The sequence below is a fragment of the Pisolithus orientalis genome (assembly GCF_024613125.1).
Source record: "Pisolithus orientalis strain OTSU chromosome Unknown F5J12scaffold_15, whole genome shotgun sequence".
Lineage (NCBI taxonomy): Eukaryota > Fungi > Basidiomycota > Agaricomycetes > Boletales > Pisolithaceae > Pisolithus > Pisolithus orientalis.
Genome location: NW_026260796.1, coordinates 434,680 through 561,552, shown reverse-complemented (window position 1 = coordinate 561,552; position 126,873 = coordinate 434,680). Strand labels below are relative to the sequence as shown.

At 45.6% G+C, this 126,873-nt stretch overlaps 17 protein-coding genes and 2 pseudogenes across 19 annotated transcripts; 11 read left to right on the top strand and 8 right to left on the bottom strand.

The window, feature by feature from the left end:
* The first annotated feature begins 17,766 nt into the window (after nucleotides 1-17,766).
* Nucleotides 17,767-17,839, top strand: F5J12DRAFT_t117 (annotated as a pseudogene). The gene has a single exon. The product of its transcript is annotated as a tRNA-OTHER (tRNA).
* Nucleotides 17,840-19,122: 1,283 nt separating this feature from the next.
* F5J12DRAFT_905739 (uncharacterized protein) lies at nucleotides 19,123-21,265 on the bottom strand (the record flags this gene model as incomplete). The annotated part of the gene is made up of 11 exons (XM_051748704.1): nucleotides 19,123-19,523; nucleotides 19,595-19,766; nucleotides 19,788-19,907; nucleotides 19,938-19,969; nucleotides 20,019-20,124; nucleotides 20,181-20,443; nucleotides 20,490-20,649; nucleotides 20,671-20,703; nucleotides 20,746-20,759; nucleotides 20,808-21,156; nucleotides 21,206-21,265. The coding sequence occupies 11 exons, from the start codon at nucleotides 21,263-21,265 to the stop codon at nucleotides 19,123-19,125; spliced, it is 1,710 nt and encodes a 569-aa protein (XP_051599747.1).
* A 1,893-nt stretch (nucleotides 21,266-23,158) lies between these two features.
* Nucleotides 23,159-23,428, bottom strand: F5J12DRAFT_721131 (uncharacterized protein; the record flags this gene model as incomplete). Its single annotated transcript, XM_051741288.1, has 1 exon — nucleotides 23,159-23,428. One exon carries the CDS (start codon nucleotides 23,426-23,428, stop codon nucleotides 23,159-23,161), a length of 270 nt encoding a protein of 89 aa, XP_051599746.1.
* Nucleotides 23,429-26,945: 3,517 nt separating this feature from the next.
* On the top strand, nucleotides 26,946-30,282 carry F5J12DRAFT_783037 (uncharacterized protein; the record flags this gene model as incomplete). Its single annotated transcript, XM_051742812.1, has 13 exons — nucleotides 26,946-27,145; nucleotides 27,202-27,294; nucleotides 27,646-27,706; nucleotides 27,778-28,186; nucleotides 28,260-28,321; nucleotides 28,488-28,923; nucleotides 28,972-29,088; nucleotides 29,140-29,409; nucleotides 29,459-29,604; nucleotides 29,801-29,919; nucleotides 29,967-30,047; nucleotides 30,102-30,161; nucleotides 30,183-30,282. The coding sequence occupies 13 exons, from the start codon at nucleotides 26,946-26,948 to the stop codon at nucleotides 30,280-30,282; spliced, it is 2,154 nt and encodes a 717-aa protein (XP_051599745.1).
* Nucleotides 30,283-32,942: 2,660 nt separating this feature from the next.
* F5J12DRAFT_t116 lies at nucleotides 32,943-33,015 on the bottom strand (annotated as a pseudogene). The gene has a single exon. The product of its transcript is annotated as a tRNA-OTHER (tRNA).
* Nucleotides 33,016-41,723: 8,708 nt separating this feature from the next.
* F5J12DRAFT_905738 (uncharacterized protein) lies at nucleotides 41,724-43,046 on the bottom strand (the record flags this gene model as incomplete). The annotated part of the gene is made up of 6 exons (XM_051748703.1): nucleotides 41,724-41,909; nucleotides 41,931-42,185; nucleotides 42,552-42,671; nucleotides 42,708-42,716; nucleotides 42,744-42,785; nucleotides 42,816-43,046. 6 exons carry the CDS (start codon nucleotides 43,044-43,046, stop codon nucleotides 41,724-41,726), a joined length of 843 nt encoding a protein of 280 aa, XP_051599744.1.
* A 2,616-nt stretch (nucleotides 43,047-45,662) lies between these two features.
* On the bottom strand, nucleotides 45,663-46,384 carry F5J12DRAFT_783035 (uncharacterized protein; the record flags this gene model as incomplete). The annotated part of the gene is made up of 2 exons (XM_051742811.1): nucleotides 45,663-46,248; nucleotides 46,278-46,384. 2 exons carry the CDS (start codon nucleotides 46,382-46,384, stop codon nucleotides 45,663-45,665), a joined length of 693 nt encoding a protein of 230 aa, XP_051599743.1.
* Nucleotides 46,385-50,398: 4,014 nt separating this feature from the next.
* Nucleotides 50,399-50,800, top strand: F5J12DRAFT_721142 (uncharacterized protein; the record flags this gene model as incomplete). The annotated part of the gene is made up of 3 exons (XM_051741291.1): nucleotides 50,399-50,513; nucleotides 50,562-50,650; nucleotides 50,699-50,800. Coding segments are annotated over 3 exons (306 nt in total), but the record flags the coding sequence as incomplete, so codon positions are not given.
* Nucleotides 50,801-51,583: 783 nt separating this feature from the next.
* Nucleotides 51,584-52,917, bottom strand: F5J12DRAFT_721292 (WD40-repeat-containing domain protein; the record flags this gene model as incomplete). The annotated part of the gene is made up of 7 exons (XM_051741303.1): nucleotides 51,584-51,682; nucleotides 51,732-51,754; nucleotides 51,809-52,062; nucleotides 52,117-52,182; nucleotides 52,232-52,340; nucleotides 52,464-52,578; nucleotides 52,621-52,917. The coding sequence occupies 7 exons, from the start codon at nucleotides 52,915-52,917 to the stop codon at nucleotides 51,584-51,586; spliced, it is 963 nt and encodes a 320-aa protein (XP_051599741.1).
* Nucleotides 52,918-54,458: 1,541 nt separating this feature from the next.
* F5J12DRAFT_783032 (uncharacterized protein) lies at nucleotides 54,459-55,180 on the top strand (the record flags this gene model as incomplete). Its single annotated transcript, XM_051742810.1, has 3 exons — nucleotides 54,459-54,500; nucleotides 54,594-54,650; nucleotides 54,893-55,180. The coding sequence occupies 3 exons, from the start codon at nucleotides 54,459-54,461 to the stop codon at nucleotides 55,178-55,180; spliced, it is 387 nt and encodes a 128-aa protein (XP_051599740.1).
* A 605-nt stretch (nucleotides 55,181-55,785) lies between these two features.
* On the top strand, nucleotides 55,786-57,030 carry F5J12DRAFT_893001 (uncharacterized protein; the record flags this gene model as incomplete). The annotated part of the gene is made up of 7 exons (XM_051747621.1): nucleotides 55,786-55,810; nucleotides 55,861-56,049; nucleotides 56,263-56,417; nucleotides 56,471-56,648; nucleotides 56,710-56,807; nucleotides 56,872-56,901; nucleotides 56,971-57,030. The coding sequence occupies 7 exons, from the start codon at nucleotides 55,786-55,788 to the stop codon at nucleotides 57,028-57,030; spliced, it is 735 nt and encodes a 244-aa protein (XP_051599739.1).
* A 17,349-nt stretch (nucleotides 57,031-74,379) lies between these two features.
* On the bottom strand, nucleotides 74,380-75,446 carry F5J12DRAFT_783030 (uncharacterized protein; the record flags this gene model as incomplete). The annotated part of the gene is made up of 3 exons (XM_051742809.1): nucleotides 74,380-75,053; nucleotides 75,105-75,137; nucleotides 75,371-75,446. 3 exons carry the CDS (start codon nucleotides 75,444-75,446, stop codon nucleotides 74,380-74,382), a joined length of 783 nt encoding a protein of 260 aa, XP_051599738.1.
* Nucleotides 75,447-75,989: 543 nt separating this feature from the next.
* Nucleotides 75,990-76,939, top strand: F5J12DRAFT_783029 (uncharacterized protein; the record flags this gene model as incomplete). Its single annotated transcript, XM_051742808.1, has 5 exons — nucleotides 75,990-76,129; nucleotides 76,272-76,464; nucleotides 76,595-76,724; nucleotides 76,803-76,849; nucleotides 76,895-76,939. The coding sequence occupies 5 exons, from the start codon at nucleotides 75,990-75,992 to the stop codon at nucleotides 76,937-76,939; spliced, it is 555 nt and encodes a 184-aa protein (XP_051599737.1).
* Nucleotides 76,940-77,444: 505 nt separating this feature from the next.
* F5J12DRAFT_783028 (uncharacterized protein) lies at nucleotides 77,445-79,260 on the bottom strand (the record flags this gene model as incomplete). Its single annotated transcript, XM_051742807.1, has 8 exons — nucleotides 77,445-77,602; nucleotides 77,663-77,800; nucleotides 77,913-78,028; nucleotides 78,062-78,284; nucleotides 78,332-78,632; nucleotides 78,685-78,796; nucleotides 78,841-78,980; nucleotides 79,180-79,260. 8 exons carry the CDS (start codon nucleotides 79,258-79,260, stop codon nucleotides 77,445-77,447), a joined length of 1,269 nt encoding a protein of 422 aa, XP_051599736.1.
* Nucleotides 79,261-80,044: 784 nt separating this feature from the next.
* On the top strand, nucleotides 80,045-82,671 carry F5J12DRAFT_783027 (uncharacterized protein; the record flags this gene model as incomplete). Its single annotated transcript, XM_051742806.1, has 10 exons — nucleotides 80,045-80,181; nucleotides 80,438-80,486; nucleotides 80,532-80,633; nucleotides 80,741-80,834; nucleotides 80,856-80,942; nucleotides 81,065-81,173; nucleotides 81,224-81,386; nucleotides 81,638-81,976; nucleotides 82,072-82,270; nucleotides 82,298-82,671. The coding sequence occupies 10 exons, from the start codon at nucleotides 80,045-80,047 to the stop codon at nucleotides 82,669-82,671; spliced, it is 1,653 nt and encodes a 550-aa protein (XP_051599735.1).
* Nucleotides 82,672-83,139: 468 nt separating this feature from the next.
* Nucleotides 83,140-83,352, top strand: F5J12DRAFT_704698 (uncharacterized protein; the record flags this gene model as incomplete). Its single annotated transcript, XM_051740552.1, has 1 exon — nucleotides 83,140-83,352. A coding segment is annotated over one exon (213 nt), but the record flags the coding sequence as incomplete, so codon positions are not given.
* An 18,086-nt stretch (nucleotides 83,353-101,438) lies between these two features.
* F5J12DRAFT_833301 (uncharacterized protein) lies at nucleotides 101,439-102,330 on the top strand. The gene has a single exon (XM_051745804.1). It carries the CDS (start codon nucleotides 101,693-101,695, stop codon nucleotides 102,182-102,184), a length of 492 nt encoding a protein of 163 aa, XP_051599733.1. The 5' UTR covers nucleotides 101,439-101,692; the 3' UTR covers nucleotides 102,185-102,330.
* Nucleotides 102,331-102,897: 567 nt separating this feature from the next.
* On the top strand, nucleotides 102,898-104,017 carry F5J12DRAFT_113074 (uncharacterized protein). Its single transcript, XM_051737995.1, has 2 exons — nucleotides 102,898-103,420; nucleotides 103,484-104,017. Exons 1-2 carry the CDS (start codon nucleotides 103,074-103,076, stop codon nucleotides 103,797-103,799), a joined length of 663 nt encoding a protein of 220 aa, XP_051599732.1. The 5' UTR covers nucleotides 102,898-103,073; the 3' UTR covers nucleotides 103,800-104,017.
* A 1,840-nt stretch (nucleotides 104,018-105,857) lies between these two features.
* F5J12DRAFT_783025 (uncharacterized protein) lies at nucleotides 105,858-107,896 on the top strand (the record flags this gene model as incomplete). Its single annotated transcript, XM_051742805.1, is given in 9 exon segments — nucleotides 105,858-106,078; nucleotides 106,252-106,324; nucleotides 106,497-106,579; nucleotides 106,719-106,864; nucleotides 106,899-106,944; nucleotides 107,144-107,296; nucleotides 107,393-107,656; nucleotides 107,676-107,710; nucleotides 107,760-107,896. The coding sequence occupies 9 exon segments, from the start codon at nucleotides 105,858-105,860 to the stop codon at nucleotides 107,894-107,896; spliced, it is 1,158 nt and encodes a 385-aa protein (XP_051599731.1).
* Between the last annotated feature and the right edge of the window lie 18,977 nt (nucleotides 107,897-126,873).

Below are 126,873 nucleotides of genomic sequence, written 5' to 3'. Positions count from 1 at the left end.
GGGTTATTTGAGGCCTGAAAGCTTGGAGACATTATCTCCATGGCTCACCATTCCCAGTCAGGGTGTTCACTGACCACAAAAACTTGACCTACTTCAAAGCACCCCAGAATCTGAATTGTCACCAGGCATGCTGGCTACTTGATCTCACCAACTTCAACCTACAGCTTGAACATGTCCCAGGAAAGGACTTGGCCACCCCTGATGCATTGTCATGCTGACCTGACCATGTCCCTGACAATGATGAAGACAACAGAGGAGTTACCCTCCTCCCTCAGACCCTGTTTGTCAACCTCATTGACACGAACCTCACTAAAAAGGTGGCACTTTCCTCTATGAAAGACCCTGTGGCCCAAACAGCACTTCATGCCATAGAAAATGTTGATATGCCACTCCCATTCAAGTCCCACCTCTCTGACTGGCACTTTGATAATGGAGTGCTGATCTATAAAAACCAGGCTTATCTCCCAGATGACCCCTCTCTTTGCTGGACCATGGTGTCCTCTCACCATGGTCACCCTTCTGCTGGACACCCTGGTGTCCTGAAAACTTGCCAACTTGTCTCATCTGAGTTCTGGTGGCCCGGACTCGCTTCCTTTGTTTGCAAGTACATTGAAGGCTGTGCCATATGTCAGCAGAACAAGGTCAACACCCACCCAACAACACCACCCCTTACACCCATCCCCTTGACCTTGACTCGTCCCTTCCAACAGATCTCCTGTGATCTGGTCACTGATCTTCCCCTTTCTAAAGGCTATGACTCTCTTTTGGTCATGGTAGACCATGGGCTTACAAAGGGGGTAATTTTAACACCCACAAGGAAAACTGCCTCCACTGCTGACATCGCAGCCCTCTTCTTCAAGAAAGTCTACTCCCATTTTGGGTTGTATGACAGAATAATATCTGATAGAGGATCCCAGTTTGCCTCTGCATTTGCAAAAGAACTTGCCTCCCTCCTTGGGTACTCCCTTGCCTTGTCAACAGCATATCACTCTCAAACTGATGGAGAAATGGAATGTGTTAACCAGGAGGTAGAGACCTATCTCCGAATCTTTTGTCAGAACGATCCCACTTTGTGGGTGGACAACCTTCCCATGGCAGAATTTGCACATAATCACTGTCCTCATTCTGTCACAAATCGGTCTCCATTCTACCTCATGTATGGGAATGAACCAAAACCTCTCCCATCCCTTATCACAGAAACCCACCTTCCTGCCATCAAGTCCAGACTCAATGAACTCCAAAAAGCTAGAGAAGAAGCCTTAGCGGCACATGATCTAGCCAGAAACATAATGAAAAACCACTCAACATGACCCTTTTCCCTGTTCCAGAAAGGAGATAAAGTCTGGCTCAAAGCCCAGAACTTAAAATGCTCTCATGAAAACAGAAAGATTGCTCCCAAACAAGAAGGACCCTTTGTCATTTCTGATGTCCTATCTCTGATCACTTATTGCCTCGCAATCCCCACATGATGGAAGATACATAACATCTTCCATGCTTCTCTCCTATCACCCTATCATGAAAATGATGTCCACAGACCAAACTTTCTGGCTCCACCTCCTGATCTGATTAATGAAGAAGAGGAGTATGAGGTAGAGGTGATAGTCAGCCATAAAAGGTCCAGCCAAGGACACATGTTTTTGATCAAGTGGAAGGGTTATCCCTCTTCCAAAAACTCTTGGCAAAAGGAAACACACCTAGAACACGTGGATGATACCCTCTCTGCATATAAGAAATGGTTCCCAAGAGACTTCCCTCCTCAGAAACAACCCACTCAACACACTACACTTACCCTCGCGAACCTTCTCATCATCACACCCCCTTTGCCCATCATCAGCAACAACCTGCTGGCAATCAGATGATCTCTTCATACCGACTTTTCATTGCTGACCCTGCCATTGTTGGAATGGTCTACCATGAGGTTGATGAGAACTCTCCTCTCAACCTCATCTACCACACTACCATCCAAGCTCTTCAGCTTGAGGAACTGTCCAGATATGTGAACTGACAGAACCCTCTCTTGTCCCCTGCCTGTACCATCCTTAATGAGATCACCTATGAACAAGTTCCCTTACTCCTCTGACTCTTTGATGTGTTAGGAGGAGTGGACCTCATTTACAACATTTGGCAATACCCTACATTGGTCACCCCTCCCCCTCCTGGATCTAGAAGATCTCTGACTGCAACTTCTCCCCCAGTCTCATCTGTGTCATCTTCCCCTCTGGCATCATCGCCATTGTCCTCCCACTCCTCTCGCTTGTCTTGCTCTCTTAGAAGAGCTGATCACCCTCATGCCTGTTGCCTGTCAGGTGTTAATCCCCAACCTTGCGAGTCACATGACTCCCCATCTGAAGTAGATCCTGAGACCACTTTCAGTGTCTCCAGAGCCAAACTTGACTATACTCTGAACATCATTGAGACCCTTTCTCAACTACCTCTGTCCCCCATGTTAAATGCCATGGCTGAGGCTGATTGTCCTCTTACCCCTTCCAATCCACAATACTGTCAGGCATGTTATGTCTGTTGACAACTTGGACATATCTGCATCAATTGTGGACTTTACAAGTGTCCTCTCTGCCACACCACTCATCCTGGTCATACCCAAGCCCAGTGCCCTTCATTGCACCCTCGACATGCCTTACAAGAAAGACTTTCTACTCCTGGAGTAGTAGATGATCGTACTCTCATTGGGAGCAAGGACAATGACTTATACAATAACAACTTCAACTTTGATGACTCTGCCATCAGTAATATGACTGGCAAACCTTATGGAGAGTAGATTGAAGTCGGAGACTTCAAGACTTAACAGGGGGGTAATGTTACATTTCACCCTCATTTACTCTTTTCTCCTAAATGTTTACCTCATGGTTCAGTCCATTGGACTATCTTTCCTTTTTGAGCCATCTTCCCTTTGATCTGACAGCTCCTTATGTCCACCACTAGCATTATCCTCTTGATACATGCATAGAATGTGTGTCATTGTTGTTCAACCAATGGCATAGTTACCTTGTTACATGCAAATGCCTCATGGTCCATTTCTTGTACAAGTATTTAGTCTGTTGGCTCAAGTCCTGGTAGACCCAGACTTGAGCTGCTCAATCATATGCAGCATTCTCAGAACTTTGCCCTCAGTGTCCATAACCTGGACCACTCTTACCAGCATTGCCCCAAATCCTCTGTCATTTACAGATGTTACTGCAGCCATTTGCTCAGTAGAAACCTTAGACTGCATTTGAGCTTTCCCTACATCTTGACTTCGGTTGAGTGTAACAAAAGTGACTTGCACTAGTGGTAGCATTTCTAACAACTGACCTCATACTGTGAAATCAGCAACCTCCAGATGGCCAAGGGAAGCACTCAAAAGGGTATGAGAATAATTGGTCCTACCCTGGACCATCAGGTGAAGCAGCTGGAAGTCAAGACTCAAAGAACTGGAGGTAGATATAGATTGTGATTGGTAGAAGTCATGATCAAACAGCCAGATCCAACAACCCCTGTCCATTCTCCCTGATCCTCACCATCCAAGCATTCAAGGTCTCGCTCCCACAAGTACTTTGATGCATGGGTGGATTCAGCCTTCAATGGACATGAAAGCATGAGCCCACTGGTCCAGCAACTGATGTTACTGCAGAAAAAGGTATGCAGCAGTTCACCAACCCAACAGCAGACTTCCCATGGTGTGTCAGACACAGAATGATTACATCTGTGAATGGGTTCCACAGAAGGGGGAGTTCTTGAAGATACTCCTGGAGCTGGAAGCCTCCCCAGAGCCAAGGAACTGCACCTGGTGTGGCAATGACAGAGTATACAGATGTCTGGATTGCTTGCATCAGCCCCTATTCTGCACAGAATGTTGCCAGAAGAGTCATGAGAGCCTGCCTTTCCACAGGATCCAACAGTGGACAGGGGACTTCTATGAGGAATCTGCCCTCCACATGGTGAGAGATCAGTTAGTTGCCCAGAATTACATTCACATCAAGACCCACAGACTGGCATTCAGTTGCACCTAGGACATGGTGGAGCACCCTGTCCCCATGTGATCACACAAGCCCAGCAAGCAGCAGGTGAACCTCTGCCCATGGATGATCAAGAGTGGGAAGATGTGGAAGATATCAAAGAAAACCCAAAGCACCTCCATCCTCCAGTGGGGTCAAGATATCTCACTGTCATGAATGTCACAGGTGTTCATTTCATTGTAGTGAATTGGTGTGAATGCAAGACTGCAGAAACCTGATACATACAGTTACTCAGAGCCAAACTATTTCCCTCAATGTTTGAGAAGCCAAGCACCACATTCACATTCATGGTTCTGGATGACTTCCTGAGGGACAACCTAGAATGTGGAACATCCAGTATGAACTATTACAGCAAGTTGTGTTGGATCACATCCAGTGTGTTTCCACACCTCATTCCAGTAAGATTTGGTATTTTGGTTCCAAGTGTTGGAATGTCTGAAGGGTCAATCAGGATAGATACTGTGAGCTTCTATGGGTTGTGCAGAAATGGTGATACCTCAAGCTACTTAAATGCAATGGATTCTGCAGGACAACCAGGTCAGCAGAGAAAGGCAGACTGGCATTATCTTGTGCAGCATGCCCCCAGCCTGGAATAAATGTTGATACCAATGAGGATTTGGACCACTAAGCAGCTCCAATAATGCAATCCTCATATGCTGACCTTCTCCAGCTGGCAGTTCACCCACACAGTAGTAATGGACAGAAACTTTAATGCTGAACACATGCATGAGCAGAAATCCAAAGATCAGGTGTGGTTGATGGATGGACTAGGTTATATGGTGACCAATCCACACTACATGGACTATTTGAAGGCCACTCCACATATTGCAGAGGTATGAATTCATTCAACCCATGCAAAACATGATCTGAGCTCAGGCACAGAAATCCACCTGCAACAACCACAGAGATATCAGTCAGGCAAATGCAGCCCAGGGAAAGCTTCATGCAACTGGAATTGGGGCAACTGCATGCACATGGAACAGATGCTTTTATCTGCATTGTGTTGTTGACTTCCAAAAAGGAGAAAGGTATGAGGTTGAATTGTCAATTTTGACACCCACTGATGGTGCTGCAGACAGTTGAACATGGACTACTATTTGGCAAATGCATTGGGATACAATATGGAAGGGATCAAACAAGTGGTTTGCTTCTATGACATTAACTGCTCCTACATGATGAATCTGTGGAAGCATGTGGGTTGAAGTGAGATGATTGATATCCTGTCATCACTTTGGATTATCCCTGGAATCAGCATATGGCATGTGCATGGGCACAAGAAGGAATGTTATGCATGGTATGCCCTGCTGTTCATCAAGGGGGCCAGATGGGTAGATGGAGAAATTATTGAAATGTTGTGGTCCATCCTTAATGTGGCATCTGCATCTGTATGCAGGATGACCTCACCACATTGCCAAGAACTGCTGGATTTCCAGATGAATGATTCCAACTTCATGAAGATGATTTGGATTGGTTAGTCTGAGGATCCACTTGCAGTGCACTCTCTGACATCCAAGATTAAGCAGATAGCCTATCATGGAAGCGCAAAGCAGCTTGAGCAGCAGTGCCATTGGTGAGGCAGGCATATATAAAGCTAGATGAAGCCTTGACTGCAGAGCAGTGAAACAGCTGGTGAACACAAGAGATTTGTGCGCTGCACAATCATGTTGATGACCCATCTGTCATGGACATCTTCAAAGTTCAATTAAGGGTGGGTATGGCATTCACCTTTTTGGATAAATGCAAAATACTGATGTATCATGAGAAGCACCAACAGTGCATGCCATCAAACTAGCATTATTGGAGGAACCAAGACCCAGCAGATGCCTACATGGAGCAGCTAGTTGGCTAGCATGCAGTTTATGCTTAGAAGAGGCCATGACCTCACTTCACATGGACAGAAAGGATGTTGGGGAATGGGCATCAGAATTGAAAAAATTGGCTATGGCACACCATGCTGATCACATTGCATCTGAACAATTGGGTTTTATCACAGATGCCACAATTTACTTGAAGCTGCACCTTGAAGTGGGCTCCAACACTTCCACCAGCACATCTTTACAGCAGACTGCATTTCTTGATGCAAATTCAGAGCAGGATTATGCTTCAGATGATGGTTGGCTGGACAATGTGGGGGATGAGTTTCCTGCTTCAGATGGAACCCTGGCAGGACTGCAGGACAAATTGCCACTTCCATCTGCTCTTGGCATTGACACATGTCAAGCTTGAGGGCTTCAAAATCTTGCAGAAATGGAGCTGAAGCTTCACACAGGTCAAGCTAATGATGCACTACATGGCCTCTGTCTTATGTTGGCATACAAGGCAGCTGTCTTTTGGGGGGTGGTGCACACAGCTAAGAGCTATGCTACAAAACCTCAGGCCTGGGATATGATCTGTGCTATCAATGTCTCAGTAAAAAAAAAGGCCATGATTTATAATTGATGCAGAGATGCCATGGTTGTACTTGGCATGGGTGCAGATATCTTAGGACATTATCAAGAGCTTCATAAAGAAGACCTGGCTGTGCAGACAGTGGCCTTCTGCCAAAATGCACAGGAGCACCATGGAACCCATCTTCCATGGTTTTGGTCAATCGTCATCCCACAGGACACAGAATCAAAGAGTTGGATGTCTGAATGTATGTTGACCTTACTGTTCAACAGTGCTTTAAGGTTGATGAACTTTCTTCAATTAGATTATCACATTCATTGGCTGTGAGCAAAATCTGTCAAAGATTGTTGGGAAGAAGAGGAAGAGCTTGTAATATCAGAATTTCAATGGGCTATAAGTTTCTTCAGGTTTCAAGCAAAAGAATGGCATAAGATATAGATGGGAAGCAGCACTATTGGAGCTCTTGGGGTGCAGTGTTATGCAGTGAGGCAGAGGATGATGTATTTAAGGTTGGCTGAGCATGCTGAACACAAATGGCAGGCCATGAATGTGACTGATATTCAGTTTGTGCTGGAGAAAGATTTGTAGTTACATGTTAGCTTAATGTGAACCTGCAGTTTCCATCCCCCACCCTTGCATTCTGCCCTGTAGCTGACAGGTGGGTCAGTGGGTACTTCACAGGAGATGTCCAGTGGTAAGCTAGTCCATTCATTCACCTTTCACATGTTTTATTTCCATTGTGGATATGTCTGGTATGACATGAGTATGTATATTGTTTGTCTTGAAAGGCTCATGCATCTGTGGGCTGAGATGAATGGCAACAAACCATTTTTGGGAAACAGAATACTTATTGCTCACTACAGAGGGTGAATTGGTCACTAGTGACTGGCTGAATGCCATTGGTTGTATTTCCATCTGCTGAGAAATATTTATCTGCTCATTTGCCAAGCTTCTGCCTATTGAAATACATTGGCTCCTGCAATAGCAGAATGCAACATTTTCCCTGAATTGAACCTTGCAAATATCACAATCTGCTGATTTGCACATGTCCCACCTGTGGGCATACCTTGGATCCTATGTTAGTACAATGAGAATATTGCTTTGCATTTGCATCTGATGACTGATTGCTCTCAGCCTTGCATCTCACACAGTCTGCTCATTTTGAAGGGTTCCATCTATCAGGATCCATCAAATGCCATGTTAGCAGGTCAAGACAGTCCATATCAACCTTGCATATTGTGCAGGCTGCTCATTTGGAAGGGTTCCATCTATCAGGATCCACAGAATGCTCTTTTTGCAGGCTGACATCTTTCTTTGCATCATTATCCTATTATTAGCCATTATCTTGTTTTGTAACTCCCAAGTGAACACCATAAATAGCATAGCCTGCTCAGTTGCCAGGTGTCCATCTATTGGGGTTCATCAGCAGCCATATCAGCAGACTCAGATGTGTTGGCCAAATCAGACTATTAATTGCATTTGTGTCAGATGGCAGGTTGCCATCACATATTGCACAGTCCATTCATTTGCAAAGGTTCCATCTATCAGGTTCCATCAGCTCCAGTTTTAGCAGAATGAGACCATCCTGCTATCTCATTTTTTAAGTTTCAGGTTAACTATTCTATGTCACAAAGCCATGCATTTGCTGAGCTTCTGCCTATCAGGATACATTAGCAGTTGTTTTAGTAGATTGAGATTATCCTTCACAATTCTGTTGGCTGTCTAGCCATTATTGTCTTTTTCTCACTCTTAAATAAAGGTTGAATATACAATGTGGAACAAGTGGTCAATTAAAATGGAAATACAAAATGACATTGTATGTACCATGGAGGAGTAAAATGATAGACAGCCTTGTTCACCCTGCTGTCCTATCTGCCCTTGTCTCATCTGCCAGAGGCCCTAAAAGATCAATGAGATTGTCTCCCAATGCTCATCCATATACCTGAATACACAGAGCCTCCAGCTTGCAAGCCATCCTGTCCAGTGTCTGCATGGTTTTGTCCTGTTGTATTTGGAAATCATACATTCAATCCTTGTAGTATTGGCTGTGGGCCTCAGCATCATGGAGTCAACATTCCAAATCTTTGATTTGCTTTTCGATTGTGTTGGACATTTGCAACACCTCAGTGATTGGGGCACAGATGGGTGATGGTGTGCTGGGAGTTGCAGTGGTTGTGAGTTGGATGGGTGCTGCTGTTGTTGATGGGTGGGTGTCTGCTTTGAATATGAGGGTTAACCATGATAATTAGCATAAATGTAGAGTGATTAAATGTACCTGCTGCCATAGATTCCTCTGCCTCCTGCACAACAGATGGGCCAGCCTTGATGGTCAAATCTGCTTGTACAGCAGCTGGGATTGGGTGGGAATCCCTGTGTTGGAATGCAGGAATACAAATCTCTGAATAAAATTTGAGTCAGTGTAAATACATGAAATTGTGAACATACTGAGTGAAGATCCCTTGGGGATCATCTCTCCCTGGTTGGAGGGCCCAACCCCAGCATTGATGGCTTTGGAAGCCATCAAAATGTGTCACTTTGGGGGATGTTCCTTTGGGCTTTGGGATTCTTGGGCCTCCATTGTTGGGGACAGACTTTGAGCTTGCTTTTTTCCCCTGGCTTGTGATGGATTCTGTCAAGTTAGAGTGGCAATCCTGCCTTTGGCATGGCTACATTGAATCTTGCAACTGTCACATGGGAAGCATGACTTCCCAGGGTTCTTGTAGCATCAGACCTTGCATCTGCAGCATGACTTGCAGGAATGGGGGGTTGGGGGAAGGCATCCTTCTGGCAGCTATGGCAGTGTGACCATATAGTCTGTCTGATGGTGGACAAGGCTTGCATTTTGATTGGCCTTGAGTGGGAATGTCATCATCATTGTCAGTTTCTGCTGTTGCCTTCCTGGAGTTGGATCAACATCTGGATCAATGGGACATCATTTCTGTAGCAGCTTTGCACTTCTGCCTGGCTCACACTGGTTCTTCCTCATCATCCTCCTTCTCTGGCACCTCATCTTCACCCTCATCTTCACCCTCATCATCCACCTCTGTCCTGTGCAAGCTATCCACTATCATTTGCTCCACCTCTGCCTTGGTCACTTTCTGTTTTCCTTTGTCACTCATAAGCATTTCAGTCTCTTGAGCAGGTGGTGTTGGTGTTGGCACCACACAGGGCATAGGGCGGCCCAACCAGTGGTAGTCATATCAATGCTTGATGAAGTCAAGCCACTTGTGGTTGGCAACATTGGTTTTGGAAGGGGATAGGGTGGTCTTCCACTCAGGCCATGGGTGCTTGATCAAGCTGAGGTCTCCATGCCACTTTAAGAATGTGTCAATGCTGATGAGGGTCATCAGAATCTCATCTGTCCCAGTGATGGGGTCATGTACAGCATCCTGAATGCATCAGTTAGTGAAAAAAATGTGATGACACTATGATGCACTAGTTCATCGTTTATTGCCTTGATGGCACCTCTCCACTTCACAATCTTGTCTGCCTTTCACAGCTTGCTGCTTTCCATGATATCCTTGAAGTAAATTTGAAGGATGTGGTTAGCTGCAGCATCAAGCTCAGGTGATTGTGAGATGATGATGATGATGACATGTTTCTGATGATGAGATGATGGAGTAGTTTGATGGTGAGAGTGGTGATGGTGATTGGAGAGTGGAAGAGTCAGAGGTTAAAGACAGACAACAAGATACATGGATGTCACATTTTTTATCCTGCCTATGAATGATTCCCATGGCATGACAGCAATACTGGTACAAGTCAATAATCCTGAATGCATATATGAAGCAGAGGCTCAGATAAAAATATGATGCATTGTTCTGGAATAGCATTGCTGTTTGTTTTGCATGTTTCCTGTCTGCTCCAATGGCAGAGCCTGGCTTGCAGCTACATAGACCAGTGCCTGAGATTCCAACTAAATAGGCAAATCATCCAACATGAAACACAATTTATAGTGGGAAATTCAGATACTCTATAGTGTGAGAGGTTCCACTTTCTTCATTTCTTGTCTTCCTGGGCCCATTGTGAGTCAAAGTGTGGTTCAGTGGTGAAAACCAACCAAAACCAACACAAAAGACAAAAAGAGCAAGTGGTGGTGTGTTTATGCAGTACCTAGATGGTAGAACCTGTTATTTGGGAGGGTTTTTGTGAGCTACAACACTCAAAGATGAGTGCTGAGGGACAGGGGTGCTCCTGATGAAGAGGGAGCAAGAATTTGATAGAAAGCAATAGGGTAGACTGCTGTCAGCCTACAGAAGGATGGATGGTGACTTAATTCAATGTCCTAAGCTGTACTGAGCTCAGGGAGGGCTTGGAGTGAAGTATATGGATGATAGATGATGATAAGTGAAGTAGATGATAGCTAGACCCTTAATAAAGTCTCAACTATCGAAGCTGATGAATGATTTACTGAAAGATGATAAATTGCGAGCAAGAGGGGCTCTCTGATGTCTTCTTTTTTTGCTACCTAAGTACAGTGACTTATATACAGTACAGGGGCATTGGCTATGGAAAACAAGGTGCAAACACTTGGTAAGTGATTGGTGACCAATGAGTAAGGAATGTAAGCGATGGGTAATCGTCTTGGAAAGCATTGGTAAGCATTGGTAAGGATAAGTAAGCCAAAAAGTGAAGAATCAGTAAGCAAAGTCAAAAGATTGGTAAGTATTGGCAATAGGTGAGTCAAAGACAGTCAGAACATCAAAGTATGAGTCAAGTAATGTCAGGAACTGGGAAAGTGCACTGGAATCGCATTAGGGGGAGGCTGTGCATGTCACATCTTGAAGAGATCGCTTCTAGGCCAAGGTGGGATGACAGAGAGGCAGCGCTGATCTGATGCCAATATAGTACATCCAAAAGCAGACAGGGTGAGTCAGATGTCAACAGGGGTCAAGCTTTGGGGGTCTGTGGGGTGACAGGAGCATAGGGGATCACAACTTTCCCCCCCAAACCATCCTCTCAGTGAAGCAAATAAAAACTTCATGAATGAGGCTCTGTTGGAAGAGAGGATGAAGGGGGAGTGTCTTCTGCTGTATCTTGCAACAAGGAGGCAAGATGTGCATCATACTCATCATGGATGCAATCAGGGAGAGTGGAGAACAGTAGATTATACTGTAGCTGTCACAATTTTGGAAGAATGATGGATGAGACTGGTATGAAGATGTTGCAGGGGGCAGGGAGGAAGGATCCATATGCTTCTTGGACTGGAGAGACTGAAACGACCACATAAGACCTTTCCAAGCGAATGACAGACCTGAGGTGACCAAAGAACATCCTCCTGGAGGTCATACTGACAAAAAGAACATGCTGTCCAAGCTGGATGGGCTGAGAGGGGGCAGATGAGGGTGGGATGTACCAGGACGCTTCAGGACAGAAGCTGGTAGGAACTCCTGGTAGATATATGTAGCCATGGTCCCTAGCAAAGGGGACAAGTGAAATGACTGATGTGGAGGCAGCCATATCAGAAGAATTAGCGAAATGAGTGTCTTTTGGAGGGAGTGCTGTAGAAACGTGTGGAGTGCACAAATCCTTTCCAATCCTGGAAGGTAGGATCACGTGGCTGAGCACTACAAGCAAGTGTTGGAATGGTTTTGGTGTCTGCAGAATTGGTGGAGATATGTCAAAAACTGGAATGCCATACATGGGCACTTAAGAATTTTATTGGCACTTAACCTGCCTCCTCCTTTTTCTTTGATATTGACAACCTGTTCTTGTGCGAGGGATGACTGCCGACATTGCTGGCTGTCCTTCTTCACATGAGGGCTATGGTCTTCACCTCCATTCATCAGCTACATCCATGTCCACCTCACCAAACACCTTTGGTGTGTGACAATGAAGCTCTGTTGGAAGAGAGGATGAAGGGGGAGCGTCTTCTGCTGTATCTTGCAACAAGGAGGCAAGATGTGCATCATACTTGTCATGGATGTGATCAGGGAGAGTAGAGAACAGTAGATTATACTGTAGCTGTTGCAATCTTGGAAGAATGATGGATAAGACTGGTATGATGACTTTGCAGGGAGCAGGGAGGAAGGATCCATATGCTTCTTGGACTGGAGAGACTGAAATGACCACATAAGACCTTTCCAAGCAAATGACAGACCTGAGGTGACCAAAGAATGTCCTCCTAGAGGTCATACTGACAAAAGGAACATGCTGTCCAAGCTGGATGGGCTGAGAGGGCACTGATGAGGGTGGGATGTACCAGGATGCTTCAGGATGGAAGCCAGTAGGAACTCCTGGTAGATATATGTAGCCATGGTCCCTAGCAAAGGGGACAAGTGAAATGATTGATGTGGAGGTGGCCATATCAGAAGAATTAGTGAAATGAGCATCTTTTGGAGGGAGTGCTGTAGAAATGTGTGGAGTGCACAAATCCTTTCCAATTTTGGACAGTAGGATTGTGTGGCTGAGCACTACAAGTGAGTGTGGGAATGGTCTTGGTATCTGCAGAAACAGCAGAGATATGTTGAAAACTGGAATGCCATACACAGGTGCTTAAGAATTTTAACCAGCACTTAACTCACTCCCATTCTTTTTCTTTGGCACTGATGACTCATTCTTGTGTGAGGGATGACTGCTGACACTTCTGGCTGTCCTTCTTTGCAGGAGGGCTATGGTCTTCATCCCCATTTGTCAGCTGTATCCATGTCCACCTCACCAAACACCTTTGGTGTGTGACACCATCTTATATTGTGACAGGGGGATAACCCAATTATGGATAGGCCCATCCATTTGTGGTGAGCTATCTATGATATGACAGATTGGCCCATCTTATGCAGTGCCAAGGGTTTGTAATCCTGTGATGGACAGATTGGCCCATCTTATGTTGTAACACTGGTTTTTGTTTTCCCTTATCTGCTGCCTGAGAATACCATGGATGGGCCCATCCTTACATAGATCCCTTTGATCTCCCTTTCTGCTGCCTGAGAATGCCTTACACAGACCATCCTTATGTAGATAGCTTGGATCTCCCTCTCTGCTGCCCAAGAATACCATACATGGACTCATCCTTATGTTGCAACAGGGGTGCATCTTGCTAGATGGGCCCATCCATTTGTTGTGATGATATACATGATACTACTGAAGGGCCTGTCCTTATGTTGTGACACTATTAGATGATATTACTGATGGACCCATCCATATGTTGCAACAATATAAACAATACTACTGAAGAGCCCATCACTATATTGTGATGCTATTAAACAACATTACTGATGGGCCCATCTTGAGGTGTCAACAGGGTACATCTTACTGGGGCTGGGCCCACCCATATGTTGTGACAATATAAATAATACTACTGAAGGGCCTGTCCATGTGTTGTGATGCTATACATGAGATTACTGACAAGCCCATCTTTATGTCTCATCAGAGGTACATCTTACTGTGGATGGGCCCATCCATATGTTGCATAATACTACTGATGGGCTTGACCTTATGTTGTGACTCTATTAAATGATACTAGTGATAGGCCTGTCTTTATGTTTCAGCAGTGGTACATCTTACTGTCGACAGGCCCATCTATATGTTGCAGCAGGGGTACAGCTTATTATGAATGGGCCTGTCTTGATGTTGCAACACCATAAATGATATTACTCCTGGGCCTGTCCATATGTTGCCAACTTTGTATTCTAATCATAGACAGGCCCATCCTTATGTTGTGACCCTCTCCATGTTATGATAGGCAGGCCCACCTTGATGTTGTGACAGGGGTGTAACCTACCAGGACAGGCCCATCCATGTCTTATAGCAACTCAGTATACTAAATTGGTCATGGGTCCATCTAAATGTTTCAACATCCTTACCCACTGCAGGCCCTCCCATATGTTGTGGTAATGCACTTACAGGCCTGTACATATGTTGCTCTCACTTTAGTCCCTCAGGCCTGTCCATGTGTACTGGCTAATCTATTTAGGCCAGCCCATTTCAGGGTCTATATAAGTGTTGGTGTTTTGGCACACAGGCTGCCCATGTGTTGTGACTAAATGTGACTACACTATGTGGATGCTGACTGAGAGGGGATGCTGAATGGGGAAAAGGTATTCAGCTGAAAGGACTCTGGAGTGATGATCTTCAATAAGATGTGCTCCTGGCACAAGTTGACAATGAGTTATGCAGGAGTGAAAGGATGACTAAGCATGGATTAGACTGCAGATGATGAATGGTGGTAGATAGACCCTTCTGAATGAGCCTCAACTACCAAGGATGATGATTGGGGGCAGATAGACTCTTCCAAATGAGCCTCAACTGTTGACAATGAGTTATGCACTGAGATGAGCTGAACTGACTGACTGGATTGCTTCTGGATTGCTTGGGTTGTAGCTAAGTACATGGGGGTTTATATACTGTGGGGGGATTGCAGCTTATGAAAAATGAGGCACAAATGCTTGGTAAGTAATGAGTAAGGAATGTAAGAAATGAGTAATCATGATGAGTAAGTGAGAAATAAAAAGTAAGCAAGCAAAGAGGATTGGTAAGTATTGGCAATGAATGAGTCAAAGATGGTCAAAACATCACAGAATGAGTCAAATAATGTCAGAAACAGAGTAAGTGCACTGATATCACATTAGGGGGTGGCAATGCATGTCAGGTCTTGATGGAGACATCATTAGATCCAAAAATGGCATGACAGATGGATGGTGTTTCCAGATAGGGAAGTATTAATTCCAGAATTGAAGGGCATGAGTCAGGCATCAAAGGGCTAGGGTGTTGGGGGTCTGTGGGGCAATGGGGGCATAAGTGATTGCATCTCCCACCCTTTCATCCTCTCAGCAAAGTTAACAAAAGCTTCATGAACAGGGCTCTGATGGAGGAGGAGGAGAAGGGGGGACATCTTCTGCTGAATCTTGCAGTAAGAAGGCCAGATGCACATCATACTTGTCATGGATGCAATAAGGGAGGCTGGAGAACAGTAGATTATGCTGCAGCTGTCACAATGTGGGGAAAGTGATGGACAAGATTGGAATAAAGACAGTGCAGGGAGCAGGGAGGAATGATCCATATGCTTCATCAAGTGGGGAGACTGAAATGCCCACATAAGACCTTTCCAACTGAGTGACAGACCTGAGGCAACCAAAGAATGTCCTTCTGGAAGTCATACTGACAAGGAGAACATGCTGACCAAGCTGCATGGGATGAGACAGGGCTGACAATGATGGGATGAACCAGAGGGCTTCAATGGAAGCTGGTGGGAATGCCTGATGGATATATATTGTCATGACTATGCATTTGTCCTAAGTCCTCACTCACTCCACATCCTTCTCTGCTGGTCATTCACTCATTTTGCACCAACTCTGCCCATCCTCTGTCAGTTACAAACCTTCTCCACTCTGACTGCTGTTGGACTTGTGTTGGTCTACCATTGGACTGAGCAGACTGTTCTCTGAGCAGTCATGTGACCTCCCTTCAGACTTCTCCCTGACAGTGTGCAGTCAGGTACTCTGCAGCATGCACACCACATGGTCCAGCACCTGGACTGTTTCCTTTTTTGGATGTTCTATATTACTTGTCATATGTCCTCCATCTTCCCTTCATTCATCACCTAGGAAGTTTTTACTTGAAAATTTATGAGTCTCTGTATGTCAGTTCCAATTCTGATTACTGTACCTCTGTAGTAAGTGTAAAAGCATGTACTGTACTCTGCTGTTCCTCAGTATGGATATTGACTTAGTTCCTACTCCCTCTCTCTCTGTCTTCTGTCTGTCAGAGTTACCTCTGACTATCTGTTGTCACACACCAAAGGTGTTGTGGACATGGTTACAGCTGACTCTGCCTAACTTGTCAACACTTCAGGTAAGCATTTTTCATAAGCATTTGGGCTGAATAGTTTCTCCAAACCATCCAGCCTAATAGCCTCCCAGACCAAGGTCTGCCCAGGGACATCTGGTCATGTCCCAGGGCTATGCAGATTTTTAGGCCCTGGGATAGATGGGATTTCCCACATAGCCATCCATTCAAATGCAATTATTTGGGATGTCCCAAGACTGCCTTGGGTGACTGGGGTCCCTACTCCTGAAAGTGCAGCTTATATTAGCATTGAAATCACTGCAGAAATCCTAGCCCCCTTGCTCCTCTGACAGATTTAATCCACAAAGTATCCTTTGACCTATACATCCCCTCCCATCCCACCATGCATAGTAGTATACAATAGTACTTTTCATGTACATCTTTGCAATGTGATTCTGCTGTATTGGGACATCTCACTAGTTGCCAGGGAGATGACCCACCTGAGCCTCCACATTTGCCTTGAAAATTGCAATAATAAATTCAATCAATTTGTGTCTATACCTCATGCAATTTGTACTGTATGAAGGAAGAAGTGAATGGTTTTTGAACACTTGTGTGACAAGCCAATATCTCAAAGTCCCCTGCATAGAACATGGTGTTGGTCACCTTTGCAACACCATCTGCAGAGGGCAGAATGTCCCAAATGAGCCTCTGAGGTTGTCATGGGGCATTGTGCTGGTCTGCAAAGGTAACTTAGGAGGATGTGCCATCATAGCCCTCTGAGGCTGGGATGGGACATCCCACTGTTCCCTCTGCCAAGCAGTGGGATGTCCCACAACAGCCTCTAATGCTATGTTGGGATGTCCCACCCTCCCCTTTGCCAAGCAGTGGGATGTCCCACAACAGCCTCCAAGCCTACATTGGGACATCCCACCCTCCCCACTGCCAACCAGTGGGATGTCCCACAACAGCCTCCAAGCCTACATTGGGACATCCCACCCTCCCCACTGCCAACCAGTGGGATGTCCCACAACAGCCTCTAAGGCTACATTGGGACATCCCACCCTCCCCTTTGCCAATCAGTGGGATGTCCCACAACAGCCTCTAAGGCTATATTGGGACATCCCACCCTCCCCTCTGGCAACCAGAGGGATATCCCAACACAACCTCTAAGGTGTTGAAGTAGTAATCTGCACTAATCCTACAAGCACCATAGAGAATCCAATGCAAGGTAGCTCCATGGTCAGAGCAGCTGCTTGACACTGAGAGGGTCCTGGCTCAATGCCAGCTCTGGTCACATTTTCATCAGGTTATGAGCTGCAGCTGGAACCCATGCATGCTCAGTACAATGGGTCATGCAGCATCCTTAGGAAGTCCAGATCATGTGAGTTACATGGACACAAGGTGGCTGACAGTAAGGCCTCCTGGAAACACAGCAGTAAATCCTGATCCATCACATGACACAAGGTCAAAAGGCAATCAGACCATTTGCATGACCCTAGGGGGTGTGCACTGTTTTTACACTCCAAAAGTGGCCAGATGAAGGGACCACATTGGAGATGGTGCATTCTGTGCATTAACTTCATGGAGATATGTTCCCACAGTGCTAGTCTAAGCCCCCAACTACTGACACTAGTACCCAGACCATATGGCTCAGTGGTTGCAGCACTTGGTAAACACCTAGGAGGTCACTGGTTCAATCTTAGGACTGGTCACATTTCATCAGTAGACCACTTTGTGAGCTGGTAGTCCTAGGGAATCTGTCCAGTGCTGGACAGCTCTGGACAGCTCTGGCCAGCAAAAGTGATTTACTGATGTTTCCTCATAAGGCTACTTTGGGACATCCCTCCTGTTGATGCACATTAATTATATTTCTTACACCAGTAATATCTTACATAAGCACAGTCATTTTGGCACATTATTTTTCCTTCATGCACCTCAGTCTTCTCCCAATAGAAGCCTGAGTATCTTCTCTCATTAGTCTGTCACTACTCAGAAACACCTCTTCAGAACCTCCCCCCCTCTGGCAACCAGTGGGATGTCCCACAGCAGCCTCTGAGCAAGTGGGGAATGGTGCATTGCTCTTCACATAGTCTTGTTCCCATGTCACTGGTTTACCCCCATGCTACTGATATTAGTACCTGGACAATATATATTTGCTCAACTGTTAGAGCACTGGTTATCACCTAAGAGGTTGCTTCAATCCCAGCTCTGGTCACATTTCCATCATAAGGCTACATTGGGACATCCCACTTCCCCCTCTGGCAGCTGGGGGTAGTGTTGCTGTGGCTCAGTGAGCTGTCCTCAGCCAAGGGCCATACCACATCTATATTATTGAGTATTAAAGTAATTATTGTGAATTTGGTATGTGGCAACACAAGGCCACATTTGGTAATAGTTGTCATAGTGACTAAGCTGCTTGTTGTTGAGCAGGTCAGCCTTTGGAGCTGAGCCACAGCAACACTAGCTGAGGCTATGTCCCAGAACACCCTCTTGGGTTATATTGGGACATTCCACCCCACTCTCCAGCAGCCAGTGGGATATCCCACAACAGCCTCTTAGGCTAAGTTGGGACATCCCACTGTCCCCCTTCTGAGGCTGGTGTGGGGCATCCCACCCTCCCCTTTGTCACCCAGTGGGATGTCCCACAATACCCTCTAAGGCTACATTGGGACATCCCACCCCCCTTCTGGAAAGCAGTGGGATTTCCCACAGCAGCCTCTAAGGCTACATTGGGATGTCCCACAACAGCCCCTAAGGCTACATTGGGACATCCCACAACAGCCCCTAAGGCTACATTGGGACATCCCACCCCCTCTCTGTCAAGCAGTGGGATGTCCCACAACAGCCTCTAAGGCTACATTGGGACATCCCACCTACCCCTCTGCCAACCAGTGGGATATTCTACATTTTACCCATGCATATGTCTTCAAACATGATGCTCAAAAAAAAATCTATTTAAACACACCAAATAGATTATAATATGTCTCTATCACCCTTATCTGTATTGAACTATTTTACTTGTAGATGATGGTGGATCCATATTCAGTAGGTCATTCTCCCATTCTTCTCCCCAACAGAATTCTTCCAATGGCATATCACTTTGTTGGTGATATTCATCTGCCAGGGCAAATTCTTCAGCAACACATAGTGACTCATCATCCATCGCTTCATCCTCATCCTCTTCACCCTCTGACTCCAATCCATCAAACCACTCCTCATTATTACCATCAATATATATAACATGACCACCCTGCACCATGCTGTGCAGTTCTTCATCACTTGCACCCCAGTTCTCATTAGGTGTTCCAGGATAGCCTCTAAGTTGCCTCTTCCACAAGATGCACAGACCTGCTAGTCTCAATGCTCTGCAGTCAAGTTCATATGTAAGATCAACATCTGTGTGTGTTGGTCATGGTAATGCAATGACACATGTCTCTTACCAGTACTCTGTCTGGTTTTCTGCACACAACCCCACTCTTCAGAAAACCACTCTGTCAAAGCTCTTCTTTCCTGCAACAGGTGCCTTTCCTCTTCTTCACAATGCCTCAGCTCAAGGAGTGATCTGATCCCTGAGCACACTTTTTCATCAGCTAACCTTGGGGGTAGTAACCCATCTGAATCATCCCCAAGGCCAATATCCTGCCAAATATCATCATCCACATCCAGTTTGAACAAAGAGTCCCTTGGGATCAGGAGTGGGGCTATTGACCCCTGGGGAGCTTTTCCCTTGTGTATGAGGCCCACAATTTGCAGACACAGATTATTGTAGCTACTGGCAAGCTTGGCTATTCCTGGTTCTCATTGTTTCACAGATGCTTCTGTGTGGTTTTGAAGTCTTTGTTCTTCAAGGCAAGTCAAATACAAGGGTATTCATGAATGATGACCTCTTACCACTGAGAGTCTGCCAATATGGGCATTCCAGTCTGTCCAGCTCAAACTTTTGTTGGTGCAGATGAGCTCTGATACATTTCTTGATTGCTAATGCATGCATGCCAAGCTATGGAACATGGTCTCAATTAGATGAAACCATGTAGAAAATACACTGCCACTAACTTGAAGATAAGCACTCTTTTGGATACTAGCAAGATTTGAATGCCCATTTATGCCTAGGGTTGCCCTCTGGTTCTGCAAAGCTTCTTTAAAACACTTAACCTTTTGATGACACTCTGCAATTTGGATATTCAAGCTTGTCATGTCAGCAACCCCATGGAGAAGATCTTTCTCCAGCACTTCTAGCTTGGCCTCATAATTTGCCAATGATTTCTGAGTTGCCATGATTTGCAATATCATATTCTCAGCAGCTTTAGAGCAGTGACCTAATTTGATGGTGAGCAGGAGTCATTATTTATATCAGCAGCTTACAAGGAGCTGGCTTTGTCTGTGCAAAGACTTGAGCAGCCCATTCAGCTTGAAGAGTTGGGATATCAACTCCACATCTCCTTAGGCCTCTGTTTGCAGCAGCCTTCTTTTCTTGGCAATGATTCCAGTGATGCAAAAGCCACTGGCCCAAACCAGTGAGACTCTTCATGTCCATGTGGCACACCTGGAATTCAATAACAGAGAGGCATTGATGATACTGAATAATATGTTAGCTTGAAACAGATGTGGCATACTGCACATATACCCCAGAAACTCAAAGAGATGGTATCAGCCCTTTGATTGAACTCCAAAAATGCTCACATCCCTCTCCATCAGATAGCCCAAATCCTTCACATTTTTGGGGGTGATAGATAAGCTGACATGCCCATTGATGACCAAAGGCATGAAATACTGAGATGGCAAAAAAAATATGTGGCAGAAATGACTTGAGAAAACCCCACTCCCTGCAGCCCTGTTCCAGTTGACAACCTATGTCATATAACAGCCCAATACAAAAATTATCTGGGAGATGGCCAAAAAGAGATTTGATGAGGGCAAGTGCATAATGTTGCCTCTCCCCAGCTGAAGTCATATTTGCAAGGTAAATGACACAATCATGACAACAGAGTAGGGCCATGACACCAGTATCTGAAAAGAACTGGGTACTTGCCTACACTGCCATCAGACCAATGGAGTCAGAATAAATGATTAAGACTCACTTTCTGGCACCTCTCATCAGCTGCAGTAAAGGACTCATTACAACCCTTCAGCACTGACATTGTTATCCTCATTCCCTCTTCAAACTCATCCTCCCCATCACCAAGATAATTCTTTTTCAAAGCCTGTCCACTCCTCCTTTGGGTTGAAGACTTTGACTTTGACAACTCATTAAATTCATGCTCCATAGCACAAATATCTTCTTGTGAAAGAAAGACTGTAGCTGTAGGGCTTACTGGATCCACAGTTCTGGGAACACAGCATGAAGGTTCAGCAGTCTGATGGTCAACAAGGACCATGAGATCACCCACATAGAGCAAGTTAGGAATCTGGTTCATCAGGGCAGTAACTCATACAGAGGGACCACACCTAGTAAGCTGTTTCAGTCGACAAAAAGATATCTATGAAATTTGGTCAGATGCATAAACTGTCTATGCAAGTTAGTGGTAGACGATGATCCTGCAAAACCAAGTTACAGGACTGTGACCAGGACACCAAATCCTGGTTGCTGTAAGGCAGCCCCAAGATGCCACCAGCACATCTCCAATAGTTAGCCTCCAGTGTAGAAAAGCAAACTGACCTTTGCACACAACTAGCCAGGGCGATGGGGAAAGAGACAGAGCAAGTGTGTGATGAACAAAATGAGATGGCAATTGTGGCATGCTATGAATATCATTCAGGAAACATACAGAGTAAAAATGGTATTGGGGAATGATGAAGGAGGTTACTCACTATTTGAACCATAACCACATGGTGCAGTTGGAATAAGGTGGGGAAGAAGGGGTGGACGACCAAAAGTATCAAAGAACAACTGTACATAAAATATACCCAACTTCTTTTCCATTGCCCAGACACATGATGATGACACTAATGGCATAATTGGCTCTGCCAAGTCCAAGGGGCATCCTGGCCATACAGCAAGTAATGCCCAGAGCTTCTCTATGTACTCCTGTTTTGATTGAAAGTCAGTCAAGCAGAGGCCTTGATTTTGCTGAGGGAAAGGCTCAGCACACATTGTGAGTTCTGAATCACCAGGGAAAATCTGCATAGAGTTCAGAAACAGCACATTCCTGCTGAGGTAAAATTGTACATACCTGCCAGATGTGATCAAGCTGCTCTGAATCCCAATTTGACCACAAGCTAGGCATCATCGCATGGTCAAGAGTGACCAACTTGAACTAGAAGTTGTGTTCATATAAATCTCATAAAATCTTGCTTTTTGTCATCTGATCAATGGTAGCAAGGTCTGCAAGGGAAATTGAAATATCCTGGAATTGTACATGGCTAGGTATGTCATGTTGGAGGCTGATGAGCTCAGGACCAAAGAGGGCAGCAGATTCACATAGTTGGTCACCAGAAAATGTGGATGAAATCTGCTTGGGAATTGTATTCAGGAAATCCCACCAGGACTGAGGGATAACAGGAGATGCATCTGAGGCAGAAAGACAAGTGATCCAACCCACTCGAGAGACTAGCCAATTCCTCAGGTACCTCTGCTGGTGATCAGAGGACTTGCCCCTCACAAACAGACCTGGGCTGGGAAAGAAGTAAGCTACCTTGGGTGCATTGGGACTAACCCTTTTTGCATCCTTATTCATGTCCTTCAGGGCAGTGTGCCATGTGGACATAGCAGGGGGAATAGCTGGATCACTGAGGTCTTCCCACAGTTTGGGATTCAGAACCACTAACAGCTTGGCTCCTCTTGAGCCTGCAGGGGGATCTGAGCAAAATGTTAAACACACTGAGACAAAATGAATAGGATATGTACATGGCTGATTATGTTGTCAAGCCCTGCACATCCTAACAGCTCCTGTACTTGAACTTGCACCACTGGAACTTGCAGCATTGGAAGCCATGGGACCTGTGCTTGTGGCAGTCAAGGCCACACCACTGCTGGTGCATGGTGGTTCTGGCCAGGGAGCCACAAATTGCTTGAGCCCAATCACTGGGCCTTGTCAAGTGTGCCTGTGGTGCGATTCACCAGGGTGGTACCAGGCACTGTGCCATTCCAGCATCTGCCCAACCTCAAAAACCTCAGGATCCATGACTATGTCATGAGGGCATGTAATCTCAATCATCTTCAACACTTGCATGTCTGGGGGTACACAATCAGGTTTCCAGACCATCCAGACAGGCACACGTATTTTGAAAAGGTGCTGGCAAATGTCAGGGTCTGTTGTGAATGCCCCAATCCAGTGGTCAAATGAATTGACAAAAGTGCCCATAGCAGGGTCAAGGTCTGTGTCCAGATATTCTAGCATGCCAAAGATGTCTAGGAGGAGGCATTGACAAAAAGCAACCAATATGACTGTGTCTCAAAATGTAAATGAGAGTTGCTAGAGAAAATTTTAATTAACAAAATCTGAACCAGAAAAAAATCATACCTTCAGATGCAGGAGACATCACTGACATGACCCCAGCCACAAATTGGGTCTCAGAGGACCTTTGTAGTGGGGGTGCTTCTTTAGCCAATCTTGCATATGTTCATCTAGTCAATTATAAACAGTCTCCATCAACTTGCACTTGTCAGCATGAATCCTGCCAACTTTGAAGGCAGACCCTCTTTCCAGCACAAAATCCTCTGCTGACTGGGTGATGTTCCACCACAGCCACTTCCACATTGGGTTGTCTCCATAGGCCACTTTCCAAGGGACACATGGACTCCATTTGTAGCATTCTGCAAACAACTGTGGCCATTGAAAACAGTCTATATGGCTGAACCATCCCTCATGTAGGGGTGTGATTGTTTCTCCATTGAAGATGAAGGGTTGGGGAACATAGTCAGTGTTCAGCAACATGATCCAGTGGTCATCACACTTTGCTAGGATGTGTGCATTGAATGCACCCCATCTCCCTGAAAATAATGATAATCAATTTGAGCTGAGTTAGGGACAGCAAGAATGCACCATCACCAGGGTGGTTGTGCAATGATAATTCATAAGGGCAAATGCTAGCTACATTCATCCTGGAAACAAAAGAAGTCAGTCAGTACTTACTTAAATTGATGGAGATGATGACAAGGGGAGAAAAAAATGAATCATGCAGTGTTAAGGCCAGTGTAACTGAAATGAAATAAGAATGTTGCCCTCAATAGGCCCCAAGCCTATTGAGAACTCATGAGGCACCAAACCCCAGAGCACTTGGCAGACAAATGCTCCAAATGTTTGGCTCCAAGTACAGCAGAAGTTGACTGGATGTTTGAAAGAAAAGTATAAATGAAAGAGAATAAAAACTTACTTTCAAAAAATGTCTTCTTGACAAAGAGGTGATGATGATTGGTGTATTGACTCTGCATGTGTATAGACTATGTTAATGCCTGAATTTCGATGAAGAAACACCCCAGAAACTGTGAGGATAACTCTTGATAGGCCCCAAGCCTATCAAGAACTCACAGGCACCAAACCCCTGAGACCTGACAGATGAATGCTCCAAACATTTGTGGAAAGAGTGACTGGGCTGTCTGGAAAAGTAAGATGGAAAAGATAGAGGGAAACTTACCTTGCACTGAATTGGTTTATATGAGAGGGGTGTCGGTGACTCAAAGTAGTAGGTAGCACTTACTAGTAGTAGTGAGAAATATTATGGGTACTGCTGTGCATGTGACCTGCACCACAAATGAATGCAATGCCTGACTTACAGTGTGCTCAAGGAAGACATTGAGTCTAGGCTCTAAATTGTCAAATAATCAGGTGATTAGATATAAGTTTTGTGTTCCATATTTCATTCCTCAATGTTCCAGACTGCCTATTGTAATATTCAGGGGAGATGCATTCATGCATTACAGTATTGACATGTTGATAATCTACTTATAGCAAGTCCTAGTCACAAGTACTAGTGTGCCATTGCTACTTTGTTAATAGATTTGGCCACTTTTACCAATGTGACTAAAGTTTCAATGAATGACAGAATTTTAACATGTCATTTCACAATTGCACAATTGTTACATCATCACAGCTGAAACAAACATTCACACCACCTGCAGCTAGTACTTAGGCAACACTCTCATCTTCTGTATGCTGTCTGCATGGTATTGGGGGAATGCTCAGTGCATTCCTCTACCATATGTCAGGGGCTTGGTCACCCTTGACAGCCTTGAAGGCTTGGAGCCTTCAAGGGCAGTCTTGGTGTCCAGTGGATCTGACAATCAATCACATGATGACAGTCAGACCAACCCTCATCTTTCAGCAACATTAATGAAGGTTTTGCAGGTCAGTGCTCTCAACTTAAGTTATGCATCATTATGCTTCACAGTCTACTGACCCATTTACCAGCACATACTATGTGTACTAGGTCCATCATTCTCCCCACCTCCAGCTGCACTCTGTTGTTCTGCCTGGCCAGTATATGCCTTCTATAGCAACACCCTTGTCTCCCCACTCATCTACCCTTGGTACAGCTTCAGTGATTGATTGCATAGATGATAGTGCAGTTCTCCCCTCACCTTTTAGTCCTGAAGATTCGAGTTAGCAACACATCCATTCATATTTATCCCTGCTGATCAAATACATGGCATGTTCCTCTACGGTATTGGAGACTTGGTGCGATGTTACCTTCAAGGGCAGTGATTCTGATTGTCAATCTCAAGTTCTCCTTTCTACTATGAATTTTCTCCAGGTTGCCTCATGATCAACCATGCAAAGTTCTAATGTGGGTACATGGTTAGCTTTTCAGTGTATCTTATCCATTGATTTCTGCTACTTCCTCCAGGGTATTACAAAGAGTTATGTCACATCTAAGTGCATGATTCATTGTGGTTGAACTTCAGGTTTTCCCACAATGGCTTCCAATAAATGGGGAAAGGGAATGAGGTAGCCTTCTGCTGGAGATCTGCTGTCATACTTACAATTCTCTGCACATTCACTCTCCAGCCTTTCCTTCCCATTCCCTGACCCACCATGTCCAAAATACCTTCACCCAGTACTGGATTGGATATAAGCTCTAGCAACCTTAGTACATGTTTTTCTGACTAACTCCTGATTGCTAACATGTTTTGGCACAGGCACTCTAATTACTCTGATCAGAAACCTTGAATTGAATGCAGCAGATGCTGAAATGCTAGCAAGCACTTTGTTACTAAGATCTTGCACTGAAGGTGAGTATGTTCTTAAGTGACATATCTGGACTGATCATATTGCAGCCTTCATAGGGTCATCTGACTCACAACCCACATACCCCACAGCAGCATTATGCCCATCAAGTCTGGGGGTTTCAGGATTGTTGTCCCACAAGAGTGTACACCTGCCACCATATCCCCCTTGATCCCCATTTATGCAGAATTTCCCACACTGCCAGTATTGATACATCTAACACCACCTAACTTGACTGATCCCTCCACTATTCTTGTCTGTGGCCACCCAGATCATGATGCAAGGGTTCCATATCTAGTGGATGACTGCATGCATACTCCCACCAGAATTTCTTTTACCATATCCATGTAAAGACTAACAGCTATTGTGTTATCTGTTGGCAAGTATTTCTTGCAGCAGTCTCCAATTTATTACTATGAAGTATAAATCCTCAGGCCACATATTGTGTATGGCAGCCTGACTGTGAGGCAAGTCGCAACTTGGCACTTTCCATCCTTCATAAATTTCTACCATTCAAGCTCTACCACTTAGCAGTGGTACACTTGGAGCATCTCTGCTAAATGTCATGGGCTTGGTGCCCTTGACAGCCCCTGAAGGCTTGGAGCCTTCAAGGGTGGTCCTGGTGTTGATCCAGTGATCAATTGCACAGACAACAATGACCCTCATTGCTCAGTACCAGAGATTCATTTCAGCAACAACTTCACCCAAAGGTCATCATAGCTCCAACATTTGGTCTACATTATTTGCTCAATTTGGCTATCAATCATGTGAAAGGGACTGTGTCTATTGGACTCCATCAATGCTGCTCTCATCAGTGACTGCCCTTAGGGGCTTGAACGATTCATTTTCTGTCTAGTAAGCCCATTCCTTTCTCTATTACTGGACACTGATGAACTCTTGTGGTTTTTCAGTCCTGAGGAAACCCACTTTCTGGGTCACACAGATGGAATACCACCATTCTGGATTTTGATTGGAATTCCACCCATATGTTTCCATTTTGATAGGTGTGTCATCCTCACTACACATTACAACCACTTCTTTCCTGCATGCTTTTCCTTCATCCCCCTTACATCATGTCCTCTTTTCATGGTTTCATATGTCCTTGCTGATGCTATATCCAGAAATTTGCACACTGAGACAACATGTTCTAGATGGATTTTTTTTTCCATGTGGTTCATCTTGGCTTGATGTGCTCTGACCTTAAATACTCACCTTGCCTCCCCCTGTTTCTCAACACCTCCATACAATGATGCCCTGCTCTGCTGATATCCTGGAGCCTGTGAGGGACTCTGTTGCTGACTTGAACAGTCATGTTCTTTGCAACCAAAGGATTCTGTCCTCACAAAATGCCCCAGTTTCCAAACAAGTACAAAAGGTGGTGCTGTTGTCTCTAATGATGGAGTGCAACACTCAGAGGTACATCTTGTAGTATATTTCTCATCCATTACTCTAACATCATTTTCCACTCATGTCAATCTACTCTGAAGGATATGATTGGCAAACCAAAACCATGGCATGCAGTCCAGCCTCCCAAAGGCTGGGAAGAGCACATGTTTGGCCTGAGAGATAGAAGACACTCCTTGACACCTTGTCCTTCCATTGTGAACACCCCAATGCTCCCTTCCCCTTCCCTGCACCTGGATGACCAAATCCATGATGAGGACTCTGCAATGGAGGAGGTGGAGGAGAATCCTGACAACAATGAGAATGAGGATGACCAGCCTTCCAGTAATGAGAACAAGGATGATCAGCTGTCTGCTAGTGAGAACAAGGATGACCTGCCATCTGGTAGTGAGAAAGAGGATGACCAGCTGCCCAGTAGCAATGATGATGACAAGGGTTCTGATTACAATGAGAATGATGACAAGGAGATGGAGAGCTCAAGTGACTCCCATGGTAGGTTTTTCCATTTTGTATCCCTTGTTCTCTCATGTTTTTTTCAGATAATTCTCATTTCTTTTGATTTCAGGGTTTGGTGCCTCTCTGGTCATGCAACAGTGGGCTTGGTGCCCACTTGTGTTTCAAAGCTTGGTGCATTGGATACTTGTGACCATTTCCTGCCACCCATCATTCCCTTGGTTGTTATATAGATAAAGAATTGTTGTGATCCTGTTCTGTTACTATCTATATATGCATCTGCCTTGTGTTGACATGTTGACTCCTAGATGATGATGATGCACATGCTTGCAATGCTCAGACCATTTCTTGTGCCCAGTCCCCACTTCCCCTGTCCTTGCCACCTGCATACAAGTCTGATGACTCTGCCCATCCTGTAGGGGATGTTGTCCATCCTTGCCAAGAGGGTGGCCCAATCTATACTAGACTTCAGAAGAAGGGCAAAGGTAGGGCTATAGATGCTGAGGACATTGATGCTGCAAACCACTGTGACCATGACACCCAACTCCTGAACCTCAAGAAGCTGGGGAATCTGTCCACAGCAGCATTAGATGAAATATGTGCTTTTGTGAAGGATGTCAAGATGATGGCAGAAGAACTTGGCCAACAGCACAGGCAGTCTACATGTGACATACTCATCACTGTGGGATTTAGTGTTAGGGCTTCTCATACCAAAATTAATGAGGCCAACCTCTTCCACTCATGGTATTGGGCCACACAGCCCAAACAAGATGGTGGTATGGCTTTCCTCCCTCTCACATCTACCATTCTAATGTCCTGACCAGCTGATCAAAATTCAATCAACAATTTGATTATGAAGGAGTACAACACCCTCATGATAGGCATCCCCAAGGATGACTTCATGGCAAGGAGGGAAAAGTTAAAAGCCATCTATGAGTGGAGTGAGAGCTCCTCTGCCATACTGACTAACCAATCTGTCAAATCTATTGCAGCTAGAGTGGACAATGCAAAGACACAATTTGTCAACTGGCCCCACAGTGTATCTCCACTGGGCCCTGGTTTCAAGTACAAGAAACTTAAGGCTGGCCCTCTTTGTCAACTTGTAGTACCTTACCTTCAGAGAAGACTGGGTCTTTTGTATGATGGGCAAACTGATGATGAGGAAGAACAAGATAGTCTGGATGATGGGCAAACTGATGATGAGGAAGAACAAGATAGTCTGGATGATGTGCTGGAAATTGAGATTAAGTGCTGGAATGAAGGTATTCCCTATTTTATTCATCCAGTTGGATGCTGAAGTTCTGTGTAGAGGTCATCATATTTTGGATGCTGACCCTTTGAAGGGTGAGATCGCACTTGTCAAAGCTACCCATGGTACTGTTTTGCAGCAGATCTCAGATGATCCAGAGTGGCAGAAGTCCCTCAAGGAAATGGATCACTGGCAGCAGGGCACAGAGGTCCTTCGACAGCCACAACCCTGACCACAGCAACAACTCCCTTTTCCCATTCAGAAGTGACCCTGTGTGGAGGCATCAAATCACAATACTATTGGTCTCCAGGTGAGTTCTGCTCTTTACTTGATATCCAGTATCTGCTGATGTTCACAAGGCTTTACAGTCTGACCATCAAACTGCACCATGTGATCAACACCAGGATGTGTGCCCCATTATGCAAGATTTGCATCATGACCCATCCACAATTCCAAGCAATGTGCACACTCGAGAGCCTGGCCCATCTGAGCCTCCTGTGCCAGCTCCACAATATGGGGTAGGGTTTGGTTCCTATGGTCTGATAACAAGACTAATGAAGCATCATATAGGATCTACATCAGGATAATCTTCCAACTCATCCTCACATACAAGAGGCCAGCCCAGCCCAGCAGTCTTTTTCCAGACAACAAGTGAGTATCCATGTCTCTGACCTTCGGTAACAAGACTAAGGAAAAATTATGTAGGATTCTTGGGGTGACCATACAAACTGTCATGATCCTGGCCCATCTGATATCCCATATCATGTGAGTAATTCAATTTTGCAGAGGTTTCACCATCAACTTGCACTCTCTCGAGGTGTTACCTTCTGGCCACTGCAATCAATTTCCTCTGTCTTCCCAAGGATTCCATCATGTTCCATCTTGAACCAACCATCCTTACTACAACAGTCCATATACCAATGACTACTACCCTCCAACCCAGTTGGGTGAACCTCATTGGGTTAACAGGGGTAATGCTGCACAATATGAGGATGACTTTGTTGAGGAGTATATAAATGAAGGTTACTACTAGTGTAGTTTTTGCTTCCCCTACAACATATTTGTCATGTACCACTTGTATATTGATGTCACTGGTGTCAGCAATGATGTTACCATCAGATTCAGGGGACAAGTCTGCAGCTCTCCACTCAGTCCTGTGCCTTTCCTATCACTTTTCACACCACTTGTTCCCCTCACTGAGACCTCTCTGGGGGGGCCTCTTTTGTCTAATTCCATGGAGCTGCTATTGAGATATCACCATTTTTGTGTTCAGAGGGCAGTGAAACAGTTTCACATGTAGCTCAGGATCTGATGGTCTGATCATGGTGGCTCTTTTTTTTCCATGTTTATCTATGAGTACCCAACCTCCTTCCTGAGGCCTGTGTCAATCACCCCAGCCATTGTCCTGAGGTTGTCACCTGCTTGTTCACTTGCCTGGAGTTACCCCTATCATCTTGGGGCTGCATCAGTAGACCACTTTGTGAGCTGGTAGTCCTAGGGAATCTGTCCAGTGCTGGACAGCTCTGGACAGCTCTGGCCAGCAAAAGTGATTTACTGATGTGTATCTTGGTGGTTTCTCTAACATGTCTCTTGCTTTTTTGCAGACTTGGACTACTAGATAACAACTCCCTGGAGATGTCTAGATCATTGTGATTGGTGCAGTAGTTATGGAGATGTTCACATTTTTGTGGCAAGGCCCACCCCTTGAGGTCCTCTCATTGTACCTCATGCATATCTGCACTGCTTCTCTCGCTTTTCAAGCCACAAATCCCTCTCACTAACCCATTTCCAGGGTGCCATTGTTCACCCAATTCTGCTTGCTTGTTGTTGAGATATTCCTGCTTTTGTGTTTGAAGAGTTTCAAGGCAGTTTAGCATATACCTCAGGATTGGGTGATCCAATTGGCATTTTTCCTCTTTCTCCCTGATTGCCTGGGAGTCCTCTACTGCATCCCATAGTTTTGTGTCAGTCGCCCCAGCCATTACTGTTACATTTCAGTACTGGCCACTTATCAACTCTTTGTCAGGGGCAGTCCAGGGTCAAATCACATATGGTATCAATGTCCATCACATGTCCATTGCTGTTAGGCACTGTACATGATGCCTCAATCTATATATACAATTCCTGCAGTCCTAGCTACTGTGTTTGTGCATTGTTGCTCCTCATGTTACAGCTATTTTCAAAACTGAGAGCAAGGCCAAATAAACAAAATCACACACATGTAGTAGCTAAATGTTATAGCTTTGATATCTCAATCAATTTGAGTCAGATCACCGCAATTTTTGCAGATTCAGAATCAGGGAAATTAGATGTAGGTCCTGGTGTAAAAATTAGACCAGTTCTAGCACTATGTATGTCTGAAAAAGCATAGGCTGATTTCACATATACAATCAAAATTGCAAGTGATCTAGGCATCTGTACACCTTAGCAAACCAATAGTGGTATTCTGTACATCAATTGTCCAGCAGGCTTTCAATGTTTTTTGGACAGTAGAGAGCCCTCTGCTTCCAGATGTTCATTGCACATACAAGTAAGATTGGAAGCCTATTATTGCATATTTCTTCACACAAGATTCATATCCTTGGAGCCCTGTGTATCATCTAGAGAACAGTACCAAAAATTTATGCAATTATGCAGTGTGTTGTTGTGATTGGAAGTTCTACACCTAGTATTGTCTTATCTACACTTGGTGGCTGCTTACCAATCATGTGCTACCCCCTACCTATGTCCCCTTGCCTCACATCTCAAGACTTGCTTCAAATAAAATCATAGTAGAAGGACATGAGATTGAGAAATAATACAACACTTGAGACCTGCAGAGTATGATTGCTGGATACAATTTGAATAGCATTCTTTGGGTGCCATGACTATTTCAAGCAATGATATGTATAGGACATTTGGAGCACAGCATTGAGTGAACCTGATTATGTCAGCAACTACTCATACATATGGCTACACCCACTCAAATGCAGTTATTCACTGCTCACTGTTCATCTGGTCACTGACTTTTCATCTCTGCACATATTTTTTGGTACTGTTCTCTAGAAATTACACAGGGCTCAAAGGATATGAATCTTGTGTGAAGAATTATGCAATAATGGGCTTACAATCTTGGTTATATGTGTAATGGACATCTGCAAGGCAGACCTGTGTCTCATTTCCCTGATTCTGAATCTCCAAAAATCATGGTGATCTGACTTGAACTGATTGGTGCCATTGATTGAGCCTGTTACAATGTGACAATATATATCCCAATTGTGGGCAGAGGGCAATGTGGATGTCAGACATACAGGGTAGGATGTCCAACATTTGCCTCTGTGGCATTTGTATAACATCTCACTGGTGTCCAGAGGGGGAGATGGGATGTCCCAACATAGCTTGAGAGGCTGCTGTGGGACATCCCACTGGTTTCTGGAAGGGGGGATGGGATGTCCCAACATAGCCTGAAATGCTGTTGTGGGACATCCCACTGGTTTCTGGAAAGGGGGTTGGACTGCTTGCCAGAGGGGGGGAGGGATGTCCCAAAGTAGCCTTATGAGGAAAATGTGACCAGTCCTAAGATTGAACCAGTGACCTCCTAGGTGTTTACCAAGTGCTGCAACCACTGAGCCATATGGTCTGGGTACTAGTGTCAGTAGTTGGGGGCTTAGACTAGCACTGTGGGAACATATCTCCATGAAGTTAATGCACAGAATGCACCATCTCCAATGTGGTCCCTTCATCTGGCCACTTTTGGAGTGTAAAAACAGTGCACACCCCCTAGGGTCATGCAAATGGTCTGATTGCCTTTTGACCTTGTGTCATGTGATGGATCAGGATTTACTGCTGTGTTTCCAGGAGGCCTTACTGTCAGCCACCTTGTGTCCATGTAACTCACATGATCTGGACTTCCTAAGGATGCTGCATGACCCATTGTACTGAGCATGCATGGGTTCCAGCTGCAGCTCATAACCTGATGAAAATGTGACCAGAGCTGGCATTGAGCCAGGACCCTCTCAGTGTCAAGCAGCTGCTCTGACCATGGAGCTACCTTGCATTGGATTCTCTATGGTGCTTGTAGGATTAGTGCAGATTACTACTTCAACACCTTAGAGGTTGTGTTGGGATATCCCTCTGGTTGCCAGAGGGGAGGGTGGGATGTCCCAATATAGCCTTAGAGGCTGTTGTGGGACATCCCACTGATTGGCAAAGGGGAGGGTGGGATGTCCCAATGTAGCCTTAGAGGCTGTTGTGGGATGTCCCAATGTAGCCTTAGAGGCTGTTGTGGGATGTCCCAATGTAGCCTTAGAGGCTGTTGTGGGACATCCCACTGGTTGGCAGTGGGGAGGGTGGGATGTCCCAATGTAGGCTTGGAGGCTGTTGTGGGACATCCCACTGCTTGGCAAAGGGGAGGGTGGGACATCCCAACATAGCATTAGAGGCTGTTGTGGGACATCCCACTGCTTGGCAGAGGGAACAGTGGGATGTCCCATCCCAGCCTCAGAGGGCTATGATGGCACATCCTCCTAAGTTACCTTTGCAGACCAGCACAATGCCCCATGACAACCTCAGAGGCTCATTTGGGACATTCTGCCCTCTGCAGATGGTGTTGCAAAGGTGACCAACACCATGTTCTATGCAGGGGACTTTGAGATATTGGCTTGTCACACAAGTGTTCAAAAACCATTCACTTCTTCCTTCATACAGTACAAATTGCATGAGGTATAGACACAAATTGATTGAATTTATTATTGCAATTTTCAAGGCAAATGTGGAGGCTCAGGTGGGTCATCTCCCTGGCAACTAGTGAGATGTCCCAATACAGCAGAATCACATTGCAAAGATGTACATGAAAAGTACTATTGTATACTACTATGCATGGTGGGATGGGAGGGGATGTATAGGTCAAAGGATACTTTGTGGATTAAATCTGTCAGAGGAGCAAGGGGGCTAGGATTTCTGCAGTGATTTCAATGCTAATATAAGCTGCACTTTCAGGAGTAGGGACCCCAGTCACCCAAGGCAGTCTTGGGACATCCCAAATAATTGCATTTGAATGGATGGCTATGTGGGAAATCCCATCTATCCCAGGGCCTAAAAATCTGCATAGCCCTGGGACATGACCAGATGTCCCTGGGCAGACCTTGGTCTGGGAGGCTATTAGGCTGGATGGTTTGGAGAAACTATTCAGCCCAAATGCTTATGAAAAATGCTTACCTGAAGTGCTTGTTGATGAGTTGCATGCAATGCCAATGCCCATGCCATGCAGATGAAGACTAAAGGCCTCATGTGTAGAAAGACTGCTGGATGTTAGTAGTCATCCTTTGCACAAGAACAAGTTGTCAGTGCTAAAGAGCAAGGAGGAAGCAAGTTAAGCACACATTAAAGGTTTTAGCATCTGTGTATGGCATTCCAGTTTTTGTCATATCTCCACCATTTCCAAAGATATTGACTCCATTCTCACACTTGCTTACAGTGCTCAGCCATGTGATTCTGCCTTCCAAATTTGGAGAGGATCCTCACACCCCACACATTTCTACAGCACTCCATCCATCAGACGCTCATTTTGCCAAGTCCATCAGAAATGGCCACCTCTTCATCAATCATCTTGCTTGTCTCATTTTCCAGAGACAGTGGCTATGTATATCTGCCAGGTGTTCCCACCAGCTTCCATCCTGAAGCCCCCTGGTTCATCCCATCATTGTCAGCCCTGTCTCATCCCATGCAGCTTGGTCAGCATGTTCTCCTTGTCAGTATGACTTCCAGAAGGACATTCTTTGGTCACCTCAGGTCTGTCACTCAGTTGGAAAGGTTGTATGTGGTCATTTTGGTCTCCCCACTTGATGAAGCATATGGATTGTTCCTCCCTGCTCCCTGCACTGTCTTTATTCCAATCTCATCCATCATTCTCCCCACATTGTGACAGCTGCAGCATAATCTACTGTTCTCCAGCCTCCCTGATTGCATCCATGATGAGTATGACATGCATCTTGCCTTCTTACTGCAAGATCTGGCAGAAGATGTCCCCCCTTCTCCTCCTCCATCAGAGCCCCATTCGTGAAGTTGTTGTTAACTTTGCTGAGGGGATGAATGGGTGGGAGATGTGATCATGTATGCTCCCATTGCCCCACAGACCCCCAATGCCCTAGCCCCTTTGATGCCTGACTCATGCCCTTCAATTCTGGAATTAATACTTCCCTGTCTGGAAACACCATCCATCTGTCATGCTGTCTTTGGATCTAGTGATGTCTCCACTGAGATCTGACTTGCATTGCCACCCCCTAATGTGATATCAGTGTGCTTACTCAGTTTCTGACTCATTCTGTGATATTTTGACTATCCTTGACTCATTTATTGCCAATACTTACCAATCCTCTTTGCTTGCTTACTTTTCATTTCTTGCTTACTCATCATGATTACTCAGTCCTTACTCATTACTTACCAAGCATTTGTGCCTCACTTGTCATAGGTTGTGCCCCCCCCCCCCCACAGTATATAAACCCCCATGTACTTAGCTACAACCCAAGCAATCCAGAAGCATTCCAGTCAGTCAGTTCAGCTTATCACTTGTCATTGACAGTTGAGGCTCCATGAAGGGGTCTATCTGTCATCATTCATATACTTGGTAGTTGAGGCTCATTCAGAAGGGTCCATCTACCACCATTCTCTATCTGAAGTATCATCTGTGCTTGGTCAGCACACATGCTTAGTCATCCATCCACTGCTGCATAACTTGTCATTGACTTGTGCCAGGAGCATGTTTTATTGAAGTCCATTATTCTAGAATACTTTTGGCTGAACACCTTCACTCTGTTCAGCATCCCCCATCCAGTCATCACTCACTTATCTTCTCCTGTGTAACTCATTGTTGACTTGCACCAGGAGCACTCCACTCAAAGTCCCCACCCCACATTAGATTTCTTCTGCCCTCCAGGTTCTGCAGAGGTACACCACCACTTGCTCTATATTTGTCTTTTGTGTTGGTTTTGGTTGGTTTATACCACCTTTCCACACTTCAACTCACAGCAGACCATTCTCTGAGCAGTCATGTGACCTCCCTTTGGACTTCTCCTTGACAGTGCAGTCAGGTACTCCACAGCATGTGCACTGCATGGTCCAGCACCTGGACTGTTTCCTTTTCAAGTTGTTCTATGTTACCCATCAAATGTTCTCCATCTTCCCTTCATTCATTGTCTAGAAAGTTTTTACTTGAAAATTTATGAGTCTCCATATGTCAGTTCCAATTCCAGTTACTGTACTGCTGTAGCAGTTTAAAAACATGTATTGTACTCCATTGTTCTTCAGTATGAATATCAACTTAGTTCCTACTTGTCATTGTCACAACCATGTCTAGACTACTCTAGACTGGCTCTACCCTGGTCTCAACCAGTCTCATCCAACCCTTGCCCTGGTCCTGGCCTTTACCCTTAGACCAAAAAATGTGTTAGCTCATGAGGCACTGCTATGCAGTGCCCAATTGAGTTGTCCACTCAGTTGGTACTGGGCTGGTGTAACACCTGGCCCAGCCACAAGTCCTGCCCCAGTTCCTGATAAATCCTTTGTTCATAGTTTTGCTTGATAATATTCTTTGTAACATTACTTACCAATCAGTTTACCAATCATTGTTGTACCAGTGCAGACCAGTCTTTGGTGCTATGTTACACTTGGGTTACCTCTAGTATTTAAGCCATAGGGTAATCATTTTAGCCTCAGTCTGGAATCAATCTAGTCTTGTCTAACCCAGTCTCTCTAATCTCTGACTTCTGCCTCTTGACTAGACTATGGCCCATGCAAGGGAATAGTGCTGCACCCTCAGTCACTAAGTCCAACAGTCCAACCTCCTAGTTCCTAGTCTACCCCCCTGACTCCTGACCAGACTCCAGACCAGCCTTGGACCAGTGAAGACCCAGACTTAACAGTATTTCAGACTCACACTTGTGTGGGTCACTACCCTTCTGTCCAAGTCTCAGCAATACTTTCTCAGCATGCCTACCCAAACCAGAACTCAAGCAGCATGGGCACATGCTACCACCAATCCAGATTCCACCTCAGCAGTTGACTTGTGCTGCACTGCTGCCCTGGTGTCCTTAGGGACAGCTGGAAGGTTGCCCAGTGAAGTCAACAACTTCAGGGGCTTCTCAGCCTGCAAGTCTACCACTCCCACTCCTAATCGACCTCCTGCACCCACTAATGATCTGGATGATGAACTGGACCCAGATGAACCAGATGACTTCAATCCTGGTGGTAATGACCCTGGTGATGATGGTCCTGGTGATGATGGGCCAGGAGATGACCTGGATAATGATGATGAAGAACCCATCCCAGAAGATGATGTCAAGCCTGGGGTAACTGTGCTGGACAACCTTGCCAAAGCCATCAAGCTTCTTGCATGCAAGGCTTGCACTGGCTCTGAGTCCTCTTCTAGAACCAAGTTGCATGAACTGGACACCTTCAATGGGACAGACCCAAAGAAGCTGTGCACATTTCTTATCCAGTGTGAACTCAACTTCTGGGACCAGCCCTGGGCCTTTTGAAGTGACCAAGCCAAAGTCACTTTTGCACAGTCATTCCTGAAAGGGATGGCTCTCAAGTGGTTCAAACTGGACCTACTTGGGACTGAAGACCTGGAGGACTGGCCCTATTGGATGGACTCATGGAAGGAGTTCATTAGAACCAGTTCGGAAACTGGTGTACAACCCATTTCTGACACATGTGTCAGTTAACATGCCCAGGATGCTCCATGAACTAAAAGGCAGAATTTCAACCTTCCTTCCAACTATACAATGATGATTGCTTGTCGATATGATGACCTCAAACCCATTATTGCTTGTATTGCTTCTGCTACACTTTGCATTGTACATGTTGCTGGACTCCTTGTTCTTTTAGAATCAGATCAGGAGCCAGAAACAATGAGTAGTCACAAGTGGACTGATTCAGAGACCCACACTCTTCTTGACTACCTCATTGAACACCGGTCAGAACAAGGTGATACAGGCAACTTCAAATCCAGTGTATTTTCTAGTGCCACTGCTGCAATCACTCCACCTAACTCACCCCCCACAAGAACTGCTCAGCAGATTCAAAATAAATGGTGATGGGTAAGCGCATCCTCCTCACACTGATAGCCTTGACTGATATCATTATTAGTTGAAAGGGATCTATAATTCCATCAAAGGCTTCATTCAATGCTCTGGGTCTGGCTCATGGGATGAACATTTTGGTGCCAATATCATCACACCAGCCAAAGAGAATGAATGGAATAGCTATGTTGCAACCAATGTACATTGTCCCCTATCATTGAGCAAATCAGTTCATCTAACATGAATACATCAGAGTGGATGATGTATCCTGCCCTATAAAAATGTGGGATGGCCATTTTACATGAAGATGGCACAGATCACCCCATCAGGAGGGGCACAAGGTGCTAATGCATATGCACCATTGGAGGCCCCCTGATCCAACTGGCCCCCAAATTGGCTCAAGGATGAAGATCAAGAAATTTGGCCAGGTGACTTCAACAAGCCTTCCAACAGTAACATCAGTGGCACAAACCTGGCTCCTGATCCCTCATATATTGACTTCATGGCTGAATTTCCCACATTTTTCCCAACCCTTCACACCCTGATCCACCAATTCCATCTGCATCACCCAGCATCTCAGTGCCCATTGTGGTCCCAATGTCACACACCCAAGGTGTTTGGTGAGGTGGACATGGATACAGCTGATGAATGGAGATGAAGACCACAGCCCTCATGTGAAGAAGGACAGCCAGGAATGTCAGCAGTCATCCTTCACACAAGAACAAGTCATCAGTGCCAGAGAAAAAGAAAGGGAGTGAGTTAAGCACTGGCTAAAATTCTTAAAGCACCTGTGTATGGCATTCTGGTTTTCGACATATCTCTGCTGTTTCTGCAGATACCAAGACCATTCCCACACTCGCTTGTAGTGCTCAGCCATGTGATCCTACCTTCCAAAATGGGAAAGGATTTGCACACTGCACACATTTCTACAGCACTCCCTCCAAAAGATGCTCATTTCACTAATTCTTCTGATATGGCCACCTCCACATCAATCATTTCACTTGTCCCCTTTGCTAGGGACCATGGCTACATATATCTACCAGGAGTTCCTACCAGCTTCCATCCTGAAGCATCCTGGTACATCCAACCCTTGTCTGTGCCCTCTCAGCCCATCCAGCTTGGACAGCATGTTCTTTTTGTCAGTATGACCTCTAGGAGGACATTCTTTGGTCGCCTCAGGTCTGTCATTCACTTGGAAAGGTCTTATGTGGTCATTTCAGTCTCTCCAGTCCAAGAAGCATATGGATCCTTCCTCCCTGCTCCCTGCAAAGTCTTCATACCAGTCTCATCTGTCATTCTTCCAAGATTGCAACAGCTACAGTATAATCTACTGTTCTCTACTCTCCCTGATTGCATCCATGACAAGTATGATGCACATCTTGCCTCCTTGTTGCAAGATACAGCAGAAGACACTCCCCCTTCATCCTCTCTTCCAACAGAGCCTCATTCATGAAGTATTTATTTGCTTCACTGAGAGGATGGATGGTTTGGGGGGGAAAGTTGCGATCCCCTATGCTCCTGTCACCCCACAGACCCCCAAAGCTTGACCCCTGTTGACATCTGACTCACCCTGTCCACTTTTGGATGTACTATATTGGCATCAGATCAGTGCTGCCTCTCTGTCATCCCACCTTGGCCTAGAAGCAATCTCTTTGAGATGTGACATGCACAGCCTCCCCCTAATGCAATTCCAGTGCACTTTCCCAGTTCCTGACATTACTTGACTCATACTTTGATGTTCTGACTGTCTTTGACTCACCTATTTCCAATACTTACCAATCTTTTGACTTTGCTTACTGATTCTTTGCTTTTTGGCTTGCTAATCCTTACCAATGCCTACCAATGCTTTCCAAGACAATTACCCATCACTTACATTCCTTACTCATCAGTTACCAATCACTTACCAAGTGTTTGCACCTTGTTTTCCAAGGGCAACACCCCTGTACTGTATATAAATCACTGTACTTAGACAGCAAAAAAGAAAAAAAGATGTCAGAGAGCCCCTCTTGCTCACATTTTATCATCACTCAGTAATTCATTCAGCAGCTTTGATAGTTGAGACTTCATCAAGGGTCTAACTATTGTCTACTTCGCTTATCGTTGTCTATCATCAATATACTTCACTCCAAGCCCTCCCTGAGCTCAGTGCAGCTTAGGACATTGAATTAAGTTGTCATCCATCCTTCTATAGGCTGACAGCAGTCTACCCTATTGCATTCTCTCACATTCCTGCTTCTTCTTTGTCAGGAGCACCCCCAACCCTCAGCACTTGTCTTTGAGTGTTGTAGCTTGCAAAACCCTCCCAAAGAACAGGTTCTACCATCTGGGTACCACATGGGTACACCACCACTTGCTTTTTATGTCTTTTGTGTTGGTTCCGGTTGGTTTTCACCACTGAACCACACTTTGGCTCACAGTGATACAGGAACTGGTTCAGGTTTCAGTATTCATTCCTTCATCATTGTAAGTGGAAACTACACAAGTGGACTGCTCGAGAACTTACCCTGGAGAGTGAGAGAATGACCTAGATGTTTCCCTTGAGCAAACTTCCTTTGTAGGGGCAACATGAGACATGGCTGATTACATTGGTTGCTCCAATAACAAGCCCTGGAAGAAGCTCCTCATGGTAGAGATGAATGTCCAAGAGAGGGAACTTCAAGTAGGGGTCATATTCTGCTTGTGCAGGGGAGAGAGGGTGGAAAGGTCAAACAAATAGAAAGTATTCTACAAGGGTATCTCCATTTGGGCCAGCATGAGTGTGAACAAAGATGTTCTGAATCTGCCCCAATTGGCAGTCCTCTCCAGGTATGCGATAAAACTGGATAAGGGAGTCATGGTTTACCTTACAATTGGTGGTATAACTTGCACTCTTAATCATAATTTTGTCAACAAAATGAGCATCCTGTGAGAGAACCATAGCACCAGCTATGTCATCATGATCAACACAATAATTAACAGGACCAGAATTAAGGTGGAGCCACTTGAGTAAACCTTGGTAGGAAGCATCATCCAGCTGCTCTGCTCTTCCAGCATCCACTGCAATACCACTGATGGCAGATTGCTGTAGTGGTTGAATATTGCTGAGGATGCTCCCCTGTGATGTGGAGCTAATGTACTTCCCACATGGCATGCTGACCTGACCCAGTAAGTCATGCTGCTGAACAAGTGTGCACAAATTTCCACCACAGCAGGACTTGAAAAAGGACAGCTCCATCTTGCCTGAAATGCAATGAGTGTTGGTTCAGATCATACATACATGTGATAGCAACTACACACCCTCCTTTCCATTTGTGTTAGCACTGCCTAAAATTCCATTGTATGGCTCAAATGGAAATGCCCACCAGCCATGTGTGGGGCCAAAAAGTCGCATACATTCAACCAGGTGAAGGGAGAGGTGGTGATTAGGTTTGAGGACAGACAGGGGAAATAACCTGACAAGAGAGTGAAGATATAGCTAGAAGTTATCTTGCACAACCTTCATATGTAGTTCAGAAGTAGATTGCTTTGTGGCCCAGTGAACAGCCATAACCAAAGCCAGAAAGTTTGCCAAATAGGCCCTGTGTGCCTGCTTGGAACCCAGCCTTCCCCACAACCAGACAAACATGATAACTAGATTGACCTCACAAGCTGTCTGCCACTGATCAGCCTTTACATAACCCTGATTTGGACTGCCCAGGTTACATGGTGCTTGAGCCATCCAGGAAGGTAACATGGTCTGGTTCATGTCAATCTAAATCTCTTCCAAGATTCCTTTGTGAAGAATCAGTGTCATCATGGAATCCAAATTGGATAAATCATGCACCAGATTTGGTGAAGGCTTTGGAAGTTTAACAGAACTAAGAGGGTTCTCTTTTTGCTTTGTGCTCTCAATGCATACCTCAACTATGAAGAAATAAAGTGGCCAACATACCCATTCAATCAAAGCACAGATTAAATCCTTCTTGGTGGGACCACCAGCCACCTGTATTTCATTGTCCTAGGCAACAGCTCTGAGATAACCAAGACAAATCCAGTGAAGTCATGATGCAGATTTGAGTTTGATGGCAGTAGCAGTATTCTGGAGTTCCTGTTCTTGTTCTTTGGTAGAATGCAGCACCATTCCTTTGGGGGTCTTGCCTGCTGTCGATGTCATCCTCCATATATTGACTAAATGACGCTTGAGGTCACCTAAGAAGAGGTTATGCATTGCATCCAAAATTGTGTACTTCATGATGTCCTAGTAGGGAAGGCAGAGTAACTCCAACCAACACACCAGATTCTCCTTGAATAGTCACTCCCATTCCCTCACTGTGGGTGCATCCCACCACATAGTTGCCAGCCTAACATGCTCCTCTCAGGAATAATGTGGCCATGTTTCAACATCAAAATTTGTGATGTCAGAATCTTGCAGACAACAGAAAGAGCAGAAGGAGTGACCAGAGTGACCCATAAAACTGGCTACCTTTCTTAAGGCAGGCACATCACATATAAGTGGGATGAGCACATAGTGTACAAGGCAGCCTGCAGGACAAGTGGCTGTATGGGAGAAGTAACAGCTGGGATCCCAGAACTGAAGCAGTTCATTAACTAAGGGATGTAAAAAGTGGTTCATCTGAGAGGTCGACAGTTCTGATGGGCCTGGAATGATCCCCACAAGGTAAACATTTTCCACCTGATAATGGAAATGTACAGGTAAATTCATGCAGACCATGTAGATTGCTCCAACAGAGATAGCCTTTGCATTTTGTTTGTGGCCATGAGGGTTAAACCAGTCTACAAAGAGGCTGAATGCTAACTGCAATTCATTATCATGGCCTGCAAAGAATGGCTGACTGTCTGGACCTTTAAAAGAGCAGAACACCTCTGCATCCCAGATATCCTTCACTTTAGGCAGAGGAGTCCTCTCTGGTGGGGAAGCTAGGTATGTTTTGAGATCCAGTCAGGGCAAAAGACAACCAAACCACAACTTCATTGGCTGGTACATGAAGTGCCAGAATGGCTTGATGCCTCTGCCTTTGCCTCACTTGGATTGTGTTAGTGTGGCACAGCACAGCTGAGATCCATGGATTTCAGGATAGGTGCAAGTAACAGGGTATTCATTGTCATGACTTTTGGATGGAATTGTAGGAGCATAGCAGCACAAGCACTTCAGACAGCATGTGAAATGGATAGCCTGAGGGTCGAGATTAAGCTCTGCCATCACACCACAAATGTCCTTGGGCCATTTATCAGGATTCATGAGGTCCTGTGTGGGCTTAGTGATAACTGTAGCCTGTTTAAAGGCATCAAGCATGCACATGCATGTGGCCATGACAAGGTCTTGCAGAGCACACAGAAGAAAGTTGGCACCTTGCCAGGAGATGTCCATCAACATGAACATGACAGCCATGATGATTAGAATGTTGATGAACAGCATGGGAAATTGACTTACATGGGACTGGAAATGGGGATCTGGGAGAAAGCACTGTGAGACAAAGCAAAGAGCAGCCCAGAAATTTGCAACACCCATTTGAATGATATGTGGCTGGTCTCTGGTAGGTATCAATCTGTTTTTGACCTTTTTCCATTGCCACTGCTCAGCTATAATGCCATCAAGAAATGTTTGCTGATCTCACAGCTTAGTGATGAGACTGGTCCTTCTTTCCTCTAGCTCTTGATCACTGTAGGTTTGAATGATATCTGTATTGGATACCAATACAACAATCTCATCTTGACAAGTGAGAAACTCCATGTTGAAAGACCATTGCCAACCAGTGAATGCAAGCTGGGGAGGGGGGTCCATAACTGGGATCCTTGGGAAAGGTCAAGTCAGGATACTGGAAGTCCTTTTTGAAGAGAGATAGTTGTTTTTCCAAGCAATCGAGGATTGCATGCAACTTGGAAATCTTCAAGGAGTTTTGATTGGATATAACACCCTGCAAGTCAAGGGTCCCTGACTCTGCTGCATGGTCTATGGAACACATAAGGATGAGGGTATACACTTAGCAGCAAGCATACCCATAAGCTTGTAACTGTCACCAAGCACAGTTTGATCTCTCTGTGCACCAGGAGGCTTGTGCATGTGGAGAGCTGTCAATTTATCATCAGTGTGATCAATTTTGATTTAAGGTCAAATGCACTGTCATTATAAGGAGCAGAAATCAATGCATCTGTAGGCCCAGGGTGGAGTAGTGTCTCCACTAAAATCTGTTCTTCTTGTTGTTCCCTTGTTGACTCCCTCACCTTTGACTTCACCATGGCAGATGGGGTGGCACCCAAAAGACTGAGCTGCTTATCATTCCCACCATGAGTCTTGTATATTGAGGGTGCCACATAGAATCCAGTGATCACTTTGTTGGAACATAAAGTGCCACTGTTTATTGGTACTTAGGTGCGATGCTAGTGTGCTTACATAAGCACAAAAAGCGCACATACTTGTAGTATTCTCTACTAGTATTCCCTCAGTAGTTTGTTCACTACTGAGGGTAAGTCCATTCATATTCCAAGTATTCTACTATACTGACATCCTGGAGTAGCCTACAGGTACAGTAATACATTCAGTAGTTTGTTCACTACTGAGGTAGCCTACAGATATTTCTACATGCTTTCCCTGTAAAAGGATCACAGTTGGTCATCTTGCCATAGCCTGCAGATACGCAAGTGCACAGCTGCAATTTCAGTGCCATGTCAGTTGACAGAAGTACTGTTGGAACTGTTGGAACAGAGTGCAGGAAAGAAAACCAAACTTCCATGGATTTCATGCCAACATGGATTTGCAAACAAATCCTGACAAAACAAGGAGGTCTGTTACCATTGTTGGAGTTTATCACCTTTACCTTAGTTGTGGTTCACTGAGCACAGCATTACATAATCCAAAAGCGGACACTTAGCAGTTTATTTTTCCTTACTGCACCTCAGCTTCAGCCAACTTGAAGTCTGAGTATATTCCTTTCTATAGACTTGACAATCCTGCAGCTCATCAGCCTCCAAAAACCATTACTATTGTGCCAGTATGGCCATATGTACATGTTCATCAATACAACATGCATCAGTAAACCACTTTGTGTGCTGGCAGTCCTAGGGAATCTGTCCAGTGCTGGACAGCTCTGGACAGCTCTGGCCAGCAAAAGTGATTTACTGATGTGGTATGACTTTAGGTTGTTGGAAAATATCTCTTATCCCAGCCTTTGTATGTTACTAACATCTTCTTGTGAACCCAATGGAGTTGATTAGGGGAGACTACATGCAATCAATGGTCAACCAACAAAGAGTGTAGGTGCACAAACCAACCAATGACCCAGCCACTAGTCTCCTTCACCCAAATCTGGGTGTTCAAGTGGTACTGGTGCAGGTACAGATCTCCAGAATTCACCAGCATTGCAGGATTGGGGCCTGCAAGTGGCTGATTTCCAGTCAACAGGAACAGCATAAAGTGATGATTGACACCATAGATTTTCATGGACATTCTTGTGACAGAGACTGATTTGGGCAGCATCAGAGCTGTGCCAGAGGGAAGTGTTGCAGATACAGTTCCACCAGTTGTCATAGATGTGGGCAGTGATCTCTCAGTCAGAGCATCCCTGGCTGCAAGAGGGGTGCACCCAGTGCCCAAAGTGGATACCTGTGCAGTGAAACTGTGGATATTGTGCCCTTGGTTGGTTTCAGTGTTGCTGGTGGGAACAGAGGATATGTTTGATGAGTTTGGCATAGTTGTATCCAAGAGGCTTGGATGCCCAGTTCTATCAGCCTCCTTGGAAGAGCTCAATGAATTCAGAGTAGGGTAGTTCAGGAGACTTGCAGGTCTTCTACCCATCTCCCCACAGGAGCTCAAGGGACTTAAAGGAGGGGAGTCAGAGTGACTCACAGGCACAGTTTCACCCATTTCCCCAGAGGACTCTGATACAATGGCTGTTGAAGAGCATGGAGTGCTAGTGAAAGCTGGAATGACCTCAGGTTGCAGGGGCTCTCCATGCTGAGGTGAGATAATTGATGAGAAATTGATGTGCATAATCAGAACTGCCTGCAGAGCAAGGATGCCAGTACAGTCAACCAAAGCAATCATATCAAAGCTGCTGTCACTTACCTTGCATATATCAACAGGATCCTCAAAATGGGTCTTTCACATGGAGGTCAATTGGGTGGGAAAGCATATGCACTGCATAGGTACAACCTTCCACACATGTTAACATGGCCACTGCCTATACCAAATCCCAACAATCTGAGGAACTCACATCAGTGCATGACCTGAGGGAGGGCTGATAAGGTCTCTGAGAATTCCACCTATATCAAAGCTGATATGACATGGGAGGGCATGGTTCCTTCATGGGAAATTGAGGCTACAATGTGGAGAGGGCAGTGAGGGCTGTGGGACTGACTCTCTGAGAGACCAATATTTGAACCACTATGCCACCTGATTGTGGAGACAGACACCATAGGACAAACCTATGAGAACTCAAAAATGGCATTGTCATGATAAAGCAGAACTGCCATCAAATGCTCACTAGAGGTGAGAAGCACAAAGTCCAAAGCCTGGAAAGCAGTTGGGTTGAAAACAGAAATGCTGAAAGTTGGACCAGAGTTGAAAAAGCACAAAGAAACCCAACAGATATTGTAGGCAAAACAAAGCAGAAACCCTGCAGAATAGAATACTCACGAAATCTCATAACACCCTAGCTCTGATGGTGTTGTTGGTTTGTTAGTCTCTTTGTTTGTTAGTGTATCCTTGCACCAATGACTGTCAAATTGTAACTAGTGACCTTTCTTGTGTAGAGTGAAACAAAATAATGATATGGCCAACTACAAGCTCAGGTGAAGATGGCTGAATTTGTAGAGGAATCAAGTCTCTTCACCTCTTCATCTTTGAATTCATTGTCTGTGCTCATTCTGTCATCAAACTCGCATAAATATCATATGAACATTGCTCTCCTGGCCACCTACCGATGCTTAGTGCATGTGGCCCTTTCAACTGCTCACACATGCTTAGCAGGCTGTTCCCTATGCCTCATTCATGTGCACATACTTTCTCAAGTTGCCTCATGTTCTGATCATGTGATCCACTCTTGAGTGTCTGGTCAGTCATGCATCTCACATCAGGAAAATAACACTTTACTATTTTTGACTTTTTGTGAGTAATGTGACTTTTTGGGAAGGAATCTACTATCATTACCCATGTCCTGCAGGCATGGCTGCACTTTTCTTGCTGATTTTGGTCTTGTTCAAACCCCCTAATTCATAGCTTTCAGTAGATACCACATACATTCAAATTGATGGAGGTTCCAAAGAGATATTGTGATTTTTCTCTCAGACAGTGTGCATCACACCAATGGCTCAATATCTCTGAATTTTCAGACATTTTCTAGTCTTCTTGGCTTAGATATATCATCACTTAGTTGTCTCAATAGATTCTGTTTTCTTTTCATTCTTCAAAATGCTGTATATGGTCAAAAAAAAAAGTACAGATAGTAGATTCCTTCCCAAAAAGTCACAAATAGTCACAATAGCCACAAAAAAGTAAAAAAAAGTCACAAAAAGGTCAAAATTAGTAAAGTGTTAATTTCCTGATGCAGCATCTAGGCATCTATTCACAATCTATTGTTTTCATCTTCACATCATTTGGCATGGGACAAAGCAAGCTGGTAGTATGTCATATATGGCACATAAGTATATATATTGGTCAGCTTTGTCACTTTGTCCATAATTCTGCTTTCATCAGTGACACTATGCATCCATGCCTACCTGTGCTCCTGGTCTTTGGATGGCTCTTTTTTTAAATCTTCATGGCAATCACTTGTCTCTTTCATGAAATTCAATGATAAGCTGCTGCTACTCATACCCTCAAGTCGCTGTGTGGGATTGCATCAAACAACCTAGAACTGACTCTCAATGGTCCCCCACTTGGCTTTCTGGCTGGGGATTCACTAGTTGCTTCAGCAACAAAGACTCATTTTGCCAGTCACCAGCTGCTTAATATTGTCAAAACTGAACAACATGGGACTAACAATTTGACTGGCATCCACCTCACTGTCATATACAGAGCAGCAACTAATTTCAGGGTTTCACTCCACCAATATCTGAGCAGACTGGGTGCAGCCATTGATAGGTGGGTTGCATGAACATCAGGAGATCTCTGGTCATATGCCACCCCCTCCAGGTCAAATGTCTATCCTGCAATGACTGACTATCACCCAATCATCCCAGGCATAGTGTGTGGATGGAGAAACCTTGCTGTAGCAATGTTGCACTCCAGCTTTGCACTAGGAGTGCAACTGGATGAGTTAGAAAGACACTTTGCTACTTTGATGGTACCCAATAGCAAGGCAAGATTTGTTTATATTCAAAGCTCAAAGCTGGGTAACGTTATGAGGATTTCAGTTATTTACCATTACCAGGCAATCCACATTGGAGAGTGTTGTTCAGACTCAACAGGGTATTATAGTGCTAACTGATGAGTTAGAGATAGGCATTGCTTGCACATGGCTGCCAAATTAATGTAATGCTAACTAGCAATTGTATTACATAGTATTTGGCCTGATGTAAATGGACATCACTGGAAACAGTGTCCCAATATTAGTGACTTGAAAGGTGTCACTTCAGACGATGAGCTCGCATGGCTGGGTGGCTGTGCTTTGCTCGTCTGACACTGCAACTGCTGTGACTGCATGGTCAATGCACTCCATGGCACCAAGTATAACCTGGCTTGTTGAAAAGTGAGTGCCAGGCAGATGGCTGATTTCAATGAATATTGCACCTTACCTGGCCACTCCCACCCAATAAATGTTGTCTGGTTTTCATCAGATGGTGATTGCATTGTTAGCAGTGGTGAGAAATGGCTACATGTTTTGTCTGCAGAGTGATGATAACCTTATAGGGGACAATGGGTGAGTATTGATTTGCAACCTTGGGAGAAAGAAGGTAGACCAGGTATTAAAGACTCACCAGTGTCCTGTAGTTGGGGTAGAGTGGATCCAGCAACTGGAAAGTTTTGGGGTAGTGACTGCTGGTGCAGATGGTACTCTCAAGCTGTGGAAGGTGTCCACAATATCAGTAAGTTTCTCAGTTGTATGTCAGTCAACAACCCCTTCATCACCTCAGAATACATTTACCTTCAAATTTGCATCCATCTATTTACTCTTTGAGAATCCCATCGAGAACTCTGCCTTGGCAAGTGGTCATAGGCTTTTTGTGGCCTGTGGTGGTGGCCATGTTGTGACAGTAGCAATCAATCTACATTGTCCATGTGAGTTAAATGCCATGGAACTTCACTGTCATTTACATGCTCACTTCAGGTCCATTTCATGAAATCAGTTTCTACCCACCAAAGGAAAGCCCATGCCATCTGGGTTTGGCCTGAACTGTCCACTTTTTGGACAATGAGAAGTCCATCATGGCTGGCTTCTTGGATTCCAAAGACCTGTAATATTAATGTCCACATGTCTATGGTGTAGGTGACACTGATGACTCTGAAGGTATTCCTGGACAATATCACCTTGGTGAGAGAACTGGCATGCAAAGTGATCTACTAGGATGTAGGGTCTCTGCTATTTGACCTGTCTACTGTGGCTGATTCCCCATTTCAGAAGCAATACTGTGTGGTCAGCAGTGACAAGGTTACTACTAGTTTGGAACCTTGTAGATGGGGTTGATGTGTATCATGTTGTGGAGTGGCCTGTGTTCATAAGCAAGTTGAGAGGAGAGTAACCATTGGTAGGATGTATGTCTGTCAAGTTGATGTTGGCTGTCAAGGAGTGCTAGCTGCTTCTGAGACAGACAGAGGGAAGGTGTGCATATGGAACATGAATTCCATGGAGAAATCTACTGTGTGACTCATGGCCATGGTATGTCATTAAGCTATCACAATATCAAATTGCTGTCTTACTCAATTTCTATTACCAAACATTCTGGTGATGGACTTGGTGAGAATTTTCTATATCCATTGTGCTAGTCTTAAAGGCGCTCTTAGATGTCACCGAGGTGGGGCCAAAATCACCACAATTACTTGTCCCTCGCCCATGTGGCCAGCTTTCAAAGCCTGGGGCTGGAGGTTATTGTTTGAGAGAAGTTTTGAAGTCAGACCAGTCTTTGTATTGCACAGTCCAAGTAAGTTGTCATGCACTCCACCCTGAAATTCACTGAAGTGCTGATAAGAAAGATGTCCAAAAGATATGTCAAGAGTCCTGCAACTTGTCAAAACCATATCATGAGCAGCCCAAAGACATACACATGTTAATCAAAACTATGGTATGTGCTACTTGTCTATCAGTGTACTGCCTACTCACACATCTTCAGGTTCAGCACAACTTCCCCTCATTGAAGCAGTATCAAGATGCATGGCCTGCTGCAGATTTTGCCACTATATTCCTGAAGAATACATCCTTAGTGAGGCAGTGAAAACCAGGTACCAACCCTTTCCAGCATGGCCTATCTATGAATTAAATGCAGGAACTTTGATTGAGATGCATGCACCCTCCCACCTTTGTATGTTGGACTCTTCAGTTTACTTTAGGGACATTTCTTGTCAAAATGTAGTTATAATTATAATGATAAGTATAACAATCCCTCTGAGCAACTCAGGACCATCTTCTGCATGACCACCACACTCATAGCACAGCTGCAAAGATGAGCTCAGAGCTGAAGGGATGTATAGGCAGAGGAGAACAATAACAATGTTACATCAAGGCATTGAGCCCAAGCAGGAACACATTCAGGATACAAAATGCTAATCAACTAGCCACTGCTTAAGCTGGGACCTCAAATATGCCACAAACTTTGCCCACAAGGATGACATCAAGTCTCATAACCACTGAAGGATTAAATACCAGGCCATGCTGAGAATGCCCCACTTCATCAAATTAATGTTAGTGGGTTTGATGGCATGATAAATTTGAGCTTACAAGTGAAACAATCAAATGCGCAGCATCATCAATATGCCAGATATAATAGCTCCAAACTGCTAGGAAAAGGAAAATAAAAGAGCCATAAACATGAAAAACTCTCCATTTTTCATGAAAATCTGCATAGTAGAAGAAAGCCTGAGGAATATATATCACAATGTACCTCATAGTGATAGTAGCCAACTTACCATTGATACAAGAATGGTACTGGCAATGGAGTTACTGATGCTAGGATCTACCAGATAACTGGTGGTCTATCAAACAGAAGGGGAAGGTGATATTACTTACAAAGATGTGTGCTCCATATCTTGATATATGTATTTGAACCCATTTCTGCTGTCACAGTGGCAATGTAGCCCATCTGCCTGTATTGGCCAGTCTGAGAATATGAGAATGACACAGTGATAGAGATGGTCCTAGGTACTCACACAAAGTACTTGAATGAAATCCCCTGTAAATCAATGTATAAATGTTGTGTCATGCATAAAGCATACATACACTTTACCATCATGCTCGAGCATCTGCTGATGCTCTGCAGTCCAAGTTTCATGAATAAAGACATCACCTTTGGTTACTCCACAAATAATTGCATTTCCATTGTGCAAAAAGGAAATGGAAAGAGGGTAGTTTTGCTCCACATCTGGGGCTTGAGGATACATCTGGATTTGGGTGGACTGGCCAAGGTGGTAAAGGTCTGCACCTGTGGATAAATTGGAAACAAGAAGTCCCTGCTGGTCTGGAGACAAAGCAGAAAACCTGCTATATCATGTTAATATTATGGGGTGAAGAGAGGTTAAGCTAAAGCCAACATACATGTGATGATGAGTATGGCCTGGTTTGATTTGCCACAGCTTGGCATGGGTTTCGATGTCCCAGCAACTAGGTGAATGTAGATGAAGGACCTTTCAACAAATTCTGTGATACTTACACTATGCCATGATTGAGGTAAGAGGCAATGACTTTGTTCCCACCCATCAGGAAGTGTAGAGAACAAGTGTGGACTGAGCATTCATCATCAGCATTGTCAGATCCTGAAACTGGCCACAGTTCAGGCAGCATTGGGAAGATATCAAATGTCACATATCATCCTAAGGCAATGGCCAACAAATTCAATGTAGAGGTTAGAATGTACAACAATCAAAAGACAAGGTAAAGTGTACTATGAGCAATGGGTTTGGTGATATGAATCTCTGGCCCTACTCCCAGGGTGAGCTTTCCTGATGAAGGGTCCAAGTCAAGACAGTAAACCAGAGCCTTCACTCCCAGTAAGACAGCCTGTGCAGAGTCCAGGTCCTGATGTTGAGTATGTCAATTAACATGGAAAAAGAAAGTGAATGTCCCATTACCTGAAAATTCACTCAACACTGCTGCTACTCTGTTATCACAACCAAAAATAATAGTTGAGCACTGGCATGGATCCCAGAGAATGGAGAGTATCAGGACTGAAGTGTGGATGATGCATGCCACTTCTCCACTACTGACATGCCACACCATCAGCAAATGGTCGTCACTACCACTTGCAAGGTAACTGACCTGTGATGAGAATGCTAGACAGTTCACAGTATCAGTATGGCCTCTCAGGCTTTTATCCCATATGTACAGAGTGGAGAGCATCAGAAAATACTTGTGAAAGGTTAGCAAATTGCCAGTGATTTGAGGGAACTTGCTCCTTTTTGTAAGAAATCCATTCAAACTGCCCTCATGCACACAAGGTAGCATGACATAATATGACATATTGCACCCTAAAAGACTTGTGCCACAGATGTGATTTTGTGAAGAGTTGAAGTAGCAGAGATGCATATAGCACAAGCGAATCCCAGGACATGATACATGTATCACAGGCAAGTCACTGTAGGGAATGTAATTTCCCTACCAGGGGAATTAGTTTATTTTCCTTGTTTTACTTGGTTTTCATTCCTAGATACTTTTTCTACAAGTTATACTTAGATTTCGCTTTTTTGGTTGCTGAGTCAGCAGTAGTTCTACTTGTGCACAGCTTTTTTTTCTTTAAAAATAATAGATGAGTTACCATAGACAAGAGACAAGCTCAAGCAGGTCATTCCCTGCACCAAGACAGCCATAGAAGCCTTCAGATGACTACCAGTATCCAGTCCCAGGCTATAGAAGCCCCTGTTGGCCTACTCTCTCCCCCCCAGATCTTGTCATCCTCTCAAGCTCTCTCTTAAATTCCTCTTCCTACAGATGTGAATCTGTGAAGAGTTGAAATGGTACATGTATCACAAGACTTGTTGATCCTTTGTGTTGAGCAATATCACAACCAGCACAATGTGTGAGTCATGAAACTAGGACAGGCCAGCAGGCTAATATTGGAAGCACCAGATATTCAGCAATGATCAAGCAATGACAAGACAATGACTGCATGTCAGGGATGGTGACACAAATGGAGACCCAATAATTTTTATGAAGGAATTGAAAGCAGGCTCTGTGCTGTAGCTCCATTGTTGCCACTGTAGGGAATAGGTACTCCCTACTAAGGGGATTTAGTTATTTTATCTTTTCTACTGTATTTTTGCTTTGATTTACATTAGTGATACTTAGCCTACCTGTGTGGCGCATTTTTGGTAGCTTAGTCAGCATTTTTGCGCACTAGTGTAGATATAGAGTACACAAATAAAAAAAGAGGAAGAACCAGACAGTGAGACAGTGAAATCAAAGACAGCAAATGAAAGAATGTGACAAGCCCTTTTTGAGGCACTCCCAGATGACCTCCAGATGCCTTTACTCACTCATTTCCCCACTCCATTCATTTTGACCAACTCCTGTCACTCCTTCACCTCTTTTCACCACTCCAAGCTCAGAACCCCTCTGGGTCAAACTAGACCTGTTCCTATCAAGCCCTAGGAGTCCCCTGCACTCCCTAGCATCGCTTTTTACCTAACTTACACCACTATCAAGAAAAACTTGAAAGGTTATTTGCTCAGCCTATAAGTATGGCACCACCATTGAGTATGACTTACTGTCAATAGTATCCCAAACCTCTTGCTCCAATGCCCACTATCTGATCTTTTATCCAAACTCCCAGGCATTCCCCATGTAAACATCAGCCAGCACTCAAGGCAGTGCCAGCTCCTGCAATTCCACTGGCAACTATTGCAGACTGTTTTCCTCACAATTTGTTGCAGAAAGTGGAGCAAATGACCAAGTTCTTTGAACTGGAAGTGATATGTTCTTGGGAGGTAAGTATTACCTCTGATCCTCCAGCCCAATGCCAAAGTCCTGACTGTCCATAGGAGAAACAAGTTGCTGAGGACATGTGAGTTGCTGTTCAGAAAGCTGAGGCCAATGCCAAGGCTGCAGAAGGGAAGATACATAAACATATGGAAAAGGTGAAATCAGTTTACCTACCTATGCAATCACTGAGTGCATTGGTGTTGCAGTTCACTGCCATCCATGCCAGGGTGGTCAAGTGTCCCATGTGCAGGAATTGTATGGATCATCCATTCATATGAGTACTCAATTCACATGTGAAGTTATGTAATCATATCACCATATCAGGCTGGTCAACTGTGGCCATATGCTTTGCTTCGGCTGTCTGAGGACATGGTTCCACAAATGTTTACTGGATCAGGTAGGCTGGAAGGATATCCCTGCTCACTTAAAGGAGAAGCCTATGACAGCTGCAAAGCTCAAAGAGCTGCACAAAAACAAGCACATTTACATCCCTTGTTATACCTGTCCTGTCATAACTTGCCAGACTTTCATGGATTGCAAGCCTATTGAGGTAGCCATCACAAAGGATATGATTGGTGTGGTCAATGCTGTGTTTGGAGCTCCCATAGGCCAAGTTGATTCAGGCCTGCTTCTCCAGCATGGCAACATCTGGGTGGATGTCTTCTATGAAGAAGGCAAAGAATAAATAGAGAGCACAGCATGATATGCATATTTGATCTGTCATGTCCTACCCATCCCTTATGGCCTCAGCATATGTTCTCACAACAGGGTGTCATGGTTATTCTCTAAATTTGAATGTCCTGCCAGTCTCATACATCATTATGGCAGGTTGTTGTCATTACTCTCTTGCTATACTCTTTGGTTTGTCTCACATTATTTCATCTCACCAATTGGTTGTGTGGTGGTTACATAAAATTGTTCAACATTTACTTGTATCACCCAGAATGACTGTCTGCTAGTACTTCATGTTTCCTGTGCTAGTGCTACACTTGTACAACAGCAAATGTTGATATCAGTCTTGTCAGGTTTGTGTGATCAGCCCTGGCACTAACCCAATCCTTGAAAGTTGACACACAGTATCTCTCTCACTTATGAAGATGAAGGTTATGTGGAATGATTGTTCACAGTCAAGTATCATTGCAGGATGCAGAGCAGTCTTCATTGAGCAGTGGCCTGGCTGCCCATTCTTTTTTTCCCTCCCACAAATTGACAGGAAATCAGCCCTTCCAGTGTTTACATAAACACTATACCATCCCTCCCATCCTGCCACCAGAGTCACCCAAGAGTCACATGCATTGGGCATCTGTAGTTGGAGGTAAGTAATGAACCATTACTCTCTGACTATTTCTGTTGACATCTCCTCAGGTGTTTTTGGATCAATCCATAAGTTTCTTTGCTGGGACTCAAGGATTGAATATGGGCACCATAAGGCAAATTGCTTCAATTTCCATGAGTTGGCCCACTCTCTGCCTTCCCACCCTCTTCTGAATGCCCCTGCTTTCCAACCAGAGTCACTCAAGAGTCACACACATTGGGTGTCCATAGTCAGATCAGGTATGCTACTTATTGTTCCAAAGTGTCAGTCATGCCCATATTCCCTAGACAATCATCACTACCACTTTGCCCACTATCATGCCTGAGCTTGGTGGCAGGAGGAACTATAGCTGGGTTGGAAGGTAGTTTAGGTTGCTGGCACCATTGGTAAGTAATAGACCATTACTCTCCCAACTATTACAATATACAAGAAAAATGCTGACCTCCTAGCAGGTTACCACATTGCCCTGGATCCCAAGAAGTGGGAAAAGGGAAAAGAGAATGCTGATCTCACTTCTGCTGAACAAGAAGATAATGCATCTGTCAATCAACTTGACAGTGAACAAGACAAAGATGAAAAGAAAACTATCCAAGGCAAAGAAGCACAAGTGAGAATCAGATGCTGCAGTGAAGCCCAAGGTCAAAGCTAAGGTTAAAACAGGCAAAAAGACATCTGAAAGGCAGGAAGAATGGAACCAAATTGAAGGAGATGGTCGAGTCTGAAGATGATGGTGACCAAGACACTGAGGGTGAAGGCAGCTATGTGGCTTTGGAAGCTAAGGCAGCACCACCTTCAAAGAAGCTGAAGCAGGAGAAGGAGAAGGATGAAGACATCAATGGTACAGTTTTTTTTTTTTTCATGAATAAAATGATGATTTCTCTGACTATCCATGTCATTAGTCAAAATGGAGTCCAATCCTGAAGCAAGGAAAGTCAGAGAGTGGCAGCACAAACTGCAGAAGCCACTTTTGGGTAGCAAAGGCCTTCCATCACCTGATGTATGTCACAATGCAGATCCATTGCCCTTGATGTTACTCATCTTAATCAACTTTTCACAACTAGGAACATCCAAACCTCATTGACTACCTCTCTGTGTGTCTCCCATTTCTGGAGTCAACAGTGCTATGTGCCTGACCTCTACCTCCCAGAACATGTTTCAAGATTGGGAAGGTCATGCAACACATCAATATGAAAAGAACTCTTCCCACACTTGGCCACTAATGAACTCTGCCATTAGGCTTTGGTCTCAAATGATCACAACCCTCATTGACATATCACTCAGAACCCAACAGAGCAGTCAATTCACCATGATGTTCAGATGCCCATGTTGGCACAAACAGGTGAACAAAAAGAACTCTTCCTGCACTCAGCCACTAATGAACTTCACCATTAGGCTTTGGTCTCAAATGAACATAATCCTCATTGGCATATCACTCTGGACCCAATGGAGCAGTTGGATCACTGTGATGATCAGATGTCTGCTTTTCAGATGTTTGCATAACAGGTGAGTGACAACAACTCTGCCCCCCCTTGGCCACTAATGAACTTTGTCATTATGCTTCGCAAGTATCTGCCTTGAATGGCTGTACTATCCCTCCTCAGCATATCATGACAGAGCTGTCTAACCATGGTAATGTTCAGATATCTACTGAAATGCCTCATGTCATGTATCAGACATCTGCAGAGCAGGTGAAAGAAAACTGCTTTCCCCCATCAGTCTGCTAATGAACTTTCTCACCAGACCTTGCAGATGTCGAATGACCACAATTCAGACTTGACAATGCACCCCAACTACAGTGATGTTCAGACAGCCACTGAGGCACCTCTCACCTCATATCAGTGGTGTGCACAGCAGGTGAATGAATGACAAATCTGCTCCTGCACAGTTACTAATGGACTTCCTCACTAGGCTGGGCAAGTATCTCTCTTGAATGACTGTAACCCCTGTCAGGCCTATGGTGATATCAAGATGTTTTCTGAGGCAGCCCATGCCCCATATCATGCATCTGCACAGCAGGTGAGTGGGAATGCTCTACAGTCACCTACCAGCTAATGAACTTCATAATTGGGCTGTACAAAGTGTATATTTCAACACTATTTCAGATGATGTACAAAATTGGTTTCACCATCTCGAGGCCATGGGTGAACACAAGGGACTTGTTGCTTATCAGCATGTCCTTGCAGTGTTGAATGGTTTACAGATTTCACCATCAGCATCTCAGGAGGTCTGGTAAAAGATATCTCCCTTTTACTATGAGAATACTAAGAGATGCTGACACAACTTGTGTCATTCAGGAATGCAGTAGATACTGAGGGCCATGGGTGGCTGGACTTTACTAGTTTTGCTTGTGTTCTGTTCCTCATTCAGTCAAATGGGCATTTACAACATGTTTCCCACAACTTGGTAGGAGCCATGGCCATGCCCATTGACATGTACTGATAGTCTTTTGCAGTTCCCTGTGGGTAACATGGAGGGGACAAGTTTTTCCTGTCCATTGAACATATATCCTGACATCACAAAATATTTGCAAGGCCAACCCTCAATGCTGAGACCCCTTATGGGAAATGTGTATCTGCCAATGCTGATGAACCATTATCCTCATCAGCCACCACCAAACAACTTGACTCCACACAAACACCAGGTCACGATGGTTTCCTCTGCCTTCCCACACTCGCAGGTTGACCCTGTAACAACCATGCCCCCCAGCAACCTCACATGCCCTCCTCTTGCCTCCATTGGCCACCATGGTTGATGCCTGGATGGAACAGAATCAAAAGACCAGTCAAATCACTGATCTCACATTATGTGGGGAGGTGCCCAGTTCCCAGTTTTGATGACCACCTTGGTACCAACAGACTGCAGTGGATTCTGGCCCTTGATCAAACCATCATATGCCTCAGGACCCCATGGGGTCATTTCAGCAACATGATCCCAGGGGGCAACACATCCTATCTGCCCCCTTATCTCAGCACCTTTTGTCCACAGACAGGATCACTGGCAGTTCCTGTCATCCCACCATTGACTCTGCACACCCCATCCAACCCCAGCAGACAGCTTCTACTTCAGGCTGACCTCTGGCTCATGGCTCTGTAGGTGTCATTCAACAACCAATTATGGCCCAGAATACCTTCCCTCTGGCACCTCAATTTCAATCAACAGTTCCCACATTCAAAGGTGCCCTAAACCTGCCAGCTGCCACTGCCTGTGAAATGAACCAGCTGTGACAAGTCAACATAGGACATGAGACAGAGACAATGCACAATGCACAGGAGGTAAGCTTTGGCTTTCTTCTCTCAATCTGTGTCTGTACCTACTATGCATTGATCTAGATTCTGATGGTGGGCTGTGGCACAGGCCAGATTTTTTCACTGATGTCTGCAAGGATGTCAGAGCTGATTGCAGCTGTGAATGCAAGTTCTGAGGTGCACTGACAGGACATGAAGCAAATGCACCTGGAATTTGATGGATTGATGCAGCTGAATCACCAGGCTCTCAACAGCAGATCGGAATCTGGGGGTGCTCAGGCAAGCTCACAGGGACAAAATGAGTCTGCAGGGTCCAAGCCCACTCAAAGATGCAAGCAGCCCCCCTTGGAAGACAGATATCATGGAAAACCTGGTCATACAAAATTCTGGGTATACCTCTACTCACTACAATTCTGAGTGGCTTCACATTCCATCAGCAATTGATACAGAAACACTTCTTGCTGATTACTGCATATTACCAATTACAGCTGTCTAGACCAATTGCCACCACCCCCCTCTGACAATGAAAATCTCACATGCAACAGGCATAACCTGGGTCGCATCAAGATAACTCCCAATGACTTCTGCATCCATCTATCATGCTCCTGTCGAATGCCTTTCAACATGGAGGCTATTCATGTATTTGCCAAGGACTTCAAGAGGAAGGTAGAGGAGAGAAAATGGTATTCTTTTCCAACACCTCCACCTGCTCACTTCCTGCAGTTGGAATACATTCGAGCTGTCCCTCTACCTTCACCTGCATTATGTCAAGGACATATACACCAACTTGAAAAAGTCAGAGGAGACGTGTTGCACCAGGCTGAGGAGTGCCACTCATAGTATGTGCAAAACAAGGGTAAGTCATGAACTGTTCCTACATGCCCTCCCTTTATCTTACATGCCTCAAGCTTTATACAAGCAGGGCAGATTGTGTCACAAACAATGATGAACTTATCATTCATAATGACCTGATACAATTAATAGGCTCTCAAGTTGTCAGGCTCAGACAAGTCAGACATGGACTCAGATGGGTGCAAAGTTTATCTGATAATTCCTCCTGTTTGGTGCAGCAAAGAACTGGCCAATCTTATGTGCACCATAGATTCCACAGTCATTTCCAATCACCAGCCAAGAGTTGGACACAGGATCCATTTGTGATGTAGGAAGAGGATTTAAATGAGGAGAGAGGTTTAGTAGGGATATCTGAGGGGAATGAGTAGGCCAAATGGGGCTTCTATAGCCTGGGCCTGGATCCTGGTAGTTGTCTGAAGGCTTCTATGGCTGTCTTGGTGCAGGGAATGACCTGCTCAAGCTCATCTCTTGTCCATGGTAACTCATCTATTCTTTTCAAAGGAAAAAAAACCATACACAAGTAGCACTACTGCTGACTAAGCAACCAAAAATGCGAAATCTAAGTGCAACTCATAGAAAAAAGTATCTAGAATGAAAATGAAGTAAAACTTGCAAAACAAGGCAACTCCCCTGGTAGGGAAATTACATTCCCTACAGCAGTCAAGAACCAAGGCACCAAGTACCCAGTAGCCTTGTCAATGAGGATGTGGTGGCACCCCCAGGACTGCCACTCAACTGCTACAAGGGAAGTTGGCTGACATCCTTACTGCCTAATGAGAGAATGAAACTGAATGCCTGGGCAGATAAATGGTATAATTTCAAGAGTGGAAAAACAGGTCAGGTTGTCCTCAGCTGACATGTCAGCATTCACTGATCAAGTTCCAGAGGTTGTTGTCCCACCACATGCTGGTGCTACCCCACTGGTGATGCAGACAGACAATGAGAACAGTGGTGACACTTCCACTGAACCAGAAGATAATGACAGTGACACCAAGAGTGAGGTTGAAGACTTTACTACTCAACTATCGCAAGTGAGCTTAGACAAGGACTGAATACTGTCCATGGCTCTATTACTCAAAGGCTTTTGAACATTGCATGATAGATAGAAATTTACAAAGACTGATTGGTGTTATACTATGCTATGTATTGTACACTGTTACAGCAGTTCCCAAGTGTAATGAGACTGTGTGAATTTTTTTGAGTCACATGTTGAGTCATTCCAAATTGGGAATGAGGTGTAATAAGTTGTGTTGTGAACATTCCCTACACCATTGGCATCTCACCACAATGATGGGAAACTGCTGTATCAGCAAAGACATCAAGGAAATTGCCCTCAAGCTTTGGGATCAAGGCTGGGAGGCAGAGGATATATGTGATACCTTAGGAATATCTTGCACAAGCCTCTATCAATGGCAAGTGATTTTTGCAGAGCATGGCAGTGTCAACCATCCCCTGTCACCACTGAAAGGCCAAGGCCTTTCATATCCTTACCTGCACCCTCATTCAGGCCTTCCAGGGCCTATTCTCTCAAGAACTGGATCTATTTCTTGATGAAGTAAAGACTTGGCTAGCCCTTGAACATGACATCATCATCTCCATGTCAATGCTTGCTCACAATCTCACTGAAATTGGGCTCACTTGCAAAATACTTCACAAAATAGCTTGATCAATGACCATTTCCCTTAATCATTTGTCATTTACTGCAATGTCTGGGACACAGAATACAACATAGTCTGGCAATCTTAATTGAATGAAACCATCTGGTGTGATTTCAAAGTTCTTGAATACCTTTGGGCCATCCAGTATCTGTTTAAAGAATGGGTCTTTGCCATATCTGTTCTGTGCTTCCCTAAGTATGCCTTCATTTCCTGGGTACACAATGAAGGGCACAAGATTCATTTCTGTATTGCCTGCCATGCTTGTATCACTTGTATCATCTAGTTCCCACACACTCAGCAATGAGCTCTGTGTGTCTGGCAATGTGTCTGTAGCATGTTCAGGGGGTGGTCCACTACCCTTTCCCCCCTTCTTTCGTTCACCTGGTCCAAGAAGAATGAAACAATCCTTCATTCATCATGCAAACTCAATTCCAGTCTCTGGTTGACCAGTCTCAGCTGGCAGTGTAGGAGCATGGCATTGCTGTATGGGTCCCTTTCCTGTTCCCTCTGGCTGATCCTTAGCAGGTACTTTTATCTTGCCACCCTCATCCTTGGGCAGATTTGGGTCTATTGTTGGCATGGAATTTTGCTTCACAATCTCCAGTGCAGGAGGTCTCCTTGGAGGTTTTAGCACCAGCTTCTGTTGGTGAGCTGATGGTTGCTCCATTGGCAAAGGCCCAATGGGGGCATCAGTTTGAGCATGAGCCCTGGTAGACATTGCAAGTGCTTCAATGCCTACATACAAAGGCAAGCTTATTATCTGCTGCCTCTCCTTTGGTGGTACTGTCTCCTTGATGTCCAGGTCATGATGCAGGTATTTGCTATGTGCACAGATTGTCCTGGGAGCATCAAACTTGTACATTTGGGAAAGAGCATCCAGAAGAACATTCTCCTCTCCTGGTACATACTTGATTCTGAAGTTGAATTCAGCTAACTTCTCCAACCATTGCACCTGTCACCCAGACAAGTCTTTCTGATCCAACAGATATGTCAGGCTTTTGTGGTCAGTTACCCAAGTGAAATGTATGCCTTGGAGGATGTCCCAGTGCCACAACATTGTTTCCACTCCTGTGAGGAATTCCTGTTCATGGACTGGGTAGTTGCACTGAGCTGAAGACATCTTTGCAGAGTAGAATGCGGTGACTTTGGCCAACTTCCAATCCACTCCTTGTGCTACAATGCTGCCAATGCCATTCCCACAAGCATCGGTCATTACCCAGACAGGATTGTGGTCTGGTCTGTAATCGAGGGGTACACAACAGTGTTGTGCACAAGTGGCAACATATTGTTTTACAGTTTCAAAGGCCCATTGCTCAGTGAACATACATCAAAAGGGGCGAGTCTCTGCACTTGCTTCAGCAAGCACCCCTAGAGGTATGTGGACTTTGTAGATATCATCTGCGAGGTAACCAACTGACCTGATGAATCCTTTACACAGCATACAATTCATTGGAACCTTCCAGTTGAGGATGCAGTCAACTTTATTAGGATCCATCTTTATCCCATCATTGGTGACCACATGGCCCAGGATTTTTACCTCATTGCTCAGAAACTTGAGCTTCTTTTCACTCAGGTATAGCTTTTCTCAGGTGAGTATTTCCAACACAGTCTTAACATGTTGGATGTGCTCTTCTAATGTGTCCAAATAGATGATGATGTCATCAAGGTACATGTCCATGAAGGAGCCAATATACTTATACTCCCTGAAAATGTGATTCATCAGGGCTTGGTAAGTGGCTGGTGCATTACAATCTCCTTGCTGGACAACAAGACTGACCATGTTTCCATCAGGCATCATTACTGCCATTCATTCAACATGCTCTGGTACCACCCATATCTGCTCATAGGCATTGGCACCATCAATGATTGATCAATATGGCTTTTTGGCCACTCATCTCAAAATTCCATCCATATCTGGCATAGGTGAAGACAGCTTATGAGTGTTCTTATTTTGTTCTTGCAGGTCGACCACCACTCAAAGCCAAGGTAGGTTCCCTGCCTTTGGGATCAGCATCATCAGGCACATATTGCATGTGGCTGTCAACTCCCAACAACTGGTCTTAAGGTAGGCATTCTTCTTTTCTGTCCATAAGTGATGCATGACATCAGGACACTTCAATGGTCTCCAATGATAGACTTTCTTTTTGTCAATCAGGGGTATTTCGTGGTTGATTGCTCAGAATGGGGGCAGTGCCATAGTGCCAGCTTGAGAGCACAGCAGCTTGGTGAGCTCTTGTAAGTACATTCTCGCCTTTTTGAGATTGTCATGGTAAACTTCTGTCACACATGATTCCAGAGTGGAAACCTGCGCTCCTTTCATCTCCATGGGCAATATGCTTCCAATGATGACTCTAGGTGAGTGCAACCCCACCATTACTTTGTGCTGATAGAGGAACAGTGTTCTCAGAATAAGATCATAGTTTTGTAGGTTCATGACATCAAAATATTGTTCACAGTCAATCCCCTGGTACTGGAGCTGGGCCTTCATGCCAAAATTCACTTTAGATCTCAAGCCCTGAACAGCAAGCTGTATGGTAAGTGGCTTCTCGAGTTGGATCTGCTTGACCTTTAGTTGTTCTGCAAGGGTTACTGACATGAAATCAGCCAGCAACCCAGTATCAATCAGCACATGTGCTGGATGGCCATTTATGTGCATGACAACTACCAGTGGCTTGGGTATCCTGTGCATGAAGTCTTTCATGATCAAGGAGTTTCGTTGTAGAACAGTTTTGTCCTTGGTGCAGGCTTTGGCACTCTTCAGTTGGGCCATTCTGCATAGTATGTTTTCTTCTGAGTCTGATCTCTCATCACTTGCACTAATCTCCTCGCTTTTGAACAGGAGTCGAATTCCCAAGTCATCATCCTCCAAGGGATCACTCTGTAAGTGCTCCATAAGCATGCAAACCAATTCCCTTGCATACCAGCACACAATGTTAAACTCTGGTATGGTTACCTTATCCAGTGGGAGAGCTAGGAAAACCTCCATGTGATGGTCAAGTATGTGTATGGTTGAGTTATCTTCCCTAACACACATGAACCTGTCTCAGTTTCCCCCTTCCAGGATCTGTAGGCTATATTCCTCAAGATTGGTGGCAACTCAGTCTTCAATGGGATGCCCTATGGGTTTTGATCTCCAAGTCCATGCCCTTTCTTGACATCACAACTCTGGCTTCAGAATCCCAGCATGCTCTCCCTTTTGGAACCAATACCAACTGTCAAGTCAGAATGATGGGTTGCTCAACAAGTCTGTCTTGACAGTAATCCCATCCTCAGGTCCAAGCACGTCATGCTCACTTTCAACAATCATGTGTCTCCTGTTCCCCAGGTCATATACAAGGAACCATGAATCCATGTAGGTGTGTAGCAATTCTGGGTTGTCACCCAGATAACAGATTCCCGGTGTGAGTCAAAGTGAGGTTCAGTGGTGAAAACCAACCAAAACCAACACAAAAGAGAATGAAAGTGAGTGGTGGTGTGCCTATGCGGTACCTAGATGGTAGAACCTGTTCTTTGGGAGGGTTTTTGCAAGCTACAACACTCAAAGATGAGTGCTGAGGGTTGGGGGCGCTCCTGATGAAGAGGGAGCAAGAATGTGATAGAAAGCGACAGGGTAGACTGCTGTCAGCCTACAGAAGGATGGATGGTGACTTAATTCAATGTCCTAAGCTGTACTGAGCTCAGGGAGGGCTTGGAGCGAAGTATATGGATGATAGATGATGATAAGCGAAGTAGATGATAGCTAGACCCTTAATAAAGTCTCAACTATTGAAGCTGATGAATGATTTACTGAGAGATGATAAATTGCGAGCAAGAGGGGCTCTCTGATGTCTTCTTCTTTGCTACCTAAGTACAGTGACTTATATACAGTACAGGGGCGTTGCCTATGGAAAACAAGGTGCAAACACTTGGTAAGTGATTGGTAACTGATGAGTAAGGAATGTAAGCGATGGGTAATTGTCTTGGAAAGCATTGGTAAGCATTGGTAAGGATAAGTAAGCCAAAAAGCGAAGAATCAGTAAGCAAAGTCAAAAGATTGGTAAGTATTGGCAATAGGTGAGTCAAAGACAGTCAGAATGTCACAGTATGAGTCAAGTAATGTCAGGAACTGGGAAAGTGCACTGGAATCGCATTAGGGGGAGGCTGTGCATGTCACATCTTGAAGAGATCGCTTCTAGGCCAAAGTGGGATGACAGAGAGGCAGCACTGATCTGATGGTGATATAGTACATCCAAAAGCAGGACAGGGTGAGTCAGATGTCAACAGGGGTCAAGCTTTGGGGGTCCTGTGGGGTGACAGGAGCATAGGGGATCAGCAACTTTCCCCCCCAAACCATCCTCTCAGTGAAGCAAATAAAAACTTCATGAACAAGGCCCTGTTGGAAGAGAGGATGAAGGGGGAGTGTCTTCTGCTGTATCTTGCAACAAGGAGGCAAGATGTGCATCATACTTGTCATGGATGCAATCAGGGAGAGTGGAGAACAGTAGATTATACTGTAGCTGTTGCAATTTTGGAAGAATGATGGATGAGACTGGTATGAAGACATTGCAGGGGGCAGGGAGGAAGGATCCATATGCTTCTTGGACCTGGAGAGACTGAAACGACCACATAAGACCTTTCCAAGTGAATGACAGACCTGAGGTGACCAAAGAATGTCCTCCTGGAGGTCATACTGACAAAAAGAACACACTGTCCAAGCTGGATGGGCTGAGAGGGGGCAGATGAGGGTGGGATGTACCAGGATGCTTCAGGATGGAAGCTGGTAGGAACTCCTGGTAGATATATGTAGCCATGGTCCCTAGCAAAGGGGACAAGTGAAATGACTGATGTGGAGGCAGCCATATCAGAAGAATTAGCGAAATGAGCATCTTTTGGAGGGAGTGCTGTAGAAACGTGTGGAGTGCGCAAATCCTTTCCAATCTTGGAAGGTAGGATCATGTGGCTGAGCACTACAAGCGAGTGTGGGAATGGTTTCAGGTGTCTGCAGAACTGGTGGAGATACGTTCGAAAACCTGGAATGCCATACACAGGTGCACTTAAGAATTTTATTGGTGCTTAACCTGCCTCCTCCTTTTTCTTTGGCATTGACAACCTGTTCTTGTGCAAGGGATGACTGCCGACATTCCTGGCTGTCCTTCTTCACATGAGGGCTATGGTCTTCACCTCCATTCATCAGCTACATCCATGTCCACCTCACCAAACACCTTTGGTGTGTGACACCGGTAACAGGTCCATAGCCCGATCCTCTAAAGGGTGTCCAATCCCATAGTACCCCTTGTGAGGCCTGTGGAATTGTCTACTATTATAGACATACACTTGCATCCCTGTGTTAGGATCCTCTTTGTCAGTGGTGACTTTGTTGTCATGACCATCATATTTGTCTTCACTCCATACACTCTCCAGGTCAGGGAGGTTGTCATCCTTGTCCTGGATTGCATATCTCTGGACAGGTATGAAGTTCAATGACAGTCCAGGTTCATTCTCAGATGATTCGGACAATTGGCATTGATTCTCCACATCACCAAAATCAATGTCCATGCCAAAGCTAGATAACCCTGGAGGTTTGCTCAATGAGGATATGGTGTGCTGACTTGGGCAGTTCCTGGAGAAATGTCTGGATGTGTGGCAATTGAAGCAAAGTCCCTCTGTCTTGTGCCATTCCTGTTCCTCTTTACTCAACTTTGGAGTATCACACTTATGTTTTTCTGGGCATTTTCCCTGCCTTCCTCCCTGGTTAGAGGATTCAGCAGGATTGTTGTCCCTCTGGTAGGTTTCACCCCTGGCTTTTTGTTTGTGATCACCCCTTTGTTTGTATCCAGATTTCGGCCATTCAGGGCTCTCTGGCGAGGCAGTGGCACTTTCCAGCACCCTTTGCTTACTTCTCCATCTTCTAGATTTGTGGGTATAATCACCAGCGACTGTCAGTGTGATTTTAAGTATCTCAGCCAATGCAGTGATTTTCTTTAATGACAAGACCTCTAGATTCAACTTCTCCTTCCACAGATCTCTCTGCAGTTCTTTTCAAAGGCCAGCCCAGAACTTGTGGACTTTGGTACATTTGTCCATTTCCCCAATCATATTCCACAGCTTGTTGAGCTCATACAGGTAGTTCTTAACTGTTTTAGAATTCTGATAACAGGATTGCAGCTTTTCCCTTTGTCACATTCAGAAATCGATAGGGACACAATAGTTGAAGAGTTGTGTGAAAAAGTCTGAAAGTCTCCACTTGTAAGGGTCTCCTGACACTTCTCACACATAGAACTCATGCACCTTCCCAGTCAAGTAGTGTGACAGAATGAAAGCATATGTCTTAGGCTCAACTCAGCCATCTGTGATGTAGGCTGCACCTTCAGTAACAAATTGCTGGACAGTGTGGACATCATCAGATCCATCATACTTGTCTGGTGCATCAGGAAATTAACACTTTACTATTTTTGACCTTTTTGTGACTTTTCTTGACTTTTTTGTGACTATTGTGACTATTTGTGACTTTTTGGGAAGGAACCTACTATCTGTACTTTTTTTTGACCATATACAGCATTTTGAAGAATGAAAAGAAAACAGAATCTATTGAGACGACTAAGTGATGATATATCTAAGCCAAGAAGACTAGAAAATGTCTGAAAATTCAGAGATATTGAGCCATTGGTGTGACGCACACTGTCTGAGAGAAAAATCACACTATCTCTTTGGAATCTCCATCAATTTGAATGTATGTGGTATCTACTGAAAGCTATGAATTAGGTGGTTTGAACAAGACCAAAAGCAGCAAGAAAAGTGCAGCCATGCCTGCAGGACATGGGTAATGATAGTAGATTCCTTCCCAAAAAGTCACATTACTCACAAAAAGTCAAAAATAGTAAAGTGTTAGGTGCCATTCAACCTGTGAATGCAAAGTCCAAGTTTTCAACTTCAGCTTCAGTTAAGAGGTTCACATGATGTGAACTATCATGTGCATCCACCTGAGGTACACAACCATTGTCACCCAGTTACTGCAATCATCGAATGTCTGGCTCATCTGTGGGATCAACCCACTTGTTGCACTCACATGGCCTTACAATCAATCCTCTAGACCTGTGGAACCCCCTGCCTCCCCCCAGGACTTGCAAGAAAGCTGCAGTATGGACAACAGAGGAGGAAGGTGTATTACTGGATTTCTTGGCCTCTCATCTTTCACAGGCTGGCAATGGGAACTTTAAGAAGGCTATGTGGAATGCCACAGCAGCCCACATGGCTCATAATAATCCACTGGGTCCTGATAATGGCGATAAGACAGCTGAATCATGTGAGTGGAAGTTCAAAGTGGTAAGTCATTGTATCATTCTTTTCTTTTTGCCTTGCTAACAATTATCCAGCTTAAAAAATCCTACTATGCCATCACCAATCTTAAATTGGTGGCCTCTGGCTTTGCTTATGATGATGAGGACAGTGTGATGGTCACACTGGACAACACTGATCTTTGGGATTGGTATGTAAAGGTAATGTAGTTTTTCTCTTGTCAGATCATCCACTAACATCTAGTCAGGCACACAAAGACATGAAGCCATTTTGCAATTCTGGGTTCCCCCACTTCACCAGTGTAGAGCTCCTTCTCCCCTTGCATGGCCGAGGTTGGTTTATCTACTGGCCACATGCCACTACCACACCTTCTACAACCATGACCTCTGCCTTCAATACTCCTGCCTCTACCACACCCCCTGCCACTTCAACTATTCCTACCCCCCCTCTCTCCCTCTCCCTCCTTGACATGATGCACACTCTCAACACTCACCATTGTGAGGACACACAGTCCATGGATCCAAACTTCATCCCCCCTTCCACACCATCAATTTTTTTGTTGCATGTGTCAGCTGGGTCATCATCATCACCAGCCATTACCAGCATCAGTCACAGAAAAAGGAAAGCCAAGTCCATTGCAATGTCTGAAGGTGGATTGAAGTGCTCTCAGCCCCCATTGGCCAAAGCATGTGCTAAAGGAAGATCACAGTTCATTCATCACTGCCATCACCTCCAGGCTCAATAACTTCACACATGCAATCACTGCCCCATTGCCCCTGCCACCTGTTACCAATCCCCTCATCGATGCTGCCATGGACTACATCAACAACATGCTGCAGCTCTTGACAGACAATTGGATTGACATTGGCAACTACTTCCTCAGCACATCTCCAGATGAAGTGAATATTTTCCTCAAGCATCAGGAGCTGGCAAAGCATATTTGGGTGCAGTGTCAGCTGATGAAGTACCAGGATGGGCAGAGATAGGTGTTTGTTTTTTGTTTTTTTTTACAATATACAAATGTACCCCCCTTGTATATCTTTTCAAGTCCCCCCCCCCTCTATACAAATATGTACATAATAAAATGTATGTGACTATGACTAGCTTCCTTTTGACAATGGAAGTTATTTTTCTACATGAGTGTGAAACAATTGTAAGAAAATATATTTGTACACCATAAAATCTGAATGTTCAGGCTCAGAGAAGGCCCCTAATTGTAAGCTGGTGCTGATAGTCAATCCACATCTCCTCTGCAATGTTGTCATGCCTATTATCAGCCCTTCTCCTCTCTGCAGCATCTGCTGGTCTATCACCAAGGCTTCCAATACCATCACCCCCTCCTATGTCCATGGCAAGTTCAGGGTCAAAGAACTCTTCTGGATCATAGAGCCATATGAAATTGTGGAGGGCACAGAGAGCAGCAGGTACTTGAGTTTGGGTGTGGATGCTATATTCAGGGGGAATTTGAAGAATCCTCCATGTGTGTTTTATAACACCAAATATCTGTTCAATGGCATTTCTAAGTCCAGCATGGCAAAGGTTGAATAACTCCTCTTGGTTTTGAGGTCTATAAAATAGAAGTTACAGGTACACTGAGCAGGATAGAATAGCAACTTACCTTAATCCAGCCTGGTGCCATTCTTTCGGATGGTAATGAACACCTCAATAGGGAACCAGAAGTGCATCACAGGTCCCAAACCCTGCATCTGCAAGAAGGTACTTCCCAGGTAGCATGTGCAAGTCATTCCTGTGTGCATCATGCCACATGGTTGCATCTGCAGTTGACCCATCAAAGCCAGTGAGGGCATATGTGAAGAAGATGTCAAAATCACAGATGAAGAGACAGTTTTGAGATAGGTAGCCCTTCTGGTTCCTGATGTAAGGCTGGTCCTCAGCAGCAGTGAATGCTCGAATATGAGTGCCATCAACTGCACCAATACAATCCTGGAAAAATTGGAAGCATGGGTCACTAGTAATCATAGTTGATATGGGAGTGTTGTTGGTGGGGAATTGCACTTGGGATGCACAGAATTGTCCCCCAGAAAAGAAAGCCAACATTGCTTTGAAATATCTAAAAAATTGTGAGAAAAATATCAGACAGTCCAATGAACTCCCTACCTAGTGATGGTCCCTGGTAAGTGTTGGAACCTCTCAGCAACATGCTGGGATGACAACCCAGTAACACAGGTGTAGAGGAATATCCCAAGTTGTTCCTCCACAGAAATTCCATTGTGAGAAGGCACAAAACCATGATGGGTGAGCACCTGCATCAGGTGATCAAAAACCCCATGGCTGATGCCAAGGCAAGTCTGTATCCTGTCTGGATAACCATTCAGGAGCTCTAGCATCCACCCCTCACCAGTCAGGATTGAGGTATGGTAGGGGATTGGTTCTGAGTCAGAATGAAAAAGGAGGTCATAGAGGCATAGCACCTGGATCATCACTGCTACTACAAGTGCAGCAAGATGGCAATGACGATGGTGCTGGAGCTGCTGTGCTTCAAGATCCATAGCAGAGTTGTTTGATCTGTTATCACAATGTTATCTATTGAACTACAAGTTGTGTTGTTGTCTTATATAATCATCACATGACTACATTACTGAAGCAGAAGCCCAAAACTTGGACTTTATCCACACAGGCATGCACAGCTTATATAATCATCATGTGACTACATTGCCAAAGTTGAAGTCAAAAACTTTGACTTTGACTTTGGAGGGTGAACAGTGCCTTATTTTCCTGATGTGGGATAGGCTTGAGTGTTGTCTTTCTTTGGGATTTGGAACACTTCTTAGATTTATGGCATCCTTTGCCTCACCCTTTATGGTGTCAGGACCTTCCTCATCATCTTCGCAAGCTTGTAGATGATTCACTTGTGTCAGACAAGGAGTCACTGCTCATTGAGGACAAGTCATCATCACTCGAGCTTGATGAGCTCGATGTATCACTACTTGAGCTAGAAGAAGACAAGCCATCATCACTAGAGCTCTCACTGGACAAGTCTTTGGACTCAGATGAACTGGAGTCCTCATCACTGGAAGAGTCCAACTTTCATCTCACCTTTCTCTTATTTTTCTTTGAGCATTTCTCATCCTTCTCTATCCATTTGAACATGAGTCCTATAAGCTCTTTGGGTTGATCTGTTTTATAGGTTCCATGGCCTTAGGCATCTTTTGACATTCTTGCCATTTGTGATCTGGGCACACAGCTTTATCCACCATATCTTTTACAGGATTCAGGAGTGCCTTTGCAGGTTTAGTTGTTTTCTTTTTAGTCTTCCTTTTGTGCTTAGACTTTTCTTTCTTAGACCTACATTTTGCATTCTTTGAGTGGCTTCCCTCAAGTGCACCAGGTTGGTGTTCTAGTCCACCATCCTTGGTGAGCATGTTCACCATATTCCATGATGTGAGGGCTGCATGCTGTGCATCAGGATCTACTTCTGCATCATCAAAATTTAAACCTCCCCAGTTCTTAGGGTCAGGGCCTTTCCCTTTAGGATCTTTGTTTTCAGGCAATTGATTGCTCTCAGACATAGACTTGTCAGCACTGCTTCTTGCCACTGACAAAGACCTCCTCTGGATTCATGCTCTTTCATCCAGGGTCATTCATCATTCTGCCTGTCTGATGGTGTCTCTGACATCTGATCTTACTTTGCTTTGGGCATGACAATCATGTGATCATCTGTGCACCACTTTCATCCATTCAGTGTGCTCCACCTCTGTCTCACTCACTGGGAACATGGACATGGATTCACGTTGGACATCATTGGGTAAGGCATCACTATCTCTGTGAGTCAGTACCTGAACTCTAACAGATCTAGCTTGTGAGGTCTCTGGGATGATGTCATCACCAGGATACACCAGCAAACTAGGGCTCGAACCAGGAGTGTCTACAGCCACACCATGGTACACTAGACTGGGGCTCCTAGAGCCATTTTTAACCACATTGCTGTAGCTCTGGATGCTACCCTCAATGGGCTTACCAACTGGGGTGGAATACTGACTTCCTAATGGAGTCAGCTTCAGAAGTGGGGACTTGTTGACAACTTCAGCACCAGGCTGAGTCATCAGGCTAGGAGGTAAGAATGATGCTCAAGCTTTTGTTGCTCGGTGAATGGATGCTTGGGTGTTAACCATCTTTTTATTAAGTATTTGGATACTTACTCTTTTGTCTCTGCAGGGGATCAGTTCTGCAGATGGTGGAGAAGGTATCAGTGGGGAGCCCATGTACCTAGTTAGGCTGTGTGACATGGCCAGCAGAGGTTGACAATTGGTCATGTGACATGGGCCAGTGTAGGTTGAGCTGACCTATGAGTTGTCACCATAACATAGGGATTGGCTGTGATTATGTTGTCATGTGTCATTCAGGATCAGCTACAATTGTATAGTCATGCATGACACCAGAATCAGCTACAATTATATTTTTAGGTGTCACATGGAGAGGCTTCAAATAAAATATCATCATGTCATAGGGACATATATAGCATAGCCCAGACTAGATCTGCATTGTGAACATAGGGCAGCCCAGCATGACAACACAGTATGTCTGGGGCATACAGCAGCACACAGCAGCAACTCCCAGCACATGGTGGAAACATGATATGCCATTGCACCAAATACTGGGTGGATTACTGGAGTGGCAAGTACCAGTGGCAAGGACCATCTGAGCATAACTGAGGCAAAAGTGGCATTTTCTTGCATCTGACAGTGTGGTAAGTGGTAAGCCAGTGAAGATGCAAAAGCATATGGCCACATACACTAGTATGCATCAGCATAGTTTTGCATATAGAGACAGGGTGTGGTAGTGAGGAGAGTACAACATGCATTACCAGCAGAACTCACTGGCATGACATAGCAGTAGCAAGCAGGGAGTGGTAATCACTAGTGCAGAGCAGAAGCTGGTGGGATTGTGCAGCATAGATGGGAATGGGGCAGTGGCATGGATATGAGGTACTGGCAGGGGTTGACAGCATCAGGTGGCATATGTGGGAATGGGGTAGCAGTATGTATATGAGGTACTGGCAGGGGGTGGAAGTTGACAGCATCGAGCAGCATAGACAGTGTTGAGTGGCAGCTTAGTCAGGAATGGGCTGGTGGCATGGATGTGAGGTTCTGGCAGGGTCAGGTGTCAATGGCATCAGGGGGCATACACAGGAATGGTAGCAGCAGGGGTCAGGTGTCACCAGCATTGAGTGGCATAGACAGGAATGGGCAAAGTCAAGTGCTATTCACTTGCAGCATCAGCATTCAGTGGCATAGGCCACAATTGTATGGCCACAACCTGGGTCAGTGGGTTAAACCCTTGCAATTGTGCAGAACATATGTGGCAAGCACCATGCATGATTTGAGGGTGCTGCTAGTGTGCACTAGCTTAGTGGTACCAGTGAATTTATAAATTGCAAGGCCAGTCACCTGGCCAGACTCAAATGGGATGGCACACACCAGAGAGACCATATCTGCACCATGTAAAGCAAAAGTGGGCAGGGATGATCATTCTCAGGAATAGTGACAATGAAATGGTAATAGTACATTCTATGGACATGTTAATCTATGTCCATCCAATTAGCAGCATCCTCATCATCAGCATCATCCCCACCAGCACAGTCAGAAACTGCCCCCAAAGAGACATAGATAGGGGGCCAGGCTTCTCCTACACCAGGGGTGGATGAGTATGCAAAATGGTGGGGGGGCAGCAGGAGAGTAGAATGGGCTAAAAGCACATCACCTGGGAGGTTCTGGAGGATGCTGGTATCAATTGCAACCTCCTGGGCCATTGTAGTGGGCACAAGGTCAAGTATCCTTGCACCATCAGTGGGAACAACTGCTTGATGACTTGTAATTGCAAAGCCAATGGGGGAGGGGTGGGAGGGTCCAGGTGCATTGGGTGAGGAGTGTGGCAATGGGTACAGACACTGGTGTAAGGCCTTGACAACATTGCAAAGCATCTGCAGCTTTGTCTGGGTATCTGCAAGGGCCTGCTGGGTATTGGCAAGCTCACAGTGGGTATCTAGCAGATTGTGTGCTGTCTCCATATGCTGCTGCTGCAATGCTGCGATCTCCTCTTCCATATGCCCCATTGGGGTGGCATTGGGAGTCACTGGGCAGGATGGGGTAGTGAGATGGCTTTTGGATGTTGCTGCCCCCTGGGATGCTGGGCTTGATGTCTGCCAACCTGACTGCCACCAGGATGGAGTGATGATGACCACTCCATCGAAAACTATGTTAGGCTCAAATAAGAATAGCAGAATGAAAGAAATGGAGGACTTACTTTGCCTGCAAGAGCGTGGAGCAGCTGATGGCCCTGGTGAAGGGCTTTGAGGATGGTGTCAGCTGGGGTTATGGGTGGCTGCAATGGTTTGGGGACAGTCCACTGCTCCATCAGGCACCTCAGTTACAGTGCGACTGCAGGGTTACCTTGACTGTGACCATGTGGCCTTCACTCCAGCAAAGATACTACACCTGTACTTCTGGCAGCTACACTGCCAACATGCAGAACCTGGCTTAACTGTGCATGGCAGATTTTTCTCCATGCACCTATCACATCAGTCTTCTTCAGCAACAGGCATATAGCCAGTGGCAGGGGTTGCAAGAGCAGCAACCAAGCAGCCATGACCAGTGGGTGCTCCAGCAGTTGCTGTCGAAACATCAGCATCACTTGCTGCCACTGACCTTGTACACTTCTGTGGCCTTTGACTTCTAGGACAAGTGCCAGTAGGAGCAGCCCAACTAGTCAATCAGCTGCAGGGTTCTTCAAAAGTCTTGGCAGCAGTGGCAGCATTGTCACTTGTCTGAAGTGGGTCTAATGGAACTGCATGCCCTTTACCCTTATCAATGGGCCTTCCAATCTGGTACCATGGATGGTCTGTGACATCAGCATCTATTGTGTCTCTGATCTTGTCAAAGTTCAGCCACTCCTTCAATGCCATAAGCACTGCTGGATCTCTCATAATCATTTTGGCAGCGATGATGTGGGTAGGGATGGTGAATTTTGAGGGCAGTTCCTCAACCAAAGGGTGCACATGGGTCTGGAATATTGTAAATATCACAGGATAAATAGATCAGCATGCCATGAACCAACTGTTCCCAAATGATGTGCATAGCTCTTTTCCAGTATTGCTTGTTCCTGTGGTCATGGAGCATCAGAAGCTCCACCATGACTATGTCTGCAGCATTAGTGACTATTTCATGTGGGAGAGCAATGGAGGGAGTGGCAGTGGCAGTGGTTTGGGATGCTTCAGTGTGTTGGGACATTTTTGTGGAAGTGGGGTACTGGTGTGAGAGTGGTGCAGTCAAGTGATAGTTGACAATTGCATTGGCAGCACAGCCACATTTTATATTTTCATGAACCATTGTGCCAGCATCAACACTGGCCAGTAGACAAACAAGCCCAAATAGCCAAATGTGACATTGCAATCAACTTATCAACATTTTACAGATTGCTGAATATCATGGAGCAAAAGTCAGTAAGGTGGAGGCCAGGCAGGGGCCATCAGCTAGGATCACCATCATCCTCCATGCCACCAAATGCTGGCCCTACCCTGCCATCGCTCAGCATGCTTGCACCATCTTGGGACTCACCACCACTTTCACCAGAGTTGCAGCCATCTGCTGCTGATCAACAATGGGAGGTGTGGCAAGCAAGTCATTCCATGCCATCCTTGGCCACCATTGCACCTAGCTAGGATTTGCCAACATCTTCCCCAGCAGTCTCACCCCCACCTAGATCATTGCTGGCATCCACACAAATTCCACAAACAGTGCCATCTCCCATGGTTCATGCATATATGGACTGAGTGGTTAGATGGTGCAGCAGCCTCCAAGCCACAGCCCATCCCAGCTATATCATGGCAACTATCCCCCCAGCCTATGGCCACTGATGCTGCTGCTGGTGAGTGCCATGTTATCTCTTGTTGCCACCAGTATTAAGTGTATTAGCTTGCTTTTTGGCACTGCAATGTTTCTCCAGTGACTTGGGTATACAAGGACTCCATGACGAAGGGCCAATTACAACATGTAAGTTGTTTTATGATATCCCTTGCATATATATCAATCATCCAGCAGTGGAAAAAGCATGGCAGCTTGCAGTTCTTCTTGCGGGACTGACTGATGAGCACCCACCCTGTCTTAACACCACTACTGATGGGCAAATCATTGTGGCCTACAACCACTACAGCAATATATTGGTGGAATCAAGCATCCAGTTTTGCCTGTTGCTTGCAAGGAGAGCACAGCTGGAAAGGATGCAGCAATATATACAAGATTTGATGACCAGTGATTGGGATGGTGAGGATGAATTGGAACTGGATGAGGATTTGTTGTAAAGTAGCCATTGGTTGTCAAAATGTAGTATCACCTTCCATGGCCATGTAAAATACAAATGCTAACATCACCTATGTTTCTTGGAGGGACTAGGAGTAGGAACATCATCATCAGGCTGCTTTGGTGCCTTCTGCACCCATTTTGACTGCCACATACCCCTCATATTGTCTATGCTGGTTGGTGCATGGGTACTAGGATTGAGAGATAAATTGAATCCACAACTCAGTGACCATGGCACAAGTACTGACTCATTGATGGAATGGGCAACTTGTGCTTTGAATCTTCCTGTTTATGGTCTCTCCTGATAGTTGTTGGCACTGCCAAATGATCTGCCAGGGTAGACTGAATCAGGAAAATCAATGCAGCAGGCATCAGGCACAGGTTGCACAGGGCTTGTGATGCCACCCTCAACCTGCTGCAAGGCATTTGATGGTTCCTTGCCAATGGCTGAAACATGTCAGCCATTAATGTTAACAATATTTGGCTGTTGTGATCCTGCTGGCTTACCAATTGGCTGGCAGGTGTTACCCTCAGCCACTTGGCATCTGGCAATCCACTGCTGGGAATCCAGCAATGGTACTGCCTCTGCAGCATCTTCATCCACCATGTGTGTGCCTGTACTGTCATTTCTGTTTGATGGCAATGCTGGTGGAATTTGACAGAGATTGGATTCATCATCAGAATCAGAGCCCTACAACTTTGTTCCCCATTAGATAATATTGCTGCACATTTAAGTTCCAGTTGCATTCCATCATACCTGTTTGCCATTGCAGCTTCCTCCTACCCCACATCATTTTATCCATCATCCTTTTGCCTGCCAAGTGTTCTGGTCTCCCATCCAAATCCTGCTTTGCACACATCCTTGCTCCACTGCTGTCAGCCTCTGCCACCAGCATTCAGAGGGACCCTCCAGCATCTCTCCACTTCTTGAAGCTGAATATATTGTTGGGATGCCATTCCTTTCTCTCTTGCCACCATTCTAAGATCACTGTCAACTCATCCTGGGTGAGTCGACTCAGCTCTTTGAAGGGAACCTCAGGTGGCAGAAACTGTGGTGCAATATAAAGTGCAGTGTTGGTCGTTATCACACTCCATGTAACAGTTGCCTGTGAATTCCTGCAGGCCTTCCCTGTAATGCATTTCAATGAACAGTATTTCCCCTATTGTTATACATACAATAGTGAAATGTCACAAATGTCCGCATGATATCCTTCAACTTCGGTGCCTGCATGTCCAATATGTTTGGGATGTATGGTGTGCTGTTTTTGCTGACTGGCAGGATGGTTTTAGGTTTCCCATTGCTCTTCCTCTGCCTTGACCATGGAGTGGCATCTGGTGACTCAGCATTGGTGCCACCATTCACAAATGTTGTTTGTACATACTTTACAAATTTATCCTGGCACTCATCCAACTCCTCAAATAATTTGCCATTACCCAATTCATCGTTGAAATCATGTCTGGATGAGTTGGTCAAAATCTGGCAGTACTCATCTGCACAAAGAACAAATTCCTCATACTCCAACTATCACCTCTCCATCAGCATCTTCCCATGCCACCATCACTACCACCCTGGCACCACACCACTTCCACATTTCCTTAGCAAATTCCTCAGCATATTTATGGCCTTTCTTCTCTGTGGTTCTGTTTCTTGTGAGTGATGGGCAGCATTGCCAAATGGTACATACTCTGACTGAACATCCTGAGGTGGCTGCCACTCATTCCATTCTTTGGCCAATGCCTCAGCCTCCTGTATCTCCTTGGCAGTAAGGGACTTCATGATGGTGTTGATGGCCTTCAGATAAGACTTGATCATTTCTGTGGATCCCTACTTGTTACCAGCTTCTTCCAACACTTTGTTGATTGATTTCTTTTGATGGTGCATGACCACCTTCCTCAGTGTCCAACTGCCACCATATTTGATCAGGGCCCATCAACTACAGCTCTGGCTGTGGTTGTACAACCAAGTCTGAATTGCCTGGAAATGGTAAGGACATGCCAGGTAATCAATCACAGGTGTGGCACACCTTCTTCTTCCAAACCCATTCATGCATTTTCAGCATCACATTTGCATCAAGGTTCTTTATCTTGTTTCTGAGGGTTAACATGATGGAGCTCCTCTTGTTTTGGTCAGCATTTTTCCATGACTCTAGCTTGGCCTCAAGAATCTCAATTTTGGCCAGCTGAAGACTGGTTCCCTTTTGTGGCAGGGAGGGTTCAGTGTTGTTGGAGAACGAGTCACTTTTGTAGTCACTGGATGCCATTGATGATGGAGGTGCTTGTGTGCAAATTTTCTGGGGACAGCTAGTATGATGTCTGTTGAAGAGAATAGACTTCTCCAGCATTCTCCCATGTCAATGAAGGTTACATTTTCATGTCTAGTCCATTCTGGCATGACAGTTGATCAGACAGTTTCCAAAGATGGCTAAGGTTGTTAGTCAATCATGAGATTTCCATCCCTGAGCCATGTACAATGGTGGTGCCTCTCAGACTGCATGGATCTGAGATCTTTGGTAATTGGGCAATGTGCATTGAGACACTGTGGATGGTATAGTCACTATGAGCATGATGTAGGACAAGGCTTTTTGCAAGTGCTCATTCATTTCATTGATCTCTAGGCAATGTGCAGGTGCCAGCACTGAAATCATGTGCCAGATCCTAAGACAGCATTACCATAGTCAGTGGTCAGACCTTGCTAGCATGTGTCAGGCTGCATGTATTTGTTGCAATCAAAACCCTTCTGCATTGCAACATTCATCATGGGGAAGTCAAAGATTGCACCAGTGGGACCTGCTACAAGAGTGACCCAGGTGACCTGGCAATGAGTGAATACCACCTGAGGATATAGGGATAAGATGGTAAAAGTAGCACCCAGAAAGTGGGTGCCAGGCCATGCAACTCAGCTGCCTGTGCAGCCTGGCTCTGTTATCCCAGGTCACCTGGACTGCCTGTTGGATGATGTGGGTGAACAACTGCCTTCCAATAATGATGTATTGCCTGCAACACCTTCTAAACCTCAGAAAAGTCAGGTGTGTGGAATGCCACATTGCCCCACAAACCTGCAATGACAGTGTCACACAATTGTAGAATAGGTTATCTGTAGCAGTGGTTGCTGCACCAACAGCATTATCTAGCCATCCTGTTGGACATGGAGGCCCCACCTGAGCCAAGGGATTGTGTCCTGTGTGGAGCAGATGGAATCTTCCGGTGCATTGAATGTGCCCATTGGCCAGTCTTCTGCACCATGTGTTGCTGGGCAGAACACAAGCACCAGCCTTTCCACAGGTTGGAACAATGGAATGGCACATTCTTTGAGGAATCATCCCTGCAGCTGGTAAGCAGCTGAATCATGATGGTTTTTCCTGTATTTACCATTCAGGCCAGTTTGGTACTGCATGTTGGGCATGGTGGGAAGCACTGCCCAGCTGGTGGTTGTTCAAATGATGAAGTCATAGCTGAGGAGGAGGATGATTGGGAGGATGTGGATCAAGATGGTTGTCCACCAAATCTGCAGGCCCCAAAGAACTGAAGCTGCCTAATTGTCATGCACACCAATGGAATACACTACTGCAATGTGTGGTATTGTAGATGCCCTGGGGCAGAGGATTCACACATACAGCTGAAGCAGGCTGGGATGTTTCCTGCTACCACAAAGGCTGCAAGGACTGCATTTACCTTCCAAGTACTTGATGACTTTGTTCAGGACAATGTGGAATGTGGTACCTCAGCAATGAATTTCTACAGCAAACTTTGCTGCATAACCTCCAATGCCTTTCCTCATCTGGTGCCAGTGTGTCCTATTTGTTGAATTGTATCACTGCAACACAACTCTTAGCTGGATGATAGGATATGTACAGGGAACTGTTGAGAGTTGCTAGGATGTGGTTGCTCCTGAAACTACTGAAATGGCAGGGAGCCTACATGAGTGCAGAAGATGCTGGCCCTGGGGAATTAGTGTTCTTCTGTCCAGCATGTCCTCAGCCCAGCACAACATTCCTGAAGATGAAACAGATTATTCCCAGTGAGTGATAACATGAACACCACTAGCCATTTACACAATGTGTAATCCAGTTGGACACTGGCAAGAAGCTTGGTCATGGATGGGAATTTCAAGGCAGAGCATATGCATCCAAAGGATGCTGGCAGTGAAGCCTGGTTGATGGATGGAAAGGGGTACATGGTTGCATCACAGCCATACAAGGAATATTTGAGCAGCACTAAAAATGTGGTTGAGGTGGGTGATGTGTAGGAATGTATTACCTGATGGACTGATCACACTACAAGATCTTGGATTGCAGCAATCATCAAGCAGTTAATTAAGCAAATGCCAACCAGCAGCAGCTCACATCTACAGGAATAGGTGGATGTGCCTGTGCATGGCATGGCTGTTTTGTGCTGCATGCAATGGTTGACTTCCAGATGGGCAAACAGTATGAATAACCTTGTAACAATGTATGACAATATTGACATTGACATTACAGGCAGGTTAACATGGACTATGTGCTTGTGCATGCCATCAGGCATGGCACAGTCCCTGGCCAGCAAGTGATACATTTCTATGATATTAACTGCCAGTATAGCAAAGGTTTAGAACAACAGCTACATGCCAATGCCTATATATCCATGCCAGATGGCATGCAGATCTGCCCTGGCATTGGGTTGTGGCATGTTCATGGCCACCACACAGAATGCTTTCCACAGTATGCTCCCAATTTCATTGTGGGTGCTGGCTGGGTGGATGGGGAGATCATGGAAACCTTGTGGTCCTCCCTGAATATCATTTCCCCATCTGCTAGAGGCATGGCTACTCCCCATCGGCAGGAGGTACTTGATTTCCAAATGAATGATAGCAATTTCCTGAAAATGGTCAGAATGCATAAGTCTAGTGCTTGTATCAGACATGGTTGCATGGCTAACAGGCTACAGCAATGAGACTCAAGCAGAAACTCAAGGTTGCTGAGGAATCTTATTTAGTGGTTGAAGGCAGGTTTGCTGATTTGAATGGTAATGTCCCACTGGCAATCAGCCAATCATGGGGGGAAGAAGCAGCAGCAGCATTGGAAAACTGGCTGTCAAGGCCACAGGCCATGGATATATATGAGGTCAGGCTGCAGAAAGGTAGGTAATGAAGGTTAACCTGGACAGGATTTGTGCTGAGTGGTATTGAAGCTCCCTCTGCAAAGGCAATCAAGATAGATTTACTGGCCATCCACCAGCCAGGGCATTTGCAAGGTATGGTGACCTGGATTGCAAAGGCATTGAAGATAGAGGAAGCACAAATCCAGCTGACAGTGGCATGCCAGCACATCACCTCAAGAGCAACAGAAGCTGAAAATCTCACCATTGCATGTCACCATGATCATCTCCAGTCCCATATACACAGCATTTTTGACACTGCCAAAAAACTATTTGGGGACAGATTCAAGGATGCTGAGCTGTGCTGGTCATCTAACCTGCATGATCCAGAAACCATTGCATTGCCACTGCCATCCAATGTTGGCAAAGATCATTTTGAATGATCTGGCCTGGGGTATGTGACAATAATGGAGCTGCAACTGTGGCAAGGACAGGCCAATGATTGTCTTCATGAACTGCGGCTTGTGCTTGCAGAGAAGGCAGTCATCTTTTGAACTGCCATTCACCATGGAAGTAATTACCACATGGCCATGCATGCCTGGGGAAGGGTGGCCAATGCCAAGGCAGCAGTGCAATGTCATGCTGCTGTGTACTGCTGGTGCTGCATTCAAATGGGCAGGTTAGGGGCCAGGCTGGATATCCTAAAGCAATACAAAGAGTTGAATGACTCTGACCTAACTATCAGCACAGCAGTATCTGACCCAAATGCCAGAGGTCACAGAGATGATACCCTACCTTGGATCTGGACAATGGATGTACCAAGGGACACAACTGCTAATGATTGGATGTCAGAATGTGAGAGGAGCAATCACATGGCAACAGCATCTGAGATTTACTTATCATTTTCTCTAGTCTACAGGGTCAATTGGCTCCAGATGAGGGCACTGTGGGACAGATGGAAGGAGGAGGTTCAGCTGTTGAAATGTGAGCAGGAGTGGACTAAAAACTTCTTTGAAAACAAGGTAAGATTTTGGACTGGCAGAAAGGCTGCCACATTGGCAAAGGGACAGGCTGGGCCAGCATGCTATGCTGCATGGCAATGCCAGATGTATGGCAGATTAGCATGTCTTCTGTGAACCATTTCCATCTAGTGACCACTGGCTATCTGCAATGACATCATTTTTGAGATCTCCCAAATGATGCCAGGGTTATGGATCGCATATTGGTTGGTGTAGTTGAATGTGAGCTGAGCATTTTCTGATGAGTGCTGCCTTAACAGCAGATGCATGCCACCATGCAAAGCTGTTGGAAAGTTGGTGAATGCTTATATAGTATGACATCTCATATTTCATGCTGGTAAGTCATGTCATCAACATTCACCATGGCTGAACTTTCCATGGCTGTACAGTACTTTGGAATAAGGTTTTGTTGCCTTGTTGCTGCCATGAAGAAGCTGGATTGGTCTGAATACTGGCACACTAGTTGGTATCAACATTTCCTGGCAGAAGTGGTAAGCCACTGTTCCTGTGGTGGAGCAATGGTTGATAGTGGTACAAGGTACAATGGAGCATCTGATGGGCATGGCATCTTGCCATCCCATTACCCTGATCATGCCACTCACAGCTGACAGGCTGTTAATGTACCTGAATGAAGGTGATTGGAGTCCCTGCAACATTTTAGCTTTCATCAGAAGCTTGAATCCCCGCCTGACTAGGATTAAGGAGTGCCATGTCAAACTGGCCACTACCATGTCCCATGCATGGTGGAAGAATGACAGCAGCAAAGTGGAATTGGGATATGAGAGGAGACCTCTGCAGAACATAATTACAGAAGCCACAGAATTTTGTGCAGGAGTATCAGTAAGTGGTGGCACACCTTTGCTCACTTGCAACTCACCCATTGTATCAGAATGGTGGCATCTCACTACCACTGCTTATTAATTCACATCCATCACCCACTGCCAAATGTGCTGCACTACATGCAATGTGCACAGAAGGCTTGAAGGATATTGATCAAGAGTTATCATATCTTTCCAAGTTAATCTTACATTCACAGGAGTGGATGTCATCACTGGAAGCTGTTACCTGATCTAAACTTGCTTTACAGGTTGTGTGGGTGGAGTTGGTGTCAAACGTGCAGGAATGAATATACAGCCTCTGTACATATTATCAACCATCTATAATGAGCTTACTTTGGGGCTGGTAGCTTTACCTTATCAGAATCTATGCTGGTAACTGAATAGGGGCATTCCCTTGATCAATGGGTCTTTTGTGTACTCTTCTCCCCATGGCCCCAATCATGTTAACATCATTCTTGGGCTGGCAGTCTATAAAGCTATTCACCAGGTTCACAGTCAGAGATGCATGATGTGCCAGCACCATTGAACCATCACTGGCATGGTGCTTGAAAACTGCTCATTCAAAGATGCCACTAGTGAAACCAGCTGGTCATCTGGACCTTGATTCATGTTGCCAGCAGTATCAGAAATGTGCAACCCCCAATTGGAACATGTGGAAGGGGCTAATATCTTCTGTAATGTATACTTCAGCAGCATTCACAGTTGTTCAAGGTTGTGTTCTGGCCAAGCTGCATTCCAAAATGCTGATGAGGCTGTGTTCTCAGTTGCTGCAGAGAACTTCTATGCCACATTTAGTTCAGTGTTACCACATTAGTCACTACCATTGCTGGCAACATTGGCCACACAATTGCTGCAGCTGGAGGGATCTGTGCCATGTGTATTCCTTGCATCTCCAGATGATATCCTCCTTGTTGCTGGTGGATTCCCTTAACTTCCCCAACCTGATTGCATTAGAAATGTCTGGTACCAGCACATTCCCATCCAACTATCTACTTTCTGACCAGCTTGCAGAGTACATGTGCTGCCAAGTTCTCCATGAGACTGCATCCTTGCACTGCCACTGTCCTGCCACAACCTCTTGAACTCGAGATTCAGACATGTATTACACTCAATCAAATGGCAGCAACACTGGCCCAGGCCTATCATAATCCCTGTATGCCATTTTAAGAGAGCTGCCATGCATCCTGCTAACATTTATTGCAGTTCCCTCTGGCATTGAATTAATCAGGCTGTTGGAAAGCTTATCACCTCGAGAAACAGGTTTCAATTTGATCCAGGAGGCCTGCATCCTTTCCACTGTGAGTCAAAGTGTGGTTCAGTGGTGAAAACCAACCAAAACCAACACAAAAGACAAAAAGAGCAAGTGGTGGTGTGCCTATGCAGTACCTAGATGGTAGAACCTGTTCTTTGGGAGGGTTTTTGCAAGCTACAACACTCAAGGACAAGTGCTGAGGGTTGGGGGTGCTCCTGACAAAGAGGGAGCAAGCATGCGATAGAAAGTGATAGGGTAGACTGCTGTCAGCCTACAGAAGGATGGATGGTGGCTTAATTCAATGTCCTAAGCTGCACTGAGCTCAGGGAGGGCTTGGAGTGAAGTATATTGATGATAGACAAGGATAAGTGAAGTAGATGATAGTTAGACCCTTAATAAAGTCTCAACTATTGAAGCTGCTGAATGAACTACTGAGTGATGATAAAATGCAAGCAAGAGGGGCTCTCTGATGTCTTCTTTTTTTTGCTATCTAAGTACAGTGATTTATATACAGTACAGGGGTGTTGCCCTTGGAAAACAAGATGCAAACACTTGGTAAGTGATTGGTAACTGATGAGTAAGGAATGTAAGCTGATGGGTAATCGTCTTGGAAAGCATTGGTAAGCATTGGTAAGGATTAGCAAGCCAAAAAGTGAAGAATCAGTAAGCAATGTCAAAAGATTGGGATTGGTAAGTATTGGCAATAGGTGAGTCAAAGACAGTCAGAATGTCAAAGTATGAGTCAAGCTGATGTCAGGAACTGGGAAAGTGCACTGGAATCACATTAGGGGGAGGCTGTGCATGTCACATCTCAAAGAGATTGCTTCTAGGCCAAGGTGGGATGACAGAGAGGCAGCACTGATCTGATACCAATATAGTACATCCAAAAGCTGGACAGGGTGAGTCAGATGTCAACAGGGGTCAAGCTTTGGGGGTCTGTGGGGTGACAGGAGCATAGGGGATCACAACTTTCCCCCCCAAACCATCCTCTCAGTGAAGCAAATAAAAACTTCATGAATGAGGCTCTGTTGGAAGAGAGGATGAAGGGGGAGTGTCTTCTGCTGTATCTTGCAACAAGGAGGCAAGATGTGCATCATACTTGTCATGGATGTGATCAGGGAGAGTGGGGAACAGTAGATTATACTGTAGCTGTCGCAAATCTTGGATGAATGATGGACAAGACTGGTATGAAGACATTGCAGGGAGCAGGGAGGAAGGATCCATATGCTTCTTGGACTGGAGAGACTGAAACAAGCCACATAAGACCTTTCCAAGCAAATGACAGACCTGAGGCGACCAAAGATTGTCCTCCTGGAGGTCATACTGACAAAAAGAACACACTGTCCAAGCTGGATGGGCTGAGAGGGGCAGATGAGGGTAGGGATGTACCAGGATGCTTCAGGATGGAAGCTGGTAGGAACTCCTGGTAGATACATGTAGCCATGGTCCCTAGCAAAGGGGACAAGTGAAATGATTGATGTAGAGGCAGCCATATCAGAAGAATTTAGCAAAATGAGCATCTTTTGGAGGGAGTGCTGTAGAAACATGTGGAGTGTGCAAATCCTTTCCAATTTTGGAAGGTAAGATCACATGGCTGAGCACTACAAGCAAGTGTGGGAATGGTCTTGGTATCTGCAGAAATGGCAGAGATATGTTGAAAACCAGAATGCCATACACAGGCACTTAAAAATTTTAGCCAGCACTTAACTTGCTCCCTTTCTTTTTCTCTGGCACTGATGACTTGTTCTTGTGTGAGGGATGACTGCCAACATTCCTGGCTGTCCTTCTTTGCATGAGGGCTATGGTCTTCATCTCCATTCATCAGCTGTATCCATGTCCACCTCACCAAACACCTTTGGTGTGTGACACCACTCACCCACCATATCTGAGTGGGTATTTGGATGTTCCTGCAATCATTCTGGGTGAAGGGGATGCAATTGCTTTGTGGTATCTACCCAGTGCAATGTCACAATCAATGCAGGTAGGCATTGTGATGTATCCTGCTGTCCTCAGTTCACAACCCTATCAAGGACCAGATGATGGGAGCTATTCCCCCACTTTCCAATACATTGACTTGAAGCATATCCCATGGTTCCTGGTGAACATCACCTGATTACTTTCTGGTGGATCACCATTTGCCAGTGGGCTGCTTAGAGCTTTTGCCAGCCCAGCATCAACTTGGTCATGCCATGAGGGTCATCCTCATGCTTCATCTCAAAAGGCTCATTGCTAATGTTGTAGACACTGGCACACCAGCCTTCCGTATCTGCTGACCTTGCAGCTCTGGCCACTTGGCAATGGATCCATGCCATCCAAACACCATTGGCAATTCTCTCTGCTACACTTTCAATTATGCACCCTCCTTTGTACAATGCCAGTCACCAAGCCATGTGGCAGCTGACTGAGTGGTCTGCCATCAATGATCCTGAAATGTCAGCAGTCCTCCAACACTGGCCAACGGTCTACACCAGCATCTCCATGATTGCTAACCAGTTGGCTCCCCTTCATCATGACCTGCAATCCCATGCTGACTGGTATGACATGCTCGTTAGTGTTGGCAATTATTCTGAATGCATTCTCGACATTCCCTCTCTTGGTCTTCAATTTGATTACTGGCCTGGCACTGTTGTAGCCTTTTCTGGCCAGCTTTTGCAGCATGGTGTGAATGATGTGAGTGGCAACTGTTGCTCACTAGCATTTTACATGCAGGACAATATTCACAACTGGCTTGGAGTCCCTCAAAGTGATTGGATGTGCATTCCATTGGTGTGGCAGGCTCTCACAGGCATGTAATGCACCCATGGCACCCTGTATTGTATTGTATTGGTCCTTATTTAATGCCCTGGGCATCCAGTATTTGATCAGCACAATCCCAGTTTGAATGAAATCTATGAAATCAATGCAATATTACTAGCCACCATCCTGTGATCGTATGAAGTATAGGTTATGATCTTATACTGGTGGTACGATATGCAGTATACTGACAATTCATGCTATGCTTCATGTCCATATCTATAGCACCCTAGCTGTGTGCTGCTGTATACAGAACTATCCATGCTGGATGCCATGTGCTGACATGAATCCTACTCAATCCAGATGTGTGCTGTGGTATTTTGGGTCAATGCCATTGGCTGCTGAGAACTGCTGGTTTATTCTTCTGCATCTAACTGTGTGCTGCTGTATGCAGAACCATCCATGCCATGCTGCCACATTGCCAGTGTGTGCCAAGCAATATCTGCCAGCTGCCATGACCCTCCAGAGACTCCCAGAGCAGGTGCTGCCAGGTGCCGTGGTACATGTTGCCACAACTTCCCCATGAATTATGCTGCATGCTGCAATGTGCCATAATGTGGAATGCCATATTTGTCAGATGCTACTGCTTCCAAATACAAGGTGCTGCACTGCTGAGCTATCCTGAAGCATGCCAAGGTCTTGTGCCAACTTCCAGTGCTGATCTATACATGCTGCAGCATGCCACTGGATAGGTGACATCTCACACTAGGCTACTCCAGGTACTACAGGGACAATTTGATTGTGGCCTACTCATGTGTTATTTGATAATAGAAGCTGGGCTGGTCCATACAGCAGGGGGATGACTCAATGTAGGGCTTGACCTCTGCTGGCCTGTGGGACACGGCCAATTGTCAGCCTCCACTGGCCCTGTCATACAGTACAATGTAGGTACATTATGTGCAGTGGGGATATCATTTAGGGTTTGGGGTTAGACTGTATTTTTGGAGGATGACAAGCTGCAGGATTGTCAAGTCTATGGAGAGGAATATACTCAGACTTCAAGTTGGTTGAAGCTGAGGTGCAGTAAGGAAAAAATAAACTGCTAAGTGTCCGCTTTTGGATTACATAATGCTGTGCTCAGTGAACCACAACTAAGGTAAAGGTGATAAACTCCAACATGCCCCTTCAATGAGTATAGTCAAGAAGGAATTAAAAGAAAATAATACCCATAGCTTCAGAGAAACGAACATACTTCTCCCTAGACACACCCTTAGTCAGCACATTGGCCACCTGGTCACTGGTAGACACATAATTGACAACTACTTCTCCAGAATCCACCTTCTCTTGTATGAAGTGATGACAGATCACAATATGTTTCATGCGGTTGTGGAACAGTCGCATTTTGAGCCAGTGAGATAGCAGATTGATTGTTGATGAGGAGGGGAGTGGGTTTGTGTGACAACACAGTCTCAAGTACAAGGACTAGGGTATGAATCCAGATAGCTTCCTTCATGGCAGCACATGCAGCCATGTACTTCGGCTTCTGTACTCGAGAGAGCAACAGACAATTGCTTTTTCAATGACCAGCTAACAGCTCCACCAGAAAGGATGAAAGTATAGCCAGTAACAGAGTGGCAGTCATTGATATCCACTGCCCAATCTGCATCTACATACCTGATCACACATGGCATTTGAGTCTTGCTTATAGGTAAGATGGACATTGGGGGTGTGTCACAGATAGCAAAAAATGTGCTTTAGCGCAGTGGAGTGTTCATGCCCAGGGCATGCAGCATGACAGCTCAACATGCCTACAGTAAAGGCAAGGTCAGGCCTTGTTGCTAGCATTGCATACATAAGGGCTCCAAGAGTGCCCTGGTATGACTTGGTGTCAGCCTCTGGAATTTCTAGTTTTTTGAGCATTAGGTTAGGCTCAATGGGGGTCATGATGGCTTGCCCCTCACTCATTCCAAAGCACTCAAGAATACTCTCAACATATCTCTTCTGTGAGAGCTGTATGATACCTTTATCATGGTCGTGAAGTGTCTCCATTCCTAATATCCAACATGCCTCCCCCAGATCTTTCATCTTGTACTCCTGCGAGAGCTGAGCCTTGATGTGCTCAATGGTTGTGTGGCACTTTGAGAGTATTAGCTTGTCATCTACATAGACAGCAACAACAATGAGTATGCCATTCTTGACTTTAAAGAAGAGGCTATGGTCAGCCTGGCTTCAAGTGAAACCCAGGGATTCGAAAACAGTCCAAAGACGAGAGTACCATGACTTGGGGGCCTGTTTAAGGCCATAGAGCACTTGTAGCAGCTGCCAGACTTTGTTTCTGTCAGGAGGAAAGCCCAGAGGGGGGCAAAGGTATATTTCTTCATCTAATAGTCCATTTAGGAATGTGGATTTAACATCCATCTGATGAATTTCAAGATTATACTTAGCAGCAAGTGCCAGGAGTATGTGGATGGTTGCAAATGTCTCCATGTAGTTGATCCCATGTACCTGTGTAAAGCCTTTGGCTACCAAACGAGCCTTGTACCTCTCAATTTCACCAGTTGGCCCTTGCTTGATCTTGTAGACCCATTTCAAGTCAATCAGTTTACAGCCAGGAGGCAGGGCAACTTCCTCATACAGTCCAATGGACTTAAAGGTCTGTAATTTGTCAATCATTGCAGTGTACCACTGATCTGCATTGGTGCATCACATTGCATCATTGAATGAGCGAGGTTTGTTGTCATGTGTTGTGGATGCTTTGTAAGCCACTTCCTCATTTGTCTCAGCCACCTCAGCCTCGCTGTTGCCACACACACACTCTCACTCTCGAGTGACTTCATCAATGGGGCTTCCACCCTCACTCTCTGCACCTGAACCCTCCAGCACCACAAGCTGTTGACTAGGTAAGGTTGTCCTGTCATAGGAATTGATGAAAAAACAATAATCATCATCTCTAGGTGGCACTTTTCATGTTCTGGTGGACCTGCAGGTCTCTCGAGGCAGAATTGGAGTTGGATAGGGCTGTGGGGGTGTCGCTTTATGCATGGTAGGTTTCAGTGTCATCCTAGCTCGCTTTACTGATGCTTTTGAGGCCGTTTCAAGCGCTTTTTTAGGACTCTGGCCACTGCCTGGCATGTTACCCTCCAAGTGCTGTGGGGAATGATCTACCATTGATCCTGAGTGATCAGGTGTGTTGTTTGACTTGATTTCGATCTCATGGACAACATCTTCACTCTCTCCCTCACTAGACTTGAGATCCCCATCATCAGACTCCATGTGAGCACAGCCTTCCATGCCCAAAGCCCTGATGGTATCCAGGTGTGACATATTGCCCTTTTGGGCATTCCCTCTTATGTCTGCTGGTTTACTAACCATGCCTGCAGGATCTTCTTCTATCTGGATGTGATCTAGGCCTGCTGCTATGCTTCCCTCATCAAATACTACATCCTGGGATTCGAAGACATGACCAGTGGGCTGGTGTAAGCATAGGTATGCTTTCTTGTTCTCCGCAAAGCCCAGATGAATGCATTCTAAGGACTTTGCATCTAGCTTCTTTCTTTTTTTCCTCAGGTATATGTACATGTGCAGTGCAGCCAAAGGTTCGGATATGGGCCAGCAATGGCTTAATCCCTGTAAAGGCTTCATATGGTGTGACATCCTTGGAGATAGCACAGGTCAGTGATTGGTTGATTAGGTAGGCCACATACTGGATAGCATCCCCCCAATATTTATTTGGCAGTCCAGCGTCTTTTAGCATCACCCGTGCACTTTCAACAAGTGTGTGGTTCATCTGCTTGGCAATGCCAATCTCCTGTGGGGTATAGGCATTTGTCTTCTTGTGGTGGACCCCTTTCAACTTGAGGTAGGCCTTGAACTCATCTGAGCCATACTCCCCACCTCTGTCACTCCAAAAATAATTTGCTTTTTTGCCAGTCTCAACTTCAGCTCAAGCAAGGTAGTCTTTCACTGAGGGGAAGACTTTGTCCTTGGATTTTATTAGTTTAACCACAAGGTGGTGCAAGCAAGCATCAATGAAGGTTATGAAATAGTGGTGTCCAGTTCAGGCTGTAGTCTCCATGGGGCCACATACATCAGAGTATGTCTGGTAGAGTACTGTTGGGCTTTCAATGTTTGACCTGATGGGTATCACCTTATGGTGTTGCTTCCCTTCAAGGCAAGGTTGGCATACTGAGTTCGAGTGCTCAGTGCCAGTAAGCTCCATGCCTTCAACCATTCCTGCTTTAACCAGTTTAAGCACAGATTTTGTATTTGCATGCCCAAGTCATCGATGCCACAAGTCAAGTGTGGCTACAGACTTTGGTTCTGCAGCTGCAAGTGCCAGGAAAGTAAGGGTAGGGTCAAGTAGTGGAGATGGTCCTTGTACAACAAGTGCTCCATGACTCAGTGAGTCCTTGCTGCAAGGATGTAGAGTGAGCCTTGATGACAACCCACACCTACAGTGCCTGTACCATTGGTGATTGAGCATGTTCCACCCATGAAGGTGACCTGGACATTTCTAGTGGCAAGGTATGCCACCGAGAAGAGGTTTGTGCTGAGATCTGGAACAAAATAGACCTTCTGTAGTAGGATTCTACTGGTCTTCCCATTTGGAAGATCCATACAAAGTTCGATCCATCCGATGGCAGTAGCAGGAATTGTGCTCCCATTTCCAACAACTACAGGCTGCAGGGGTGAGAGCATCTTTAGTGAAGTGAACCATTTCTGCTGACAGCACATATTCACAGAGGCACCGGAGTCAATGACCCAGTGCATGTGTAGATTCTTGCCATTGTCAGTGGCCATGAAGAGCTGTAGGGCACTGTCTTCAGCAGGTGAGATGCACACAACTTTAGCAACAAGTTTGTCCTCCTTAGGCTTATCCTTTTCAGCCTGTGATTGGGACTTGGCTGCCTCATCAGCCTTCTTCTTGTAGCAGTCATCTTCAACATGGTTCATCTTCTTGCAATAGCCACAAGCCTTTTTCTTTTTCTTGTCATTCCTCTTTCCCTTTTTGTTAGGCATCTTTGTTACAAGGGCAGTTTGTGCCAAAGAGGTGTGGCAAGACTTCTCTTCTATCAAGACTTGGGAAATGACAGAGTCTGGAGTTAGTTTCTCATCAGATGACATGAGTATAGTGCAAAGGGTTGAGTATGAGGTTGGAAGGGAGATGACCATGGCTATGGCAACAAGAGAGTCTTCAAGGGGCTGTCCAAGAGACTTTAGGATTGATGCCTTCTGCCACATGGCATTAAGCTGTGTCTCCATTGAGATGTCATCTGCTAGGGTACCATGAAATAGTTTGCCAATAAGGTAGGCTATTGTTTGTTTCCCTTTGCCTTCATAGCGCTTGCATAGCTTTTTCCAGACTTCTGCTGCTGTCGTGGCATGCAGAACACCACTAAGTGGGTCATCCTTTAGAGTAAGCGTGATTTGAACCCTTGCTTCTTTATCCTTGTAGTGCCAGTCTGCACATGCAACTGGATCAGCTGCTGCATCAGGTGCCTTCAACTTTCCTTCTACAAGCTCCCAAAGTCCACAGACATCTAGGATCATCATAATTTGGTACTTCCATGTCTGGAAGTTCAAACCATTGTCTTTGAGGGATGGTATGTCATAGAGTTGACTGGAGGCTTGAGTAGCTTTGCCTGAAGGTGTAGTAGAGGTTACTGTTGAGGCAGAGACTGGGACCTTTGAGGGACCAGAAGTGGATGCTGATGGACCAGACATAGTAGACACTTTGTACCAGACTTGACATGTTCAACTTTCCTAGGATTAGAACTTGCAAGTGGGGCTCATAACCTTTTGGAGGATGATGAGCTGCAGGATTGTCAAGTCTGTGGAGAGGAATATACTCAGACTTCAAGTTGGTTGAAGCTGAGGTGCAGTAAGGAAAAAATATGTAGTGGTGACAGCAAAGTGAGGCACTTGCAACGACACTTACATGAGGAGCTTTCCTGTGGTTACCTCGAAGTTCCAAGACACCAAGGTCTGTATTTCAGGTAGGTAGGAAAATCGTCCCCATACATTAAGATACATGGCCCTTTTTATAGTAGAGAGAACAGGTACACAATATCAGTAAGAATGGGTGGGTAAGAACTAGATCAATCACAAATGAGATATGTAGAAGAAATGTCAGAAGAATATTGAACAAGTGACGTGTGGCTGACAGCGTCGGTCCAAACCTTACAGTCTACCACCAGGTCATTCTATGCGAAATCCCCCAACAAAACTTTCCCAGACACGATCCCCTGCCCCCAATCCTGGCATCCATCCAGAACAAACGCATTCGTAGTGGGCAACACAGGACATTTAGCATAGCTGTGTCCAGGTTCCCAGTTTACCTACCTCGATGAGCTTGGGAATGTCAGTGTGTATGCGATTCATAACAGTGTATGGCGACCATCTTGTGAACATGCACAGACAGCCTGACATGATTACTACTGGCAGGGAAGCATCGAATTACAGGTGAATCGTGAATCGATATCGTATAATATATTATAAAATGTTTGTGAGCCACAGTGATGAATTGCCAGTGCTCCAGCACTCCAGCACTTCTGTACCTCCAGTAACACCATACAGTGCAGTGCAGTGGGCCAGCTCCAGTTCCAGCAGCCAGCACATGTCAACGCTGCACCCAACACTATACTGATATTTTAAGTTTCATTAAGGCTGGGAGCTGTGCTGGCTCGCGACTGAAACACAAAATATCAGGTGCTCATCAACATGCAGCCAACATCCAAAACAAAGGATCAACTGCCACCTGAGACTGTGACCTTCATGACACCCTAAGTCATGACATGTTTACTCCTTGACTGATATTGAAATTTCTGTCAGTGTAGCAGCTCTATGGCACTGCATCTGTAACATTAAACAAACAAAAATAAAACAGCTGATTGCACAACTTTTGCAGCACTGCTCCTGCACAACTTTTTATACTACCCCTGCATAATTTTTAACACAGCCACCTTGTACCACTTTGCACTAGCTAGGAGGGCAGATAAAATAGATAAATGTAGGCAGGATGTGAACACAGTTCATTGGCACCCTCCCCAGTCATCCCGCTGTGAGTCAAAGTGAGGTTCAGTGGTGAAAACCAGCCAAAACCAACACAAAAGACAATGAAAGTGAGTGGTGGTGTGCCTATGCAGTACCTAGATGGTAGAACCTGTTCTTTGGGAGGGTTTTTGCAAGCTACAACACTCAAAGATGAGTGCTGAGGGTTGGGGGTGCTCCTGATGAAGAGGGAGCAAGAATGTGATAGAAAGTGATAGGGTAGACTGCTGTCAGCCTACAGAAGGATGGATGGTGACTTAATTCAATGTCCTAAGCTGTACTGAGCTCAGGGAGGGCTTGGAGTGAAGTATATGGATGATAGATGATGATAAGCGAAGTAGATGATAGCTAGACCCTTAATAAAGTCTCAACTATTGAAGCTGATGAATGATTTACTGAGAGATGATAAATTGCGAGCAAGAGGGGCTCTCTGATGTCTTCTTTTTTTGCTACCTAAGTACAGTGACTTATATACAATACAGGGGCGTTGCCTACGGAAAACAAGGTGCAAACACTTGGTAAGTAATTTGTAACTGATGAGTAAGGAATGTAAGCGATGGGTAATCATCTTGGAAAGCATTGGTAAGCATTGGTAAGGATTAGCAAGCCAAAAAGCAAAGAATCAGTAAGCAAAGTCAAAAGATTGGTAAGTATTGGCAATAGGTGAGTCAAAGACAGTATGTCACAGTATGAGTCAAGCAATGTCAGGAACTGGGAAAGTGCACTGGAATCACATTAGGGGGAGGCTGTGCATGTCACATCTTGAAGAGATCACATCTAGGCCAAAGTGGGATGACAGAGAGGCAGCACTGATCTGATGGTGATATAGTACATCCAAAAGTGGACAGGGTGAGTCAGATGTCAACAGGGGTCAAGCTTTGGGGGTCTGTGGGGTGACAGGAGCATAGGGGATCACAACTTTCCCCCCCAAACCATCCTCTCAGTGAAGCAAATAAAAACTTCATGAATGAGGCTCTGTTGGAAGAGAGGATGAAGGGGGAGTGTCTTCTGCTGTATCTTGCAACAAGGAGGCAAGATGTGCATCATACTCATCATGGATGCAATCAGGGAGAGTGGAGAACAGTAGATTATACTGTAGCTGTTGCAATTTTGGAAGAATGACAGACAAGACTGGTATGAAGACGTTGCAGGGGGCAGGGAGGAAGGATCCATATGCTTCTTGGACTGGAGAGACTGAAACGACCACATAAGACCTTTCCAAGCGAATGACAGACCTGAGGCGACCAAAGAACGTCCTCCTGGAGGTCATACTGACAAAAAGAACATGCTGTCCAAACTGGATGGGCTGAGAGGGGGCAGATGAGAGTGGGATGTACTAGGATGCTTCAGGATGGAAGCTGGTAGGAACTCCTGGTAGATATATGTAGCCATGGTCCCTAGCAAAGGGGACAAGCAAAATGACTGGTGTGGAGGCAGCCATATCAGAAGAATTAGCAAAATGAGTGTCTTTTGGAGGGAGTGCTGTAGAAATGTGTGGAGTGCGCAAATCCTTTCCAATCCTGGAAGGTAGGATTGCGTGGCTGAGCACTACAAGCGAGTGTGGGAATGGTTTCGGTGTCTGCAGAACTGGTGGAGATATGTCGAAAACCGGAATGCCGTACACAGGCACTTAAGAATTTTACCAGCACTTAACTTGCCTCCTCCTTTTTCTTTGGCATTGACAACCTGTTCTTGTGCAAGGGATGACTGCCGACATTGCTGGCTGTCCTTCTTCGCATGAGGGCTATGGTCTTCACCTCCACTCATCAGCTACATCCATGTCCACCTCACCAAACACCTTTGGTGTGTGACACCACCCAATCCATGAGGCCATGATACCCCACAGGGCCTGCTCAAATGCTCGACCCCCTCCCCTGCCCCTCCCACCTGGTGGCAGGATTGCTCCTTCAGGAAATTCCCACAGCATTGCCACCTGCAAATTCATGTGACCACACTCCACACCACAAGTCATCACTGGCCTAGTGAATTTGGGCCCATTTCTTGGCAAAATACCCATTATTACATGGGTTATGTACAGTAGCATTGAAATGAGTCCCAAGGAATGGGCAAGGAGTGCATGTAGCCCTGACTCACTTGCTCCCCCGTGCATGTGCCCTGCTTAGTCAGTAGCTGTGGGCACAGCCACCTGCAAATTTTCTGTGCATTACTGCAAAAGTCACACAACTAGCTGTTTTATTTTTGTTTGTTTAATGTTACAGATGCAGCGCCATACATGTGTGTTTATACATGCACGGAATTTAAGATTCTAGTTGGGACATGGATTATCAGTGATGTATACTAGATTTCTAATAACAGTCGAGCTTGTACATCATGGACACCTTGGATTTCAGTAGATTCACAACACTACATGACACACTCATGAAATTATAAACTTAGTATGCGTGATGGGTGGGAATCAGATCAACCTGCTACTGAACTATGCCCGGGGTGGATACATAGCTCGACTCACCAAACACCCACTGTGCCAGTCCACATTCTATATGTCACGAGTCACAATGAGATCGATGATCAGGAGTGGCTTTGGCCATTCATTATTCCAAAACACCACACCAGGGTAACGTGTCTCTACATCTGCTCCTACATGAGTTTCAGTGATGTTGTTAAACTCGGAACATATGTGTGCCAGAAGGCAAGCACAGTGTTGTGGTCCAAGATGCGGATCTATAAGTTGTTTGTCTCACCGAAAAGACCCGCTCAATGATTTGGAGTGGCGGAATCGGCTTCTCCCCTGCCAATCCAATGGACAATAAGGAGGTGGTGGGAGGGTACACCATGGCTTCCCCTTTAAAAACGAAGCACTCAATTCACAGGAAGTGCAAAGCGTCACAGAAACGAGTATACCATTCATTTACGATATTCTGCCATCACAATCTGCATTCTTACCCTCATAACACGGACGCCCAAATTCATCACAATGGTGTCAACCTGTGGGTCACCACTCACCCTTCTTCATCCTAGGTGCTAGCTCATGCAACGATGCAGGCGATCATACCCACTTGTGGGTGCTCTGGCCCAACCCGCCTGCGGGCGCAATCCCTGCCAACATTGCGAAAGCTTGCGTCGAGAGCGGTCGACGCACGTATGAGGTTCCTGACACCAGTATTATTGGTGATTGCGGAGAACAGCTGAGAAGGAATAATGGCTTTCCATCGAATTCTCGACTTCCTTAGTGGAGACTATCCATAGGAGGCGAGCAGACCAAAACTCCTGCGACATCGACCACCTTTGTCTGCTCTAATTGCTTGTGCAACATGTCTTACTGTAAACCACGAGTAAGAACGCAATCACATGTGTCCTTTCTTCGTACAACTTGCCCCACGAATGTTTCAGAACATCTTGTGAACAAATGCGCACTCACATAATTCAGGTATGGCGTATGATCTTGCGTGTTTCAGTTGAGATGAAGTAGTGGTGCCGCCTGCGGTAATAACCGCGTGCTTCGAGGTGTGGTCGCCGAACCTCTCCCGATTTTCAAGTCCAGCAAATCCGTATACCTGAAAAAGATCAACCTGCAGCTGGGTGTATTATGCCAGGCTCACTGCCGAAATGGTTGCCAAATCCTGTCTCCGATTCAAATTCTGCATTGTCTGAACCTCGTGTCTACTTCCCTAGGTGTCGCCCCAGACCAACCCGTAGTGCTTGAATTGCACACTGGGCCAGCAAGGCTAGTTTGATGTTCCTGAAAACCCATACCATGCTCTGACACGGACTCCTTGTATTTGTTCTCTCTGCCTAATCTCTGCCCACCAGGTTTCCTCTAAATTACTTGCGCACGTGTAAGAATGTTGTCACGGTCGGAAGGCCCACGGACAGCATCACCACCTCCCGCGAACTCGATGCCATCAAAAAGGGTCGGTTAGGGTCGATTATTTCATGCTGCAACGCAATGACGTTCAGAACCATCCATTCAAGATATAGTGCTCGCACAGCTACTCTCCTTGTGCCCATATTACGTCTACTGCCGTAGCATGGTGGCGCGATTTGACTTTTGAGCCTTGCTGACCGACCATCCCTTCTAACTTCGCTTGCCAGCCAGTCGTATGAACGTAGCGATGGTGTTTAGAGGCTGTGCAGGACCGCGGACTGGACACTTTAGAAGCCAGGACATCTGTCGGATGGGAATGGGTTGTTGGGAGCGATGAGTGCAGACAAAAAGGATGGACAGCAGCAGAAACAAAGTGGCAATGAGCACTAATGCAGCACAGTGGTCCGTGCGTCACCCACAACGTGATAATGGCGTAGTATTGTGCTTCCAGCCCATGTCAAGCTTCACTTCACTATCAAGCCTGGTTCGGGTGATGCAAACTAGTGGAACCCAGAAAATCCGTGGGGAGCGCTTCTCTTTACGGAATTACTTTGCTTATAATCCAATCAACTGATACTAGAGCTCGCTATAGATTTTGTGATATCAGACTCATCTAGGTCTTTGTGAATATCGACTTCTATGCATCTCGGTCCACTTTCACCGAACCACTGGTTGCCGCAAGTCTACTTATCTGCTGTTCATTTGTTTTGATGTGACTCTTGACATCCTCTCTTGACGGTGGCCAGAGGAGAAGAGATTCGACTCATATGATTTATCAGAAGCCAGCGGATGAACGTGAAAATAGTACTCATGTTCAGAAGCTGGTGGTAGACGTGCTGTATTTACAAGGACCCGCCAATTCCGGACAGTCAACGGCGGCCAATGCATATGTGGGCACAGCGCGGTGTCCTCAAGGGCATACTGCATGGGGTTAGTAGGACATGAAAGAAGTATAACAAACGTTCATCTCATGGTGTACTCATGGTAGTTACTTGTGTCGCTATCGCGCCACAAAGGAGGGAAAAATTGTTTTCTGACCGTCTGTTGAAAACCGAACTGCTTCCGGGAGCTGGAGCGCATTATGTGATACTTATCCTCACACAGTACTCGTTTCTCGCCGTTTCATCAGATGGATGTCTGAGTATCATTCATTTGAAATAGGTATTTCTCGGTGGAAGTACTCCAGAATGCACTGCAAAGTGGTGAAGCATTCGAGTTCTCCGCCAGGGATGATAGTCAGTTTGTGATTTATTCCCTTCTTTGTCAAGGTACTGCCAGACTCAGCTGGCGACGAGTGTGTCCCGGATTAATTGTGGGTCTCCAGTGCAGCGAACGTCGAACGACCCACATGACGGGTAGTGAACAGCGTCTGCTTGCTGTTCTCTGTACTTCCCGAAGAACATGTGTAGGTAGGCACAATCATGAGGCGTCGAAGTTTAAACGTCCCAATAAAACGGTCCTGGTTTGCGTATGTGATCGTGATCCTTATGCAGCGGGGCCTCAATCAGATCAAGGGGAATTGCCAGTAACGCTGGACTTGCTGCCAACCTTCACGTTCCCCTGAGCTACCTGCATCAACGACAGATAGCAGGAAGGGAACCATCTCACTTCCAAGTCATTCCTCTGCTTTTCTTCAGTTGACAAGCCATCACCAGGTGCTCGACAGAGCACCGCACGATTCCCCGATAGCCGGTTCGTTCAGTGTTCTTGTTTTCATCGCACAGTCTGCATATTCGAAGTTGGTAGTTATATGCCACTGGAAGTGTGGTTAACCCGATTGAAAAGCTGCTTCCGAGTCGACGGTACAGGGGGTTCAGCAGTTGGCGCTCCACTGTGATAAATGGTCTTTCAGGCAGCGGACATGGTCTCGCCGATTCCTCTGTCAGTATTGTACCGTCGTCAGATCGAACACGTGGGAGAATATATGTAAGCACAATCTTAGCTTGGGTGAGTTTTCGTCCCGGTTGAAGGAAATCTTTTTTCACATATCCTGGAGCTCGCACTCATCTATAAAGGGACCATCTGTTCTGCTTCCGTTGGCAGTGCCAAGTGAATGAAAGTCAAGTCTAAGCGAGAATTGATGCCTAATTTCGGTACGCGTCGACGGTGCGACTTGAACTCTATCGCAATGCAGCTCGGTGGAGTACAGGTTTACCCTTTGTCTCTCTCCACCCTTCTGACTCGTGGAGTGTCCCGTACACCAGGCCTTTACTCTGGTCAGTACACTGCTCACAGTCGTTATCGCATATTGTGTGCAGGCCTGATTCACGCAGGCGGAGAATTCCAGCGAGTTTTTAAACTCCAAGGTGGCAGAGACAATAAACGAGAGTGTTCAACTGGGGCCAAGACCAGAGATGGGATTTCGCGAAGCGCCTGTGCTCTCTTCAGTGAACCCTGCGAGTATCTGGAAAATGGAAAGTCGTCAGTCAGATTCATTGTCCCACGATGCAGATTTCTGGTCAAGGTCCAAGCCAAGTGGAAACATAATAAACCAATAAATACGGGCTTGTGCCATATGTGCAGGGGGACCACTCACGATCTACACCGCCAGTCCTGAAGTTTTCAAGGCACGAAAGGTAGTACACAGCTCGACTCACCGTCCATATGTGGCACCAGTTTAAGATTAATGTTTCATGGGAAAATCAAAACGAAACCGATGGTCAAGAGTGGAGAAGCACCGCGCCAGCCTGGTAGTAGTCTGGTAGCAGGTGACATCATACAGCTATTCCTCCGTACGTTTCAACAATGCTGTTAAACTCTTACCCTATGTGCGTTAGATGGCTAGCATTGTGTTTTGGTCCAGGATGCCGATCTATAAGCTGTTTGCCTCAGGGAAGAAACACGCTCGATGGCTTAAATTGGCGGAACCTTGCTGCTCCTCGAACAATGCCTCCAATGGACCTTGTGGAATGCCTGGAATTCGTGGCTTCCCCTTTAAAAGCGAAGCACTTATTCCACTGGAGGTGCAAAAAGAGCATATATCATCTATTGCCCTCATGGCCCGGAGACGCCGGTGCATTACATTGGTGTCACTGGTCACTCTTCTTTATCCTACTTGTCGTTAGCTCAAGCAATAATGCGGGCGCTCTGGGACCCGACCTACTTGCAGGCGCAACCTGTACCATCGCTGCGGGAGCCCCTGTGGAGACAGTCGTCGCATGGATGAGCCCCCAAATGAGCTCGCGTTATCCGTGTCAGTTGTTGCCACCAGTATTGGCGAACTTAGGTAACGATTGAGAAGCAACTGCGGGGGTGACGTGATTTAAAGTTACCTGCTAATCATTTCTCTCTGCTCATTATATCCCTCGCTGGTATATAATGGTTTGATGTTTGTAATACTCAGTCATTTGATTACGATCTGGTTTATTTTTCCAGTCCTTGCCACCTTTGAGCCATGGGCTACAACAGAATATGTTTTTAACTGTAATCTTAATCGAGTGTTACCATCGGATGTAGACTGCTCCTCGACCACCTCGTTGCTCCATCCGTATTGCTTTGGTGCTCTCGGACCACTCGTTGGCGTAACCGCATTAAGGATACCGCGCTGGAACAAGAACGGCATCAATCGGGATAATCCAACCAATTGCAGGGCAGTGATTGTCTTCTCGAGGAAGGGGACTCTACCACAGCCACAGTAGTCACCATCGCCAAGAACGACGCTTCTGGCAGCCCTTGGACAATCGGGGCAGTCATGGCGAGTCCGAGCAAGGATGAGGTAAAGCGGGTTTCCCATGTCGCCACGTCTTGCCGCTCATCTCTTGCTTCAGCAACATGTCAAGTTTGAGATAGATCAGTTTGGGTCTTTGACTCAGCCCTCGACAACGGAATACCAAAGACGACAAATTCTCGTGCGGTCCTGACTCAGTGCCTGCATCACGCTTTAACCACGTGCATGCTCCTCCCTCCCCTCCCTCCTCATCGACCACATCTACGCATTAGCGTCTGAAGCTCGCTGACGGTGCCCTCACCACCACGACTCCAATGATCCATCCATAACTAGAATAGGAATCTTGTCCACCAATCAAGTCCATATCTCTCGTCGAGCGTTGCTCGTTTTCTCCTCTGCAGAACACAGGAGGGTTCATCAAGAGTGGACAGAGACACTCATGCTGAATTTTCACGAAGTATGGAGGGTCTGTCCATAAAGACGGTCTGTGTCCGGGCAAGTATCGGCAGCCTCAATCGCATGAGCCCCCTAACACCCGTGGAAGCGTTGTATGGAGGGAAAATCGGTTGCGCGGGAAACACAAAGGAAAAGAGAGAAAGGAGCATGGTAGTTTTGCTCCAATGGTTGTTGGAAATGGCGCTGGCGATGCGCGCACCCGCAGTCACGAGCAACAAGCTTTGTCAGGTCGTGACGAGACTCCTGAAAAGTCTACCAGTGCTCGTCTCAGTTCACGCTAAACGTGGGTCTGCATCCTCCGCACAAGTACGCCCACAGGTTGTCACGACTCAGAATTATTGTCTATTGCTGTAAGTACGACGTCTATCTCGGTTTCCTCTTCCCAGAGTTCCCCACGTCTCAATATGGAACAGTACTATGCATTGGCTTTACTGGAGCAAGTGCCCTTGTCTTCAGATTCTGGTTCGTTGGATGACTTTGATTCGGGTTCAGACTTGGGGAAATTGTCTTATTTTACCGACTCATCTTTGGATTTCTGATGGTGTGCCTGGCACTCACCTAGTTCATAGAGGGCCTACAGCAAGGGCTATAGTCAGGGCCTGTCTTGCGCAGCTACATAACAGGCACTATACACAGGAACGTGATTGCAGCTACGAGCGAGTCCGATGCCGTGAAGACTTGTGTCTACCATCTTTCCCTCGTCGTTCTCCCTCACCTCGTTGGTGCTGATGATCACATGATGGGAAGGCGAGACTCGCCATCCTATCGCCGTCATGATTCACCCCCGCATCGATCGCACATGAATGAGACAGAGAATGGGATTGTGGAAGGCCATATGCCGATGGATGTGTCATCCGCTGTAGGTCGGTGAGGTGGACTACTGGAAAATTGATAAGGGCTCAGCGAACAGGCCTACCTTGTAATTCTTTGGCAGGAGAGTGGGAGACAACAATATCGTCATGGGAGTAATTATATGGATGAGGCTGCGCACCCGTTATATGAACGATCTGTGCACACTCGATCAGGCCATCAGTATTCATCTGTAATGTCTGCGTGTCCCTTAAGGAAGGCTGTTTTTCTCTTTTTTTTTGCTGCTTTTCGCAGAATTGGGTGTGGTTAGTGGAAGGAGACCTTTGAGAGGATTACCGGAGATGTGCAGATGAGGTTAAGCAGGCTTATGCAAGGTAACGTTGTCCGCATACTTCTGTTTCCCCGTCCTCATTCCCTCCCTAGTTGCTTTGTTTGCAGATGAGACACATGAACGGCCCAGATACGTGCTGTGCACGATTCGGATGGCCAGCCCGCTTTGGAGTAGACACGGAAAACCCCCGCAACCTATATACATTTGTACCCTTATTTCCTGCTGATTGAACAAAACAATGACCAGCTTTGCGTTCTGAGAGATCAGGTTCGATCTGAGAAGCAGTGGCTGCCAAGAAATCAGGTAGTATCTGGTTGATAAAACGTACTCGTCTTTTTAGGGTTGTCATCCTTTGACCCTCACTTTATCGCATCCGATCCCGTTGACGCATTCCACTTGCTCCCGCGGCGGTGCCCCCCTCCACCCTCCACGGGACATGGTTTGACATGTTGAAATATGTAGGAGTGTGTCCTGCACAGCTCACGACAGGACTCCGATGCCACCCACAGCAATTTGCTATGGTGCGAGTCGCACCTTCTATCTGCGGGCATACGTTTCATCACCGCTCGTGTCCGGTGCGCCGGTTCCTATTCCGTCTACTTACTTCTGTGCCGTGTCCCTTGAACTTGTTTAGAGTTAAGTTTGATCTCGGGATATGTATTGCGCGCACGGTAATGATTATTTTCTTCGTACTTTTAGACGCCTCGATTTAAGTTCCTCCAGCTCAATATCGGTGATTGCCGGGTTGGCTTGCGGTTCGGTAATACAGGTGCCTAGCTATTCGCAATGCGAACGACTTGATTCCTGCCGTAAGTGTGATCAGATTGATTTCGCAGTGCGGCTTTACCGTGTGGATAGTGGATATCTGGAGGCAATCTTCTTCCCAGGGCTCACGCTGACCGCAAACTGTTTGCATTCGTTCTGTACGGCGGTTCCCTTGTTAACAAAGTTGTTGAGAACTTCTCGTGGTCTTGGTTTCTAACTTCGTTCCTAGTTACGCTATGTTATCAGCTTATTGCGGTGGCTGATTCTGGCATTACAAATGTTTGGTTCACAAAGGAAACGGATGCTCCAGCTGAAGACAATTTCCCTGTTTTGAGGTCAGGAAGGTTTCTAGTAAATGGCATAGTAGTTGATAGGTGGGTCATGGACCTACATCAGCGCCTGCGGAGCATCACGACTAAGCCTGCATTCATTGCTCAGGCCGATGACTGAACGACAAAAGCCCCTGACGGAAATAGAGCTTCTCACGAAAGTGTGGATAGTGCATGGTTCATATACACACCAGTAAAATGGAAGCTTCTGCTCCTTTGTTGTCTGCGCACACCGATTCACTTTCACATACCACTTCTGGGTGTCGTTTTCCGTGAGGTTTCGTCGTTTGTGCTTCACAGATCCGATGCATGCGCGTCAGAATGTAGACGTTACGTTGATAATTTGATAATACGCACGTCTGTGCTCCTTTGAAAAGATATTGTTTGCCACTCGATCTCATTGCATGATTTACAGGGCCACGACGCCGTTGGCCGTTCACAGCAGATCCAACAGGCTTGGCCTGCGTTTCTTGCGTAAAGATTCCATTGCACGCACACGCCCTGGGAGTATAAAAGAAGATGTGTTGTCACTAGAACCATAGCCCATCGACAATGTCCAACAGAACATACCCAGAGCGCTTCCCTGCTATCCCAGAGGGGGAGGGGATGGCATCAGAAAATTCCACACTTGATCTCTCCCATTTTCCTGTTCAAATAGTTTGCCCAAATTGCAAGTCTGCTTACCTGTATTCCCAAGGCCAGGTATTTTACAATGTTGGTTCACAATGCCAGCACGGCGACGAGGTCCCGGTTCACTTTCAGGGCGTCAATACGTAAGTCACCGCTGTCTCCTTCATTCGGCATACACCTCATGCAGCGACACAGGCGTTCATACACACTTGGTAGTGCTGTGTGATACGCCATACCGTAAGTTACTTATCTAGTGCTGTTGCACCTGCGCAAAAGCTCTGTCGCTAGGCTTTGATGATTGTATTGCTGGTGTTAGTAACACCTTGGAGGACGAGCGTAAAACTAACGCTGTCGCTATCCCGGCTGCTGAGCTGTATATGATGTTTGTTGTATGTTTTCTGTACATTCAACCTCAGTTCAGAAATATGTATATTACAATAAAACACTTGCTCTCTCGAAGTTTCGACATATTTCCTGGAATTTGGATACATAGTCGCATGATATCTTCAGTACACATCGTCTATTCACAGCGAGCAGGAGAATCATCACTAATGAATTCAGCTCAACAACGAAGGAGTGACCTTGGGGTGTAACAATACAGTCCGGAATCACAAAGTTGGCCTGGGCCTACTGGTCACAGCAAGGTAGGGTTCAAAGGGCCAACTTGGGCCGCCAAACCTCCTAAAAATGGACATGGAATGCGCAACTAAACCTTACACGATTTTTGTCTCCGAAGTGAAACTCCGATGCTGTGGGTGTGTGAACAAAACTTTCTGGTGACAGTTACAAGATATGTCTGAGCCGGTCCTCTCGTCTTTACCCCGTGTCCTCGAGTAATTTATGGCTATCGCACCACGAGTCGTTCTCCTGTCCACTGTCGCCGCTAGCTTTCGAGCAGGTCTACACCGGCGCCAACTACGAAAAGAAAGGTGTCGACATTCCTGCCTCACTATTTTGATTCAGGCTTCCTAGAAGGCCTGATGAGCTGGCTGCAAAGGTGGTGTCCAATGTAAGCATGCCTTGTGTCATGATATGTGGATGAGCGTGCCGTCCATGCCCCGTGGATTCTATGGTCTCTCAAGAATTGTAATCGTTCCGCATATAGTTCCGACCTGACAGTTTCGTCGTGTCCACCACCTACGATGGACTCCAGCTTAACAATGTCAGCCTCATTCATGAGGTCCTCGATCAAATTAATTCCCTTACAGACTAAAGCCCAACTACAAGGCCACCGATGGGTACTCAGGAGCAGGAAAGAAGCCGTTATTGAATTCTCATCGCCTGATGTCCAAGTGCAAAACCATTTCGTGTCGGACACCTCCGAAATACCACAATCAGCCCATTCCTGTCGCAGTTGGGATGTTACCTCACTAAATATCTTGACGCTCGAGGAGCACGGCTGACCCATAACACTCCTTGCCGCCATTCAGTTCGGCACGATCGCAGTCGGTTTCCAGGAACAAGGCTCTCTGGAAGAGCTTAAAAAGGATGGTATTAGGCATCTCTACGGCGTATACATTAAGGTATCCCGAGAGGCAGAATGCGATCTTAACGTTAAAGTTGAAGCCGCTTAATTTCATCGTCAAGGAGTACGCTGATGAATACGAGCGATTAAGCCTCTGCTTTGGTCGCTACACGGGGGAAAGCGGTCGGCAGGGAATGACGAGACAAGTAGCACAACTTGACCAGCTGGGATTAATCACTGACGCGAATGGCGTCAGGTTTGTCCACCTGGGAAAGATGGAAAATGGGGAAATTGATCCTCCGCGAAGCAGGTAATGTATTTCCTATATCAGATTACATTAATTCACCATATGATCGAAGATGGTACATCTCTGGGTGTCACTGATCCAACGTACGAACAATGCCATTTCGACGAGATGATGCGTGCTGTCGCTTCGCGGCAGGATCTTCATCTTGCCCAATTCTTCAAAATCTTAGATCTGATGGGTTTCCCATAGGTCAATCGACTCATGCACCTCAATTACACATTGGCATCGGGTGTGAGTACAAGGAAGGGTACCCCTGTCTTTCTCGATCAGATCATCAAAGAGGCGTCATCTGTCGTGTGCGAGAAAATGAGGCGGAAACAAAGAAAAGAAAAACGCCATTGAGGATCCTGAGATGGCCAGCCATGAAGTGGCTGTCGCAGGCATTAAGATCCAAGACAAGTGGTACGTGATCCACCAATTACTGATCATCCATTGACATGCTGGCGGAATAAACAGTTACACTTTCAATTAGCACAGGAAGTTATCCTGTCAAGGCGACACCAGATCCCTACTTGCAGCACGCTCACAACTTTTGCCCTTGCCACCTCCATCCTAGATCGACGCATCGCATGCCTGTGATATCGCGGTCCTACTCGGGTCCTACCCTGATATTACCGATACAGCTCTGAAGACGCTGTGGAGTAGTGACATTTTGCCTTCTGCTTGTCCCACACCATTATTGCTGCATGAGAGACCCTTGTGACTAAGGGCCTGGGTATTGCGAGGGCGGGCTATGGCTGGAACTCTGCATGCAGGATACAGTGTGATCAGTACTTGTCAGGTGCCAGACTGTTAGAGAGGATGTAATACTAGATTGGTCTATCAGATGGTTGTATGTGTATTCTACCAAGTCAGAGTGAAATTCACATTTCTCCAGTTTAGCATAGAGGCCATGCTGCCAAAGTTGGCATAACACTTCCTTTATGTGCTGCCAGTTCTTGGTCATTTGAGTACATAAATCAGTATGTCATCTAAGTAGACCACTATGCATACATCAAGCAGGTCTGTGAAGATAGTATTGATGAACAGCTGGAACACTGCTGGTTGGAAGACTGAAGGGCATGACAAGCCATTCAAAGGACCCACATCTAGTGTGGAACATGGTCTTCCATGTTGAAGAATGAGAATTTACAGCAGGCACATTTTTGATTATGTAATATCCCTCTGTTAGGCAGAACATTTTTTCCTCTTTGCACCTCAGTCTTCAACCAATTTGAGACTGAGGTGAGGTCATTTGTTTATTATGCCAAGGACTATAATACTAATGCTACTTAGTATATTCCTTTCTTCTTAGTGTTCTGGTGGTACACACTCATTGAGCCTCATTTCCTCATAAAAGGTTATGAGCCCTGTCTGAAGCTTCTTCACAAACTGCTAGAGGAACTACAGATGAGCAAAACTTAGACCTGTTATGTTTCACCCCTGTTTGTACCTTGTACATGCCTTGTTTCTGTTCTGTTGGACTTACATTCTTTTTCAGCCATTGTTTCTCTGATCTGATGGCCCTGTACTCCCACTACTAGTGTTAGTGTCTTATAACATGCCAAGGACATGTGTCATTGTTGTTCAACCAATGGCATAGATAGCTCATTACATGCAGATGCCTCATGGTCCACTTTCTTGTAGTATTTAGACTGCCAGCTCAATGTTACACCCACATCAGGGGTCTTTCCTTTTTTGACACTTCGCAGTCACATGCATCATGTGCCTTGTCGCATCTCTCATAATTGTCACCATCCTAGGGGTTTGTATGCTGAGAGGCTCCTTTGGATCTCCAGCTGTCAAGGTATTTCCAATACCTGTTGAGGCTGCACCTCCCACTTGATCTGGTATTCCACCGCCCTCTCTGATGGATGACTTGTTCACTTCTTGTTCCATTGACTTGTCTATATTGCTCTGATGTTGTACTATAGCTCCAGTGTCTGGCTCCTCACTGTGCATCGATTGCACAGCTGGTATAGCCTTTGTCCCCCTGCCTGCCCCCATCAAATGACACTGTATGACTCCATCTGACTTATCTATTTGACTGATTGTTCATTGATTACTGTGGATGTGCATTGTGATGTGCCTTGTCACAACTGGTATGGTACTCATACTTAGGGGTATATAAACCCATGTACTTTACCCTGTATCCTCAGTTTTTTGATAGCTTGCAACTCAGCTTCATCCCTTCACTCTGTCCTCATTCTCTCCTCCATGTGATCTCAGAAGAACTCACCAGAAGGAGCAAACCTCTGTTGGACCACTGCAATAACTGAGCCATAGGGGTAATGACATGTTTGGCCTGTAGACTCCCCCTTGTGTGCTTCATGCCTATTCCATTTGAAGAAGTCACCATGCTTGGGCATAACAAAATTGAAAAACTCAACACAGCTTTTGGGACTTGTTGACCTCTTCATGAAAGTCTACTCATCCCTGGTTACTGAACTTCAACAAACCATCTCTTAATGCACTAGGATCATTGCTCTCCCTACATGTAAAGACTAACTTGCCTTTGTCCTGCTTGTCAAACAAGATCAAGAAGCATCCCTCTACCCTCAATCAAATCCACTGCTCTACAGGCAGCCACTAGGCTTTAATAGATTGCCTCCCTAGAGCCAGCGCTCGTGTCTCCCTACATGTAAAGTCACTCATGTACAAACTGTAAACAACCCCTCCATGCTGACAGGTTTCTTTCAAGAAATAAATCCTCCCTCAGCCATCATTGTCACTATCTGTTAAAGTGTCTAATTCACAGAAATCGAAGCCTCCAGTCCCTCCTCATCCTAATCTGCTTGGGCTCAGTAGGAATCCACTGCTACCACCATCCTGCTGGGAAGACTTGGCCCTTTGGTTACCTCAACAAATCCCTGGTTATCTTATCTATCCTGGTTTAGGGATTCGGAAGTCACACTTAGTTCAGAAGAAGAAGACAATCAGAAGTCTGAGACTTCTTTTGGATCAGTCCTCAAGGAAGAACAAGAAGCACACAATCAAGAAGAAATGTCCATGACAATCAAGTCATGGAGATTCAGTTCCTGAAATGCCCCCAAGGACCATTTCAGAAGAGGAACTGAGACAGAGGTTGGAAGAACAAAGAGTTGCAATGGTGGAGGTGCTCTGCAGGGCAATGCATGCAACATCGAGCGACCTGTTCCCAACAGGTACACCTACTGACTCAGCTCTGCAAGAATGGTATCATAGGAACTTTGGAAAGGCTGTACCCCCAGAGCTGCCCACTGGTGGTAGCAGTAAGGGAAAAGCCAGAGCTGATGAAGATGATGACTATGCAGGCTGCCCACCCAACAGAGGTTGGGAGTTTAATGTCAGGCATCCTGGAGAATATGATGGAAGCCACAATGGGCTTCAGACCTGGATTATGCAGGTCGAAGGATACTTGAACCTGAACAAGCACATTTACAACACAGAGTCCCTCAAGATTTTGTTTGTGCTCACATACATGACCAAGGGCACTGCCATGTCATTTGCTGAGAACTATCAAAATGAAAACAAGATGCTTGATGGTACAATTTACTACACCAACACTTTTCAAAGGTTTGTTGAAAGGTTGAAGGCCACCTTTGAGTCAGGTGATCAAACCACCCTCACAATCTTGCATCTCTCAGATATCCAACAAGGCAAATGAGAACTTGAAGCATATATTGCAGAGTTTGTGGGGCTTGTGAACAAGGCTCAACTCAAGGAAGAATTGTGTGAAGCAGGGATCTTCTTCAGGAAAGGCTTGAATAAAGAATATTGTGACTGGGTTCTTAATTCTGGATGTGCCCCTTCCACAGTCATTGAGTGGATACAGTGTGCAGGAGAAGCCTGAACTGTGATTGCAACTGAAGCATATCCTAGAAGGGAAGGAATCTTGGTATGAATGCAAATTCATTCATTACTGCAGAGGTTCCCAAGATCCTGATGCAATGGACATTGACAAACACAAATGGAACATTAGACTGTTCCAGTTCAGAAATTAAGTGCTTCAATTGTGTAGCCAAAGGTCACATCAAGTGTGACTGTAAAGTCAAGGTCAAGACTCAACTGTCCAATGTCTGCATCATCCTCTTGGAGGACAGAACAAAGACTGCCTATGTCAGAGATTGTGAAGCAAATGTGGAGGAATGGAAGTTGTTGGGTTTTTAAAGGGGACTGATGAATCTCCTGCATCAGTCAGTCCCTGTTTCGATTTTGTCTGCTAAATGTACTTCTATAGATGAATGAATCGAATATGTGAATTTGCTCTCCTCTCAGGTTGGTCATTTTACCAGACTACAAGGCAGGAATATGGGCCTGTATTGACTCAGGCACTGAAGTCTCCCTCATCTTGGAGAAGATGGTCCAGAAACTTAGGATCCTGATGTATTGGGTGGAAAAGAAGTTCAAGACAACCTCATTCACTGGAAAGGATGAAGAGTGGGTAACCCACAAGGTAACCCTGAAAATGGAGATCAAGGAGCGCATTATTTGGGTCAAGTGTTATGTTGGACCCCTCGTCAGAAAAGAACATGTCCTTCTCAGGATGCTGTTCCTCAAGGAGTTCAAACCAAGAATGAACTGGGAAACTGGCAAAATTACATGCTGGGATGATGGGTATGTGTATCCTGAAGGATCTGACTATTTCGTCAAACAGGTAGTGCCAATTGGCATGGACAGTATGAAGGAACCTTCCAGTCTGTCCCTGGAAGTGGTAAAAACAGGCTTGGGTGAAACCCCCAAGGTTAAAATTAACAAAACTACTTTGTCTACAGACCTCGAGGCTGCCCTGGCAGCAAACAAGGAGGAAGTCAAGCTTCCCAAAACATACAAGGAGTTCACTAGGGTGTTCACAGAAGATGATATACCACTCCTGGCACATCAGCCAGGATTAGATCATGAGATTCAACTTCGTGAAGACTTCAAGCTGAAGAAAGCAATGGTATACCCAATGTCTCCTGATGAACTTAAAGTTTCAGATGAGTTCCTGGATGAAAATCTTAAATGCAAGAAAATTCGACTGTTGACTTTGCTGCAAGCAGCACTGGTATTTTTCGTTGCGAAGAAGGATGGAAAGAAGCAGCTAATTCAAGACTACCACTACCTTAATTTGTTCACCATCCTGGATGCACACCCATTGCCTAATGTGCAGGCTCTGTTCAATGAGCTTGTTGAATCCAAATACTACACCAAGTTCGACATCTGTTGGGGTTTTACAAACCTTTGGGTCAGAGAAGGAGATGAGTGGAAAGGAGCATTTATCATGCCAAGAGGGCTGTTCAAGCCCATGGTAGTGTTCTTCGGACAATGCAACTCACCCCCTTCTTTCCAAAGGTACATGGATAAAACCTTTGACTCTCAATGTGGCAAACAGGTAGGGTATATGGATGACATTGCCATTCATGCCAAGACAAGAGAGGAGCTTTCGAACCTGTGTTCATGAGTTCCTGAAGATCTGTGAAAAGGAAGGTCTACACCTCAAGATTAGCAAGTGTGTCTTCAAGGCTGAAGAAATAGAATTCCTTGGAATGATTATTGGAGAAGGGCATATGGAGACTTCACTGATGAAGACTGACACCATCAGTACCTGGGAAGCCCCTGACAACCTTATGGGACTTCACAGATTCCTTCGGATTCTGTAACTTCTACTGCAAGTTCATCCCTTCCTTCTCAAGCATTGCTTGACCCCTACATGACCTAACCAAGAAAGGGGTTTCATACCAGTGGACTCTGAAATCCAATGCTGCATTCGAAAAGTTAAAATCTTTGTTATGCTCCTCTTCCAGTCCTCACTATCCCAGATTTCTCGAAGCCCTTTGCTCTCTTTTATGGATGCTTTGAAGCTTGGAACTGGTGTGGTCCTCATGCAAAAAGGAGTTGACAATGAGTGGCATCCATGCTCCTACTTGTCCCAGTCCCTGGTCAGAGCTGAGCAGCACTACCAGGTCTACGACTTGGAAATGCTTGCCATCATTCAGGCCCTCAAGGCCTTCTGCCCTTACCCCCTCTCTCCTGTTGAACCTACTGTGGTCTTCACTGACCACAAGAATTTGGAGTACTATTGTGAGCCTCAGCAGCTCACCCCTCACCAGGCCTGCTGGGCTGCTACTACCCAGTCTTATCCTATCCAGTTCTCCTGGCAGGCTGGTCACCTACAGGTCCCAGCTGACACTCTTTCCCACAAAGGCACTCTTGAGGAGCCCACCCCTGTGGCCATGGTCCTTCCCCCAGACCTTTGGCTTTCAGAGGGGGTGGATTCCTGAATTCACCTTGTTTCACCCTCTTTTTCAATTACAAAATTACAAAAACAACTGAAAAACAACTGTCTCACATGCATTGGACATCTACCTGCTTGGATTGAGTGTTCCAAGTCTAACTCCAAGCCATATTCCCACCCGAATGAGGAAAAGCCAAAGGGGAATTGGCTGTCTGATGCTCACCCTTTGAGGAAACCAGTAAAAGGAGCACATGGAGTTTACACAACATCCATGGACCTGTACAAACACATCAAGAATGATATGCCAAAGGATTTGACAGGTCTGGAAGCAAAAGATAACATCACAATTGCAGAGGATGGAACAAAATGGTTCAGAACCACACACCTCTATATTCCCCCAGAAGATCACCATCATTGCATGTGCTTGTATCACAATCATGAGTTGGCAGGACACCCCAGACAGAAGGTGATGTTCACAAAGATGCGAAAGGAAGTATGGTGGGAAGGTATGGGAAAAGATATATGAGCTTACATGGCAGGTTGCCCTACATGTCAGACCACCAAGGTGGTGACTCACCTGCCAACACTGCCTGTTGTCCCACACAATACACCCAAGGCTGTGTTTCCATTCCAACAAATATCTATGGATCTCATCACTGATCTCCTGGTCTCAGGAGAACAAAAATTCGACTCTATTCTCACAGTTGTTGATCAGGGGCTGTCTAAAGCCACCCTGTTTGTTCTGTGTCATAAAACAATTGATTCTGTCAGCATTGCCTGACTCTTCCATCAATTCATCTATTCCCGTTTCGGTGTCCCAGAATCAGTAATCTTGGATTGCAGACTGCAATTTGCATCTTCCTTCACAAAGGAACTCTACAAAGCAATAGGGGTAAAACTGAAACTTTCAACAGGATATCACCCACAGACAAATGGAGAGAGCAAACATGTCAACCAGGACATCCTCATGCACAGGAAAGCACAAGATCTGATGCATTTGCACTCGAAAGGGTCTTATGTGCCACCCAGGGTCGGAGATCAAGTCCTCCTGGATACCAGGCACCTTTGTATCAAAAACCAGTGCAACAAGATTGCACCCCAACATCTTGGGCCATTCAAGGTGACTCAGGTTGTCTCTCTGGTTGCTTTCTGATTGGAGCTTCTGCTGACTTGGAAAGTTCATCCTGTGTTCCACACCTCTCAGATCTATCTGTTCACCAAAAATGACACTTATGGAGCTGCACCTGCAGCACTGCTACCGGAACTTGTTGATGATGGAATTGAATGGGAGGTCGAGTCAATAATCAATCACAAGGTTGATGGGCACAGAGGTAAATGAAGGTATTTGGTCAAGTGGAAAGGGTTCCCCCATTCATCAAATACATGGGAGCCCAAAGAACATATAAAAGACCATGCTTCGGAAGCCTTAGATCAATACAAGCTCGCTCATCACCTTCAAAACTAATGGACTCTCCTTGCTCTGTCAACACCAAGAATGACTATGCTGACCTCCCCCTTGCAGAATCTGTTTATGACCCCACAGCCAACAGGGATGACCTCTTCATCCCCCCTATCACTGTCTATGCCCCTGCCTCACCTCCAATGGCTGCCACTGGCTTTTCTGACTCCTACCCCTCATCCCCCATCTTGTAGCTTCATGTGACATTTCCCCCTCTTGCCCACCCTCTCCAACTGCATCCACACATGGGTTTCTTGGTCAAGAGGGTCCCCACCCCTAAGGCCAGAGTCTCCACCAGTGGGGACAGTAACCAGCAGGGAAAGGGGAAGGGTAAAGCATGAGCTGATGATGACCCCAATAACAGAACCACCAAGGCCAGTCCTGCCCATGCTCCTGAATCTCCTGACATATGCACTGCCTTCACCACCTACTCTGATGGTGCTCAACACACTGCCCTCGATCTCCTTGCCTTGGCAGCCCTTGCCAGGGATGATGAGCAGTGATTACCTGGATGTTATTAGGGTGCTTGACATCTTCCATGATGGGGACAACATTGACAGGTGCTCACCAGAACAGGTTGAGTATTTTGGGCTGCTGTCTGAAATCTACAGAGTGACAGATGTGATCAACTCTGCTGTCTCAAAGATACACACCTGAAAGCTTACTGGGACTGCGCCCCTGTTGGAGGTAATAATGATTAACATGCTGGAGTGGAGTTTGTTGGAACTTCTGGAAGCCATCACCAGTGGTGCCTATCACCACCTTCTTCATCAACAGATCAGAGAGTTCCTTGCTCTGCCCACTTCTCACCTTCTTGATCGCATTCACCTGAAACAAGAGGAATCATCAGTTTCCCACAAACAGAAGCAAGCAGATCAAGAGAAGACTGATATGTGGAAGCTGCTGGAGTTAGGATGTGTCAATTCGAGCAACTTATACAAAGAGGTTGGTGCTCAGCTTAGGACTGGGACTCACAACTCCACTTGGGAGGTCCTTCTGCAGGATGTGTTGTGGGCTGGAATGCACAAGAACTATCACAATGCTATCTATGCCACCGATCCTCTCCCTGCAACTCCCTTTGTCCCCATCCCTCTCAATCAACTTTGGTTCTACCTCAGAGGGCAGACCCCTGTTCCTGCCGACCATGTACTTTACCAACATGCATGTTTCCAGTGTTGTTACCTGGGACATTGGTCATGCTGCAATGGATGTGGCTCCCATTTTACTCCAGCCCTTGAGGAACTGCCATCTCCATTGCCTCCATTGCCCATTGCTAACCACACATGTTCCCACATCTATACTACTTGCCAACCCCTTTCCACTCACCCTGCTAATGCATCTGGGTCATCCTCAAGGGTCTGAGGACCTTAGAGGGGGGGTGATGTTATGCCCATGTCAGCGGTCTTTCCTTTTTTGACTCTTCACAGTCACATGTGTCATGTGCCTTGTCATGTCTCTCATAATTGTCACCATCCTAGGGGTTCATATGCTGAGAGGCTCCTTTGGATCTCCAGCTGTCAAGGTATTTCCAATACCTGTCAAGGCCATGCCTCCTGCTTGATCCAGTATTCCACTGCCCTCTCTGATGGATGACTTGTTCACTTCTTGTTCCATTGACTTGTCTATATTGCTCTGATGTTGTACTATAGCTCTGGTGTCTGGCTCCTCACTGCGCATTGATTGCACAGCCAGTATAGCCTTTGTCCCCCTGCCTACCCCCATCAAATGACACTGTATGACTCCATCTGACTTATCTATTTGACTGATTGTTTCATTGATTACTGCAGATATGTGTCACAACACACCTTGTCATGACTGGTACAGTACTCATACTTAGGGGTATATAAACCCACATACTTTACCCTGTATCCTCAGTTTTTCAATAGCTTGCAACTCAGCTTCATCCCTTTGCTCTGTCCTCATTCCCTCCTCCATGTGATCTCAGAAGAACTCACCAGAAGGAGTGAACCTCTGTCAGACCACTGCAATAACTGAGCCATAGGGGTAACAACACATTTGGCCTGTAGACTCCCCCTCATGTGCTTCATGCCTATTCCATTTGAAGAAGTCACCATGCTCAGGCATAACACTCAAGTCCTGCAACCCCAGACTTGAGCTGCTCAATCATATGCAGCATTCCTCAGACCTTTGCCCTCAGTACTTCCTTTGGAAGTCACTCTTACTGGAATTGCCAAATCCCTTGTTGTTTACAAGGGTTACTGCAGCTGTCTGCTCAGTAGAAACTATAGTCTGTGGCTGAGCTCACCCTACACTTTGACTTCAGTCTTAGTGTAACAAAAGTTCAAGTCTCCACAGCCTATTGGACAAAGGTCACTGTTTAGTGTACCACCACAAATCCCCAAAACAACCAACATTGGGCACTGTTGTGACCCACATGAGTAGAATTGTCATCAGATGAAGAACAGGAGAGCACTGTCACTGACACCTCCTCCAATGAACCTGAACAACCAGTGTGAGTCAAAGTGTGGTTCAGTGGTGAAAACCAACCAAAACCAACATGAAAGACAATGAAAGTGAGTGGTGGTATACCTATGCAGTACCTAGATGGTAGAACCTTTGATTTGGGTGGGTTTTTGTGAGTTACAACACTCAAAGGCAAGTGCTGAGGGTTGGGGGTGCTCCTGATGAAGAGGGAGCAAGAATGTGAAAAGATTGTGATGGGGTAGACTGCTGTCAGCCTACAGAAGGATAGATGATGACTTAATTAGATGTCCTGAGCTGCACTGAGCTCAGGGAGGACTTGGAGAAAAGCTTGATTGATGATAGGTGTCAAGTTTGGGCCTACTCCAACCAACTCCAATGCTAAACAAGGTCTGGGGAGAGGTTCAGAAGCAAGTCCAACACAGAGGAACAGAACTCCAACTGGCAGAGTGTTGGCAGGGATGAAGTCCACTGAGACAGAGGCAGAGCAGAGGGTGTGGCTCATGTGCTACCCCCTTGCACAATCTCAGCCCTCATATTTCAGAGGTAGAGACCAGATGGATAGTCAGAGGTAACTCTGACAGACAGAAGATGGAGAGAGGAGTAGGAACTGAGTTGATATTCATACTAAAGAACAGCAGAGTACAACACATGCTTTTATACTGCTACAGAGGTACAGTGATCAGAATCAGAACTGACATATGGAGACTTGTCAAATTTCAAGTAAAACTTTCTAGACAATGAATGAAGGGAAGACAGAGAACATACAACAGGTAACATAGAACAACCCAAAAAGGAAACAGTCCAGGTGCTGGACCATGCAGCACATGTGCTGTGGAGTACCTGACTGCATACTGTCAAGGAGAAGTCTGAAAGGAGGTCACATGACCACTCAGAGAACAGGCTGCACAGTCTGATGGTAGGCCAGTACAAGTCCAACAGCAGTCAGAGCAGAGAAGGTTTGTAAATGACAAAGGATGGGCAGAGTAGGTGTGGAGTGAGTGAGGACTTGGGATAATCACATGGTCATGACAATAGGTGATGATAGATAAAGTAGATGATAGCTAGACCCTTAGTAAAGTCTCAAGTATTGAAGCTGCTGAATGAATTACTGAGAGATGATGAATTGTGAGCAAGAGGGGCTCTCTCTGACATCTTCTTCTTTTTCAGCTATCTAAGTACAGTGACTTATATACAGTACAAGACTGTTGCCTATGGAACACAAGGTGCAAACACTTGGTAAGTGATTTGTAAGTGATAAGTAAGGAATGTAAGCAGTGGGTAATTGTCTTAGAAGCATTGGTGAGCATTGGTAAGGATAAGTAAGCCAAAAAGCAAAGAATCAGTAAGCAAGGTCAAAAGATTAGTGAGTATTTGCAATAGGTGTGTCAAGGACAGTCAGAATTTCAAAGTATGAGTCTAGTAATGTCAGAAACTGGGTAAGTGCACTGGAATCACATTAGGGGGAGGCTGTGCATGTCACATCTAGAAGAGATTGCTTCTAAGCCAAGGTGGGATGACAGAGGCAGTGCTGATCTGATGCCAATACAGTACATCCAAAAACAGACAGGGTGAGTCAGATGTCAACAGGGGTCAAGCTTTGGGGGTCTGTGGGGTGACAGGAGCATAGGGGATTGCAACTTCCCCCCCCCCCCCAACTGTCTTCTCAGTGAAGCAAATAAAAACTTCATGAATGAGGCTCTGTTGGAAGAGAGGATGAAGGGGGAGCATCTTCTGCTGTATCTTGCAATAAGGAGGCAAGATGTGCATCATACTCATCATGGATGTGATCAGGGAGAGTGGAGAACAGTAGATTATACTGTAGCTGTTGCAATTTTGGAAGACTGACAGATGAGACTGGTATGAAGACATTGCAGGGAGCAGGGAGGAAGGATCCATATGCTTCTTGGACTGGAGAGACTGAAACAACCACATAAGACCTTTCTAAGCAAATGACAGACCTGAGGTGACCAAAGAATGTCCTCCTAGAGGTCATACTGATGAAAAGAACATGCTGTCCAAGCTGGATGGGTTGAGAGGGGGCAGACAAGGATGGGATGTACCAGGATGCTTCAGGATGGAAGCTGGTAGGAATTCTTGGTAGATATACATATCCATGGTCCCTAGCAAAGGGGACAAGTGAAATGATTGATGTGGAGGTGGCCATATCAGAAGAATTAGCAAAATGACCATCATTTGGAGCTGTAGAAATGTGTGGAGTGTGCAGATCCTTCCCAATTTTGGAAGGTAGGATTGCATGGCTGAGCACTATAAGTGAGTGTGGGAATGGTGTTGGTACCTGTGGAATTGGTGGAGATACATTGAAAACTGGAAGGCTGTACATGGGCACTTAAGAATTTTTATTGGTGCATAACTTGCTCCCTTCTTTTTTCTTTGGCATTGATGACTTGTTCTTGTGTGATGGATGACTGCCAAGGTCCCTGGCTGTTGTTTGTTGCATGAGGGCTATAGACTTCATTTCCATTCATCAGCAGTATCCATGTCCACATCACCAAACACCTTTGGTGTGTGACACTGGATAGAGGCTTTACCTCTGGTGTCCTCCTGAATCTCTTCACCCAGTCCCTTTCCTCACTCAGTACATCCATTACACCTGTACCTGCCCCCATCCCAACTCCTGCACCCCTGCCCCCACCCCAGAATATGATGTCCAGTTCATTGTCAAAGGCAATGACTAGCACTACTACCATCAAAGCCACCAAATTGAAGATTGGTGCCCTGTCTGATTTTGACAGTGACCCAAAGAATGCCATGAGCTGGCTGTTCTCAATCCAGACCTATCTCATGGTCAATGAAGAAGTGTATGATCCCAACACCAAACAAGTTGTCTATGTGCTATTGTACATGGAGAAAGGGGTTGCTCCCTCTTGGGCAGCAACCTTCCAGAAGACATCTCTGGAAAAGAGCCCCCCAAGTTTCAGCTCCTTTGCTGATTCTGTCATCATTGCCTTCAAGGCCTCATTCACCTTGCCTGACTCTGCTGGTGTAGCAATCACCAAATTGTGCACCATGAAACCAAAATAGTCTGTGGAACAATACCAATGGAGTACTCCCTCCATCATGACCATACAACCATGCCATCAACCTTGTAGAGGACTTTGTTCTCAAGGTGGCTAAAGCATACCCACTCTCTCCCTCTGAAAGAGAGTCCACAGAAAGGTTCATCAAAGAGAACCTTTGAGAAGGAAAGATTTGCCCCTCAAAGTCTCCCCAAGCCACACTGTTCTTCTTTGTTGGAAAGAAAGATGGCTCCCTTCACCCATGTCAGGACTACTGATACCTGAACAAGAACACTGTGAAGGATGTGTACCCCCTCCCTCTGATCTCAGATCTCATCAACAAACTTAAAGGAGCTTCACAAAGATGGATGTGAGGTCAGGCTATAATAATGTCTGAATCAAGGAAGGAGACCAATGGAAACCCACATGTATCATGCATAAAGGACTCTTTGAACCCACTGTTATGTTCTTTGGCCTATGCAATTCCCCTGCCACATTCCAGTGATTCATGAATGACTCTTTCAGAGACATGATTGCTGAAGGATGGCTGGTTGTCTACATGGATGACCTCCTCATCTTCTCTACCAATGCTGAAGACCACAAATGAAGAACCTGTTGTGTCCTTGAATGAATGAGGGAGCTACCACTGCCCCTCAAACTTGAAAAAATGTCATTTTGATCTTACTGAGGTGGAATATCTTGGTATGATCATCAAGGAAAACACTGTCAGCATTGACCCTGTCAAGGTCCAAGGCATTGCTGAGTGGCCTGTCCTGAAGAAGGTTAAGGATGTGCAATCTTTCCTAGGATTCACAAACTTCTATTGAAGATTTGTCCCTTACTATTCAGACATTGCCCAACCCCTGATTGACCTTACCAAGAAAACAGTTACATGGGAATGGTCAAAGAAATGCCAAAACACCTTTGAACTCCTGAAAAGGATTTTCATGGCCCAACCAACTCTTTGAATGCCTGATACCTCTCAGCCATTTGCAATAACTACCAATGCTGCAGGGAGCAGGTATCTGCTACCTAGTATGGGGGTGTGACTCATTGCAACAGACTCTCCCCACTCACTCTTCCCCTCTTGACACCTGAGTCCAGCATGTCATCATCCCCATCTCCTCATCTATTGGTGCTAGAGCTGCAGCTATCATCACCTGAAAAGGGCAGATCATCCAGCACAATGCTGCAAGCCTCATGGGTCACTTTGTAGAGTGCTGGTGGGTGCATTGACACAGCCAAACTGATCTTGCAGCTCTTGCAAGGTTCCTCTGAGCAATCCACACCTGACTCAAGCTCCAAATCTAGCCCTGGAAATACTGAGGGGCCCAGTGATGCGATCCAGTCACCTGTAGAAGGATCAGGGAAGTTGCTCTGGAGGGCTAGTGTGATTGGTGATTCTGTGTGACTGCTGAGCAGAACTATGGTGTCATGTGATACAGGCAGAGGCATGACTCTCTCTGCTGGTCCTTTGACTTGGCTTGACAGGGTCCCAGCTCCTTCTTGAGGCTTTCCTGCCACAGGCACAGCATGCAACACATTGTGACAAAATCTCTCCCCACTTGCTCTTCTCCTCTCAACACCTGAGCCCAGTGCTTCATCATCCCACTCATCACTCTCAAAGGGCAGTCTGACAGGTGAGTCTGTGTGACTGCAAACTGGAGCTGTGAGGTCACAAAGCTGTGGTGAGGGTGTGACTCTTGTTGATGGTCCCTCAACTTAGCTTGACAGGGTCCCAATTCCTTCTCAAGGTCCACCCATCATGGGCATAGCCTGTGACTCATTGTGACATGGCCTCTCCTCATCCTCTCCTCCTCTCTCATCCCACAAACCCAGCACTTCATCATCTGCACACACTCCTCTATCCTTGCTTCAATGATGGACATTTCCACCTGCAAAGGGTAGCTTGAATAGTCTGATGCCCCCAATATCATAGCTTGCTTCGCAGAGTGCTAGCAGGGGGATCGATGCGACTAAGCTGGCCTCAGTACTCTCGCCAGGCCCCTCTGTGCAATCTTCTTCCAACTCTAGGTCCAAATCTAGTGCCTCAAACACTGAGGGACCCAGTGACTCAACCCAGTCATTGGCACATGTGTTGGAATCCTTGCCCTTGGATGCTAGCTTGACAGGTGAGTCTGTGCAATCACAAGGTGGGACTCTGCAGTCACATGGGCAGTTGACAGATTTGGGAGTCAAGTTGATGACATGTTCAGGGGATGCCTCGCTTCTGATGGCAGGTAGGACCCTTTGCAATGACCCTGGCCTGACCTCCAACAGGTTACATGATGTAGTGGCTACTATTGGGTAATCAGTGGTGGGCCACAAGGTGATCTCTGATGCAACAGGAATCTCGATCTGGGGGGCAGGTGCAAGTGCATGAAATGAGGTCGACCTCATCTCAATGACCTGTGGAACCAGTCTTGGTGGCACTCATTCAAGTCTCAATGCATAGTGCCAGGCATGAGGGCTGAGGGGGACACTCCAGGAGTCAACAGCACACATCTCTGTGATCTTTGGAGCAACTGGATGTGACACAACAGGAGTCTGGGCAGGAGGGGTGGGAGGCACTGTGACAGGCTGGGAAGGGTAATAGGGAGCTGCAATGTCAGTGTAGAAAGCATAGTCTTCTGCCTCAGGGTAGACAATCAGGAGCTCATTGACAAACCAGTCCCAGCTGTCACCTCTGCTAGAGTCAAGCAAGGTCCAGAGCTCTGCATCACTGTGACTGAGGTACCTGAGTGTGACCTGAATCTTTCCTAGAGGGGATGAGCAGCCAAATACATCACACAGTCACTTGACATTATTTAGGTAGTGCAACAAGTCACATGGTTCACCTGAGCACCTTGGCACATTGTGTGAACTGCAAGGGGGCAAAGACATGGTCTCTTGAGTGATAGTGTGACTTCAGTGGGACTAGGGGGATGAATGATGCAAGTGAAGGCCAATCAAAGCAAGCAGCAGTACAGGGGCCAAGTCTGGTTGGACTGGAGTTAAGGCCAGGGGTCAGGGGTCAAGTCTGGAGGTCCAGACTTAAGACCAGCATCATGGGAAGCTGGCCAGTCTCAGAGTGTGCACAGGGGGAAGCCAGTCCAGAGTTGGATCTACCTCCCTTGGTCTCAGCTTATGTGCTGTACCCTTATGCAAGCCAGGGAGAGGTCTGGGACAGGGGCCAGGGATAGCTTAAGGCTTGGCCTTAGCTATAGAGTAGACTTGAGGGTAGTATGGAGTTGAGGGTAATACTTAGTTGATATTCTGACTGGAGTGCTATAATGTATGTACATGGTTAAATATGTGAGGCCAGTCCAGAGTAATGAACATGAAGCTGGACTTGTTGATAAGCCATTAGCAAGATGATTAGCAAGAGAGGATAGCCACAGAGGCTGTGCTGAGGCTAATAGTCAAAGTCCAGGTGACCAGCATAACCAGAGTTGGACACAGGTTTTGTACAGTAAGCAAGGATCAGCAAAGGGGACTAAACTAAGTATAGTGCAAACATGGGAAAACAGACTGGAGTTATGTCCAGGTGACCCAGACATGGACCTGGGAGGACTGGGGTGGAGCAGTGCAAGGCTGGGATGCTGGAGTGGACTGGAGATAGGGGTAAAATACCAGACTTGAGTTATTTAGGCTGGAGTTGGGTGTTTTAGGGCTGGAACTAGGTTTTCTAGGCTAGACTAGGACTGGACCTGACTGGAGATAGGGGCTAGGGGTCCAGACTGGACTGGGATTGAGTCTGAGAGTCATGGATGTGACAGCTCCAAAGATGTGGGGAGCAGGTATCTGCTACCTAGTATGGGGTTGTGGGCTCCAGCCTAGGGATAGGTGATCTGAAGGGGTGAGTTCAACCCAAGGGGAGTCATTCTAGCAGTAGGAGGGTGATAGGGAGTGAATGCAACCAACTCACACAAGTAGATCAACCTGTAATTGAAAAGAGTGATGGTTTAAGGGGTAGATGAGCTTCAAGCTAGCCTAGAAAGTGTTGCAACTATGCCTGTGACTCAGTGCTAGGCAGGGGAAATGGAAGGGTCATGTCAATGTCATTACTTCTGCTCTCTCTCTGTCTCTAACTTGGAGGCTTCAAAGTTGCTATTTTTCCTGTTGATGATGACAGGTATATGTGTAGCTACATGCAGAGTATGTAACTATGAATTAAGTAACATCAAAAGTCAAAAGAGTGACAGGAAATGATGGGAATTAGCTGAGATTGACATAATGATGGCCATGAGGCCCATATAGCATTGGCAATCAAAAGAGTGACTAAAATAAAGGAAGTAAAAGGAAGTGCAAGTGGTCTGAAGGGAAGTGAACAAGAAGACAGTGAAAGCAACAAGAAAGCACTTACATAACCAACAGTGTGAACCTGAAGAGCAGAAGCAAGTGAGCACAGGTGGCCAGAAACTGTCACAAGTGTCAGACCTTCATTTCAATGGCCAAGGGGAGTGCCTAGAGGTAATGCGATGGCAGGGGAAGTGAGTTGACTGAAATGGATGGAGTATTGGGTGTCCGGGAGTGCAGAGGGTGTCAAAGATGCTTGAGAGGGGTTGCATTTGTGTCACATTTGTTGCAATGCCTATAGAAGCTTAGTAGACTCCCTATTGACACTATACACACACTCCTGGTGTAGGGAGATCACTCTCCCCACAATGTGTCAAAGTATGCAACTGGAGGCATTCTCCTCCAAGAAGACTCTAATGGCCAGTGGCAACCCTGTGCCTTTATCTCCCAGTCATTTAACCCTGCAGAAAGAAATCACAACATCTATGAGAGAACTACTAGGGGTTATTCAAGGAGTGAAAACCTGGAGACATTCTCCATGGATCCCCATTCCAGGTCAAGGTTTTCACTGACCACAAGAACTTGACCTACTTCAAGGCCCCCAAAAACCTGAATCATTGCCAAGCTCATTGGCTCCTTGACCTTGCAGATTTTGATCTGCAACCTGAACATGTCCCAGGCAAAGACCTGGCTTCCCCAGATGCCCTCTCTTGTTGACCTGACCATGTCCCTGACAATGATGAAGATAACATGGGGGTGACCCTCCTCCCACAAACAATGTTCATCAACCTTATCAATACCAACCTTACTCAAAAGGTTGCATCTTCCTCCATGTTGGACCCCATCATCCAAACAGCTCTTTGAGCCATTGAAAATGTTGACATGCCACTTCCATTCAAATCCCATCTCTCTGATTGGAAGTTTGACAATGGCATATTTCTCTATAAAGATCAGGTGTGCATCCTTGATGACCCCACCCTCCAACAGACTGTCATGACCAACCACCATGATCACCCCTCTGCTGGACACCCCAGTGTCTTAAAAACCCATCAGCTCATCTCTTCCAAGTTCTGGTGGCCAGGACTTGTGTCCTTTGTCAGAAAATACATTGAAGGCTGTGCTGCATGCCAACAGAATAAGGAAAACACCCATCTGATGACCCCTCCCCTTATGCCCATCCCCTTGACCTTGACCTGCTCCTTCCAACAGATCTCCTGCAATCTGGTTACTGACTTACCCCTTTCCAAAGGTTATGATTCCCTGTTGGTTGTGGTAGACCATGGGCTTACAAAGGGGGTGATTTTATTACCTATGAAGAAAACTGCCTCCACTACTGATATCACAGCCTTGTTTGTCAGGAAAGTCTACTCCTGCTTTGGGTTGTATGACAAAATCATCTCTGATCAAGGCCCTCAGTTTGCCTCAGCTTTTGCACAAGAACTTGTATCCCTCCTAGGGTACTTCCTCACTCTTTCCATGGCATACCACCCTCAGACTGATGGAGAAACAGAATGTGTTAACCAAGAGGTTGGAACTTGCCTCCACATCTTTTGCCAGAATGATCCCACTCTCTGGGTGGACAACCTTCCTATGGCAAAATTTGCACAAAATCACCATCCCCATTCTGTTACCCATCAATTGCCATTCTACCTCATGTATGGCTCTGAACTGAAACCCCTTCTATCCCTGATTGTGGACACCCACCTTCCTGCCACTGAGTCTAGACTCAAGGAACTCCAAAAAGCTAGAGAAGAAGCCCTTGCAGCTCATGATCTAGCCAGAAAAACAATGA

Excerpts from the sequence above, each read along its gene's own strand:
- F5J12DRAFT_833301 (XM_051745804.1), top strand. The coding sequence starts at position 101,693 with ATGCTGTTAAACTCTTACCCTATGTGCGTTAGATGGCTAGCATTGTGT.
- F5J12DRAFT_113074 (XM_051737995.1), top strand. The coding sequence starts at position 103,074 with ATGGAGGGTCTGTCCATAAAGACGGTCTGTGTCCGGGCAAGTATCGGC. Across the intron at positions 103,421-103,483 it reads CAGAATTATTGTCTATTGCT|TACTATGCATTGGCTTTACT; the intron begins GTAAGTACGACG and ends AATATGGAACAG.